The sequence below is a fragment of the Leucopleurus acutus genome (assembly GCF_964270905.1).
Source record: "Leucopleurus acutus genome assembly, chromosome: 14".
NCBI lineage: Eukaryota > Metazoa > Chordata > Mammalia > Artiodactyla > Delphinidae > Leucopleurus > Leucopleurus acutus.
This window is the reverse complement of record NC_139156.1, coordinates 295,301-433,931: the sequence shown is the minus strand read 5'-3', so window position 1 is coordinate 433,931 and position 138,631 is coordinate 295,301. Positions and strand designations below refer to the sequence as shown.

General features: G+C 54.3%; 8 protein-coding genes and 1 pseudogene across 10 annotated transcripts; 3 read left to right on the top strand and 6 right to left on the bottom strand.

The window, feature by feature from the left end:
• Positions 1–13,631: 13,631 nt before the first annotated feature.
• On the bottom strand, positions 13,632–16,870 carry CALY (calcyon neuron specific vesicular protein; the record flags this gene model as incomplete). Its single annotated transcript, XM_082854855.1, has 4 exons — positions 13,632–13,964; positions 14,961–15,074; positions 15,707–15,823; positions 16,748–16,870. The coding sequence occupies 4 exons, from the start codon at positions 16,868–16,870 to the stop codon at positions 13,632–13,634; spliced, it is 687 nt and encodes a 228-aa protein (XP_082710981.1).
• A 17,893-nt stretch (positions 16,871–34,763) lies between these two features.
• On the top strand, positions 34,764–39,005 carry PRAP1 (proline rich acidic protein 1). The gene is made up of 5 exons (XM_082854857.1): positions 34,764–34,909; positions 37,191–37,257; positions 37,908–37,957; positions 38,488–38,591; positions 38,721–39,005. Exons 1-5 carry the CDS (start codon positions 34,902–34,904, stop codon positions 38,942–38,944), a joined length of 453 nt encoding a protein of 150 aa, XP_082710983.1. The 5' UTR covers positions 34,764–34,901; the 3' UTR covers positions 38,945–39,005.
• A 4,425-nt stretch (positions 39,006–43,430) lies between these two features.
• FUOM (fucose mutarotase) lies at positions 43,431–51,123 on the bottom strand (the record flags this gene model as incomplete). Its single annotated transcript, XM_082854429.1, is given in 7 exon segments — positions 43,431–43,506; positions 43,781–43,854; positions 44,437–44,504; positions 44,507–44,534; positions 44,732–44,802; positions 46,180–46,339; positions 51,046–51,123. Coding segments are annotated over 7 exon segments (555 nt in total).
• Positions 51,124–52,218: 1,095 nt separating this feature from the next.
• Positions 52,219–60,135, bottom strand: ECHS1 (enoyl-CoA hydratase, short chain 1). The gene is made up of 8 exons (XM_082853893.1): positions 60,026–60,135; positions 58,656–58,853; positions 58,046–58,173; positions 57,115–57,214; positions 55,784–55,888; positions 55,195–55,314; positions 54,017–54,084; positions 52,219–53,044 (listed from the first exon to the last, which is right to left on the bottom strand). Exons 1-8 carry the CDS (start codon positions 60,111–60,113, stop codon positions 52,979–52,981), a joined length of 873 nt encoding a protein of 290 aa, XP_082710019.1. The 5' UTR covers positions 60,114–60,135; the 3' UTR covers positions 52,219–52,978.
• A 7,807-nt stretch (positions 60,136–67,942) lies between these two features.
• On the top strand, positions 67,943–76,272 carry PAOX (polyamine oxidase). 2 transcript variants are annotated; one of them, XM_082854085.1, is made up of 7 exons: positions 67,943–68,213; positions 68,723–69,209; positions 70,102–70,301; positions 71,862–72,114; positions 72,837–72,949; positions 73,742–73,899; positions 75,911–76,272. In XM_082854085.1, exons 1-7 carry the CDS (start codon positions 68,030–68,032, stop codon positions 76,112–76,114), a joined length of 1,599 nt encoding a protein of 532 aa, XP_082710211.1. In that variant the 5' UTR covers positions 67,943–68,029; the 3' UTR covers positions 76,115–76,272. The 2 variants fall into 2 exon arrangements, with proteins under 2 accessions (XP_082710211.1, XP_082710210.1); XM_082854084.1 differs by having other exon boundaries at positions 72,834–72,949.
• A 2,519-nt stretch (positions 76,273–78,791) lies between these two features.
• Positions 78,792–92,504, top strand: MTG1 (mitochondrial ribosome associated GTPase 1). The gene is made up of 11 exons (XM_082853913.1): positions 78,792–78,985; positions 80,026–80,106; positions 82,536–82,627; positions 84,562–84,642; positions 85,175–85,231; positions 85,450–85,540; positions 87,024–87,085; positions 87,480–87,576; positions 87,879–87,960; positions 91,701–91,813; positions 92,052–92,504. Exons 1-11 carry the CDS (start codon positions 78,874–78,876, stop codon positions 92,183–92,185), a joined length of 1,002 nt encoding a protein of 333 aa, XP_082710039.1. The 5' UTR covers positions 78,792–78,873; the 3' UTR covers positions 92,186–92,504.
• A 2,645-nt stretch (positions 92,505–95,149) lies between these two features.
• Positions 95,150–95,596, bottom strand: SPRN (shadow of prion protein; the record flags this gene model as incomplete). Its single annotated transcript, XM_082854981.1, has 1 exon — positions 95,150–95,596. The coding sequence occupies one exon, from the start codon at positions 95,594–95,596 to the stop codon at positions 95,150–95,152; it is 447 nt and encodes a 148-aa protein (XP_082711107.1).
• Positions 95,597–100,651: 5,055 nt separating this feature from the next.
• LOC309971443 (ganglioside GM2 activator-like) lies at positions 100,652–101,342 on the bottom strand (annotated as a pseudogene). Its single transcript has one exon. The product of its transcript is annotated as a ganglioside GM2 activator-like (transcript).
• Positions 101,343–101,853: 511 nt separating this feature from the next.
• Positions 101,854–116,453, bottom strand: LOC309971442 (olfactory receptor 6B9-like; the record flags this gene model as incomplete). The annotated part of the gene is given in 5 exon segments (XM_082854428.1): positions 101,854–102,494; positions 102,497–102,521; positions 102,525–102,622; positions 102,625–102,960; positions 116,390–116,453. Coding segments are annotated over 5 exon segments (1,164 nt in total).
• Positions 116,454–138,631: the final 22,178 nt, after the last annotated feature.

Below are 138,631 nucleotides of genomic sequence, written 5' to 3'. Positions count from 1 at the left end.
CTCCCCCCAGGCAGCACCCGTGGCTGTCCAGACACTGTTCAGAGGCTCAGACAGCAGCGGGCCGAGGTCATCCAGTCCAGCCTTGATGCGAGGGAAGAGGCGGGCAGCCCTCCCGCGTCCCAGGAGAGCAAAGACCAGCCTCAGGGGGTGTGGTCAAGCAGGGCACGAGGACAGGATAGAGCAGGAGTGGGGATGGGGGTGTCAGCTCACTCCCTGTTTTTCCACATCAAGGGCTTGGGGTAACAGCAGAAAACGAACCCAGCCCAGTAGAGGCGGGAGCCCTCTGGGCTCTGCTCTAAGGAAACACGCCAAGCCCCACAGGCACCAGCGCACTGGGCTCCGGCAGGAAGCAGTTCCTCCCTGCATGGTCAGCATCTTTTTGTCACAGCCGTGGTCACGTGGAACTGCCGCTGGGGCCGTCCAAGGGAGTCCAGAGCTTGCAGGCCCCGTTCCTGTGTTCTGAGTGCTCTGGTTACCAGTGAGCTTCCTTTAACTCTATCTTGCCCATATGCCATCTTGGTTTTTTAAATGGAGATATAATACACATACCACGAAGTCTTCCATTTTAAAGTATACACTTTAGTGGTTTTCATTGTATTCACAAAGTTATGCAGCCATTACAATGATCTAATTCTGGAACAATGGTTAAGAATCTGCCTGCCGGGGCTTCCCTGGTGGCGCAGTGGTTAAGAATCCGCCTGCCAATGCAGGGGACACAGGTTTGAGCCCTGGTCTGGGAAAATCCCACATGCCGCAGAGCAACTAAGCCCGTGCACCACAACTACTGAGCCTGCGTTCTACAGCCCGTGAGCCACAACTACTGAGCCCGTGTGCCACAACTACTGAAGCCCACACACCCAGAGCCCGTGCTCTGCGACAAGAGAAGCCACAGCAATGAGAAGCCCACGCACCGCAACGAAAAGTAACCCCCGCTCGCCACAACTAGAGAAAGCCTGCCGTCCCACCTCGAGGACTTTGAAGCCCAGAACCCCTTCTGGGGTCGTGGGGCAGGCCCTGGCCGGGGGCGATCCCTGAGCCTGGAGCTGGACCTGGGGGTGGCGTGGTCCAGGTGTGGACACAGCTGACCCATGGCAGAGGGGCCCGTCATGTGTGGAGTGACATGGGTGGAGCTCGGTTCTCCCTCCCTCCCTCCCTCTCTTCCCAAATACGTCTGCTGCCTGGCAGCCTAGACACAGAGATGCCTGCCGTGTCCACGAAGACTCAATGCACCCAAAAACAAATAAATAAAATAAATCAATTAAAAGAAATAGAAATAATTAAAAAAAAAAAAGAAATTCAGGCAAGGCTGTATTGGGGCCCCTGCTGCAGCAGGGGGCAGTGAGAACTAACAACAGGTTCCCTTGCGTGCTGGCTCCCTGGCGGGGGCGGGGAAGAGAGGGGGCTAGTTGGCTCCTCATATGGGGTGAGGGTAGGGGCGTGTCCAGGGGTGGGGCCGGAGGTGTGGCTTAGGTGGTTTGCCCACCCCTAGGTGGTGGTGTGTGCAGGCGGCATGTGCAGTGCTCAGCTTTTGCTCCAGGCTCTTCAAAAGTGGCAGTTGGGTTTTTTGGTTTCTCTGTATCTTTTGTCCAGAATTTGTCCCAACTGCCATGCACGCAGTTCTTTTTAGTCCCACACAGTTTTTTTGTATTTTCTTGCTCCAGGAGGTGTGTGTCCAGGTGCAAGCACTGCTGCAGCACTGCTGCAAACGGTCCCAGGTCCCAGCTTGTCTCACCTGCAGCCCTGGGCCTTGCTGAGAAGCAGTCCACAGCTGGGCACTGGGCCTGACTACCTGCCCGGCTGGGAGAGGCGGTGGCCCCAAAGGGATGGCACAGGGGTCAGGGCACACAAAGCTGGTGGCCCTGGGAGTCCTCTTGGGAGGCCCAGAGCCAGGCCTGGCTGGGAGGGCAAGAGGTCCTGAACGGCCTGCCCCTGTGCCGCCTGGAAGGAGGCCTTCCAGCCAGCAGAGCAGTGCTTGCTAATGCCCTGCAGCAAGAAAGCGCCAGAGGCGGGGCCCCAGAGGCGGGGAGGGGCAGAGAGTGGGGTGCCCTCCCTCTGGGTGAGAGCGGGCCGGCAGGCAGGTGCAGCTGTCGGGGGAGGGGGTGGTGGGGGGGGTGGGGGTGGGGGCGGTGGTGCTGACTTGGACAGGGCGGGCGCATGTCCCCCCCCACCCGCCGTGTCCCACCAGCCCCCACCCAGCCCTGGACCCTCGCCTTCATTCAGAGCAGATGGGCCCCCTGGGCCACTTCCTTTCTCTTCCTCTGAAGCGCCTTCTGCTCTTCTCAGGGAAGAAGAGCCCGAGGCGGCCGCCCAGGATTAAGTCCAGCCAGCCAGTAAGCCCAGCGGGCAGCTCTGGGTCCTGGAGGCCTTTTCTCCTGTGACCGAGCCTGGTGCCAGTTTCGGCCATGAGTACACGATGAATTTTGCCTTACTTCCACCCAGGCACCTCCCAGGCCTGTGGGTTTCCTCCCTCCCTGGAACCTTCCGCTGCACTGTTGGGGAGGGGGTCTTCTCTCCAAGGCCATTAGCAGTTGGACGTGTCTCCAGTGGGACATGGACCCTGAGACCCACATGCAGCTGTTTTTTTAAAAGAAAACAAAATTTGTATTCGTGGCACTGAAGCTATTGAGAGGCAGGTTTTCAACGAACACAGTTAAAAATGAGCCACGGAGGTGGGGGCACCTGAGCTGGGGAGAGCCTGGGGACCCTGGGAGCTCCAGCCCCACCCCCTGCATCATGGGGCCCAGAGGTGTTGCCCCTCCTGGGCCCCTGAGGGAACCCACCAAAGGCCGGAGGCAAAGCGGGCGCTGAGGGAGCACAGAGTCCCACCAGGAAGCTCCTGAGGACCACCGGACACTTCCTGGGTGGCCGCGGGGGGCCTGTCGGGCTGGGGGCGCTGTGAGTGGGCTGAGGGCACTGGGCTTAGGACGCTGCTGTGAGCTCCAGGCGAGCCCCCCGGATTCCAGAGCCAGTCCCAGGTGGACGAGGGCGCCAGGGACAAGCGGCCTGGCTCCCAAGCTCCCAAACCCTGAGGCCGCCACAGGGCGACCTCGCTGTTACAGGCCTTAACTGTTGCGTGGATGTTTCTTTTCAGGTTACACCGTACTCTGACCATGCTCCCCACCCAGCCCCAAACTGGAAGTCGGAGGTCAGTGACCTGCCAAGCAGAGTTAAGATAAGGGGGGGGCGGCGGTCAGCTTCCGGCCCCGCTCTGCTCACTCCGTCCCCACTCCCCAACCCTCACTCTATCCTTCACCCCTACCCCCACCCCCGTGGACCTGGTGAGTGTGAAAGCCAGACAGAGATGTGGGAGGTTTGGGGAGGTGGGGAGGTATACGGGGGTGGGGGGCTGGAGGAAGCTGGGGTTCCCTCGTGCTTCAACCCAGAGCCTGGTGGGGCTGTGCAGCCAGGAGGGCTCTGGTTGGCGGATTGACCCACGCAGACCCCGGGGCTTGGGTGCCCCCAAAGCTGTGGGTGTTGGGGCGTCAGGGGGCTCCCACACAACCTTTCCTGGAGGACTGCCCCGGCCAATGACACTGCCCCCGCCCCGGGCGCCTGGGAGTTCTGCCCCGGGGACCCCACCCTCTGCACAGGTAACGGAGCGGCTGAGTCCCTGCCCCTGCCCTCTCCTTCTGGCCTGCTAGCCAGCTGATGAGGAAACTGACCCCTCCCCGCCTTGGGTGCAGGTGCCTCAGGTGGCCTGTCCCCCTTGCTCTGGAAGAGTCCACCTGAGTCGGCGGACGGAGCAGGACCCCCAGGAAGGGACGAGTAGTGAAAGTCGTTTTCATCCTTCGAAAGGTGGCGACGCTGGAAACGTAGGTCCCTTGAGATCCCATAGTCCAGGCACAGAGTCGAGTCAGCCGCAGTTACAGCACCTGCGGGATTTGGCCCTCAAAGGGCAGAGCCCTCTTTCCAGGCCTCCGGGATCACAGTACCGGTTCTGTTCCAAACCAGAGGGGACAAGTCTGGCCACCGCAGCTGACCGGCACTGGGCTACGTCATCAGTTCTGGGTTTGGCGGTTTTATGGGAATAAAAGAGTGAGTACCACACTGATTTAACGTGTTTCTTCGTCCGGTATGAGGTTGAATAGCTATTTTTTAAGTGATCACATGGGCCTGATGGGAGCCTTTGAGGGCCACCTTCCCCAGGTGGGAGAGAATCATCAAGGGGCAGGGCCCCAAGTGACAGCAATGGCCACTCCCCGGGTTACTTAGCAGAACTGCTAAGGGGCCAGGTGGGCTTCCGGAAGCCGCAGGAAGGTGCGGCTGCCCCCTCCCCTGGGCCCCAGGGGCCGGGGAAGTTACTGGAGGAGAGTGTGGTTGTTTGTGGGGGGTCACCCAGCAGCTGGGATCTTCCCTTGGAGGAGCAGTCAGCCCCAGGGCACCGAGGGTGCACTCCCAGCCCTGAACCCCTCCAGGCCTGTCCCCCTGAAACCGGTCACTCCAGCCCTTCATGTCTCTGCTTCCAGCCGGAGGGGCTGACCCAGCCCCGGGAAAGCACGGGGCTCCGCCAGGGCGCCCTGGTCACCTGGCACCACCATCAGACGGATTTCGAGAGCACCCTGGCCATCCTGCCTCCCCGCCGTCCGGGGTCCAGCCCGTGCCTTTTCCCAGCGCCTCAACCCCTCCTTCCTCAACCTGCTTCCTTCTTTCATTTTCTCGCTGTTTGTTAGTTTTAGCAGAGATGCCTTCAGAAAGTGTTGGCTGAAGACTTCCTTCTGTCTGGGGGAGCATCCCCGACTGCCCCCAGGCCTCCTCGGAGGACTGGGGTGAGGAAGTGGGCAGCGTGAGTGCAATATTCAGACCGCTGGTGCCCAGGACAGCACAGCGGTGGCCTCCGCCTCCTGGACGCCTGGACGCTATGGAAGGAGCGCCCTTCCCCGCTTGGAAGTGCAGGTGAGAGGATCCGGGGGGCGGGCGGGGGACACGACCCTGAGCGCCAGGCTCTCCCACCGTGTCCCTCAGAGCCTCCTGCCCTGACGCTCAGCTGCCACCTCCAGGAGGGGACGGCTGCGGCACAAGGGCTTGCTAGCCAGGAAGGTGTGGTGTCTTCCTGCCGCAGGGCAGGCGGTGTCAGGGGTCCCTGTGGAAGGGGAGAGTGGGGAGACAGTTTCCCGGAGCTGCTGGCTAGACCGCACAGGCCTTGCAGGGCTGGCCTAGCCCTCGTGACCCCACCCTGCCCACGCAAGTGGGGAGGGGTCTCAGCTGGGGGCCCCCGGCTGCAGGGAGGTCACAGCCCACCTCGCGCCTGCGGGTTTGCAGGGCTCCAGCGGGAGGGCCGCTTGCTGGGGTCACCATGGCTGGCGTGGGCACGTGCGAAAGCTCCCACGATTGAGCCTTGGGGAGGTGGCGCTCTTAGAGACAAGCAGACAGACCCAAGTAAAGGCAGTTCAAGCTCAGCCCTCCGCTCACTGAATTGGAGCAGCGGCCTCTCGATGCGAGGGTGTGTGCAGAGCAGAGGAGGTCTAGTGCCCTGGACAGCGTGGCTGCCCTTCCTGGGCATGCTGTGGGGTGGGACCAGGCCCGGTCCACTCAGCTGCACCGCACCACACCGCAGGAGGTGCTTACACAACACACGGTCACGTCCCACCGCTCCAGAGGCTGGAGGCCCCGCAGACCAGGGGCTACGTGGTGTGGTTCCCTGAGGCCCGCTTGCTGGCTCCTGGACACTGGGTCCTCACGTGGGCTGGGGGAGCTCTCTGGGGTCTTTTTTATAAGGACACTGACCCCATCATGGGGGTTCCACCTGGTGACCTCGTCACTTCCCAAAGGCCCCGCCTCCTTAGACCATCACCTTGGGGGTTAGGATCTCAACACAAGAAGTCTGGGGGGGACACAGACATTCAACCTCCCATGACCACTGACACATGAGCCACAGGTGACTAGAAGGTGTGGCCACTGTAAGCCCCAACCCTTTTGGAGCTAGATGTCCTGTGGACATCGCCGGAGACCCCCGGGTGGGCACAGCAGAGGCTGGTTGCCCAGGGCGCGCTGGAGTGGGGTCCAGGTCACTGGGGTTTGGCAGGCCGGGCAGTAGGAGGCTTCCTAGTGGGAAGGGGGCTCAGGCTGCCCCCCGGGAGGCTGGGTCCTGGAGGTTAGTTAGGGGAGCGTTGTGACTCTCTCTGGTGGGTCCCGAGTTGGAAGGGGAAGAGTGACAGTCGTTGGCCGCGTCCTGGTGGGTTTGGGTGGTTTGCGGCTTCCGGGGCTGGTAGCAGCTGGTCGTGACTGCGGCTCCACCTCTATAGATGGTTGGCCGTAGTCCATCTACACAGTCAGCCTGTCTGTCTTCGTCTCTTTCAGCCTAAGGGCAGTTTTCTCCACAGGGACCAGAGGCAGATTCAGGGCAGCGCCTGTGGGTTCCAGTCCCAGGGAGGAAGGCGTGGCCCTGGCCATACCCCCACTGAGGCCAAGCGAGAAGTCCCACCTGTTTGTGAGTTACAGCGGCGTGGACGCCACGTGGACCCACGGGCTCTTCAGTCCCTTGGAGGCGGACCACGCGGGGCTGAGGGTCTGCCTGCACGAGCGGGACTTCACACCGGGCAGGAACGCGCTGGAGAACGTGGCAGACTGCATCCAGCAGAGCCGGGGCTTCGTGCAAAGCCGGCAGTGGCTGCTGGAGGCCGACTGTCCCTCTTGGGCTCCTGCCTGGAGGGGAAGCCGGTCATCCCGGTCCTACTGAGGGCCTGCCGGGTCCCGCTGCACCTCGGCCTGACCTACCTGGAGGCTGCAGACAGCCGCTTCTACCCGAAGCTGGGGCAGCTCCAGTGCCTCCCCAGCCACTGTGTGGCGCGCCCCGGCCCTGCGCTCGGCCCCCACCCTCTACAGCGGGGAGACCCTGGACTGCGTCAACAGGGGCAACCTGCCCTCGTGGAAGGTGGGCACCTTCAGCACCCTGGGTGCTGGAGGACCCCGAGGTGTACAAGCGTGCCGTGGGCATCGTGAACGGTGCTCCGTCGCCCAGGTCCTGCCTGCGGTACTGGGGCTGCAGGATCACACTTGGCATCGTCCTGACTCTTCTCTCCTTGGCATCACTGTTCCTCCCCTTGCTTTTAGGGCTCAGGGAACACCACCCAGCTCAGCGGTTCCTCCTGATCACCGCCAATGCATTTTCCGGCCCCTTCCTCATGGTCTTAAGTGCTAACACCCTGTGCTGGTTCCGAAAGTTTTCTAAGAGGAAGATGCGGGAGCTGGTCCTCAGAGCTGGGGAGGCCAGCCTGCTGCTGGCGCCGCATTCGGCACTGATGGGCTAGGAGACCAGAAACAGACTCTGCTTTGTGTATGCGCTGCTGGGGGACTGCAGGCGGGCCCTCCTGGGCGCCCCCGAGGGCGAGGCCCTGTTGCAGGAGGCCCCACTGCAGTTCTCGTCCGGCTACACCTGCTGCCTGGCCCACGCATGCCGCCCCCACCGCGAGGATGCCGCGGGGGCCCCGGGCCACGTGGAGCTGGGCCTGTGCTTCTGCCAGTACATCTCTCTGTAGCTGAAGAGACTCGGGGGGCTCGGGGTTAAACCCGTGTGACGGCTGGAGGGCAGGGGCCGGGCCTCTTGCTGCATGTCTGGTCACCCCTGGGCGGGCCCTGCGGACGGGGCTGCGCTGAGCCCTGGCTGGTGTGCACAGGCCTCTCCCCTTGGTTCCCTGTGCTGAGCGTGGTGGCCTCAGGCCCCTGCGTCCTGCCAGGCCAGAGCAGGACTGACTGCAGACCAGGTGCCCTTTCTGCTCGTGGCCTCCCCTCCGGCTCCGCCCCAGCTCCTGAACTGCAGACCTGGTGGCTTCTCCTTCCCCTTCGGGCGGAGGGCGTGCCTGGGGCTGCAGCGACGCCCCCTGGAGCAGGTGGGGTCCATCCACCAGCGCTGCCCCTGAAAGCTGGCTCCGCTTCTGCTGACACTGTTCATCCCCAAGAGAGCAGCCTTGGAGCGCGAACTGGTTCTGGGTGCGGGGATAGCCGGGCCACCTGAGAGTCCTGGCTGAGCGGTGTGGCTCCCATCGCTCTGTGCCCCCAGGGGAGCAGGACTCTGGCTGGTGTCCCCAGAGGTCCCTACGCACCAGGGCAGGACGTCGGAGGTGCACAGTGGCCCTGGGGCTCTGTCCTGGGCCTCAGTTTACTGATCTGTAGATGAGCAGCTGGCAGAAGTTCCTGGCCCTCCTCGGGGAGCCCCCGGCCCGCGGCCAGGTGCTGTGCTGGCGAGAGCTTAGCTAAGCCCCTGCGTGGTATAGTGGCCCCGCAGACACTTCATTTGGCTGGCAGCCTTGCAGTCAGCAAGTGCAGGCCGCGGACAGCAGCCCCAGAGTCACAGGCCGGTGCAGCCTCCTGAGGGGCCTTCCCAGCAGCCCGGTGAGCCACAGCGCCCTCCCTCCCTGGCCTGCCTTCCCCAGGCGCCCCTGAGATGAGACCCCCAGGGTGGACCGAAACCCCACTCTTGTGGTTTGAATTGACCAATCCGGCCCAGCGCAGGGACCCCAAAGCACTGCCCCGTGGACCCTGATGCAAGCTCACGCTGCCTGCCTGCCTGACCTCCCCTGCGAGTAATAAACTCGCCTGTTTCATTGGCTCTTGTGGTCTGTTGTTGAACCCGGCTCACCATCCAGCACCCTGTGCTCCGCTTAACAAGGGTTAATTGAACGAAATCATAACACGAGTGTCTTGCTGGAGGCTGGCACAGAGGCTGTACTGGTCGCCTCCGCCCTGGGGCCAGGATCGCACAGAGAGGCTCCCCCTCCAGAGGAGACTGACCTGCAGAGTGAGAGACAGAGAAGAGGAGGCTCTGGGTAGGGGGCAGCGTGAGCAAAGGCGCCAGGCAGGCCCCGGACCTCGGGGGCCCCAGAGACGGGCCCTGACACAGCCTCTCCATGCCCGTGGGGCCGGGCCCCCCTGCAAATTTAAGGGTTGGGGGCTGATGGGGAAGCAGCATGGCCAGGACGTGGTGACGGGCACAGCCAAAGGGGGAAGTGTCCTGTGAGCCCCAAAGCCTGCTGGGTGGCTTGGGCGCCGGAACGTTTTAGGGCACAGTGCTTAGCAGCAAGAGCCACCCGAGGGTCCCAGCACCTGGCCTCTGAGATGCCCAAGGAAGGGCACCATCTGGGTCTTACATGGAGAAGGAGCCTCGGAACAGTGGAGGCTCCTGCTGCCTTCCAGCAGCCCCCCTCCCAGACCCCACTGGGTCCTCCATCCCCAGCAGAGTCTCAGCATGGGTCCACCCACCCCTGCTCCAGGCCAAAACTGCCTCTCGGACTGCACAGGTGGTACCACAGTTACAGAGAGGCCGACCCCAGGCCACACTGGCCACGCCTGTCCAGGCCGAGGGTCCACTCAGTGCCCAGAATGCATCTGTGCCAGAGAGCACAGGAGCCCTGGGCACAGAGCTGGGCACTGGTCAGCCTTTAGGGATCAGACTCCTGGGGGCAGCACAGGGAGCCCTGGGAGGCAGTGCCTGGGTCCGGGGGCAGAGGCCTACCTGTGTGCACGCACCCACATGTATCCGCACATGCCCACACGTATGCACACGTCCCCACATGTAACCTGCACACGCCCACATGTAGGCCCACACACACTCACATGTATGCGCATACGCCCACATGTATTCCCACACACCCACCCACATGTATGCACACGCACACACACATCCGCACACATGCACACACACGGCCCCTTGGCTCCTCGGGCACACCGCTGATGACGTTGGCATTCCTGCCCAGTAGCACCGAGCCGTGCAGCCGGGAGATGGGGAGAGGGACAAAAAGAAGGGCCGTCTGTCACTTCAAAAGGCTGGACTTTTTGTCATGAAGTAGCACATTTGTGCAACAAGAAAGGGGAGACGTTTAAACGAGCCTTTCTATGGGACCGTTATCGTAACGTAGGCTGTGGGAAATCCAAGGCTCTTTTGCACTGTGCCCGCAGCAGGCAGGCCCTGCCTCAGACAGCCCTGCTCCAGTTCTCGGGGCCTGGCCACCCCCAGTACGGCACAGATCCCCCCACTGGGGCCGGGCAGCTCCAGGCAGTGGCGGCGCTAGACCTGGAGAAGTGGTCCCCCCAGAGTGCCCGCCGGGGACCAGGGTCTGGGGCGCCCCAGGCTGGCCAGCCCCCAGCACCCACTCCAGGGCCGTGGGACCCAGGCCTGCCACTCCAGAAGGCCAGGACGCCTGCCTACCTCCCCGCAGCCTGGACTCAGGGCTGCCCAGGGTCACACTGCTTGCTCTGACCCCTCGGCCTTGCCACCCGCTCCAGTGGTCGGTGGTTGGGGGGCACCCAGGGCTTTCACGGTGGGGGCAGGAGGAGAGGCCCCTGAGTGCGCAACCTCCGCTGTCTGCCCCAGGACAGAACCCCAACTCACCACCCCGGACAGCTGAGGATGCAGGTGCAGGCTCCGTGGACCTGGGAGCTCCACGCCCTGTAGACGCCCCAGGAAGCTCCTCTGCTGGGTCCTGGACTGGTTCTCAGTGGGGTGGCCTCAGGCAGGCTGGGGCCTGTGAACCCCAGGGAGGGGCTGAGGCTCTAACCAGTGCTGGGAGCCCCCTCACAAGGCTGCTGGTCACCAGGTGCTCCGGCAGCTGTCCGAGGCCAGCCCTGCATCCTGGCGCGCCACCCGCTGGTAGCCACCTCACGGGGCCTCTGCAGCAGCCCCCATTTCAGCCCCGCAGTTTCCCATAAGACAGGAGAGGAAGGCCTCCAGGATGAGGCTGCCACACCCTGGTGACCCCCGTCCCAGCTCAGGCCTGGATTCAGCAGGGGTGACCTGAAGCTCTGAATGGACTGTCCCCAGGGCCCCATACGACCCTCCAGGGCCTTTTAGGACCCCTGACATCCCCAAGACTTCCTAGGCCCCTCCACTGACCTCCACCTGGCTGGGCTCTGCCCTGCGGGTCAGGTGAGCCTCACCATGGACGGTGGGGCTGGGCCAGAGCTGCCCTCTCCAGGATCCTCCCCCAAGGGGACAGGGTGGGGGTGCAGCGCCCAGGTCAGCAGAGGGCTGTCCTGTACCTGCGCTGGGCGTCCTGAGCACTGGGTCGAGGCCATGAGCCAGGCGCTCTCCCCAGAGGTCCTCCCTAGAGGGGAGACGTGGGCGGAGCCGGGGGGCACCAGGCCCAGCTGGGACGGAGTGTGAGGGCAGGTCCCAACCGCCTTGCTGAGAAGCGTCTCCAGAGGTCTTGGGGTCCAGTGTAGTTGAGAGTCTCTTTGGCCAAGGAGACGGAGGAGCTGCATGTTGCTGTAAGGGGCCCACGCAGGTGACGGGGTTGCCATGAAGGTGGCAGCAGTGGGGTGAGGGGTCCCTCAGCAGGATGCCCTTGGTGGGGCGGGTTGCAGAAGGCACCCTGGGAGCGGGTTGATGTTGGCGCTGCCCAGCGGAGCCTGGGTGACCCCAGGGGCACAGAGAGCCTTGTTCCGGAGCGAGGGAACCCACATTCGTGAGAGCGGCCCTATCCCAGCAACCCCACAGGCGCCAGCTTGCCTGGGTCCCCATTTTACAGACGAGGAAACTGAGTTTTCAGGGGTCTGGTCCCAAGAGACTGCGCAGCCCCCCGTGGCAGGACCGCGGCTGACTCTCTTCTCTGGCCTAGGTCCCCCGCCCTCCGATTCCCAGCTGCTAGGTGAATGGCAGGAACCCTGAGGCAGGGCGTCCCATCTGGGGACACAGCCACAGCCAGGTGGGTGGAGGCCGCTTCTGAGGGGAGTCCACTCAAAACACAAGCCAGGAGCCCCCATCCCAGTCCAACACCCCAGGACAGCCGCTACCTCTGCGGGCCTCCGCCCACCGCCCCAGCTGGGGAAGGGTCTTCACCCCAGAAGAACATGTGTGTGCACGCGTGTGTGGGGAGGGGGCTGCATCACCGGACACCTGGGAGGGGGGTGGTGGGAGTATGTGTGCACGCGTGTGTCGGCATGTGTGCATGTGCCTGTGTACCCTCAGGCTCCGCATACGAGGATTCAACCAATTGCCAATCAGAAATATTAAAAAAAAAAAATTCCAGAACTTTCCAAGGAGCAAAAGTGGAATTTGCCAAGCCAGGAACTTTTTACACAGCATTTACATGGTATTAGGTATTATAAGTAATCTAGGGATGATTTATAGTACACGGGAGGATGTACGTAGGTTATGTGCAAATATTACACCATTTTATATAAGGGACTCGAGCACCCCTGGATTTTGGTATCCACAGACTTGGATATCTGTGGGGCGTCCTGGAACCAATCCCCGTGGTACCGAGGCACGACCATATGTGTGCACGTGAGTGTGTGCATCTGTGTGCAGAGGGAACCCTGGAAGGGTCACAACATCGCAGGCCGCAGGGCGGGGGAAAGAGTCTTTGCTCGCCTGTTCTACTGCAGGGTCTGCACTGTGGGTCACGCTGCGGGGCCGGGGCTACCGCAGGGGGCCGGGCAGGCCACCCAGAGCCAAGCCCCAGCCCACACCCTGACACTGGCCAGAAGCCACGGCCCTCTTGGCCTGGGTCCGTCCCAGGAGCCTGTCCTGGTGCGGCGAGGTGGTCCGCGGGACCCCGCACACGGCGCGGGGAGGGTGGAGCCCTGCTCCTGTTGCCCGTCTAGGCTTAGGTTCGCCCAGAAGTGGTACCAGCAGCATCAGTTCCTGCTGTTCGCTACTGAAAACCAGGGGAAGTCTTAAGAGGATGCAGCACAGGCAGCTCGTTTTAATTTGAAATGGCTTAAATTTCATCTCAGCAATCCTGGGTTTTAGTTCCAGGAGGTGAGAGAATTTCATTTTAAGATCTGACTCCGACCTCGCGGTGTCAGGCGGGTGGGGTCCGCGCTGTTCGATGCTCAGAGGGCTCCTGGGGTATGAGAGCCATAGGGAATCTAATTAATGAAGTTGTCACTTCTGGGAAATGTCTTTAACAGTTTAGAGAGATTAAATGTATAAATTAATGGCGTATTAATTAAAGAATAAGTGAAGACATATACAAAGGTTACTAGGTTAATAAATGCTTTTAAATTGAGCTTTAAAGCTTGAGAAAAGCTGGGCAACGGGGGACAGAATTCGGGCCCTCGCCCGAACGGGGTTGGGGGGGTCAGGAAAAAGGCCGGAGAGCCGAGGATGCTCAGGAGAAGCGCGAGATCCAGGTGGAGGTGAATCTTTACTCAGAGAAAAGCGACAGAGCTAGAGGCTCACGGGGCGGGGGGCGTCAGCGAGGGGGCCTGGGAGCAGGGGCACGACCACGGCGACCACAGCGACCACAGAGCGGCGAGCGTCGGGCGAGGGCGGTCACAGGCGCCGGCGTGGGACGCTGCGAAGACAGAGGGGAGGAGGGGTGAGGCCGGGCAAGTTGGGGCGGGCGCACGACCACACCGCCCACCTGCGTGCGAAGAAATGAGGCTGAACTCCGCCCTCCCGCCTCCAGTTCGCCTGATCCCGCCCCCCCACTGACACCGCCCCCCCCCACTCCGGTCCCCGACCCCCGCGCCTTGCCCACGCCCCCATCCCCCATCCTGCCCTGCCCACGCCCTCGTGCCTGCTCCCTGCCCGAGACCCTCACGCGGTCACAGGGGTCGCCAGGGCGGACAGCACCCCTGAATGAGCCTCCGGCCGACCGGGCCGGCGCCCTGCCCCTCCCGGGGGTGGTGGGGCGGATAGGGAGGAGGGTCCCACCTACCCGGACGGGCTGCGACCCGGAGGCCAGAGGCCATCACTGGGGGGCTGGGGGCGGCGCGCTCCCCTCCACCTTCTGCGCCGCCTCCTTCTCTCCTGGCGCCGAGGCCTCCCCCGAGGGCTTCCCCGAGGGCTTCCCCGAGGGTTTCCTCGAGGGCTCGGTGACCGCCGCCATGGCCGCGCGGGCGGGCGCCTTGTGCGCCTTGGGCGCCTCCTTGAAGGCGTGGTAGCTCGCGGACAACCACGGGGTCTCCGTGCCGTGCTTGCGGCCCACTGGGTAGGCCCCGATGGCCGCCAGGAGGCTGCGGTGGTGCTCAGGGTCCAGCTCGGTGTAGTACATCTCCAGGGTCAGCGGGGTGCAGATCTTGTGCTGCGGAAGGGGGCCGGTCAGGGGCGGGGGTGGGGGGAGGTGTGGCGGCCGCGCCCCTGGGCTCGGGTGTGCAAAACGGGGTGCATTTTTTCTCAGTGGCATCAGCCGCGATGCGGGAGCCACGTCCGTGGGCCACCCGCGGGCGGGCGGTCACCTCTGCTTTTGAGCAGTTCGATCATACTGTAGACAGTGCCCCTAAATACACTGATTTCTGCCGTAATTTCAAGCCATCAGGGGTAGGCCTGCAATTCAGACCTGGAGGCTCCGCAGAGAGCCAGCCCTTCTCCGAACGCACCGGTGGCCGGTGGCCATGGCCTCCTCCTGAGTGAAGGGGAGGGGGCTCGGCGAGTGCCCCGCGGCCCGCCCCCACCCCGCGGGCCCCCGAGGGAATCCCAGTGAGTGAGGGCCGTTAGCAGCCCGGTGCACCCCTGGAAGTACAGTGGGGGCTCGTGGCCTCTGTGGGGGGAGCGCTCCCCTCTCGGAAATCACGGGGAAAGGGGGACGATTTATCTACTGAAAACTTAGAGTCTTGAAAAAATACACTGAAAATGGTAAAAGTCACCATAAGCAAAGCTGAGAGAAAAGAAACAAGGATGGGGGAACACTTTCCAAGCATACAGAAAACGTCAACATCCTGTGACAGAAACACACCACATACAAGTGAGGGAGGCTTCCCTCCACCTGGACCTCCTTCCTTATGCTTTACTTTTTAAATTACAAGAAGAGAAAACCTCTCGCTAAAACACCTTTTCTTTTAATTTTTCTAAAGATAGGACTTGAATATACCTGGAAGGTGACGGGGCTTGAGGGCCTTTGCAGGTCACGTTCCCATAGAGCTGGGAACACCCCAGACCAACCCTCCTGGGGGTAGCTTGGGGGAGAGGAGGGGAGGCACCCCGTCCTTCCACAGGACACCCCCCTGGGACCCTCCCTGGCACTCTGCCTGCAGGGCGCGACTGCCCTTCCCAGCCCCGGTGCCCTGTCCACCGGCCTTACCCGAAGCAGGAAGCCGTCGGGGCAGCTGAACTGGTCATACCAGATGGCCTTATACATGATCAGGAGGCAGCCCATGAGCGCCATGGTGAAGGCGATCATCCGCCCTGTGGGCATCTGGGGGGTGGGCAGGTGCGGAGAGGAGAGGTGGGGTGGTGAGGCTGTGCAGGGCCCGGGCCGCAAACCTCAGGGCCGGCGCCCATCGCGCACACAGCCCAGGGCTGACCGGCCTCTCAGGAAGGATGGGGAAAGGGGAAAGGGGCAGAGTTACTACTGAGAAATGAAAGGCTTTAGAAATGGTGCCCTAAAAGTTATAAAAAAGCCACCATTAGTAAGCTGAAGAGCTAGAAAAGGAAAGGAAAACACATTTGCCAGAGACACAGCAGGAAAAGTGAGTCTCCATCGTCTACGGGAAATCCGCGAGTCACCGAGGAGGAGACAAACGACCCCCTTGGGAAAGGGTGCAGGGCGCAAGCAGGCACTGCGTCTCCTGCCAGGGGCTCCTCCGAGGGCGGCGGCTGCCCGCACCCCATGTTACAGCAGCAGGGAGGCCAGCAGAGCCTGCTGCTGCCCAGGCCCGACCCCTACCTCTGATGGGGTGATTCCCTGTCCAGCTCTACTGAGAGCAGGGCCCCGACCAAGGGCCCCCAGCCCACCCAGTCCAGAGCCTGGGTTCCCACTCCTTGCAGCTGCCTCTCCACCTCCCCTGCCCTGACTCCCCATGGAATTGGCGGGGAGGGTTGGGTTACCCTGCTACGTGCATCCTCTGGGTGGCCGCCGCCCAGCTTCTGGGCCTCTAGGTCGGAGAACTTTGTCGGCTGGTCCCCAGAGGACAGCTGGTATTCTGTCTGTGTCTTAATGACAACCTGTGGGAAGAAATGATGCAGGAGGACCCTGAACTAGGGGGGCTGGGAGGGAAAGGGGGCAGGGGGCAGCTGCCCGCAGTGGTGTGGGTGCTAGTGGCAGGGCTCTAGTGGCTACCAGCTGACACCAAGGGAGGGGGACACTGGAAGTCGGCCAGGGCCGTGGCAGCCCAGGGCCTGGCCAGATGATGGAAAGAGCCCTTACGTCTGCTGGCTGCCTTCGGCTCTGAGGACGCTAGCTGTCCCTGCCAGAAGCTTCCTCTTCCAGGGTACCACAGCTTGGTCCCCTCCTCCAGGAAGCCCACCACTGAGGCTTCCCTTTGGGAACCAGGTCCAGAACGGTAGCAGGCATGGTCGAAGCCCACACAGATCGCTGGAGAAATGCCCTCGGCTCATGGGAGCAATGCTGGGACGTGCCCCCTGCCCTCGCCAATGGCTGACGGGGGCCTCAGGCTGGGACAACTCTGCGTGCCATTCACTCTCCAGAGCTCCGGTGGGGTCAGGGAGAGCTGTGCCTGAGCTGAGCTCTGCTTCTTACAGGTTCCTTCTGAGCGCTCCCCCTCCACCCATCCCTTGCCCAAGGACCTCATCTCAGGCTGCAATCCAAGAAAGAGCACGCCCAGCAGAGGAAGGGGGTAGTTTTTGCTGCTGAGCCCCTGCTGGACCGCAGGCAAGCTGGGCACTGTCTGTGAGAGCATGTGAATCCTCACCACCACCTGTGGCTAGTTTACCCTGGTTTGCAGATGAGGAAAGGGCAGTTCTGGGTGGCGGGGGGAGCCGATCGGGGCACACAGCGGGCTCAGCCTGGCCCTTCCTCCACTTGCCAGCTGCCCCTTAGAGGAGGCCACACCTAAAGCCACCTTGCTAACGCCCGTGTGTTTCCAGGGCAGGATGACACAGGCCTCCACGCTGGCCCAGGCCCCTCACCTGGTCGGAGAACGCAGGCTGTAGCTGGCTGACATCCAGGGGACTGATCAGAGGGACGCTGTCCATGGTAGCCCCGTCCCCGGAGCCTGTCTTCCCCGAGAAGCTGCAGTTCAGCTTCACCATGGTGGATGGCAGTCCTCGTCCTGTCCAGAGGCAGACACAGGGTCACTGGCCACATAACAGATGTCCACACCAGCTGGCTCTGGAGTGAGAGGGCCCCAGGCTGGCCCTTATGCTCCTCACGCCAGAGGTGGGTTGGGCCGTGGGTGGCCAGGCCAACCTCCCCAGGACAAACCGGGTGAGTCCAGCCGCAGGATTCTAGTCCCTTCCTGCCCCCTGGACTCCCTTTGGCCCCCACAGCCGTGCAGGCGAGAGTGCCTCTGACTGGTGACTGCCTGGCGGAGTCTTCCACTGGCCCACCTGCTCCAGGAGATATTCTAAGGGCAGCAACCAACAGAAAACAATCCCAGATAGAAGCCTGGAGAGTAGGGTGGCCAGTACGGTACGCCAGGTTAAATCTGAATTTCAGATAAGCAACGGATGCTTTTGCTTTTTATGATATATCCATGTAATATGCAATACAGGAACATATTTATACTAAAAAGTATTGTCTATCTGAAATTCAAATTTAACTGGGTGTCCTATGTTTTATCTGGCAACCCTACTGGAGATGCAGGAAGTAACAAAGAGCTACAGGAAGAGGATGCTGGTGAATGAATCCAAGAGCTAACTGCACAGAGCGTGGCAGTAATGGTGTACATGGACTGGACCATCTGGGGAGCTGGAACGCCCTGACAAGAACAGGAGTGGGGGGCAGGCAGGAGGTGGGAGGGACCTGCATGGCTTGGAGGAGCACAAAGCTTCCTGGGGGAGGCCAAGATGGTTTCACTTCTAGGCTGACTGATAAGAGAAAAGGAACACAGCAAATGACTTGAAACTGAAAAAACAGAAACACAAAATATACTCAGTCAATCAAAAGGAGAAAGAAATGGTCCCATGTCCACTAAGAAATTAAATCTCTTGTTAAAATCTTCCAACAAAGAACTCCAGGCCCAGGCAGCATCACCCCTGGATTCTACCAATCATTTAAGGAGGAAACCATGCAAATTTCATACAAAACTCATCCAGAGGAAAGAACACGGGAGCACACCCCAGCTTGTGAAGCCAGCACGACCTCTATCTCAGACCTCGGCAAGGACAACGAGACAGAAGACCTCGCAGGCCATGCTACCCACCAACACCAGTGCCAAGGCCCCAGATAAAATGCAAGCATGTGGAATCCAGCAAGATATTAAAAGGCTGGGTGTATTCTGGAAATTTCACATCTGAAAGCAATCATTATTTTCACCATATGAACAGAATAAAGAAGAAAAATGATCTCATCAATTTCAATAGTAGCTGAAAAAGTATCTGGTAAGGTTCAACATTTGTTTACTATTTTAAAAAATCTATTGGAATTCCCTGGTGGTCCAGTGGTTAGGACTTCATGCTTTCACTGTCGAGGGCCCAGTTCAGTCCCTGGTCTGGGAACTAAGATCCCACAAGCTGCGCGGCACAGCCAAAAAAAAAAAAAAAAGAAAGGGAGATACAAGGTCCTTTATTATCAGTTCTATAAATGATGGTGATTTATAGAGGTCCTAGCCAAGCCATATGGCAGGAAAAAGAAATAAGAGGTACAAAGCCTGGATGAGATTAGGTAAGACTCTCATTATTCACAGAGAAAGCATCTTCTGTGTGTAGAAAATCTAAAAGAATCTGCGTATAAATTATACGGGTTGGAAAGTGAGTTCAGCAGAGTTGATGGGCTTAAGGTATTCAGAAATCAGTTCTGTTTCTGTGTATCAGTGACAAAAAATTAAAACATAATTTGTTGAAAGATTCCACTTAAACAGTATCAGAGATATCGAATGCTCAGGAGCAGGTCTAACAAGAGATTAGAAGGACCTCCCTGTGGAAAACCAGAAGAAACCTCTGTCAAGACACTATTGACTGGGACTTCCCAGGTGGTCCCGTGGGTAAGATTCCACGCTCCCAATGCAGGGGGCCCAGGTTCGATCCCTGGTTAGGGAACTAGATCCTGCATGCCTGCCACAACTAAGAAGCCTGCATGTCACAACTAAGACCCTGTGCAGCCTAAATAAATTTTTTTTTAAAAAAGACATTATTATTATTAATTTATTTTTTGCGGTACGCGGGCCTCTCACTGTTGTGGCCTCTCCCGTTGCGGAGCACAGGCTCTGGATGCGCAGGCTCAGCGGCCATGGCTCACGGGCTCAGCCGCTCCACGGCATGTGGGATCTACCCAGACCGGGGCACAAACCCGTGTCCCCTATATTGGCAGGTGGACTCTCAACCACTGCGCCACCAGGGAAGCCCCTAAAAAAGACATTATTGACTGAGACCAAATAACTCCTAAATTCCTTAAATAAATGGGGAAATATATGGTCATGGATTTTGGAAGTTTCCATGTTTAAAAACATCATTTCCCCTCAAAGTGTAGCTATAGAATCAATAAATCCCAATCAAAATTCCAAGGTGAAATTTTTAAAAAATATATCAATAGTTATGTATTTTTAAAATAAATTTATTTAATTTATTTTTGGCTGTGTTGGGTCTTCGTTGCTCTGCGTGGGCTTTCTCTAGTTGCAGCGAGCGGGGGCTACTCTCATTGCAGTGCATGGGCTTCCCGTTGCGGTGGCTTCTCTTGTTGTGGAGTACAGGCTCTAGGCACGCGGGCTTCAGTAGTTGTGGCGCATGGACTCAGTAGTTGTGGCACATGGGCTTAGTTGCTCCGTGGCATGTGTGATCTTCCCAGACCAGGGCTCGAGCCCGTGTCCCCTGAATTGGCAGGCGGATTCCCAACCACTGCGCTACCAGGGAAGTCCTTTTTGTGTGAATTTGATAAGCTTTGTAATTTTATATGGAAGGCAGAGGGACAAGGATACTCATAACATCTTGGAAAAGACCGAGGGGGGCACTTGTCTGCCAGGCGTCTAGCTTGTCACATAGCCGTGTAGTATCACTGCGTGATGTACAAAGACCCATGTGACACACCCTATACACACGGACCACGGAGATGTCACTGCAAAGCTTGGGGATTGCCACCCAACGTCCACATGGCAAACAGTGGACCCAATCCCCACCTCACACCCCACACAAAAATCTACTCCCGGTGGATAAGCCAAGATGGAAAAGCGTCGTGGAGATAATACAGGAGAATATTTTCCTGGTCTCAGGGAGGGGAAGAGTTTTTCAGTATCACAAATAAGCGCTACCACAAAAAATATTGATAAAAGAACTACATTAAAATTAACAGCTTCTTATAACAAACGTATGGTTACCAAAGGGGATAGCAGGGGTAGGGGGAGATAAATTAGGAGTTTGGGATTAACATATACACACTACTATATATAAAATAGGTAAACAACAAGAGCCTACTGTGTACCACAGGGAACTATAATCAGTATCTTGTACTATAATGGAAAAGAACTATAATCAGTATCTTGTACTATAATGGAAAAGAACTATAATCAGTACTTGTACTATAATGGAAAAGAATCCAAAAAGGAATAGCTATATATGTATAACTGAATCACTTTGCTGTACACCTGAAACTAACACAACACTGTAAATTAACTACAGTTCAATTAAAAAAATTAAGAGCTTCTGCCCATCAAAACATAGCCTTCAAAGAATGGAAACAGAAACCAAGACTGGGAGAAAATATTTGCAACCTGCAAATGAGAAAGGACTTGTGGGTTCAACAACAAGACGAGCCCAAGCCCTAACCTGGGCACCTGTGAACGTGATCTTATTTGGAAATAGGGTCTCTGCAGATCTAATCAAGTTAAGATGAGCTCATACTGGATTAGGGTGGACCCTGATTCAATGACTGGTGTCCTTATAAGAAGGGAGAAATTTGGACACAGACACACACAGGAAGGAAGCCATGTTGAAGATGGAGGTGGATACTAGAGGGAGGTGGCCACAAGCCAAGGGACTCCTGGGGCCACCAAAGCTGGAAGAGGAAGGAAGGAGCCTCCCCTGGAGCCTCAGAGGGAGCTCGGCCCTTGCAACATCTTGATGTCCCACCTCTTGCCTCCAGAGCTGTGCAAGAACGAACGTCTGTTGTCTGGAGCCACCCAGTTATGGTGAAAGCCAAGATGGGTCAGGCATCTACCGTATAAACAGAGCGTCTCAAGCTGGTCAAGAAAGACAGGCAGATCACCCAAGAGAAAAATGGACAGAAGAGGATTTCCAATGGCCATGAATACTGAAATGGTGCTCACTCCATTATCCTTGAAGAGACAAATTGCGGGGGTGGTGGTGGGGGAGCGGGGCGGGAGGAAGCCGAACACCAGGACAGGGAGAGCAGGAACACAGGCCGCCACAGGGTGGGGTGGGGCCGCTTTATCTAGGGTGTTGAACCTGTGACGGCCTCACTCACTCCTGGGCAGACACCCCGCAGGAAGGCAGGTGTGCACCCACGTGCACAGCAGCACTGCCCACAGACGCGCGCACCACGGGGCATCTCCACAGTGGAACAAGCACATGAATAGAGGCGTTTCTGCGAGGTCGTCAGAGCAGGGAAGGGAAGGGACCACGCTACCTGCAAGAACAGCCCTGAATCACAAAGCCAGCGTCGGCCAGAAGAAGCCAGGCACACATGAAGGGTCGAGAATAAAGAAACACAACAGCCTTGTTTAGGACCCCATCCCGCGCTCAGGAGCTCGGAGGTGCGGCCAATGCTCCTGCGTCTGCAGAGTCCCGGGTGGTGCCCTTGGGGGAGGGGAGCGGCTTCGGGGCGGGGCGGGCGTTTCCGGTCTTCTCTTGGATGCTGGACGCCTGGGGTTCACTTATGACGAATCATTAGGCTGCACGTTTGCTTCGTGTCCTCTTCTGAGTTCGTTATATTTCACAACAAAAAAGGTTAAAAACAAACAAAACCAAACGACCGCGGGCAGGTAGCAGAGGCACAGCCAGGCCACGCCCTCTCCCAGGACTGAACAGCCTTTTGACAACTGTGCCCTGGCTGTCCACTTCCTAACGAGGACCTCGGGCTGAGCTTTCCGCCCTGGCCTCCGAATGTGGCCCCTCCCTCGCCACTGCCTGCATCCACCCTGCAACCCCCAAACTAATGTCCTGAGCGACCCTCCTGGGCATCAGCTCCACCACCGCAGGTGCCTGCCAGGCCCTCACTCAAACCCCAGCAGCCAGGCCCTGCTGTGGGTGCCGGTGCGGGCAGGCCAGGTGGGAACGCAGAGGGGGAGCCCCTGCCAGCGGCAGAGTCAGACAGACCTGCAGGACGTGTGGGAGGCACTGGGCAGGGAGGCTCGGGGCGGTCACTGTGGGGAGGGGAGGAAGCCCCCGGCCCAGGCTGGGAGAGGGGCCGCCGCATCGTGGACTCACTCCCCAGGCGCCCGCGGAGGAGGCTTCTCTTAGGGTCTTGAGCCGGCGCCCTTCCCCGGATGTGCGCGCCTTGCCCGGGCCGTACAGACCGGCAAAGCGTCCCCACTCCCCACCCACCCCAGGCTGAGGCGGTGTGCTCTTCCTGAGGTGGGTCGAGGCCTGGCCGGGCCTCGGCCTGTGGATGACGTCCGGGCACCTGGGCACCTGCCCCAGGCGGGCGGGACATCTGTCCTTCTTCGCTCGTACCGCGCGTATATGACGTCCACGCTCCACGAGGCAGAGACGGACAAGGAGCCATCAACAGATAAATAAAAGAAGGTCGGGCGATCCGTGCGAAGAAGGAAATAGAGATGAAAACCGCCGAAAGGGGGCCGCGGAGGAGGGCGGGGGGTGGGGGGAACGACGGGGCACTGCAGGGGAGGGCTGTGCGAGGTGGGGACAGCAAGCGCCCCGGCCTTTAGGGGAGCTTGGCGAGGGGCTGGGGAGGGTGCCCTCTAGGGGGAGGGGGCTGGGGGCCTTCACGCAGCAGACGCCCCGCGACTCTCAAACCCAACCTGCGGTTTACAGACAGGAGCCGGGAGGGGCAGAGGGGGCACAGCCCCCACCCCCGCAAACCTGTCAATCTCAGCTTGGTGGCCACGCCCCCTGGATGGCGGAAGGCCGAGGTCTCCCCCTCCTCTCCCTCAGGAGGCCCCTATCCATACGAGCTCCGCCTCTGGGTTCCCTTTAAGCCAAACGTAAGCTCCAACTCCTCTGCCTCTGCATGACGTCCACGTTACATCATCTTGGGTTTCCATGGCAACAGAGACAGGCAGGCAATGACACGTCTTCTTGAAGAAAAGACTTGGGGGCGCCTTGTTCCAGGCAGAATGCTGGGGTAGGGGCTGGGCTGCATCTGGGAAGCACCCCCCCCCCCCCCCCCGCAAAATTCCTTTCCCTGCCTGAGTCATGCAGACCCTCTGGGCAGGCTGGCTGGGCTCATTCACACGACAGACACTTAGCTCCGTGGAATGGGAGGGGTCTTCCCTACTCCTCCCACCGGCCCCCTCCCTCCACGCTGCGCTGTAATTGTGCCTTCGACAGCGGATCAGCTGCTCCCCGCTCGCCGTAGGCTGCTGGGCTGGGATGTGGGGCGGTGTACGTCTCCTCTACGAGGCTTGGGGAGGGGGCACAGGTTGAGCAGTGAGGTTGTGCTGAGGCTGCGATGGGTGGCTGGACGGGAGGGCACGGACCCTCAGCCGAAAGCCCTCAGGAAGCTTGGCTGCAGGTCACGTCACAGACTCGCTTTCACACATACGCCACCCTGGGATGCTGCGTCACTCGGAGGTATGCACCGGCGCCTGCACGTGCGGGCGGGCACGAGCGTCCTGTGTGCATTGGGCGTGCGTGTGACAACGGAGCGCGGGGGGCCTGCGCGCTTTGCCGAACCCGCAAGGCCCCCGCCCCCGCGCCGCCCCTTCCAGGCCCAGCCACAACGCCCACCCAGGTGCGCTCCCACCCGTTGCCCTGCAGGCCGATGGTGGGTTTGACTGCCGGTTCAAGGGCAGGTGGACTGCAGGCGCCAGCCCAGCCCTGAGAGGCCCAGGCGAGCGGGGCAGGTGGGGGGAGGTGCAGGTCTGCCCCCGGCTTCAGCGTCCCAACTACCAGACACCTGTGGCTCCGCACCGAGAGCCCGCGGCAGGCGGTTCTGGACAAATGCCCTCTCTCCGCTTCTTGGCCACGTCCCGCCTGCCACGCAGCCTCCCTCACCTCCGCCACCACCGTGCCGTTGCCGGCAGCGCTTCGTGATCTGGTCCGTCGGAAGCCCCGTCTGCCTCCCCCACCCCCTCAGGTAGAGCTGAACCTCAGGTAGAGCTGGAACTGGCACCCCTTCTCCACCTCGGGACGCCCATCTCCCACTGGCTCTCTCAGACCTGCAGAGGTGGAGCTGGCTCGCGGGGAGGGGGCTGCAGTCTCCATGGGACAGGGGGAGCTGATGTCCAGCAGTCCTACCCCCACCCGAGCTGCCCCGCTCTACCGCGGACGGGAATCTGGGAGGCACGTCGGGTCTGCGCAAGGCTGGACACCCACGGCCCTTCTGGAACATCCAGGCAGGGACTCTTCCCGCGGAGGCCCCGGATCCTCGGGGGGGCCTGAGGACAACCTCCTGCGCTTGGGCCGACCCCTGCCCGGCCGGCTGCCAACGGGTCAGCCGCAGTTCCCCCCGCCCCCCGCCACTCTCTCACCCCTGCACACGCCCCTCGCACATCCGTGCACACACACCAGTATACCTGCGACCCCCGCACACCCAACACTCGTGCGCACACTCGGCCCCCCACCCGCCCCCCAGCTCCGCCCCACAAGGACAAATGTGCAAATGGCTCACAGGCGGCTCCAACGGGCAGCTGCAGCAGGATGCAGTCGCAGGACAAGGATGCGGAGGAAGGATGCGGTTCCAGACGCTTCTCAGCTGGGGCGCGGCGGGGGAGGGGCCGAGCCCCAGACCGAGGCTGCCGTTGTTGCCAGGGAGATGCAGGCTGGAGGAGGCGAGCACTGCGTCTGCCGCCGCCGCCCCGCCTCCCACGCGTGCCCGTAGGAGGTGTGCCGCCCCCCCCAACCTGTCACTGGCTTAGACACGCACACCGCATCCACCCACAGCACACATCTCACACACACACCATTCACACGCTGCACACACATATACATACACCTCACACACTCACACCACCGCACTGCAGGCGGGGCGGGGAGGGGACAGACACCCTGGCCAGCATCCTACCCTGGGGATGTCCAGGCTCCCAGGCACCACCTTGTCGAGCGCACAGTCTTGCCCGCTTTGGTCCGCTTGGTTCAGGCACAGCTGGGTTGGGCCCCCACCCGCCCAGAGGGCCTCCTCCTCACGGCTCGGCGTCCAAAGCCCCGACTGTCCGCTTTCGGAGGGCAAGCCTGTGGCTCATGGTAGCCGCTGTGGCCCAGAGCCTGCACAGCGCCAGGCATACAGCAGCCGCCGCGCAGGCGCGTTGTCCGAGTGAGCAGGTGAGCGGGGCCCGTGGTCTCAGGACCCCGGGGCTCAGCCCAGCAGGGTCGGGGCTCCACACCTGGGCTCACAGCTGGCCGAGGAGCGATGGCGCGGCTGTGTCATGCCTTTTTGCTGTTGACTAGTGCCCCGTGTTGCGGATGTGTCCCGTCTTATCTATTCAGTCGCCAGGCTCTGGACTGTTCGTCTCGGGTGTGTCTACTGTTGACAGCGTTGCTGCCAGCGTTCTTGGACTAGTGTTTGTGTGGACACAGGGCTTTCATTTCTCTTGGGCAGGTACTTAGGAGTGGAATTGCTGGGTCGTATGGTAGTTTACATGTAGTTTTTAAAGAAAATGTTTTAACTTTTTTCCAAAGTGGCTGCAGCATTTCATATTCCCATCAGCGGTGCAGAAGGGCTTGGCTTCACCCCCGCCCCGGACGCGTGTTACCATCTCTCCTTTTTGCTGCAGCCGTCTGTATTCGCTCGCGAGGGCTGCCATAACTAAGTACCACAGACCGAGTGGCTTAAACAACAGGAATTATTTCCTTATGATTCTGGAGGTTGGAAGTCAGACATCAAGGTGTCGTCAGGGTTGGTTTCCTCTGGGCCTCTCTCCTTGCCTTATAGAGGCCCGCTTCTCCCTGTGTCTTCAGATGGCCTTTCCTCTGCGTGTATCTGTGTCGTAATCTCCTTTTCCTTTTTTTTTAAGCCTTTAAAAAATAAATAAATAATTAATTATTGGCTGCATTGGGTCTTTGTTGCTGCGCGCGGGCTTTCTCTAGTTGCAGCGAGCGGGGGCTACTCTTCGCTGCGGAGCATGGGCTCTAGGCACGTGTGGCTCGCGGGCTCTAGAGCGCAGGCTCAGTAGTTGTGGAGCACAGGGTTAGCTGCTCCGCGGCATGTGGGATCTTCCCGGACCAGGGCTCGAAGCCATGTCCCCTGCATTGGCAGGCGGATTCTTAACCACTGCGCCACCAGGGAAGTCCCTAACCTCCTTTTCTTATAAGGACACTAGTCAGAATGGATTAAGGCCACCCATATGACTTCATTTTAACTTAATTATCTCTTTAAAGACCATATTTCCACATACTGTCACAGGCTGAGGTCCTGAGGGTTAGGGCTTGTACGTATGAATTTTGGGAGGAAACAATTCTGCTCATAACGCTGACCTCATACCCACTAGTAGGATGAGTGATATCTCACCGTGGTTTGAATCTGCATCCCTAATAACTAGTGATGCTAATGTCAACAAAAATTAATCAGTAGTCCATCTAAGGAAGAAATAGAGAATTTTATTCAAGGCAACCTGAGGATTATAACTCAGAAAACTCTGAGGACTGTTCAGCTTGCTAGAAGTTGAAGGCACAGCTCTATACATTTTCAAGACAAAGGGTTGTTCATCGAAATGACCCTGACATTTTATGTAAAGTTCACCGAAAATACACACTCCAGCTCTACACGTATGAATCGAGTGCAGGTCACCATGACCGTAACAGAACTAGGAAAAGAAGGAAGGAGGGAAAAAAAAAAGATCTTTTTGGTGAGGCAGAGATTCTTGCTCTTGAGGAGGGCCCAGGGCGGGGAGTATGGTCTGCTGAAATTTTCTTGTCTTGTCTTAAAAACATACATTTTATTCCATCATTAACTATACATCTCTTCGTGGGTTTCTTAGCCACCTGTATATCTTTGGTGAAATGTTTGTTTAAATGTTCTGAACATTTTTCAATTGGGTTGTTTGTCTTGTTGTTACTGAGTTTTTAAAACTCTTCATATATTCTGGATACAAGTCCTTCAGCAGGTAGAAGATTTGCAGTCTCCCCCAGTCTGTGACTTGTCTTTTCACTTTCTTGATAGTCTCCTTTGAAGTGCAAAAGCTTGTAGTTTTGATAAAGTCCAAGGAATCAATTTTCTCTTTTATGTGTCGTGCTTTTGGTGTTGTGTTAAGAACTGACCCAAGGCCATGAATATTTTCTCATTTTTTCTTCCAGTAGTTTTGTAATTTTAACTTTTACATTTAAGCCTATGATGCATTTTGAGGTAGCTTGTGTGTACGATCAAGTTATAGGTCTAAGTTATTATTATTTTTTGCATGTGGATATCCGGTTGTCTCAGCACCTTTTGTTAAAATCACTAATCTTTTCATGTTAAGTTGTCTTGACATCTTTGTCAACAACCAGCTGTCCATACATATGTGGGTTCATTTCTGGACGCTTAATTCTGTTTCACTGATGTGTGTCTCAATCCTTATGCCTACAGTATGTCTTTTGCCACTGGGGCTTTGTAGCGTTTTGAAGTGGCGGAGTGTATCTGTTCTAATTTTGTCCTTTTAGAAATTGTTTTGGCTCTTCTGAGTCCTTCCATTTTCATATAAACTTTAGGATCAACTTGTCTATTTCTACAGAGTTCTGCTAGAAATTTGATAGGAATTGCATCGAATCTATAGATTAATTCTGGGAGAATCACCATCTTGACGAAGACTTGAGTCTTCTAATCCATGAAGAAAGAATATCTCTCCATTTATTTAGATCTGGATTTTCCTCAGCTCAAGTCTTGTGCTTCTTTTGTTAAATTTATTCCCAAGCATTTTATTACTTTCAGTGCTACTATGAATGAAAAATTCTCCCTAATTTCATTTCAAATTGTTCATTTCTAGTATATAAAAACCATTGATTTTTGTATATTGATCTTATATCCTGAGATCTTACTAAACTATTTCTAAGTATGGGATCATATCATCTGTAAATAAAGACAGCTATTTTTCCATTCCAATTCAAGCATGATCTTTTCTTTGTCCTGCCTTGTTGTGCAGGCTGGACTCTACAGCACAATGTCGAACAGCAGGGTGAGCGTGGACGGTGACGTCTCCTCCCCATCTGAAGGTGAGAGTTGGTGGTCTTTCACTACTGAATATGATCACCACTGTAAGTTTTTCTGTACATGCCCTTTTACCGGGTTTAGAAAGTTCCCTTCTACTTCTACTTTTTTGAAAGTATTTTTTTTTAAATCATCAATGAGTATTGGCTTCCTGAAAAAGAATTTCAGATTCTTTTTGTGTCTATTAAAATGATCATTTCTTTGTCTTTCATGTTATCTATATAGTATAGTACATTAATTAACTTTTTGAATATTAAACCAACATTGAATTCCTGGGATAAATTCTTTTTTATGTGTTGCTGGATTTCGCTGGTATTTTTTTAAATCTCACAATAGCTTTTTATTATGATTTTTAAAAATCAATTTATTTATTTTATTTATTTATTTTTGGCCGCGCTGGGTCTTCCTTGCTGCGTGGGTGCTTTCTCTAGTTGCAGCGAGCGGGGGCTACTCTTCGTTGCGGTGCGTGGGCTTCTCATTGCGGTGGCTTCTCTTGTTGTGGAGCACAGGCTCCAGGCACGCGGGCCTCCGTAACTGTGGCCCACGGGCTCCAGAGCGCAGGCTCAGTAGTTGTGGCACACGGGCCCAGCTGCTCCGCGGCATGTGGGATCTTCCCGGACCGGGGCACGAACCTGTGTCCCCTGCATTGGCAGGCAGACTCCCAACCACTGCGCCACCAGGGAAGCCCTCGCTGGTATTTTTTATTAAGGATTTTTGTGTCAATGTCCAGGAGGAATGTTGGTGTGTATATAGCTTTCTTTCCCCTGTAATGTCTTTGTCTACCTTTGGACGCAGGAGATGCTCTCACCTCCTCTACAGGCTGTGAAAGGTTATTTTTGCTGTTATTCCTTCTCAAGCATTGTCTGCAGGCCTCTGGTGTTTCTGACAAGAAGTCAGCTTTAATCGTGTTGCTGGTTCTCTGCACAGAAGGAGTAGTTTTTCTCTTGCTACTTTCAAGATTTCCTCTTTGTCTTTGGGTTTTAAAGTTTAACTGTGGGCTTCCCTGGTGGCACAGTGGTTAAGAATCTGCCTGCCAATGCAGGGGACGTGGTTTCGAGCCCTGGTCTGGAAAGATCCCACATGCCACGGAGCAACTAAACCCATGCGCCACAACTACTGAGCCCGTGCTCTAGAGCCCTCGAGCCACAACTACTGAGCCCACGTGCCACAACTACTGAAGCCCGCGTGCCTAGAGCCTGTGCTCAGCAACAAAGAGAAGCCACCGCAATGAGAAGCTCGCGCACAGCATCGAAGAGTAGCCCCCGCTGGCCGCAACTAGAGAAAGTCGGCACGCAGCAACGAAGACCCAACGCAGCCAAAAATAAATAAATAAATAAAATTAATTTAAAAAAAATTTAGCTGTGATACATCTTTGTTTTTATCCTATTTGGGGCTCATTGAGCTTATTGGGTTCGTAGATAAATGCTTTTCATCAAATTTGGAATGGTTTTTGCCATTAGTTATTGAAATATTTTTTCTGTCCCTCTCTTTCCTCTACTTGTGGGACTCCATGTATGTGTGTGTATGGTGTGTGCCTGTGTGCGTGCATGTGTGTGTTGCTGTCTCACAGGCTCTGGGCCACCAGGGAAGTCCTTGGGATGCTTTTCATTGTTCTTTTTTTTCTCTTCCTTCAGGTTGGATAATTTCTATTTATGTCTTTAAGTGTTGATCTAACTTAAAGGTATATACTTAAATATGTCTTTTATTAAGCCCTCTAGTAAATTTTTTATTTTAGTTATTGTTTTTCAATTCCAGAATTCCCATTTGATTCTTTTTAAAATGTCGTTTATTGAGATTTATTTATTTAAATCACTTTCATCATATTTTCCTTTAACTCTACACATGGCTTCCATTCATTTTTTGCTCTAAGTCCAATGCCTAGGTCCACTAAGAACAGTTTCTATTACCTGCTTTTCTCCTGAATATTGGTCACACTTTTCCTGTTTCTTTGCCTGTCTTGTAATTTTTGGTTGAAAAATACATGTTTTAATTGGCTCATCATTTGTAACAAATATACTAACCAATGTCAGCTACTAGGAGGGGAAATGGGGTTGGGGAGAGGGTATTATGGGAACTCTGATTTTCTGCTTAATTTTTCTCTAACCCTGAAATTTCTTATCAGGGGACTTCCCTGGTGGCCCAGTGGTTAAGAATCTGCCTTCCAAGGCAGGTGACATGGGTTCGATCCCTGATTGGAGAACTAAGATCCCACATGCTGTGGGGCAACTAAGTCCTGGCGCTCTAGAGCCCACGTGCCACAACAGCAGATCCCACGTGCTGCAACAAATATCCCACGTGCCACAACTAAGACCCGACACAGCCAAATAGATAAATAAATATTTTTTAAAAAAGTCTATTAACCAAAACAACTAGATGTCTTAGATTATATTTTGAAACAACTATGGATTATGATATTTTCCCCTGAGGGTAGTGGTTAGCTGTTCAGCAATTTCCTGGACTAAATCTGTAGACTGTTTCCTTGTGGTGTGTGGCATTGATCTCCCTGCCAGAGTAATAGATAAATGACAAAGATCCTTCCTCTTAGGACGTTATTTTCAATGATACTTGTTAGTTGTACAAGGACCAGAATTAGAAAAAAATACAGACTAGATTCTATGTGTCCAGTGACAATAAATGGGTGATCAAAGGGTTGTCCTCTGCTTCATATTAGTGTCAGTAGGTCCCCTACAAGTTCTCAGAATAAACATTGCTTAAGGGGTTAGAATGTTATACATTGTTGTTTTGTTGTATGAAGTATTGGGACAATTGATAAAATTAGGATTGAGAAGATTAAGGACAGTGTGCTCCCTGTTTGTTGTGAATGGATCATACAATTGTGTTTGCAAATAAGAAGTACCATTCTGGCTTGATGTGGGGGGCTGTGTTGAGGAGGTTAGGAGGAGTATAATGGTCTGGGTCCCCTAGAAGTTCGGATGAGACTAGTACCAGTATTAGTGAGATTAGAAATAGGAACAAGGCATACCAGATATCTTTAATTGTGCAGTGTGGATGAAACGGGATTTTGTTCATGTCGGATTAGATCCTTGTTGGACTCTTAGAGCCTGTTTCACGAGGAGTAATGGGTGAAGAACTAAAGCTGCAGCAATCAGTGAATGGGAGGATAAAGTGGAAGGTGAAGAGCAGGGGAAAGGGTGGCTTTATCCACTGAGAATCCTCCTCAGCTGCATTTGACTGGGTTAGTGCCAATGTAAGGAATTGCTGGAAGGAGATTTGTAATGTAATGTAACTCACCACAACTAGAGAAAGCCCGTGACAGCAACGAAGACCCAACACAGCCAAAAATAAATAAATAAATTATTTTAAGGGAAAAAAGCTATTTAGCCTCATGATAAGACGTAACCTGTAAATGCTGTGGCTATTAAACAGCAGGATGATTCCAACGTTTCATGTCTCTCGGAAGCTGTAAGATCCGTAATACAGACCTCTCCCAACATGGGCAAACAAGCAAGCAAAGGATATGAAGACTCCATTTCCATTAAGTATCGGCGAATTCACCCATAGTCTCCATCTTGGGAGATGCGGGTTATGGACAAGAAGGCAGTTATTGATACATGATAAAGTATTGCTAGGAATAACCCTGTTAAGATACGTAAAATTAAACAAATACCAAGCTGAGAACCAAATTTCATCATGATGAGAGATTTAATGAGCTGGTAAATCAATAAATGAATCGTTGACAGTTTTGCTTAATGGGTAGGTTTTTCTAATGTTGGTCATTAGTGGGGTTTTTAAAATAAATTTATTTATTTATTTATTTTTGGCTTCATTGGGTCTTTGTTGCTGTGCGTGGGCTTTAGTTGCGGTAAGCGGGGGCTACTCTTCATTGCGGTGTGCAGGCTTCTCATTGCGGTGGCTTCTCTTGCTGCGGAGCACAGGCTCTAGGCACACGGGCTTCCGTAGTTGTAGCACGCAGGCTCAGTAGTTATGGCTCACTGGCTGTAGAGAGCAGGTTCAGTAGTTGTGGTACACAGGCTTAGTTGCTCTGTGGCATGTGGAATCTTCCTGGAGCAGGGCTTGAACCCATGTCCCCTGCACTGGCAGGCAGATTCTTACCCACTGTGCCACCAGAGAAGCCCTGGTCATTAGTGTTTATATAGTTGAAAGACGATGATTTTCATGGCATTGGCCATGGTTACACTCCACATAAGAATAATCATGACATACGCTGGATTTATTTTAAGTACATTTTGGTAGTTAGTTTTGAAGGTTTTCCTTCAAAAACTTCCTTACTTATGGTGGGCTTGGGTTGATTGTGAGTGGTCGAATTGGTTCTGGCATTGTAATAAGTTTTGGTGGGTCGTCTTTGAGCTTAATGGTTTCTAAGTTTCTTTAGTGGGACTGTTGTTAGTTTGTGGTTATACAACAGCTGTGCCTACGGAGCAGTAGCCTGAGCCTTGTGTTTCTAACAAAACTGTCTTAGGGCTGTTTCTTTTGGGGTTGATAATGGGGCGTGCAGTGATCCTTTTGCTGAAAAAGTTGAGGAGCAGGGATTGTGTTTAAGTTTAAGGGGATGGGAACTGAATAATTTATGCTACAGGAGATTCCGACTTTTTCTGAGGAAGCTGCAGGAACGCTGTGTGGTGTAGGTACGGTACGTGACTGGTGACTGTTACGGGTTGGTCCCTGCTTATTGGTGCTCTGGTTATGATGGAGATCACCCGTGGACATTAAATAGGGTTGTACTTAAGTGTGACGAGGAAGGAGAGCAAACGTAATTTAACTGGGCCTATATGTGTCTGCCGTAGGCTGTGAATAATAGCTTTGGAGCATATACAGAGCGTGGCTTTGAAGAACGCACGTGTGAAGCTGTGGAGCCATGCTAGGCAGGGTTTTCGCTGTCAGTAGTTAGTACAATGAGGCCTAGTTGACTTGAGAGGAGTAGGTATGCTGAGGCAGTGATGAATGTATCGACCCCTATTAGGATGATGGGGATGTTGGATCCTGAGATCACGTTGCTGCACCCGAGCAAGGGCGCTTGTCCCCTCGGAGCAGAAAGCAACTCCTGACAGCAGGTGTCTGCAGCAAAGAAAGGGTTTATTTGCAGGCTTTAAACAAGGGCATGAGAGACAAGCCTCAGATCCACTCAGACCAGCTCAGATAAGCCTCTGACCAACCTGATCTTTGAGGGGATTTTTTAAAAAGGGGAACAAAGAAAGAGGCTGGGATTCATCATCGTTTTGTGACATTTCTGTGACATTTGTGAATCTAGTTTCAGGAGTCAGGCTGTCTCTGGTTTACATTCTCAGGCCAGGCGGTCCATGGCTGGGGGGTCTGTGAGCTCATCTTGCCCTGGAGAAACAACCTGAGTGTGTATTAACGACGGTGTCTACAAGGGCAATTTCAGTACCTTAGCGATGTTATCAACAGCAGCCATCTTAGTCACCTGACTCTGGTTGATTAGTGCTCAGTTAGCACAGGATTGAGGTCAGAGGGAACAAGAAAGGGAATAAAGTTTTGGGTGGAGAGACGAATCATGAACTCAGTAAGGGAACTCGGCTTTAGGGGGACTTGGTGTCACTACTACAAATAACTCTCTAATTAAACTGATTGCTGGCGGCAGGGCTGCATTGGTAAGCCTTGGTAATAGTCGTCATCGCCATTAGTGGAAGAAAGGTTTAGGCCACGGGCTAAAATTATGGTACGGCTGTGAATACGTGCGTGATTTGAATGTGCCAAGGAAAATAGTATAGATGATGTGAGGCCATGAGCAGTTCTAAGCCCCTGCAACAGCAAGGTGTCGGGTAAGAACACGCACTGCCAGTGTGGCCCGCGGAGAAGCAGCGGTGAGTGGGTTGCGCTGTTATAATTATTCCTCATTAGGATGATGTAAGGATTGGATCTGCTCTGTGGCTTTAAGGGGTTTGGGAGTTTGGGTGCTGCAGCTGCAGGAACCATAGATCCCACCGTCGGGGCTTCTGCACCCGCCGTGCAGTCAGAGGTGTAACGCGTAGAGGGGTGTTTTTACTGTAAAAGCTATTGTGTATGTTAATCGTATGAAAATATTGAATCGAGAGTCAGATGTTGCTTGGGTTCGGTACTGGATCATTAAAAAGTTTGGGGAGGGCTTCCCTGGTGGCGCAGCGGTTAAGAATCCACCTGCCAATGCAAGGGACACGGGTTCGAGCCCTGGCCCGGGAAGATCCCACATGACGCGGAGCAACTAAGCCCGTGCGCCACAGCTACTAAGCCTGAGTTCTAGAGCCCACGAGCCACAACTACTGACCCCGCGTGTCACGACTACTGAAGCCTGCGTGCCTAGAGCCCATGCTCTGCAACAAGAGAAGCCACGACAATGAGAAGCCCACGCACCGCAACGAAGAGTAGCCCCCGCTCGCCGCAACTAGAGAAAGCCCGCGCGCAGCAACGAAGACCCAGTGCAGCCAAAAAAAAAAAAAAAAAGTTTGGGGAACCAGTGATATATCCGAGGGGTCCAGCAACTGCAGCTGAGGGCCCAGAGGGCAGGGTGGGCTGGGACGCCCTCCGGCTTCGGGTCCCATGCCCCTGGGTGACAGAGCCCAGGGCCAGGGTGGGGCGGAGGCTGTGCGAGTTCCCGCGTGTGGAGAGGTGGGGGGAGGTAGGGCTGCGTCAGGTGGCTGTAGCGGGCAGAAGTCGGGTGCTGGGGAGGGTCATGCGTGTGACATACAGGTGGACTCAGTCACCTCGTCAGCCCAGTCAGGATCCCGGCCCCGACCTCTGTCCAGACACACCCACACAGGGGCCATAAAGCCTCGAGAGAGAGGAGAGGGCAGGGAGAACGAGGACCGGACGTCTGGATCCCTGGGCCGCTGGCTAGCTGGGTCTGCAGCTGCAGGTCCCCCAGAGCGCTGTCTACACTGAGGAGGGGACCCCAGCATGAGGAGGTAACGCCCAGCGCCTGCAAACCCGGGTCCCCACCCAAACACCCCACCCACAGCTTTGCTGTGTGGTCACTTGGGTCCAGGAGCCCTGGACTCAGGGAACAGCCCCTGGGGCACCTGGGTCCCCAGCGCAGGCCGGTTTCAGAAGGGGGTCGGGGCTCTGTCTGCAAACCAGTGTCTGGCTGGTTCCCAGGAGCGCCGGCTCCTCCCGGGTGTTAAGGGCTTGGGGACAGAACTCTTCCTCCCGAGTCCTCCAGAATGATTGTAGCCCCTGGGCTCCAGCTCCAAAGGCCACCCCTGTGGCTCCTGAGAGAGACCACTGTCCCTTGGGGTCCCTTGACCCTGTGGAGAGTCACCCGGGAGCCCCTGGAAGTGGGTGGGAGGCACCAGGACCAAAGAAGGCAGGTCTGTGACTGACGAAATGAAAGTGGGGGTCAAGACGCTGAGCCGGGGCTGGAGGCTGGGGGGCGATGCGGGCAGGGCAGCTGAAGCCCAAGGGGTCGTCACCCCGGGAGCTGGGGTGTGAGCCCCGGGGAAGCACTGGGGCTCCTCCAGGACCCTGAGGTCAGAGGCCATTTCTCCTGAGGGGGGTCTCCCTCCGCCCCCTCCACCTGTGGCAGGGGTGGGGGGCCCCTCCCCCTCTAAGCCAGCGCTCTCCCCGGCCCTCCTGTCCTGGGGGTTTCTCCTAGGGACCCCAGCGTGGGCCAGGGGCGGGCTGATCAGTGACATGGGGACCTCTTGGTGTCCAGAGCCTCTGTCTAGGGAGAGGCAGGGTAGCTGACCAGACTGGGCCAGTGCCCTGCAGTCCAGGGCAGGCCCCTGCCCTTTGCCCCCTGGGAGTGCAAGGGAACCTCCACCCCAAAGTGCTGAGTCACCGGGAGGAGCGAAGGTCTTTGTGGGGCTGGAATCGGGGCATCAGGCAGGAAGCCTTGATGGGCCGCCCCTGGCCCCTCCCCCCAGCCACGTGCTCCCAGCCCGGCCCAGCTGCCGAGCAGAAACCTTCCTGCCCACGGACTGACACTGCCGAGAGATAGATGCACTGAGGCGTGTCAAACATTCTGAGTTTATTTAAGCAAAACTCGATTGACATCGGGGCGGCATCCAACCTAGCAGACAGAAAGGAGCTCCAAGGAGCTGGACAGAGTGAAAGACTTCTACGGGCCGGGGGTGGGGAGGTGGGGTGAACAAGGAAGTTCCTGTAAGCGAAGGGCGCTGGTTGTGGTCGGGTCACCTTCCTTCAGGGGAAGGCAGGGCCGCGAGTGTCGCCTGGCGGTTCCGGATTGTCTGGCTCAGGATATTCCATCCCGGGGAGGGAGGGGAGGGGAGGGGAGGGAGGGGAGGGGAGGGGAGGGAGGGGAGGGGAGGGGAGGGCAGCGCCCACCCGCTACTGAGGCCTCAGTTTGGTGATGAAGGCTCTCAGCCCAGCAACTCCACTGGGGGCCTTTTGTCTTGTATTTTAATAATGCAAAAGACACGGGGCACATGCACACCACACACGCGCACGCTACGCACACCCACACCACGCACACGGCAATGCACACGCACAGGCACGGGCGGGTACCGTAACCCAACGCCACGCAGCCCCGGCCGTCCTCTGCTCTCCCGACCCGGTCTGTCTTGGGTGAGGCCTCCTCGCTGCTGAGTCCCTTAGTCGCCTTCTGTCCTGTGCGTCCCTCCACACTTCCTGCCTTCGGCCACTGCTCCTCAGAGCCCCTGCTTGGGCTGGGTCCTCGAGCTCCTTGAGGTCAGGCTAGACGTGTCCCGGCGGAGCACCCCATCCTCCCCGCCCCTCCTGGGCTTCCCGCCCAGGTAACGGCCCCGGCGTCCACCCACGGCTCTGGGACAGAGCGAAGTGCTACCTGCCTCTGAGGAGCCACGGGCACAGCCTCAGGGCTGCTGCGGGCTTGAGCGCCTGCCAGCTGAGCCCCAAGCCCGCGCCCCATCAGTACTACAGCCCCACTGCGCCAGGCCCCGACGGTGCGGCCGGCACAGGCCGCGGAGCCAGAGGCAACGCTGGGACCACCAGATCCACGCGGTAACCCGGGCCTGCAGGGTGGGGTCCGAGGGCCCGGGAGCAGGTGTGGGCCTGTGGAGGCCCCATCTCTGTGCCTGCGTGGCCTGCTCTGTGACGTGGGGGACAGTAAACCACCTGTGGACCTGATCAGGACCCGGCCTTTGGCCCCCCTGGCTGGACCATCGCCGGCCCTGCCAGGCGTCATGTCTGGAGGTCGCGGGGCAGAGGCAGAGCCTTGCCTGTCTCTCACTCTCCTCCCTGGTCCCCCAGGCTTCTCCTGATCACCAGCCTGGGGGCTGTGTTTCTGCTACAGGCGAACTCAGCATGGACCCCCCAGGTATGTGCGGGGTCCTCACCCAGCCGCCCCGTGGCTTCCGCCCTCAGCCCCACCAGCAGGGGGTGGAGAAAGGCACCAGCTGGCCTAGGGCAGGGGAGGTGTGGCACCCATGGGATTGCAGGTCCTGTGCACCGGGTGGGCCCGTGGGCACTGGGGGGACCCTCAGGATGAGGGGAGCGGCCCCTCTGCGGGGTCTGATGGACAAGCCACAACCACCCCAGGTGAGCCAGGTGGAGGAGGGGGCCTGATGACGCTCACCTGTGCTGTGAAGCCCAGGGCACTTCCACATGCAGGGCTGCCCAGGGGCCAGGACTGTGCTGGGGCCGTGTTCTTCACCAGCCGTACACCCTGGGAGTGCCAGGCGAAGAGGGAGGCACAGGAGGACCAGCACAGCTGTCCCACAGCTGCCGGGCACCGGTCACTGGGCTGGGTCACCCGTTTCATTTGCTCCCCTGCCCCACTGGCCCCGCAAGGAAGTACGGGCAGAGGAACCGGCCCCCCTTCCTCAGGCCACCAGGGGACAGGTGGTGCAAGTATAGACCCCATGCTGTCCCCAAGTCTCCCCCAAAGTCACACGGCCTCCAGCCAGTCCCCAGAGGAGGACCCTTGGAGGACCACACTGAGCCTCACTTGCGACTTCTCTCTCCCAGGTCCTCGTCCAGACCAAAGGCAAAGCCGGGGCTGAGCAGGGCACAGAGGAGTGAGTGCCCCCGGCAGCCTCTTGCGCCTTTCCCTGTGCCCCCTTCGGGCCTGCCTTGAGCTGGGGGCCTTCATGCATGGAGGGCGGATCCTGTCCAGCAGCTTTGGGGAGGGGAGGCACGGGAGCCCCTGAGATCCGTGAGCAACCGAGCAGAGCGCGGGGCCGGGAGGATCCAGCCCCCCCCTGCCCCGCCCAGCTCCCCTGCTCCCCCGTAGCCTCCAGGGTGGCTCCCGCCCGGGGTGGCCAGGGCAGCAGACTGAGCCAGCCGTGCCCCCTTCCCCTACCCATGTGAGACGGCCGGCCAGGCAGGAGGACACAGCACCACCTGTAGACTGGGCTCCGCTGACCTCTGCACAGGAGGGAGCCCCGGCCAAGCCCATGGAGCCTTCTCAAGGCCTCCCCTTCGGGGACCTTCCCGGGCCCGACGTCGGCATGCCTGGCCCGAGGGTCTGGGTTGGGGGTTGGGCAGGGGTGCCGTCCTGGGGTCTCCCGCTGCACACGGTGACCTGACCCAGACGCTCTTGCTACAGGGCCTGGGGCGCCCGAGCGGTGGAGCCTCCGGAGAAGGACAGCCAGCTCATGTGGTTCCTCATGGCACCAAAGCTCTTGGCCACCACCGGGGAGAAGCGGCAAGGTCAGGGCAGGCGCTGTCCCCTGGGGAGAGGGGCGCAAGTTCATGGCAGGGGGCTCGCAAGGGGCCGACTTGGATGAGTGAAGCCTCGGGAGGGAAACTGAGGCCACACTTCCCTGTGTCTGTCCCTAGGTGCCGAGGCCCTGGCAGAGACCGAGGACACCCTGGGCCGTGTCCCAAGCCCCAGGTGGGGCCCTGAGCCTGACCATGACAGCCTGCACCACAACTGGCCCGAGGAGGCCCAGGGGGAGGCAAGGCCCTGGGCTCAGGTGCTGCCACCTCAGCAGGTGCTTCAAGGGCCAGAGGAGGACCGAGACCACATCTACCACCCCAAGGAGGAGCCCTGGGAGCCTTGACCCCCCCACAGCTGCAAAAATAAACCCTGCAAAGAGGCGGCGGCCACATATGTCTTCAAGAACAGTGATTGTGGGCCCCACCTGCTCTGTCTGGGAGAAGGGGGGCCACAGGCTGGCCCCGGGCAGCCCCAGGCTGACGCTTGGCTCCTTGCACCCAGCGCCCATGCGCTGGGAGCCGTCTGCTTCCCCCAGGCCTCCTCATGTGCTGGGGTGCGGACGGAGCTACTCTGGGCTCCCCGCGGACAGGACCGGAGAATGGAAAGGACTCAGGAGCAGGGAGCCCAGTCGCCGACTGCTCGGGGACGGGGGGGCAAGTGGACAGGTGCTCAGGGGGACGGGGGACAAGTGGACAGGTGCTCAGGGGGACGGGGGACAAGTGGACAGTGCTCAGGGGGACGGGGGACAAGTGGACAGTGCTCAGGGGGACGGGGGACAAGTGGACAGGTGCTCAGGGGGACGGGGGACAAGTGGACAGGTGCTCAGGGGGACGGGGGACAAGTGGACAGTGCTCAGGGGGACGGGGGACAAGTGGACAGGTGCTCAGGGGGACGGGGGACAAGTGGACAGGTGCTCAGGGGGATGGGGGACAAGTGGACAGGTGCTCAGGGGGACGGGGGACAAGTGGACAGTGCTCAGGGGGACGGCAGGCAGGTGCACAGGTGAGTGGGGGTGGACTTGGGCCCAGCCTTTCTGTCCTCATTTTCTGGGCAGTTGCCGGCGCTCTCTGAGGTGACCAGTCCTCTGACACGGCCTGGCTCAGCAGGCCTGATGTTGCAGACGCAGGTATAGGGTCACTGGAATTTTCCACAAGTTGTACATGTGCTGGGGTGTGTGCAAGTGCAGGCGGGGTTTCTGTGTGGCAGTCGCGCTCCGGCATCGGGCGGGAAGCACTTGGTACCTGAAACTTCCCTGCCGCCCAGACTGAGCCTGCTGGGGGCTAAGACAGAACGAGGCTCCCGGCTGCTCCAGAGGCCGTGGGTCTGTCCTGGGGACCTCGCGTGCCCTACAGCTCCTATGTCACCCCACGGGTCCCAAGCTCCTGGAGGCCTCAAATGGCAGCCTCACCCCAAGATGCGCTGCTCAGAGGCGTACATGCCTCCCGGCTTCGAGGCCCCACAGACAGAAGCTCTTTTGCCCCCAGTACCAATGAGGAGACTGAGGCCCTGGCGGTGACCTGCTCAGACCTGAGGTCGATGGTGGCCACGGCCCTGGGCAGCCCAGGGTGGTGTTCGTGGCCAAGTCTCTCTCCAGCCCTGCTGGAGCCAGGTCCCCAGTGGGCACTGCCTGCCCCGAGGGCACAGCCGGAGACCCACAGGAGCAGGGGACTTGGGGGTGAGCAGGAGACACTAGCAGAGGCCACAGGCCAGCTCAGCCCCCTGTGACCCCCGCCCCCCAAACTCCCAGGCGCACTGCCGCTGCTCACCCCTTCTACAGAGGGTGCTGAGCGTGGATCCCCTGCCTCTGCTCCCTGGCGTCACTAGGCAGTACTGCTTCTGCAGAGTGACCGCTGCTGGGTGAGGCATCCAGGCAGGGAATAAGACACCTGAGGTCCTTCCCAGGAGCCGCAGCCCTGGCTTCCCTGATGTAGTGTTCCTGCCGGGGACCCGGGATGCTGCACCTGCGTCTGGGGCACAGGCTCTTGGCCAGGCAGTGCCCAGCGACCCTCATCCCCACACACCCGAGCCACAGGGCAAATGTGACCCACCACACCTGTGGAACGTTCTTCCTCAGTGGACGGCTGGCAAGGGTGGTCTGTGCTCTTCCCTGAGTCTGAGCATTGGGCTGAACCCAAGACCCTTCTGGTGGGCACTGGGGCTCTCCAGCAAGAGCCTGGACTAGTGGAAAGTACTGTCATACTGTGACTTACAATCAGAAATGTGCGCGGTCTTCATCCCTGATGCTGGCGCCGAGCTCCTAAAACCCTTGGAATTTCCTGAGTGATGGGCGTGATAAAGTTGTCCTTTGCTGTGTAACGGAGGTGACTCTGGGAAGGTCCCTAAGGATGGGGTCGGTTGCAGGGAAGTGACCAGGAATAGAGGTTTGGAACCTCCAGCCCCACACCCAGACCTCGGGGAGGGGCGAGGGGCTGGGGGTCAGATCAATCGCCAGTGGCCAGTGACTGAATCCAACAGCCTGCGTAGTGAAGGCTCCACAGAAACCCAGGAGGATGCGTCTGGAGAGCTTCGGGGTGGTGAGCACGTGTAGGTGCGGGGAGAGGGGCGCTGGAGAGGGCATGGAAGCCCCTCCCCGTACCTCGTCCACCTGGCTGGTCCTGAGTCCTATCCTTGTAGGATAAGCAGTGATCTAGGGAGTGAATGTTTCCCTGAGTTCTGTGAGCCGCTCTAGAAAACTAACTGAGACTGAGGAGGGGTCAAGGGAACCCTCTATCTACAGCCAGTCGGTCAGAAGCCTGGGTGCCCCCCTGGACTTGGGACTGGCATCTGGAGTGGGGGCATCGCGGGGGGCAGTCCTGTGGGACTGAGCCCTGAACCTGAGGGATCTGACGCATCCCCGGGCAGGGGATGTCAGAACCAAGCGGACTGCAGGACACCAGCTGGTGCTGAGGGGCTGCCTGGCGGTGGGGGGAGCCCCCTGCCCTTCCCCCCACGACACACAGTGGAATTGGTGACCGGAATCATTAAACACCCTAGTGCCAAAATGGGCAAGAGATTGACCACTCATGTCACCAAAGAAAACAGAAGGCACACACACCCATGAGATGTTCAACGCCATTAACGGTCAGAGAACTCACCGCTACAGTCCCCTTAGAGCGGCTCACGGGAAAGACGGGCAGCCAGGATGAGGGCCAGGGGCTGGAATGCACATTCCCAGGGCTGGGGATGTAAACCAGCTCAGCTGCTTTGGAAATGGTTTGGGAGTTTCTTACAAAGTCACACATACACACGCCCTACGGCCGAGACTTGACCAGAGGTGTTTGCTCCAGAAATGAAGGCTCGTGTCCACGCAGACTTGTGCGGGTACGTTCACAGCAAGCTTATCTGCGAGAGCCAAGAGCTGAAAGCAACCCGGCGCCCCCCAAGAGCTGCCTGGATGGAACACAGCAGCGTGTGCACAGCAGAATCCCGCTCTGCAGCAAAGTGGAATCATCGATGCACACAGCACACGCAAACACACACACCCCACCCCACCGCGAGCACGCAGAGGGCATGCACGGCCTTCCACTTACACGGAGTTCTGCAAAGTGCACATTGACCAGCAGGGAGGGGGGCGGACCAGTGGGGGCAGGGCAGAAGGGGGGGATGGAGGTGCTGGTCCAACACCCAAACGAATTTAACTGAATGCTTTGAACATGAACAGCTTACTGACTGCACGTCAATTCAACCTCAATAAAGCTGCTTCAAGAGGCCCGTGTGTGGCTGGAAGCGGCTGGCCGTGGGCTCAGGGGTCTGAGATCAGCCCCGGCAGTGGCGGGCCCAGAACGTGGTCCCTTCCCCAGGCTGAGCCCCAGACCTCCACCCAGTGGACCTATCTGCCTTCCAGGCCCACCAGCCTCCCCCGAGCCCTGGGGATCCCTGGTCATCCCAGCTCCCACGCCCACGTGCTGTGAGAAGGTCTGGAGGAGCAGGGAGAAGGCCCTCAGGGAGGCCTGTGCAATGGCCAGTGGGAACCCCGCCCACCCCGGGAGACCCAGTTTGAGAACATGCCGGGAAGCCGTCACAACCTCGCAGGCCCCCTTTGCCTGGGTGCCTAGCGTCCTCCTGTCCTCTACCCACCACCCCGGCCATCCCCAGACCCACTCGGGCTCATGCGTATTCAGTAGGCGCTCAGCCACCAGAGCGAGGGAACACAGGCACCGGGCCCAGCGCCCCCCACCCCAGCTGACGGTGTGGTCAGCTCCCGGAGGCTCCAGACCAGCCTCTGGGGCTGAAGGAGCAGCCCTGGCCCCCTCTTCAAGGGCCACCTTAGTGACTGCAGCCCACTCAGGGCTGCCTGGGTAGCTGGTACACCCACCCCCAGGCCCCCTTGCCATGTGCTGCGTCACCCAGGCCCCTGCCCTGGCCCTCTGTGCGATCTCCCCACGCGAGGGTCTCGACCTGTGTGAACTCTCATCCCAAACCCAGGGACTTGCCAAGTCAGGTGACCCAAACCTATCGGGAGGAGGAAGGCCTTACTTCCCACCTGAGGGTTCACCGAGAGTGGGTGGGGTCTGCCCTCCGGGGAGCCCACAGCCGCTGTTGCACTCAGCACAAAACAGGCCTTTGTGAGTGAAGATGGAGCTCCTGTTTAAACCTTTGGACTGTATGTTGGCAAGTCACTGCACTTTTCCATCATTTTCCTGAACTGGGATAATGCCAGCCCTGGTCAGCAGAGGCCCCCCCAGGCCCCGCTGGGCCCCTGGAGCCCCTGGCTGGGTGAGCTTTGAGCGCTGCCGGGCAGGGCCAGGCCAGTTCATCTGCCGCTGGGCATGCCTGCTGGTGGCGGCGTCGGGTTCAGGGTTCCAGATCCCTCCCTGGGCGGGTGGTCTTCAACAGGCCTGGAACAGGGCATCGGGGGCTGGCAACCCCTTCTTGAGGATGAGGTTTCCGTAGAGGGCCGCCTCCCCGCATAAGGAGCAGGCTGAGTGCCGAGCTGGGATGGACAGGACTGGGGTGCCCAGAGCCCTGCTCTGCCACCCACCCTGTGCACTTTCAGCAAATCCCTCGGCTCTGCCATTCCCCGTGGGGCATCTAGTCTCCGACGGGGCAGGGGCTGAGTAGAGGGTGGGGAGGGCTCTGCAGTGGGAAGGGGTAGGGACCCAGGCTCGGCCCAGATGCAGCCGGACCCAGCCAGACCCAGGAGGACCCAGTGGACCCAGCAGGTCCAGCCAGAGCTCACCCAGTTGTCACAACAGCAAAAGCCTTTCTGGTCCACTCATAAAACTCCAATCTCTCTACCGTGGCCAGGGGGCTCTGGAAGGCAAGGGGGGCGGCTGAGGGCCCCAGGCCCAGTGGGGCATCAGCACATTCTCCAGGCTAGGGTCCCCAGGACGCTGGGCTCCTGACCTGCGAGGGCTGGGCGGACAGGTGCACAGGGGGCTGTGGTGGCCGCCTGCCTGGGGCCCTTGAATCGTCTGAGCTGCCCTGGGGGTCGGGGTGGGGCTGCTGTCCAGGACGGGAGCCCTGGGTCCTCTCTTCAGGAAGGTCCTGCCCAAGATCTGCTGGTGGGTGGTGCCGGGAGAACAGGCCCGGCCCCTTGAAGGGTGGGGGGCTGACAGGCAGCATTGGGCCAGGCCTCTGACCACAGACGGGGCTCCCCGCTTTCCCCTGGCTCCGCTCGGACAGGCTGGGGTGGGTGAGGACCCCCGGGCAGAGATAGGTCAGGGTCCTGGAAGGAAGCGGGGAGGCCGGGGCAAGGGGTGGCCATACGCCCGGGTAGAAGCTCGCACAACCATGGTGCAGGGTTCGGGGGGGGCCTGTCTTTCACTTCTCTCGGGACTCCAAGGAGGCACAGAGGATCCCTGACCCCTTTCCTGGTGGGGATCTCAGGCTCACCGCACAGCCGGCCCTGGAGAGGATGGATTGGTAGCTTGTCCACACTGGGGTCTGCAGGCCCCTCTCCCGTCGCTGGGCACCAGCTCCACGACCACAGCCTGGAGACAGAGGGGGGTCAGCTCTGTGGCCCACTGCTCCTGCCCTGGGTGCCTCCAGGACCCTTTGTTGGGTGACAGTTCAGGGCTCCTCTGGTCAGGCTCAGGGGTCTTTGGGGACACGGGTCCTGCCCCTACCCAAGGCAAGTGGCCCCCCTGAGTTCTGGCAAAGGGTAAACTGAGGCCCAGAGCAGCCTTACCGGGCTCTCCACGTAGCAGTCCAGTGGTAGCAGCTGCAGCACAGCCTCCAGGCGCTGAGGGATGCCAAGGCCTGAGGGCAGAGTGCTGACCTCAGACGCCGCCGTCTCCCGCCCGGCCACCTGCTGCCCGTGGGGTGACACTTATTGAGCTCACATTGGTGTCTCCCCACCCTGGCCACGGCACCTGTCACTGTCTTGGCCCTGCCCATCCCCCTTCACTCTACCACACGGGTTGTTGTTGGTGACCCCCAAACACTCGTCCACCAGGAGGGGCACCTGGGCCACCTCCTTGAACCCAGAAGGCCCTGGAGATGACCTCCTTGTGATGAGGACAGTGGGGTCTGGAAGAAGGCCCCTCTGGCCCCAGGCTGCCCCCAGACCTGCCCCACTTGGCTCCAAGGGCCCCTGCTCTCCCGAAAGTTGGTTTCTGATTGTTAAGCTAATGCGCGCTCATTGTACAAAACCAGGAAATACAGGAACCGGCTGTAATCTTACTACGTAAAGGAAACCCTGCTACTGTCGGAGTGCATTTCCTTCTGCCGTTTTCCCTCGTTTCAGCAAGGTTAGACTTTTCTGCACATTGGACGCTGAATGCTAACTGCTCGTTTGCCGGGGTGTGTGTGTCACTTCTGGGGGCTGCACCATGATTCACTTATGCCTTCCTTCTCTTCCACCATTTGGGCCTTTCCGTGGCCCACCCCGCGGAAAGGGAGGAGAGCACCTCGGGTTACCTGGCTCAAGGTGTAAACCGAGGCACAGCGGGCTCAGCTCCCTGAGCAGGGGGGGAAGCTGGGGCCACCAGGTCGGGAGCGCCCTGTCCAGGGGGCTGCGTTTACACCACATTTCACATCTCTGTGCCTTTAGTGGTCTGAACTCTGCAGGGAGAGTCGTGTTCCTGCCTCACAGCATTGCTGGGGGTGGAGGCATCCAGGCACAGCCCAAGCCCAGCCCATGCCCCCCGTTACCCTCAGGACTGCTAACCCCTCTCTTACTGTTACCTCCTGGACCTGGCTCCAGGGCCCTCCCAGCCTCACCTCCCACTGGCCCCTGGGGGGATGAGAGGGTTTTAAGAGACGGAGTGTGCGGACACCTGGAACGTTTGGGGCCCGGTCACGAGTGGTGGGATTCTAGAGCAGAGTAAAGGCTGAACACCTGACCGGGACCAGGAACCGCTGCTCAGCCAGCCAGGACGGTGCCAGGCCTTAGTTTCGCCATTTGTAAGAAGACACCAAGTGGTGTGTGAGATGGGGCAGCAGGCCCAGGCTCACTTCTGGGGGCTGGGGGCTGCAGGGAGAATCCTGAGGGTCCTGGCACTGAGATTTCCTGGGTCACTGGTGGGTTATTGAGGAATTGGTGGGGGTAGGAGCAGAGCTGCAGCACCTGGGCAGCCCAGAGGCCGGATGACAGCCCACACTCCCCACCAGAAGCTCTGCGCTCGCCACGCTCACCGATCTCATCTCCGTGCCCCATCCGCGCCAGGGCGTAGAGCGGCTCGGGGGACGGCAGCGCGGGGACGCCCTTCAGCACCACCCTGCTGGCTGGGCCTGAGAGGGCGGGGCGGCCACGAGGGACGGGGCCGGGGAGGGCGGGCCGCGTGTTGTGTGGATCCTGGAGGGGAGAGGGGCCAGAGGGGGCGGGTGCATTAGGGGCGGGGCCCGGCGGGAGATGGGCGTGGCCTGAAGGGAGGGTCCCCCGGAGTGCGGAGGACTTGGGGTTGCGTGGGCCGCCTCGGGGCGGGGTCGACCCCAGCCCAGCCCCGCAGGCGCCGTCTTTCGAGGTCTCGCTTACCCGGCCAGGTCCAGGGCCCGGGCACCCATGTGTATTTGTGTTGGAGCTCCCCAGCGCCCTCCGTGCGTGAAGGCCTCCTCTCCAGCCCCCGTTCCGCCCCCAGGCCTTGGGGACTCGTCCCCCACCCCCTCTAGCCCGCAGGGTCCGTGGTGCCCTGGGGTGGGGGGGGCTGGGTGGCGGCACAGGGAGGATTTACTTCTTCACCCAACACTGTTCACACTGGAAGGACCCTGAGGACAGGTGGGTGCGACCTCTGGGCCAAGCGGGTGTGCTGAGAGCACCCCTGCGCTGTCTTCCAGGCGTCAGCCTGCTGAGACCCCTCAGGTACCTGGCTAGGGTGCCGCACCCCTGCCCAGGGAAGCAGTGCTCTGACTCCCCGTTGGGGCCCCAGCGACCTGGACTCCACAGGACCCGCCCCACTCCCGCCCCCACGCCCCCCAACACTAGGTGTCTTAATTTTGCGGGGGAGAGGTCACCTTCAGCTGGCCAGCTGAGGTGCATATAAAAGGAATGATTTCAAGGAGCCCATACATCTTGCATCTTCCCATACATAGGAAAGCACTAAATTCATTAACTTGAGATGTCTGGTTTTCTTTAATTAGCAGTAATATTTTGCTGTTCGGACTACCTGGTTTTTTGTTTTGTTTTGTTTGCAAAAACTCCTGTACATACTGGCTCCTCCTGTTACCCGAAAACTGGGTTCACCTCTCGGTGGGTGTCGAGCCGAAAGACAGCCAAGCCAGCAAAGGTGGGGAGAAGGAAGAATTTATCACAGCAAATAAGGAGAGCACGGGGGCCTTCCCAAAGCAGGGTCCCACCCAGCAAAACTGGGGACGTTTTAAGCTAAGGGCACATGCATATTCAGGAAGGGGCTTGAGCAGAGAATTTAGCATAAAGTTGGGGCAAAGGTCAGGTCGACAGAGTCACGTCTTTGTTGATTTAAGTCAGGACGGTCAGCATCATCATTCCACCCTCCACCTGGGTAGGGACCTTAGTTCCTGCACAACTCAAGGTATATTATTATGTTTATCCCTTGAGGAGGACCTAGGACTCTGCTTTATCACTGCCTTTTCTCTGTCCCTGTGTTCCTCTGTTCGTTTAACATCACTGATTACTGAGACCTGTTCAAGGGCAAGCACCAGGGCCAGGCTTAGACCACAAAATGGCACAGGCCAAAACGGGTTCTCATATGTTCAGAAAGCCATTCCTGGTTCTCTTTCTCCGGGGACCCTCTGCCCTATCTGCTTACACTCCCTCACCTCTTCGGAACAGTCCCTGAGAGCTGAGAGGCTGTATCCTGGGCTTAAGTCCTCAGCAAGTCCACCGAATAAAGCATAATTCTCAATTTTTAGGTTGTGCATTTATTTCAGTCGACAGGTATGATTGTGTTTTCCCAAAATGGCAGCACTGCCGCCATGTTGTATCTGACACGCCACAGTGAGTGACGCGCCTCCCCTGAGGCGGGTTTGTCCCCTTCCTTGAACCAGGTGGACCTTTGTGTAACTGCCTCCAATAGAATGCTGCACATGCTGCTGCCTGGCTTCTGGGGGCAGGTCATAAAAGGCAGTATGGTGGGACTTCCCTGGTGGCACAGTGGTTAAGAATCCGCCTGCCAATGCAGGGGACATGGGTTCGAGCCCTGGTCCAGGAAGATCCCACATGCCGTGGAGCAACTAAGCCCGTGCGCCACAACTACTGAAGACCGCACGCCTAGAGCCCGTGCTCCGCAACAAGAGAAACTGCTGCAATGAGAAGCCCAGGCACCGCAATGAAGAATAGCCCCCGCTCACTGCAACTAGAGAAAGCCCACGCACAGCAACGAAGACCCAACACAGCCAAAAAAAAAAAAAAAAAAAAAAATGGCAGTATGGCTTCCTCCTGATTCTCTCTTCAGAACACTTGCCCTGGTGTTATAATCAAATGCATCCGATTTTCTCCCGAGGAGACAAAACCAGTTAGACAAGCACAATTTAATTTAGTTTATTTTGCAGGACAAGAAAGGTCAACTTGACCTGGGACAGTTCTTGTTTATGCTTCTGAAAATCATAAGCAAAACTTAAACAGTTCCCCCAACTGGCATGGGGTAACCACTAGCCAACTCTCTTTCATTTAAGAAAATTCGAATCTTGTAACCAATCACTATAAAGAATCACTGCCCTCACACTACATACGCTGCTTTGTAACAACATCCTCTGAGCCTCATCCCATGTTTTGGTTTGAGTACTCCTGGTTTGCAAACTGTCTTTCTGGTGTGTGCACAATACACTTTTACTAATCTCTACCTAAGTAATTTGTTAGTTTTCCTTCTGTTTTTTGTGAACTTCTGCCACTGGGAATGCAGACACCGTGCTGGCAGGAAGCCGAGGGAATGAACGTGGTGAGCCCTCCTGTGGGCATTCGGCCCACAGCCCCAGCTCAGCCCAGTGATGCTGCATCAACCACCAGGCCAGGGAGCGATTGCTCAGGCGGGGCTCCAGCTGAGGCCCCAGACTTTGTGGAGCAGAGACACGCTGACCCATGGCGGCCTGTCTGGATTCCTGACCCACACAAACTGAGAAAGGAGAACTGATGATTGTCCTGTAAGCCACCGAGTTTAGGGATAATTTATTATGTGGCAGCAGCTGACTAATGCAGGTGGCTCCTGTGCCCTGCCGAGATGTCACCAAAAGCCCTGCTGACGCTGCCCTTGGCCTTCAACCCTGTGTCTGCTCTCTCTCTACCCCGCTCCACACATGCAGGCTTGAGTGCAGACCCCAGTGCAGATGCCCGTGCCTGCACCGGCCGGATCATACCCCCGCTTAAGAACCCCAAACCTAACTTCACTGCCCAGCCTGCAAACGGGCTCTCACTCAGGCTAGCTGGCTCTCAGCCCTCCAGGCTCTGGCCCTCCTTACGGGGCTGCCTGGTTTGCCTGCCGGCCACCTGAGTACTTACTGCTGCCTGTGCCGCAGGAAACAGCCCAACCCAGAGCCGGGACAGGCCAGGCTCTCTCCCCTTGGAGCCCGCCCCCTTCCACCTCATTCCCAAATGGACCCTCAGCCCTGCGGTGACACGGCCGGAGGCCTGGCAGCTCCTGCGGAAGTTCTGTACGTGAAAGATGGCAGAGAACCGGAAGTCAACAGACAACCCATATCCACTGCCCGGCCCTGCGGAGCCTCGCTGGTCAAGGAAGCTGCCCAGGGAGGTGGTCCGCAGGGCCCACACTCAGGCCGCCCACAGTGGCCAATTCCACCCAGTGTGAGCAGTTTCTCCTCCAAAACCTGAGTGGAGAGACTTGAAGTTAACATTCCCTGAAGCTTATCTTTTTAGTAGGAATATAAGAGGGAAAAGCCAATTTTATACGGATAGATGAGAATGCAAGGTCTCAGCTTCAGAAACAAATCAAAACCCCCAAACAATATGGTGCCAGAGGTCAATTAACTCAAGAGGGAGTGGAGGGCTCTCTGGGGCTTGTGGTCCTTGAAGTCCTGCTGGGGTTTGCCTTCAACCCCGCCACCCACAGCAAAGCACGCAGTCACACCACTGGACGGTCCCCAGTCTCCCCAAGCCCGGGGCCACCATGCAGCCTGAAGAGAAGATCCTGTTCCCTGGGCCTGGGGCTGGGGCCCCGTCCCTGCCACGTGCTGGATCCCAAACGACCCTGTGGGTGCAGACCTTTGAGACACACACACTCTCATGTACGGGTTCCACGTCGAGCCCTTTCTCGGCTTCCGGCTGAGCTGCTGAGACAAGGGTACCCGCGAGTCTTGGATGGGCCCCTCACAACTGGCCCCCCAGCACTTGGAGCTCTGCTGTTTGGAATCGGTTATGAAGGTCACCGCCCAACGCGTGTGAAAGATTAAACTAATGCACGGACTTTCTCAACTCTAAGGTTTCCTGCTGCACATACCTCTGCTTGTTCATTCTAGATGGCATGTCACTAGTGCAAACCCCGGTTACACAGCTTTAATAAATGGGGTTCCCACCTCTACTGCCATGAAGACCGCCCGGCTGGGCCCGGCCTTCCTGACCCCAGGGGAGAGCCTGATCTCGTGGTCCCCTTGTACCTACTCCCTTGCCCACCGTTCAAGGGTGACTCCATCAGAACTCTGTCTGCTGTCTGGGGAGGGTCTTGTGCCGTAACAGAACCACTGCGCCCTTCTCAAACTCCCGACCACGGCACACACTGCAGAATGACAGGGCCTGGGCGGAGACTGCAGAGCTAACCTCCCCAGGCAGACGGTCAGCAGAGCAATTCTTTTTGGGCCCCCCAGCTGCGCAAATATGACCAGAGCACAAGGGCGAGTCATCAAAGGTGCTGGGCGGCCAGAGCTCCACTGGCCATCTCAGCTCTTCCTCAGATGCAGGTGGGTCTCTCTTGGGTGTTCAGCATGGGTCCTGGGTAGGGGGAGGGTACACACTCTGGGCCCAGCCCTGCCCAAGGCCATGACTGCAATCCCACATTCAGAAACCTCCGCTGGGCAGGCTGGTCAACAGGCTACCTGCCCATGACTGGCAGCAGGACAAGGTGGAGGAAACGCCTGTACCAGGTGCTCAGGTCTTCGCTGGGTGGCGGCTCCCGGAGGAGGGCTCTGAGGCCCGATTCCCAGGACAGGCAGGCGCATGTCTCACCGTGCAGCACTTGCTTAGGCAGGGCTCTGCCCTGGGTTCTGAGCAGCACCCGTCATGCCGACAGCTGAGGCTCTCTCTGCAGAGCAAGACGGATGGGGTGGGGGTGGGGGCACAACGAAGCCAGCAGAGCCCACCCCTCACCTGGCCGTCTGTTCACCTGCAGCTGCGTTGCAGTGGGCACCGCACCAAGATCCAGGGGGATCCTCACAGTGCCGGCCTTCGCTCCCAGAGGTGCAGCTGTTCTGGCCTCACCTTGGAGGGTCTGAGGACATTCTGAGGTTGGGGGGTCCTGACCCAGGCCAGTGACTGCCGTCTTCACCTGTGCAGCCCTCCCAGGCAGCAGGAGGACAAGGGCCTTCATCCTGTGCTCCAGGACTCATACGACTCTCCCCCTGGACACCTGCTCGAGAATCTGGTGTAAAATGGAGGGTTTAGAGTTCCGAGCTGGGCTGTGAGTTGAGGATTAAACAGCAGACGTCTGGTCGGGGCAGAGGTGGTTCCCGGTACCTCGGTCACTCATTCACCCAGGGTCCTGCAAGGTGCCTGACTGCACGGTGACCCGGGGGACGCAGCTGGCTCTCCCGGGGATAAGGCCACCAGAGGAACCTTGGTGTGTAAACTCTACGTCCTCCCACAGCAAAGGGCACTAATCCTGCGCCAGGTCTGGGAGCACGCATTTTAAACCAACGCCCCAGGGATTCCGACACAAGCAGTCCTCACACCAATCTGGGAGCCTCGGCCCCCAGCAGCCCAGCCCCACAGTGCCGCCCTTCCCTTCCAGACGCACTCTAGCTGAAATGCAAGGATTTGTGCAGGGACTGTTCGCTGCACCGTCGCCACGGCGGCTCTGAAGCAAGAACCTGGACACGGTCTAAACATCCAACACCATGTGAATACGCAGATCACGACATACACACATCATGAAATATTTCAGGGCCACTGAAAGGAATGCTAGTAGGAATAGCATTCAGCCATGAAACGAAATGAAACTGTTAGTGCTACAACCTGACGGACCTTGGAAATATTATATTAAATCCAGTGATAGAAAGAAAGTGGAACAGAGGTCCCCAGGGCTGGGGGCTGGAGTAGGGAGTTAGTGTTGAAGGGGTGAGGTTTCTGTCTGGGGTGATGAAACAGTCTGGAGATGAAGAACACTGTGAATACACTGAATGCTGCGAAAATGTACATTTAAAAATGGGAAAAATGAAAACAAATGCTAGTCAAACAGAAGGATAGGGTGCATTTGTGTACTAGAAGCAGAAGGTGATCAGTGCACCTTGCAGAAACGTGTACGTGGAGAACCATTTCTGTTCAAAGAAAACGGAATTTCACACCGGAGCATGTGTTCACGCATGTGGGCACAGAAAGACACCTGGAAAGGCACGAACGTGTGAACAGTGGTTACCCTCGGAGTGGGACGTGGGTGCCTTACTTTAAGAGCCTTGTTCTGTTTGAATGTTGTTACTGAGAACGACAAGTTTTAAAAAGTGACAGAACATTCAAATCTAGCGATAACTAAAAGAAAGGCATAATGTGACCTGAAGTTTGTCATTTAGTCAAGAGCACGTCTCTTTAAAGGCTCAGCAGCGAGGCCATCCCTCTGAGCGGCCACGTCCACCGGCTGCAAACGACACCGCGACCAAGCTGGGGGTCCTCACGAGAGCCGGGTGAAGGCCCCCTGCTGCTCGGGGGGGCGAGAGCCCACACAGCCCCCCAGGGCCCCTCACAGCTGGAGAGAAGCTGTGTGTCACTGACACTGCGTTTGAAAGAGGATTTATTTGCTTCTGACGCTGACAGGCCGTGTTTTTCCTCTTTAACTTGAGGCGCTGAGGCACAGGCAGCCAGCTCCTACTGGTCCTTGAAGCTGGCCTTTCTCTTCTCCACAAACGCAGACATCCCTTCTTTCCGGTCTTCCTGGTGAGAGAAGGCGAAAGGCAGAGGCGGATGGTCACTCTGCGTGGGGTCCAGGCGCCAGGCTCTGCCTGTGTCAGCCTGCTGCTCCCTGCCCGTGGCCGTCCACTCACCGGGTTCTGCAGCGGGATCACCTCGAAAACTGTGAATGATCCCAGTCCCCAGGGGCGGCTTGGGAATGGGTATTTTTCCATTAAACACCCCCGCCCCGCCTTTGTGATGGTCATTCAGGAACCACTAACCTATGAGTCGAATAAACTTCCATCTACAGAGAACCTCAGATGCATGTACTTGGGTCATTCACCAAATCATGACCTGGATTTAGCCACGCTCTAGGTCAGGTGGTGTCCTGAGGGTCAGGAAGCAGGACACGAGAATCCAAGCTCTACCTCTGCATACCTTCCTCTGTGTGCACATATGCACACACGCATGCAGTCACACACATGTGCACACACGCACCTGCACTTCCTCAAGAGCTAAAGCCATTTTTAATCTTTTATAAAACACCTAGATATGACTTTCTGATAATAAAAGATCAGTTTTAATGACTATTAAGAGAATGATTTCCTTTAAGTTACTGGCAGATATCCTAGAAAATAATGCTCCAAGGCTTCAGATTACGATAGTATAATACACTCGAGCCCCATTCCAGGTAACTGGAACAATCTAGGAAAATTATGAGTAAATGGATTGCATTTTAAATACAGGAGTTGCTGTTTAAGGGTGCAATTTGTAAGATCTTTTGTAATAGGAAATAACCCTGTGTAAGTTTCTGTACTTTTGAACTTCCACACACCGTACTTATTTGAAAAAAAATCAATGCTCAGTGATAGAACACATGTGATCCAGTTACAGGGGAAGCTAAGAGTTCTGACCAAAGAGAAATGGTATCTAGTGATAAAACCTATAAGGAAATGCCAGGAACGTCTATGGCTGGACCGTGTGTGATTCTCCACGTGAATGAGGCTTACTTACGGTAGCAAAAGTTGAATAGAAGAGTTTCTTCTCCAACTTAATGCCCTCTGTTAATGTCATTTCAAATGCTGAAAAAGAAAACCCTGAAGTTAGGAGCTGAGATGCCAGATGTGGGAACGCAGAACATTTTTGTGGAGGCAGGACACACCCTCGGGGACTGATGTGGACTTTGACTTCACCGATGACGTTTAAAGTACAGCCTCGCTGCTCAAATGCACCACCCCAGCCGAGATGCCCAGTGAATACTGCTCCCGGCCTCCCAGTGTCCTGCACGGGGACCTGGATGGAAGGCGGGATGGCAAACTCTGTCCAGTCACGAGAGGGCTGAGGAAGCCCACGACACTGAACTCAAAAACCACGACAAATAATTAAGGACAACACCCAGAAAACAGAACTCTGTGCAGAATAGAGTGAGTCCCGGGCCATCTTTGCAGTGGAGGTGATGCAGGTGCGAGGCTCGCGGAAGCGTTTCCTTGGCGGCACCTGTAGCTGGGTCCCTGCGGCCAGCGCCCAGCCAAGAGGACAGATGCCTTGGGCCTTGCGGCACGTCCCCTCCCCTGCTGCACGCTCCACACTCTAGTGCCTGTGTGAACGCTTTGGCCGAGGCCGGGGGCCTGGGAGGCCGGTGAGCAGAGACGGGGGGCAGAGCGGCTCGCCGCGGGCACACACGGCTGTCCCAGCTCACCGTCCTCTTGAAAGGCGACACGGAGCAAAGGGACAGCCTCACTCCAACGCTGAGAACAAATCGTCATGTTAACACTCTAGCGATTCTGAGGAGGGGCGGTCAGAGCTGCCCCGCCGGCAGAGAGAGGACGCCCAGTCCACAGCGACAGCCGGGAGCATGCTCTCTGCCCCCAGCTCATCCCCGACAGATGGGCGGAGCTGCTGGCCGAGAGGAGCCTCTTCCTCCCAGGTTCCCCAGGTGACCCTTCCCGGGCTTCCCCTGCACGCCAGCCCCCTGCCGCCTGTGCCCCAGGCTGGCCCTGTTCTCAGGTCCTGCTTCCAAGGGGAGCTCAGGCCATTTCAACAGAATTTGTGAGCGAGCAACTAGAAACCAGAACTCTACGAAGAACCAAAATCGAAATACCAAGAATCCTAACAGTTTTTGTTGAGACCGGTTAAGATGCATAATTCTGACCCCGCGCTGTCAAGCCTCGCAGCTCCGCTCTCCTCCCTACCTGCGTTCACTGACTCTTTGGCCATTGCTGCTACAATTTTAGAGTTGCTGGCAATCTTTTCTGCACACTTTATGGCTTCTTCCACCAGTGTCTCAACAGGAAAAATTTTGCTTACAAGACCTAAAACACAAAAAGGTAAACAACACGTGGCAGCAGCTGGTTCTCGTTCTCTAAGCCACAGCACAGGCCTCTGGGTGCCGACAAGGCAGTGGGGACACAGGAAAGGGTCCACGGTGTCCCCTGGTAGGGCCGCCACCCTTGGCTGCTGCGTTCACTGGGCTCTTACAGTCACAGGTCACTGAGGGTCCAGGAGAGGGCATGCCTGCGGAGGGTCTCGGAGACCCTGTTGCTGACCTTGGCTCTGGGAAGCGGGGCGGTTTCACTATTGCTCTTTAACCTGCATGCATGTCTCAGTCACTCCTTTGAGCATGTGGTATTTCAAATAAAAAAACAAAGGCAGTGAGTCTCCTGGGCTCCCAGGACACGGGAAAGCTCTGTGCTCATCACCGGTGGGAGGCCCTGGACGCAGCCCTCCCCCCTCCACTCAGCTTCCTGAGGGGGCAGCTCCACGGGAGGCTGTGGCCCATACCTGCTTGCTTGGCATCCTGGGCTGAGATCCGGTCACCAGTGAGGACCATCTCCATGGCCAGTGACTTTCCGACGGCACGGGTCAGTCTCTGGGTGCCCCCTGCACCTGCAGGGCAGAGGGCTGCTGGGCACGGATGGCTCTGCAGCCAGGATGCACAGACGTGCTGTCCCCAAGTGCCCCAGGGCTGAAGATGGGCCCCTTGGGTGGGGTGGGTGGGCAGAACCCAGGCGTCCAGCAGGTGGGGAAGCTGGGGGAGGCTCCTTTCCACACTCAGGACCCCCTGCCTGGTGCCCTGGGTCCCCTGCACCAGTACCTCTCATGCAGAAGTCAGACTACGGACAGACACAAGGAGCTCGCGGCCTAGGGCCCCAGACCCTGACTCAACCCAACCCAGGGGGCAGCTGGGGGGCAGCCTTCGAGCACGGCTTGCTCTGCTCCAGGTGTGGGACGACGCTCCTCTCTTCCGGGTTCCCGCCTCCCTGGCCCCGCTCCCCACCCCCTCCTGCTCACTCCACGGCCTCTAGCTGGAAAGAGAGTGGTCTGCCCGGTCATCCGCCCGTGGTGAACCCCAGGGCTGCCAGACCGAGCCAAGGAGCCACGTGAGGGGGGCACCCACAGTCCAGCAGACTCGGACACTGCCTCAATGCAGTGGAGACCTCAGGCACTGGGATGGGAAGACCCTGGTGGTCACCCTCAGCTGATCTCAGACACGCTCTCCTGACCCCACGGCTGCTCCCTGCCCAGCCCAGCTGGCTCGGGAGAGGCTCTGGGCTCCAGGCTCTACACCCAAGGCAGAGACCCCGTGGGGACACAGCCCGAAGTCCTCGTCAGGTGGACCAAGGGGCAGAGGTGTCACTGTTGGCCCACTGTTCCTGTCGCCCTGCCCACGGGGGATCTGATTCCCTGCTCTGAACCTGGGTGAGGCTATGGGACTCGCTCTGGCCACTGAAACGTGAGCTCTCAGTGTTGCCCCGTGGTCAGCGTGTTCTCTTCTCTGAGCTGCTGACCAATAAAGATCCAGCGCAGATGTGGCTCATAAGCAAGACTCTCTGCGGTTAGAATCCACCATGTGGCCAGCCTTTCCTATTCGTGTCGGACAAGGGACCCAACCACTCCAGAGGAGCCGGCACAGCTCCGAGGCCCCCAAGCCACTCTCAGCGCTGCTGTGCCCACGTGACCTTAGTGTGCAGACAGGCAGCCACCGTCCAGGCTCACATGACAGCCCCACGTGCTTTTGTCTGACACTGGAACAGCCCAAATGCCCCCAAGACGCGGGCAGATTGTGGACGATGACTTGAAGAACCGATACCAAAGCTACCATCAGTCTTTACCTGGGATGGTTCCTATTAGGATCTCTGGCTGCCCAAACTGGGCTTTCTCTCCAGCATAAATGATGTCACACATCATAGCAAGTTCACAGCCACCACCAAGCTGCAAAACAGCACGAGGTTCCACAGAGGAACCCGGTCAAAAATCACTGCTTATTTGAATTTTCTATTAAAGTGAAACACAGTCTAGGGTACAGCAAAGATTAACACAGAGATGCAAAGTTAGTTAACTGTTCCCACAAATTACCTATACAGTGGATGCCAGCAAACTTTCTGTAAAGGGCCAGACAGCAAATGCTTGCGGCTTTGCAGGTCCTACAGTGTCTCTCGTGGCCACTCCACTCTCTGCCGGGGGCGCTCGAAGGCAGCCAGGAGGGGGAGAACCGATGGCTATAACATCTGCCCGCTGACCCGTTGACCCCAAGGGAGCTTTACTAAGGAATTGTGAGTTCAAACGCCCTCCTGGCTTCTCTACAGGCCACAACCAGTCCCAGAGCCTCTGAGCTGTCCAGGCGCCTATAGGAGACCCCGATGGACCAAACAGGGGAGGCAGAGCTTTCAACAGTGGTGAAAGAGGTTAGTTTACAGGGCAGTGCAGGTTGGGAAGCCATCAAAACTGCACAGAGAGCCAACACGTGTGCCCTTAACCTTGCCGTGGGGGAAAAGCACTCCCGGGGAGCCTCAGGACTGGGGGGACTTTACTAACAAAGGAATCTGAAGCCCAACAGCTGAATCCCCACTAACACAGCAGATGCTGAAACACCTCCTCCGTTTACAGCTCTTGGCTCTTAAGCATCACTAGTCAGAAAAGGCCTGCGAGCCTAGGAACGAGACTCAGGTCTCCCCCAAATAAAAATCAGTTCTACTGCACACACACAAGTACAATTCCTTCAGGTGTTCTGAGTGCAAGGAGGTGGCATGGGCGGGCACTCACGGCGTAGCCATTGACAGCAGCTATGACCGGCTTCTTGACCCGAGAGAGTCGGTCCCAGTGGCTCAAGAACTTGCTGGAGTAGCAGTCCTGGAACGTTAGATTCTGCATTTCCTTGATGTCGGCTCCAGCTGTGGTGGAAATGAGGTCCCAGTTACCAGAGCAGAGACCCCACAGCAACAGGTAGCTACTGAGTGTGCCCCGCCCGCAGGCACCAAGGGTTGCAGGGGATGGCCACGTGGACACACAGCTGGGCCGGGGGTACAGTGCAATACGCTGTGATACGAGCTGATGGAGGTGATGCAGACGGATGTGGACAGGAAACAGAGCGGAGGGGGACTCAGAAGAGGCAGGGCTCACTCACTATTCACCCGCACCCGAGACGTGACTGCCCCTGAACAGACTGGTTTTGCTGGCGGAGCACATTCAACGTTAAACGTCAGATGGGCCCCTCCAAGCAGCCTGGGGTTTGGTCCGCTTTACGTAAGTAAACCCCCGAGTCGCGGAACCTTCCTGATGCATTCACGGAGGTGTAAGGCTGCCTGCCTCACGCCATGGGTGCGACCACACGACCACACACCTGGGCAGCCTGCCACCACACTGCCCGCCTCACCTGCAAACGCCTTCTCCCCGCCCGTGAGGACGATGGCCCCCACAGCCGGGTCCTCCTCGAAGGCCTGCAGCGCCTGGTTGAGCTCCATGATCAGGCCATCGCAGAGCGCATTGAGTGCCTTGGGGCGGTTCAGCTGGACCAACCCCACGTTGCTGTTCTTCCCCTTCTTGGCTGTGATGATGTATTCAGAGGCTGCGCCTGGGGGGAGAGGGGAAAAGGGGATGTCCACTCACGGAGGCACCAAACTGGGGGGATGCACCCGTCAGTGGACAGAGTGACCCTGACAGGACCCCTGAGGGCCCCTGCTCAGTCCCTGGTGGCTGCATCATGCAGCTTGTAGCTGCATGGGTGGCTTTTACAGTGCTCTCTGCTTTCACAGATATTGGAACACTTCCTTAAGTTAAAAAAAAACCCAGCAATGAAGAGCAGCATTCCTTCTCCTGAATGCCTTGGTCAGCGCTTCCCAGGATGCGCACTAGAGACAGCCTGGGATCCTGTAGAAACAAGGAATGAGGAAACGCCTTCTTTAAACAAATGCCAACTAGGTGAGGGCAGTTAAGCTGCAAACAGAACAGAGTTCCAGCCCTGCTGGGTGGACAGCCTGGTGGGAGGTACTCAGGCAAAGGGCAACTGCCAGGGTCTGGGCGGCGGCGGCCCGCTCAGAGCTGGGGCCAGCAATGACCTGGAGAAGAAGGTTAACCAACGTGGTGGCTTCCTTGAATGGGGAATCAGGGATCGCGGTACCTATCCCATGCGCTTGTGGGGACGTGACTGAAATCACACGTGTAAAGGCAGCATGCCTGTCACATACAAGACCAGGAATGATGGCTGGGTACAGGCCAGGATGTAGAAGCGGGTGGTCAAAGAGAACTCAGGTAAAACCCACACGACCTGGTAGCTAGGTCAAGTGGACACACAGGTGAAGGCAGAGGCCGCAGAGATTCTTTCCCAGCGACATCGACATGGCCAAGAGTTCCTGCTAAATGAGGGGTGGGGGGGTGGCGAGTGCGCTCAGGAGAGAGGAGGAGGGCCGCCCGGCTGGCTGGGGTGGGGCAGAACCGGAAAGACACACCCGGGGAGAAGTCGTGGACATGGGGAGGCCTGGGCAGGAGGCACTGCAGGACAGCACGTGCGACCCTTTCCAATTGCAGACGCGCTAACCGCACGTTCTCTTAAAGTCTGAGGACTTTCACACCGAACGCTGAAATGGCCAGAGGTCTTGGCACTCCGTCCCGAGTCCTCGGAGTTGAGACGCTAGTGACCCCAGGGCTCCGCGAGCTCAGGCAGCAGGTGCTGGGAGGGGTCCGGCCCTGGGATGAGGGCCCGGAGGACCCCCACCGCGGGCCCGCCCCCCTCGGCCCCGCACTCACTGGAGGCGAAGAAGCGCGGCGCGGGGCAGCCGGGCCAAGTGCACAGCACGACGCGGACGCTAGGCTGCAGGGCGCGCAGGGCGGCCATGGCTCTTGCGTGACGATAGGTCGCTACGGCCGCCCGCCCCGCGGAGCCACCGCCCCCCGGAGCCGCCCCCCGGCCGCGCCAGTCAGGGCCCGCCCCGCCCACGGGCCAGCATCGCGAGATCTCGCAGGTCTCGCGAGATAAGCCGGGCGGCGGAAGTGGCCGGGGCGACGGGCGTGAGGTTTAGGAGTGAAGGTCAGTGTTCGGGGACAGGGGTCAGGGGGCGGGGGGAGGGGCACCGGTGTCCAGGAGGAGGGGCCGGGGCGGGGACGAGGGCTGGAGGTTCAGGTTCAGGTGGGTACCCTGATCCGCGCCGCCTTTGGCGGACCCCAAGCCGTAGGAAGTAGCCCTGAAGACCTGAGAGCAAACCCTCCGGGCTGGCCGAGCCGTGGGGGTGGAAAGACGCGTGGACCGCGCGCCGCAGCCCGAGCTCGGGGTGTGACCGCTCGGGGCCGGCCGGGACGCCCTCGTGGTCGAGAGGGACCGCCGGGAGGCCTCTCGAGTGCGCAGGCCCGCGGTGCTGGCCCGCCGGGCTCCTGGCGGAACCGTCCGCCGGCCTGCGCCGCCTCTGTTCTTCAGGCCCCGGCAGTGCCCTTAGCCTTTGGCCCTTCCCGCCGTTTCCGGGAAACGGCGTGTGTCTGGGTGCGGGGCAAGCGTGTCGTCCCCACACCCGGGTGACTGCGCCTCGAGCCACAGCTGGGTCCCGGATTCGCAGCTGGAGGCAGTGGCGTGGGGCATGGAAAGCCAAACTTGCTGAGGACGGGTAGACTGGAGCTCGCTAGAGCTGGGCGGATACACTTGTGACCTGAAGTCAGCCCTCAGGGCAACGTGCAGTTGTAACCAGCGCAGAAAGCCAGACTCTGACAGCGGGCGTTTATAGGACACCAAGCAAAGGAGTGGGAGACAAGCCTCAGATCCACTCAGACCAGCTCAGATAAGCCTCCGACCAACCTGATCTTTGAGGGGATTTTTTAAAAAGGGGAACAAAGAAAGAGGCTGGGATTCATCATCGTTTTGTGACATTTCTGTGACATTTGTGAATCTAGTTTCAGGAATCAGGCTGTCTCTGGTTTACATTCTCAGGCCAGGCGGTCCATGGCTGGGGGGTCTGTGAGCTCATCTTGCCCTGGAGAAACAACCTGAGTGTGTATTAACGATGGTGTCTACAAGGGCAATTTCAGTACCTTAGCGATGTTATCAACAGCAGCCATCTTAGTCACCTGACTCTGGTTGATTAGTGCTCAGTTAGCACAGGATTGAGGTCAGAGGGAACAAGAAAGGGAATAAAGTTTTGGGTGGAGAGACGAATCATGAACTCAGTAAGGGAACTCGGTTTTAGGGGGACTTGGTTTCAATAGCACGGAGAAATCAGAGATAATACTGCTAAGCAGTGTGGGAAGGAGTTGAGAGGCAGAAGTAAGTGCTTAGACAAGGAAAAGATAAATTATTAACAAAATGCTTCCTTTTAGAGGCATCATGTAACTGAGTTTTTCATTGCCAAGCACTGTGGCAAACATCCACCTTCCTATTTCTCTTCCTGTCCCATTTCGTGGTCCAGGTGCTCATGAAGTGTGTGCAGTATTATTCATAGCAGCTGCACGAGGTGGCTGAGGAACATTTTGCAACATTAAACAATTCATATCACTCTAAAATGTATGTATTTATAGGTCTAGATATAACAGGAGTGCAGCATAACACTCTTTACATTGGTAACTTGGTATCTATTGAACACTAGATTGTGAATAGTTTTATTTGTATAAAATAAGATGTAATTAAACTTTAACAATGAAATCATTAAATTACTTTGATTTATAAATTTCAAATGTTTAGACACATATTATTGGCCTCCGTTTGTATTCGTGCCCAAGTTCTGCAAATTCAAGGGTGGAGATAAAAAGATCAAGTACGTGGGAATCCCCTGGCGGTCCAGTGGTTAGGATGCTTTCACTGCTGGGGCCCGGGTTCCATCCTTGATCAGGGAACTAAGATCCCACAAGCTGCGTGGGGAGGCCAAAAAAAAAAAAAAAAAGAAAGAAAGAAAGAAAGAAAAAGGTCATCTACAAATGAAGAGCAAAACGGATATTTTCAGGTAAATAATAAAATCCAAATCAGAATTGAATACTCAGCAAAACTTTATTTCAGGGCTGAGGATAGACTAAAGACATTTTCATGCAAAGAGAAACATTACCAAAACTCTTTACCAAAGGAGCCTCTGTCTTAGTATGGGCTGCAGTACTGTGACAGGTACCCAAAGGGAAATGGCTCGAAAGTAAAGGAAGTTTTTTCCTAACCCCCCCAGGGCTGGTGTTGAGGTCAGGTGGCTGCTATCCTTCATGAAGTAATTTAGGGACAAAAGCACAAGTGACAAAAGAAAAAAATATATAAATTGGACTTCACTCAAATGAAAAACTTTTGTGTTTCAGAGGATACAATGAAGAAAGTGAAAAGCCACCCCACAGAATGAGAGAAAAAATCTTGCAAGTCATAGATCTGATAAGGGTCTTGTGTCTCGAATATATAAAGAATACTTTCAACTTGCTAACCTAAAAAATAAAACAGCCAGTTATTTTACCAGTTTTCTCTATTTTATAGAGAAAAAGGAGGAAGTTGGGAGGGGTTGTTTTGAAGAAAAGTCAGTTGGAGGAAAAGGAGAGCTCAGGGTGCTGACAGCTTCTCGTTGGCCTGGCAGCTGCGCCATCACTTTCCTGTGAGATGCAGTGAATCTCCTGTTGGTGATCCTTCTCCTTAGGTCTGTAACTGACAGTCAGGAGGTACCTGCCTGGGCTTCCCTGGTGGCGTGGTGGTTAAGAATCCGCCTGCCGATGCAGGGGACACGGGTTCGAGCCCTAGTCTGGGAAGTTGTGCCACAACTACTGAAGCCCACGCGCCTAGGGCCGGTGCTCCTCAACGAGATAAGCCACCGCAATAAGAAACCTGCACACCGCAACGAAGGGTAGCCCCTGTTCGCCCTTGACTAGGGCCTTGACTAGGGCCCTTGCTGCATGGCCAGTGGCAACTGTGAAGGGATGGGAAAGCCAAACACAGGACACAGGGTAGTTTCAAAGGTGACAGAGTCAGCTGATGGGACGAGGACAGTGGGGCTGCAACCTGAGAATGTGGCGGCAGCCATTGGACCCCGCTGGCAGCCCAGAGAGAGGCCCCAGTGTGCCCGGAGTGGCCCAGGCCCAGCAAGGAGGCCTCCTGCACTGCAGGATGAGCACACAGACATGCTTCTCACAGCCCCACGAGGCTGCACCAGTAGCTTGATTTCAGGGGTTACACCAGGGACCTCACTGTGGGCATACCTGTGAGGGACCCAGAGACCAGTGGTGTATTTGTCTGTGGAGCTGGGACCCAAGGTCTGCAGGCTGAAGCGTCCCCAGGGTAGACCAGACCACTGGGACGTTGGCAGCAGCCCAGTGACCCCGCTGGGCTTCAGCTTAGCTGACCCTTGGGGGAACCTCACAGGAGGGAGCTACACTGAGCTGGGGACTTTGCTTCAGGTGGCAGAATGGGGGGTAAAATTTCCCCCTGCAAACAGGGACACCAGGGTCAGGGTGGCTGCACGCAGATGGGCTGTTTCATTAGAGTAGCCAGGTCGCCTGGCGTTTCCTCATTAGTTGCGGGATGTCAGGCTGAGTGACAAGGCCAGTGTCTGGCTCAGCGTTATGGCTGGTCCCAGGCCCAGCGCTTTAGCTAGGAGTTGGCGCTGCTGACCCCGCGCCGCCTCTGGGTCCAGTGGTCACTGCCATCGCCGAAGGCGCGACTTGGGCTCCCTGCCGGGCTTCGTGCCTCCCCGCCCGGGACGGGCACGCATGGCGTCCTCTTCCGCTGCGAGCGGGGCGCTTCATCCTGGCTCTTTCCCTGTGGGGGGTGGGGGGACCGCGACCAGCGTGAAGCGCGCGGGGCGGGGTGGGGGGGGTCACCAGCCATCTCTCGCGGGCCGCGGTGGGGTAGGAGCTTGGGGAGGCAGGACTCAGAGACGGGGGAAGGGCAGGGGGTGCTCCGCGGGTTGGGGGGTGCAGGGGTGGGGAGTGGAGAGTGAAGAGCCCAGGGCCACGGGCCCAGCAAGCAGCACGCAAGCCACCCTCCGCTGCTGCCGGCCCCCGGGTAGCGGGCCATTGCTAGCAGTCATGCCGCGGGCACCTTGACCTGCTTGGCGGCCTGTAAGACCAGCCACCGAAACTGCTCAGGATCAGCAGTCGGTCAGCCTGCAGTCTGGGCACAAAATGGGAGAGTTTTCAGGGACTGCTTCGGGTCCACGGCAACAGCTCTCCCCAAGCCTTTCTTTGAAAGGGCAGGCATCCCTTGCATGCACATTTCATTGGAGAAACGACCACATATTTATGCGACTATTTTCTGTCTCCACTCACTGAGCTCCATGAGGGCTGGGATTCTGTCCGTTACTCAGGGGTGAGTCTTCACAGCTTGATTATTTGCATAGGTACTGTCTTATTGCTTAAGAAGCAGTTAGATTCCTAAATCCCTTTTCACATTCCAGGAAGTGGCACTGGGTGACTGGCAGCATCCTGGGAGGCTATTCTCTGCAAACAGGGATTCCAGGAAGGGGACAGCAGGCACAGTTGGAGGTGGGTCTACTGCATCCAGTAAGCTGACCCTCCCCACTCCTGTCCACTCTTTGGCTCCCAAAGTATTGGCAGCCAGGTCTATATGCTCCATGCAGGAGACTGGAAGACTCTTCCCAGGGAGCATGACCAACCCAAGAGGAAAGACCTAGGGATATGGATGGAGGTTCCCCAAAGAACAGCCTACCCAGAATCAAGCTCAAATTTGATGAGCCCCACTCACAAACAGCCATCTGGTCTACCATTCCTCATCACCAGCAGACAGACAAACATAACCTGACATCTCAGAGAGCTTCTTCCTGGAAGACAGAGCCAAAAGAAACAGGAAGAAGAACGCAGAGCACAGCAACAGAGCAGAAGCATAGCACTTCACGCCTCCAGACCAGCGAGGACAATCTCCCTGGAAGATGAAGCAAGAAGACACCCTCCCCTTTCTAAAAAGAAGCATTTGTACAAGAAGAAAGGGCTCCTGGAAATGAACACTATGACAGCAGAAACGAAAGCCTCAATGGAAGAAATCACACAGAAAGTGTCACCGGGTTGACGTGCGTTATAACAAAATAGCTCTAACCAAGGAGGTCAACGGAAGACCCGGACCAGCAATCTTGGTTCCGCGATAGTAAGCAAAGAATAGCAAACTACCGCTTTAAGCTTAAGCATAAAGCTAAGTCTATTTAAGCATAGGTACACTCCCAGAGAGGGGGAGAGAGAGAGGGAGAGAGAAAGCGGGCTGTTTCAGCGAAGTGAAGCAAGACCAAAGCAAAGTTTATCAAAGCAAAGGTACACTCTGAGAGAGAGAGAGAGAGTGGGCTGTTTCTGTGAATTGAAAGCAGCATTCCCGTACAGGCTTAAGGGTGATATTTATTTATTTATTATTTATTTATTTATGCTGTAGCAGGCCTCTCACTGTCGCAGCATCTCCCGTTGCAGAGCACAGACTCCAGACGCGCAGGCTCAGCGGCCATGGCTCAAGGGCCCAGCCACTCAGCGACATGTGGAATCTTCCCGGACCGGGGCACGAACCCACGAACCCGTGTCCCCAGCATCGGCAGGCGGACTCTCAACCACTGCGCCACCAGGGAAGCCCCCAGGCTTAAGGGTGCTTTTAAGGAGCATTTTGCAGGGAGGCGGGGGCGAGTGACAGGGGATCATTATTTGATCGACAGTCCCAAGCTATGTAACAAGTTTACTGCTGCGCATTCTCTCATCCTTCAATCGCTAAGAAACGCCCACGGGGGCGGGGGGCAAAACCATACATGGATTTTATTATAATGATGGTATAATGAGTTTGGGTTTACTATAGGTTATACACCTGTCTGGTCTGGGCATGCGCAGCCCAGGGAAGTTCCCTTGTGTTACTGTGCCCCTCTTTAACAGGATAAGCTGCCCACAATATGACCACAGTTTCAACTGTTCTGGGTGGGGTCAGGGGAGAGTCCCCAGATGGTTGGGTGTGACTCGATTGCTTCTTCTCGTCTTTCTCGCCACTGTCACCTCCTTGCTGCTAATGTCTGACTAACTACCTAACAAAAGGAGAGCAGAAATGTAAAGGTGGGAAGCAGGAGAGAACATACGTGAGCATTCAAGGGCCAGGCTCAAAGTCTGACAGCCTGAACTACGGACTTCAGGCAGAGGTAAGAGTAAACCCTCCAGGGTTGCTTAGGGATGAGTCATCAGTAGAAACAACTGATTAGTGAGACAATCAATGGCGTCATTTGCCAGGATTGAAGGACAGGAGTTTCCAGACTGAGGGCCCTTTGAGTGCCCAACACAGTAAGTAACAACCGAGGGACAGGGAAGCACCACGTTGTGAAACTTCAGGAGAAGATCTTAAAAACTTCCAGGGAGGATAATGTCCCCACTGCTTGTAAAGGATTAGAAATTAGAATAGCTGTGGATTTCTTCACAACACTCCTAGGAGGGAAGAGAAAGGGAGCAATGCCTTCAGAGTTTGAAGGAAGGGGATTCTGACCTAGAATTCTATGTCCAGGCAAACTACAAATCAAGTATGAGGGCAAAATGAAGACATTTTCAGCTTTGCAATATCTTTAAAAAAATGATCTCCCAGACACCTCTTTTCAGCTTCACCAAAACAGGAAAGTGAATCCAAGAACAAGAATATATGGCTGAGGAGGGCAACACAGGGAGCGAGAAGGGCTCCTCCTGGAGAAGGAGGAACACCCCAAACAGAAAGACTACCTACCCAGCCTGGGAGCTAGCTCCCCTCCCTGACTACCCTCACCCCACAGGGAACAGGTGGCCACGGAAAGTCCACGGAGGCACGGGTGTGCCGTGGTTTGGAGCAGCGGTACCCAAGTGTGGCTGAGAAGGAATGATGTGCCCTAACTGGGTTTACGGGGAAGCCTGAGGACCCTTTTAGCAGAAGGCAGGAGCTTTCTAATCCCTGCAAGGCAGTAGGGGAGACCTGCGGGAACTAGAGGAATTCTCCAGAAATGCCGCAGGCTTGAATATGTCTTCCTCTCCTGGGGCCGGAGGGGGAGGGGGGACGTAAGACTTGTTTCTCCATTTACCGTTTATCTTGAACTTTGTACTTTATGTGTGCTGCATCCTGTGTTTGTAGACTTGTGACTGTGTATATACACACACACAACACACAAAAGTGCGTCGCCTGGAGGCTTTCTCCCCGTCCCGCCCTGACATCTCAGCACCCACCGTCCACGCGCTCCACCGGGTCGGGAGGTGACGGCGCTCGCCTCCGCGTCTGAAGCTAGGAGGCTCCTCCTCCGCCTTCTGGTCGCCGTCCCCACGTCTTCTTAGGAAGGGGACACACCCCGACTGGCCAGCCGGCCGCCCCGATTCTCCCTCGGTGGGGACGCTTGCCCACACCGGCCGGTACCGGGGAATACTCACGGACCCTTCTGCACTCGCCCTCGCCCTCCCCGGCGGCCTTCCGCTACCATCCTAGGGCGTGGGCCAGACCCATAGGGGCTGCCCCAGGCCCAATCCAGAGGGGCGCGCGGAGCCAAGGGGGGCCGACGCGGGGGGACAGCCTTGCCCCACGCCCCTTGCTCCACCTCCAGTCCCGCCTTCCGCCCCGCCCCGGGCCCCCTTCCTCTTCTGGCCCCACCCCGCGCCCCCATCCACTTCCGGCCCCGCCCCAAGTGCCCGGCCCCGCCCCGTGTCCCCGCCCCGCGCCCTGAGCCCCTGTCCACCTCTGGCCCCGCCTTCGGCCCCGCCTTCTGCCCCGCCCCGCGCCCCGAGCCCCCTTCAAACTCCGGCCCCACCCCGCGTCCCGGGCCAACTTCGCGTCTCTTCCCGGCTCTCCGAGCCTCCGAGCGGCGGGGACGCGCGGGAACTGCCCGGGACGGCGCGATGCAGTCGAGTGGCCGTCAGGCGGAGGCCCCTGGCCGCGGCCCGCGGGTGCTGGTGGTGGGCGGTGGCATCGCGGGGCTGGGCGCGGCGCAGAGGCTCTGCTGCCACCCGGCCTTCCCGCACCTGCGGGTTCTGGAGGCCACGGCCCGCGCCGGTGGCCGCATCCGCTCGGAGCGCAGCTTCGGTAACAGCCCTCCCGGAACTCCTTCCCGGAACTCCTTCCCGGAACTCCTTCCCGGACCCCCTTCCCAGAGCCCAATCCGTGCCGCCAGAGCTCTGCCGACTCCTGGCTCGGCCTCCGTCCGGGGTTAAGCGACCCGGAACCCTTATCTGGCCCCTTGAGTGAATCCTCGCACTGCTTCAGTTAATAAACCGAAGTTCACTGGTCCCCGAAACTCAGCTACCCGCATGAGCAGGGCCGGCCCCTGCCGTGCATGGGGAACCCGTGGCAATGCACAGTTGCCCCCGGTTCTGGCCCCGCAGGTAGCTCCCCCTCCAGCCTCCAGGTCGCCGCTCCCGGGTGTTCCTCTTAAACTAGGTCTGATGGGCCCTGCCGGGAGAGTCTGTGGTCCTCAGGGACCGTGCGGGCCTCCGGCTGGTTTTCAGAGCATATTTGGGAAGGGCAGGGCTCCGTGTACAGAAGAAGGGCTCAGGTGAGGGAGCCTCACAGTGGCCTCTCCTGCTCCCTCCCAGGTGGTGTGGTGGAGGTGGGCGCTCACTGGATCCATGGGCCCTCGCAGGGCAACCCCGTCTTCCAGCTGGCTGCCAAGTACGGGCTTCTGGGGGAGAAGGCATTGTCGGAGGAGAACCAGCTGATCGAGACCGGGGGTCACGTGGGCCTGCCCTCTGTGTCCTATGTCAGCTCCGGGGGAAGTGTGAGCCCTGAGCTGGTGGCGGAGATGGCCAGACTGTTCTACAGTCTCATAGACCAGACCAGGGAGTTCCTGCATGCGGCTCAGACCCCCGCCCCCAGTGTCGGGGAGTACCTCAAGAAGGAGATCCGCCAGCACATGGCCGGCTGGACAGAGGAGGAGGAGACCAAGAGGCTCAAGCTGGCCATCCTGAACAACTTGTTCAACGTGGAGTGCTGTGTGAGCGGTACCCACAGCATGGACCTGGTGGCCCTCGCACCTTTCGGGGAGTACACTGTGCTGCCAGGGTTGGACTGCACCTTTCCTGGGTATGTGCGTGCCCCACCCACCCAGACATTCCTCCGTGTACCCAGACCCCTCCGTGCCTCCCAGGGGTCCCCCCATGCACCCCAAGTACCCCCCATGCACCCCAGGGGTCCCTACCCGTACCTCAGGCCAAGCTTTGGCAGGCAGGGGATGGGTGGGAGAGACATGGGGCTGTTTGTCTTCCCTGTTTTAGGGAGATTGGTCATTTACTTCCCTAGTTTTGCTCACTTATGAAAAAGAAAAGAATTGTTCTCAAAAACAAGTGATTAAGGGCTTCCCTGGTGGCACAGTGGTTGAGAGTCCACCTGCCGATGCAGGGGACACGGGTTCGTGCCCCGGTCCGGGAAGATCCCACATGCCGCGGAGCGGCTGGGCCCGTGAGCCATGGCCGCTGGGCCTGCGCGTCCGGAGCCTGTGCTCCGCAGCGGGAGAGGCCGCGACAGTGAGAGGCCCGCGTACCGCAAAAACTCCTCCCACATTTAGGAGGCCACCTGCTTGTAAACACTGTGCGGGGGCTTCGACCTCAGAGATGGGCAGACAGGCCCTCCTCTGTGTCGATGTGGCTGTTCCCCCATGGGACACTCACAAGACCCTCCAGGACTGCCCTGCACAGGGAGGGCACTGTGACCAGGCAGATGCCCAGAACAAGAGCCCTGGGCTTGGTGAGGAGGGACCTGCTCTCCACAGGTTACCTAGGCAGCTTCGCATCCCTTTGCTCATTTAACCCTCCCATGAGACCCCCTCCCTCCCTGCTCTCCTCCCTGGCTGAGCCAGGCCCCCAGCCAAGACCACAGCCCCTTGCAGCTCCTTGATCTGGTGTGAGCTTGGAGGGCTTGTTTCAGAGACTCACCTCCAGGGCCTGGTCGAACCACGGGACACCTCTGTCTCTCCCAGAGGCTACCAAGGACTCACAGACCGCATCATGGCCTCCCTGCCCAAGGACGTGATGGTTTTTAACAAGCCAGTGAAGACCATTCACTGGGATGGGTCCTTCGAGGAAGCTTCTGCTCCTGGGGAGACGTTTCCGGTGCTGGTGGAATGTGAGGATGGAGGCTGCTTCCCAGCGCATCACGTGGTCGTCACCGTGCCATTAGGTAAAGGCTCTCGAGTTCCCACCCCAGGGGCCCCTGGCCTCTGGCTTTCTTCAGCCTCATTGGCTCTGGGGCGTTTGTTGGCTGCTAAGCCTGCGTTTTCTTTCTGAGTTTAGGACAGAGTTACTTGGTTGTGCTTTGTAGCAGTCGAGTGCTTTGGAATAAAGTTTCACAGGAAGAGAAAATGCAGGGCAGCAAGTGTCTTACTCCTTTTGGAGGTAATTTATGGAAAGGTTGGGAGGTTCACCAAACTGCTTCCTTAGCGGTGGAGAGGGCGTGAAAGCCAGGTCTCGAGTTTAGGTCCCGGTGGTAATCGAGGAAGGAGTCGTGTGTATAATCCTATTTGCTTCCAGATCTGATGCTTCACACGCAAGTCTTGGAGTAGGAGCGGGCAGTTGGGTAAAAGGTGGAGATGGCTGAAAGCAAGTCTGTGCCTGCTCATCTCATTTACTCCTGAGGCAGCCGGGGACACATCTGCCCCATCCCCATTTGACAAATGCGAACAGAGATACTGTCACTTAATTGCCCAAGTTCACAAAGCTAGCAGGTGCCAGAGTGGATGGAAGATGAAGGGCAAGAGTCTCTGCCCACCTCCCACAGGTCCCGCCTGTCCCCTCGCAGAGAGTTGGGTGTGGATAAGCCTGCTCAGTGCCCAGCTCCTTTTTCCCACGGTGGAATCACACCACGCGTGTCAGCACAGTGTTCTGCTGCTCCTTCGTTTCCGAATCAGCACAGACAGGTCTATCGTGGTGTGTTTTCTCTTACGTGGACGGCCTTGTTCATGCACAATTGTGGTGCGTGGTCACTGAAGCTGCTGCAGTCAGTAGGTGCATCGCTACGGCTGTGTGGTCACTGTTCACAGGGGGCCAGGCACCTGTCCCGTTTGTTCTTTACAGCCACACTGTGTTTTCTTGTATGTAGGTGTCGTTACTTGATACCGATGCAAATTTAGATGGTTTTCACTTGTTCTTTGCACACAGTGTTGTACACGTGTGTGTTTAAAAACACTTGTGGGCGCATATGTGTAGGATCAATTCCAGTAGCAGGAACTACTGAGTTGAAGCTCTGCACTGAGAGGGCGGCCGTGGAGGGACGGTCCCCTCTGTGCATGCTCACGGCTGGTGCCTTGTTTCCTGTGGGGTTGTTCGTCCTTTTCTTGCAGACCTGCGAGGTTGGCTTGTGCTGCGAATGTTTCATCTCCTCGCGGTTTGACTTTGGGCTGAACCTGCTTAATTTTCAGGTGGCTTCTGGGTAAAGCTGGTATGTCTCGCTGCCCCTCCAAGCTAACCCTGGGCAGACTGAGAGGCAGAAGGCTCGGGGGAGAACTGTCCCCACAGAGGAGTCCAGGGGCCATGCGACCTGTTCCTGCCTGGCCAGGTGTTCAGGGGGCCTGTTGTGTCCCTCCGCTGAGGTGCTGGCCAGGATTCCCGATGGCCAGCCTGCGTGGGTCCCAGACACCTCTTTCTCTGACTCCTGTGACGGGGTCAGGGTGCCTTCCTGTGGCTGTCAGTTCTGGTTTAAGCGATTGACATGGTGTAAACCGAGTCTACTTATGAATTCCAGGTTTTCTTAAAGAACGTCTGGACACCTTCTTTGAGCCACCGCTGCCCACCGAGAAGGCGGAAGCGATCAGGAAGATAGGCTTTGGGACCAACAATAAAATCTTCCTGGAGTTTGAGGAGCCTTTCTGGCAGCCAGACTGCCAGCACATCCAGGTGGTGTGGAGGGACACGTCGCCCCTGGAGGACACCGCCCCCAAGTTGCAGGATGCCTGGTTCAAGAAGCTTGTTGGCTTTTGGGTCCTGCCTTCCTTCGGGTACGTGCTCTTCCCAGGTTTCTCCAAGGAAACCTGGTGTGAGCTCTGCGTGGGGTCCAGCGCTATGTCGATTCTCTGTGAGGTGTTTCTGGAGAGTTGGAATGGGTAGGGATCCCAAGGGCACCTTGAGTGGTGAGACAGACACCCTGGGCCCACCCCGTGCAGGGACAGATGGAGACCCACTGTGTGCAGCTCGTCAGCATCTCTTGGGACCTGGAACGTGTAATAAACACTTGCAGTTGTTTTCCTTGTAAGAGACACACTTTGCTCATTTACAAGAAAGTGGCTGCCAGATACCCAGGCCCGAATGCCCCTGGCAGCCGAGCCAGGGTCCGCATGGTGTGCCCCGTCCCCTCCGGCCCGTCACGCGGGGTATTAGGAAGACACGCACCCGAGGGTCAGGACTTGATACAGTTAGTGACTCGCTGCCTCACGGGACACTGCAGTGGTGGGGCGTTTCCCAGTGCATGTGGGTGGCAGGGAAGCCACCGGCTCTGTTCATAGGTTCTGTTGAGTCCCCGAAGGTGCTGGGGGTGGCCGTCCCCACCGGCGCTCAGTTGTGGAGACAGAAGGAATCGTCTTAGTGCCCCGAGAGTTCTGACCTTGCAGACCCCATGTCGAGGGGCCCTGGGAGTTCACGGCCACACTGGCGGAGCCACTGGCCCTGGTGGAGGCCGTCTGGGTGTTGCGGGCCTGGTCCCAGCGCTGCTTCTCTCCAGCAGGGCCAGCCAGGTGCTCTGCGGCTTCATCGCAGGGCTCGAGTCTGAGTTCATGGAGACGCTATCGGACGAGGACGTGCTCCTGTCTCTGACACAGGTGCTCCGCAGGGTGACAGGTACCGACTGCAGGGGCCATGCCGCCGCCTGCCCTGGTGGCTGGTCTCTGACAGGAACCAGACCTCTCACCAGACAGGAACTGGGTTCAGCCCTGAGTGTCCGGGGACTGTCCTTCCCATTAGTGCATCACTAAGAGTTCTTGTCTCTGAGGGACACTTCCCACTTCTCTTTTCTAAAATTTGCCACCAAGATGAACACAGTTGTCCCTAATCAGAGCTTCACAGACAAGACGCTGAGGCTTGGGAAAGGCGGCGGTGCCTGTCGGGGGCTCTGCTTCTAGGTCCTCATGCGGGGAGCCCCTTACTAACACCCTCTGGGCCTTGGTTTTCTCCCGGGCAGTATCTCTCGCTTTTAGCTGCTAAGAGTCCTTAAGGTGAGAGGCTCCTTGGTGTTGCTGTTGTTGTTGTTTTTTTAATTAATTGATTAATTTACTTTCGGCTGCGTTGGGTCTTCGATGCTGCGTGGGCTTTCTCTAGTTGCGGCGAGCGGGGGCCACTCTTCATTGCGGTGCGTGGGCTTCTCATTGCGGTGGCTTCTCTTGATGAGGAGCACGGGCTCTAGGCGCACAGGCTTCAGTAGTTGTGGCACACGGGCTCAGTAGTGTGGCTCACGGGCTCTAGAGCGCAGGCTCAGTAGTTGTGGCGCACGGGCTTAGTTGCTCGCGGCATGTGGGATCTTCCCGGACCAGGGCTCAAACCCATGTCCCCTGCATTGGCAGGCGGATTCTTAACCACTGCGCCACCAGGGAAGTCCCAGAGGCTCCTTGTTAATGCGAGTGTCTCTTGGTCTAGGGAATCCCCGGCTCCCCGCGCCCAGGAGTGTGCTGAGGTCCCGCTGGCACAGTGCCCCATACACCCGGGGCTCCTACAGCTATGTGGCCGTGGGCAGCTCCGGGGACGACCTGGACCTGCTAGCCCAGCCTCTCCCTGCGGACGGCAGGGGTGCCCAGGTAGGACGCAGCTGCCTGGCGAGGGCACTGGGGTCCCGCTGAAGGCCCAGGGCCCGGGATAGGTCCCACGAAGGCCAGGGATGCTGGGTGCGATCAAGTGGGGGGCTGGGGCCCCGAGACTCAGAGTCCATTTTCTTTTTGAAACTAACAGTAATTTTACAATGTGTTATTTTTATCAGAATTATACATACATGTGGCTTAAAGCGTCAGAGGATTCTATGGTGCTGGCTAACAAAATGAAATAAACAAAATACAGCACTCTGCTGGGGGGCATGCCGTTGCCCCTTCCCAGACTGTTCTTCAGGCTGATTCTGCTCTAAGTAACAGGCTTGTGCTACCACTGTTTTAAAGCCATTTTATAAAATCGAAGTATAGTTGATTTACATTGTTGTGTTAGTTTCAGGTGTACAGCAGAGTGAGTCAGATACACACACACACACACACGTATTTTTTCTCAGGTTCTTTTCCATTATAGTGCTACCACTTTTTACAAAACATCTGACTGTGTAAAACTTTAAATGTTACAAAGGTTGGCAGAACCTTTGGGTTCCTGTCTCCAGCTTCACAGCTGTCTGTTCCTGGTGTCTCACTGCCCTGGCCTCCCCCATACCTTTACTAGGCATGTCCCACAGGTGATGTCATTTTATTTGCAGATATTTCAGTGTGCGTCTCTAAAAGATCAAGGACACAGCACTGTTATCACACTTAAAAATTCACAATAGTTGCTCCACATCATCCAACATTCTGTGTTCAGTTTTCTAAGCCTTTTTCTTTTTTGGCCGCGCCTGGAGGCACGTGGGATCCTAGTCCCCCGACCAGGGATCGAACCCGCGCCCTCTGCACTGGAAGCGCGGAGTCTTAACCGCTGGACCGCCAGGGAAGTCCCTCTAAGTGCTCTTTGATTTTTCAGTTTTAAGAATTACTGATCGAATTCTCACCACGGCACATAAAGTTTTAGCTTTCTTGCACTCATCTGCCCACCCAGCCCTCAGACCTCTCCCCACCCTCCAAGGTGTGTCGCAGTAATTTTGCTAAGACTGCTACTCACTGTTGACACATCCTGTTTGCCGTGGGCACTCTCCACACCTGAGCTGGCAAGGGTGCCTTTGTTTCTTTTCCAGCAGTGGAAACAACCACTTCTCTGGGCCAATGGATTCTGTAGGTGGGCACCGTGGGACGGTTGTTTCTGCCCCACGACATCTGGGGTCTCAGCTGGGAAGATGACGGGCTTGGGGTGACTCAGGGCTGGGGCTGGGGTCATCTGAGGCTGCCTCTCTCATGTCTGTCCTGAGCATGGCTGGGACGCTGGCTGGAGCACCTGCCCCAGGCCTCTCCATGTGGCTTCCTCACAGAGTGGTGGCCGTCACGCTGCCCTGTGGCCGCCTGGGGCTCCAGCGCAGGCCTTCTGGGGAGGGGCAGCTGCATCGCTTCAGTGACGGAGCTGGGAAGTCAGGAAGCACCACTCCTGCCACACCTGCTGGACAGAGTGGTCAGGAACCCGCCCAGATTCAAGGGGCCGGACACAGACCGCACTTTCTGTGGGAGGAATGTCCGAGGATTCACAGCCGTGTAAAGCCCCACGTTGGGTGTAAATGCTGCTTGGAGAGCCATGTCCCTTAGGGTTTTGAAGACGTTCTGCAGCGTTGCTGCTGGAAGCCTGAGGCCGTTCCGATGCCTTTCTTCCCTGCGTCACCTGGTTTTCAAATCTCTGAGGAAGCTTGAATGAGCAGGAAGCCCCACACTCACGCTCACTCCGAGCCCAGCGGCGCTGCCTTCACATATTCACTCGTCTGGGATGCTCTTGAGTTACCTCACCGTGGTTTTTTTTTTTTTCCTTTTTCTTTTTCTGGATTTCTGGTTGGATGGTGGGCTTCTGAGTTGGCCCTTGAATTTTCTTATCTTTTTCCTGCTGATTTCTGTCTTTTTGGTTTTTCGCTCTGTGTTTGGGGAGGAGCATGTGAGGCTTGTGGCCGACCCCTGGCACCCACCCTAAGCCCACCCTTCTTTGCAGCTCCAGGTCCTGTTTGCAGGGGAAGCCACACACCGGACGTTTTACTCCACCACGCACGGAGCTCTGCTGTCCGGCTGGAGGGAGGCTGACCGGCTCATCGCTCTGTGGGACTCACAGGCACAGCGGCCTGAGCCCGGCTCTGAGCTCGGCTCTGCTCCCTCAGTTCCCGGGTCCCGGGGAGGCTGGCCCCACCCTTTCCTTTGATGGACAAGGTTCAGTCGGGCTTGGGATTTGGGATGTTAATGTCACTGGGGTCAGCTCCCTCCTTTCCCAAGTCGCTGGAGTCAGGCCAGGGCTGAACTTGAGCTGAGCGCGAAGTCTTCCTGGAGAAGGGAGGGGTGGGATGCTGCTGCTGATGCGGTTGGAAGAACATAAACTGTGTAAGTGTCCTTTGTCCAGAGTCGTCCTTATGCCTCGGAGCTGCAGCATGGGTTGCTCTGTCCTCATCATGCCCCGGGCTCCGGTCACTGCAGGGCCCTGTGCCCCCAGCACGTGGCCCGCCTACCCCGGCCACCCTGGACCCTGGGTGTGTTCACGGGTGTCTGAATTCTCGTTGCTGGTGGCAGCAGAGCCAGTGGACCTCCCCGTTGTTCAGGCACTGGCTGCCCTACAGTCTGGGCGAGGGCCAGTGAGTGAGACAGGAGTGTGTGGGGGAGGGGGCACCCTTTTCTGACCCGAGGGCCCAGGGCTTTCTGGAGGAGGTGAACAGTGAGGCCTGAAGGGTGCAGAGGAGTGGGTGCCCTGGGCGGCATTGCTGTGAGCATGTGAGGGTGCGCTGGGCGGCGCTGGGGTGAGCGTGTGAGGGTGCCCTGGGCGGCGCTGGGGTGAGCGTGTCAGGGTCTCCTGGGCAGTGATTGGGTAGATGGTGGGGAGTGTATTGGGGGCCTGGGTGCTGTGCTCAGCTTCTCTCATCTTCCCTCGCTGCATCCTCAGAGCCCCAGGGAATGGGCTGCACGGCCCCCATCTCACAGCTGAGGAAAGGACAGAAGCCTCAGGTGAGGGTGGCAATGGCCAGTCTCATGGCTGCCACGGCAGAGCTTGGGCATCTTTCCAGGACCATCCCGGGGAGGCGGTGCAGCTGGAAGCTAGCCTGTGCAGGGAGGTGCAGGAGCTGCAGAGGCTGGGACTCCATGTGGCAGGCACGGGGCCCACCGGCCTGGCGCCCACCGACCTGGCGCCCACCGGCCTGGCACCTACCTCGAGGCCAGTGGCTCCTGACCCTCCTCAGACCTTGGGCTGCAGGGTGTGTCCTGCTTTGGGTTGGGGCCCTGGCTCCCTGGAGGAGTATATGCATGCCTGGAGAACTGCCTCTGGGCTTCTCTTCAGCCCCAAGTGGCCAGGCTCTGGGCCGTGGTGCCAGACACGCCCTCCATCCTCCATCCTGGCACCTTCTTATCGACTTCTCATCTTGGGTCAAATCGCCCTCCCAGGGACCTTCCCTCTGCCCCCAGAGGTCTGTCTGTGTGTCCACTGCTTTGTGTCCCTGGAGTTGTCTCACTTGGGGCACCTGCCTGTCAGACAGCTGAGAGAAATCTGGGCTTCAGGAGGGTTTTTATTTTCGTTCTTTGGTCCTAGGGCCATGGAAGAACACAGCGTGCATCAGGCACAGAGTTCTGTGTTGTTGACGTCTCAGGTTTCATGAGTCTGGGTGCAGGACTCAGGCTGTCTGGGCTGGCTCAGGAGGGGTGCTGGGAGGCCTGGCAGGAGGCCCAGATGGTCTCAGTCAGGCACCTGGAGGGCTTGTCTCAGCCCCAGGAACCATTAGCTCTGAGTATTAGGAGGTTTAAGGCCATCAAGATGACAGTAGTGATATCTTTGTGCTGAGAATCTGAGCATCTTTGGAGTTTTAGGAGCTTGTTTAAAAAATTCCATTAGGGCTTCCCTGGTGGCGCAGTGATTAAGAATCCGCCTGCCAATGCTGGGGACACGGGTTCGAGCCCTGGTCCGGGAAGATCCCACATGCCACAGAGCAACTAAGTCTGTGTGCCACAACTATTGAGCCTGCGCTCTAGAGCCCGTGGGCCACAACTACTGAGCCCATTTGCCACAACTAGTGAAGCCCACATGCCTAGAGCCCGTGCTCCACAACAAGAGAAGCCACTGCAGTGAGAGGCCCGTGCACCGCAATGAAGCGTAGCCCCCGCTCGCCGCAACTAGAGAAAGCCCACGTGAAGCAACGAAGACCCCACGCAGACAAAATAAAATAAAATAAAAAATTACATTATTGTCATACTCTTGTAACTCGAAGTGCAGTCAGTAGTTACTCAGACTTGAGGTATAAAGTTAAAATCTGGTGGCCTAGTGGTTAGGACTCTGGGCTCCCACTGCCATGACCCAGGTTCAACCCCTGGTTGCACAACTCAGATCCTGCAAGCCATGCTGCGCGGCCAAAAAAAAAAAAAAAAGTTAGAATCTGACTACATTTATACAGAGTGTTGGGACAGTGAAGGGAATTTTGAGGCTGTTTGTACTAATAGGTTTAATTTAGCAGAACTGCAGTCAGTTTTTGCAAAGGGTTTGTTTGTTACATTAAAATCCAGAGTACTTAGAAAAGGATGTTACACTTGTAAGTTAAATGTTAAATATCTGAAAAATTTTGACCAAGTTTGTAAAAAGGGACCAAACTGACAGCGGACTGCTAAATTTTGTTACTTATGCTCAGGATACGCTTAGGAAGAACCAGGATTTTTTAATTTAATGAATTACTGAACCCTGGACCCCGATAACCCCCGGGACTGCGTGGGTCCGCCCCTGGCTCGGAGCCACGCCCCTGGCTCATAGCCCCGCCCACGGGCCCCCGCCCCCTCTCGGGGTCCGCCGCTAGAGGCAGAGTCGTTCGCGCACGCGCGAGCCGCGCTGCGGAAGCTTGGAGCGTCGGAACCCTTGTGTGGGTCGCGGGCCCGGCGGAGAAGTCCGTTGATGGAGCGGTCCGCGGCGCTGCGCGCAGCTCGGGACGCGGCGCCATGAGGCTCACCACGCGCGCGCTGTGCGGCGCCGCCCGGGCCGCCTGGCGGGAGAGCTTCCCCCTAGACGGTCGCGACGTGGCGCGCTGGTTCCCGGGCCACATGGCCAAGGGTGAGGTGCGGCGAGACGCGGCGGGGCCCACGCTGTTTACCCGGCTCTTCGCGGGTCGCCCGCGAGCGGGGAGGGCGGGGGTCGCAAGGCCCTTCTGCCACTCGGCTCCTGAAGCCTCAGTTTGCACATCTGCTTTGGAAAAGATAAATTCCTGACGTTACTTTGGAGACTAGATGAAGTAGGGGTAGGAAAGCACTTTACAAGTTGTATTCAGTTATTCAGTCACCTCAAAACCTTTGAGACGTAGATCGAGTTTGTTGTCTTCTGCCCAAACCTCTCTGGGAGTTTCTTACCGTTTATTTGTCAAAGTTTGGCCCCAAGAAGACATGTAGGACGGGTCCAGCCCTTCCCCGTGTGACGGATTGCCACGCTCCCCCTGCTCCCGCCCCCTTTGGCGCCTGCTCTGCCAGGCTCGGTGACGGGTGCTCCGCGCGTCGGTGCTCGGGAGGGACGGGCGCCCGCGGGGGGCGGCATGTGGGGTGAGGTGAGATGTCTGAGGATGTGCATAAATGACAGGGCTTGGCTGTGGGAGGGGAGGCTGAGGGGCGGTGTCACTGCTGACCGCAGAAGAGGAGCATTGTTGTGTTCCTAGTGCGGGGTGAGTTCAGTGCCTTGTGTGTGCGTCGTCCAGGGTGAGTGGCTGAGGTTGGTACCTACACCATCGTCATCTCCACACAGTATTGAGGGCCCCATGAGTCAATTAGTCAGTGTTTCTCTGCTTTATAGATAAAGACCCATAGAGGTTAAATATTCCACCTAGAGTCGCCCACTTGTGGAAGTGGTGTAGACGGATGGGCTCTGACCTCACCCTGTGATGTGCAGGTGTCCCTCAGGCAGGGACCTGAACTTTCTCTCCTCAGCCACCAGGGTTGAATTTGAAGGAGACACAGTTATTGTTTAAAAGAGCACTGCACTCATGTATTCATTTTAGGTTGTTTATGATGGTGTGTCATTCTTGACAGTTCAACTTAAATCTTCTACCTCTCTTAAAAGGCCATGGACCCCTTTCTTCCCTTAAGCGTCCTTCTTCTGTTTTCCAGGGCTGAAGAAGATGCAGAGCAGCCTAAAGCTGGTGGACTGTATCATCGAGGTCCATGATGCCCGGATATCCTTTGGTGCTTGTGACATTGTGACTTATAATAAGCAACACATATTTGGTCTGTGTCCTGGTTCTGGCACAGAGCTCCTGAAAGTCTTGGAATTTCCTAAGTGAGGAGCTCGTTAAGGTGTCTTTTGTTATGTTAATGAGGTGATTTTGGAAAAGACCCTAAGTCACCTAAGGTGGGGAGCTGGTTGCTGGGGGAACCAACCTTGATACGGGAGCCTTAGAACTTTCAGTCCTACCCTCTGACCTTACGGAAAGGAGAGGGGCTGGAGATTGAGTTCAGTCACCCAAGGCCAGTGATTCATTCTGTCCTGCCTGTGTAATGAAGCCGCTGTAAAAACCCAAAAGGTTGGGGGGTGGGCTGGGGACAGCTTCTGGGTTGGTGAGGTGTCGAGATGCAGGCATAGTGGCATATAGAGGGAATGGAAGCTCCGGGTCCCTTCCCCGTCCCTCGCCCTATACATGTTTTCCATCTGGCTATTCCAGAGTTAGGTCTTCTTATACTAAGCCTGATCTAGTAAGTAAAATGTTTCTCTTAATTCCTTGAGCCAGTCTGGCAGACTGATATTGCTAGGGCCCAAGGAGGGGGTCGTGGGAACCCTCCTTCCATAGCCCGTTGGTCAGACAGCATGTTGGTTGTCACCAGGTGACAACCTCGACTTGCAGTTGGTGTCTGAAGTGGGGGGTGGTAGCAGTCTTGAGCCCTCAACCTGTGGGGTCTGATGTCATCTCCAGGTAGATAGATAGTGGCAGAACTGAGTTGAATACTAGGACACCCAGCTGGTGGTGGAGGAGGATTGCTTGGTGGTGAGGGACGTCCCCCAACCCCATTGGCATCGGGTGCAGAACTGTAGTGCAGGGGAGACCCTCCTGAGTCAAGCAGGAGGCATTCCTGGCTTGTTACCTTGTTTCTGTCTACCTCCTCTGGTCCCTGCTCTGGTCCAGTCAGCACCACAGTGGTCAGCGGCGTCACCTGTCATAATTATTGGCATTTGAAGCAGTGGTTCTCAGTCCTCGTTACGCACGAGAATTCCCCCAGGAGGCTTTTGAAAATACCGATATCTGGGCCCCTTTACAGGCCAGTGAACCAGAATCTCTGTGGGGCCCAGAAAGCTCCCCTTTGATACGCAGGTGGCATCGTTTCTCTCAGACCTCTGCCTGGCACGCCCAGGCCTTCCAACCCAGTCCAGGTGGGATATGAAACCTCCATTAAAACGTTCCTGCCAACCCGACTTTTCCCGCTGTACTTGAGGCGTGGATTGGCAAGATGTAACCATCTCGCTCAGCATACTTTTCAGAGCCTGCTTTTGTTGTACTTACCTGAGCTGTGTTTAGATTTTCCTTGTACAGCGAAGGTGTTGGCTTGAGAGTCATTGCCATCTCTAGGGTGGAGGGCGAGGGACTGTTTTCTCTGTTTCAAAGGCCTGTGGGAATTTCTCTACTGTAGGCTAAATGTATCAGTTCGTACAATACCTCATGCCAGTCCGAAGGGCTTACTGGCAGTTATATGTCTGATTATTGAAAAACAATGAAACCTGCCCTTACTGCTCCGTGTGCTGTGATGAGAGGCCGCCTCTGCTCCTTTAGTCTCTAGACGTTCTGATTTCTCCTCCAGGTCGGCGCCGTGAGGGAGTCTGGAGGCTTTCAGCGTTACGAATTAGCACAGGCTTGGTTAACCTCTGAGGGAAGAGGACTGTTTACGGAAAGTCCCTTTGCTGTGTGGGTGAGGACACAGCACTTGACTGGGTGCCTAGGCCCAGGGCACGTTGAGGCCTTGGCCTCGTAGTAGACAAGCACCAGGTAGGGGCCGAGTGCTCACGAGATGAAGACACAGACAGACCTCCCTCCTGCCTGGGTCCGTGTCACGGGAGGTGGCACTTGGCAGTGAGCGCCAAGGGCCCCTGGCTGAGGGAAAAAGGGCCTGCCCATGGCAGTAAGGAGGCAGGTTCACTGGAGGTCTTCGTGGGAACTCCAGAGGGTGGTGGCGGTGGGTGGCGGCGGTGGTCTGACATATACTAGTTAGGACTCTGTGGGAGGGACTTGTTTTGAGCCATCAGATCATTTTGGCAACTGAACAATGGTCTAGTCGTAAAACCTTCCAGTGAGCTTTGTTTTTTGTTTTTGCCACCGTCGTTCCTGTTTGAGAAGCCACTTGAGAGCCACCGCCCTGTCTGAGCTCTGCCTCTTGTCCACAGGAAGTGGCGAGGGGCCTGCAGTGGCTCCGTGGCACTGGCGGGGCAGGCGCGCTGGGGGGTTGGTCTTGGTGGGAGGCTGGGCTGGCCCGAGCTCGCCTGCTCCCAGACTGGGCTTCCTCTGCCCTGTCCCTTCTGAAGGTTTCCTTTCGAAGGTGGTCCAGTCTGCGTAACAAGACAAGGCAAAGTACATTAATTGGCTGGTAAAGCGTTGAAGGAGTTTTGCCTTAATTTGGCCACATCCCACTTTCAGGCCGAAACCCTCTGTTTCAGGAGACCCTTGGGCTTAAGCCTCACTTGCTCGTCCTCAACAAGATGGACCTGGCGGATCTGAAGGAGCAGCAGGTAATGCCCCGCAGGGCCTTCAGCGTGAGCGCCCCTGAGTCGGACCGGATCACTGAGCGGACGTGGTGTCAGGCCGCCCGGGCCCGCCGGCTTTAGCAAACTACCCTTTGTTTAAATCATGATCCAAGTGATCGAAGCGTGCGCCTCCTGTAGCAGGTGGCCGGGAGGTGCGGCCGGAGCCGAGCGCCCCACGTGGCGGCCACTGGACCCACGAGGCTGTGAGCACGTGGGTCGTAGTTGCTGCTGTGAGGCCGACGTCCACGTCTTATTTCACTTTCATTCGCCAACGTTTCCGTTGCCTCATGAGGTGAGTGGTCGTCCCCCGGACAGCACTGGCCTGGAGGCCTCCTGGTGGCTGCATTTGCCCCTGGTGTCCTCGCTGGCCAGCCCCACGGCTTCCCAGACCCCTGGCTGACCTGTGGGCTACCTGCTGCCCACCGAGTGATCTGGAAGCTGGAAGGCGGGTGGCCCAAAGCAGCTAGGGGATTTCCCTGAGCCCTGCGGGACGGGGATACAGTGACCAGGCCGGAGGTATGTTTCGCCTTGTCCCTGAGTAAGAGAAACGTGAAGATTCAGGAAATGTTACTTGTGAAGTGTTCTTCTCTGCTTTTCTTGCTGTTATCAAATCCTTTGTAAAGAGTAGGTGTCAGAATCTTGAAATCAAGCCAGTTTTTTTCTTTTGTGGAGCTTTTCCTTTCACAGCAGCAAGAACACGTTCCTGGTTTCTTAGTTGGCTGTGGTACATTGAGTTATTTAAACCCCTGCCACAGGCCTGTAGCACCCGGTTTCCAGGGAGATGCAAGTGCTGAAGCCACAGGGTGCTTCGTTCATTGAAAACCCAAGCGGAAGACGTCGCCCATCAGGACCCTGCCCCTGCCGTGCAGGCAGCGCGTCTGCTCACTGAAATCCCTCCTGCCGAGCGCGCTCCGCTCTGAGAACAGAACCCCACGGGTTTCACTGCAGGGGCAGTTGTAGTTACTGGTGATCACAAGTTTTCAGCTGCTTTGCTTTGCTGAGACTTGGGTCGTATCACCCATCAGTTGTTCCTGCTCCAAAATGCTGATTTTTGTGGAGTGACGGGCACACTAGGTGGCCTGACAAGGGGACACGGGGGTGGGGGGGTCTCACCTGTGGGAGGCGGCTGGGGTGTTTGCCCCTCCTCTCAGGTGCTGCGGCCAAGGGCTTGGGGAGGAGAGGAGAGGAGAAGCCCCCAGGGTGGCCCTCCGTGTCTGCCTCTGTGGAGTGGGTGGCAGCGTCCCGTGCAAATTTGTACACTTGAAGTGCAGCTTCACATGTGTCTGTGATGCCTGACCTTAATCTGCGTTCTCATAACAAATAACATAAATGAGTAAAACTAAATGAATTAATGAACGATTTCTTTGTTCCTTTAAGTAACTCAGTAGCTGATCAAACAGTGCAATACTGGTTGTAAAAATATCAGTCATGCGCTGATTTTACTTCACGTTACGGCCAGTAAGTTCATATTAACCTTAGTTTACCTTGGGGCTTTTAAAGTATTCCTTGTACTTTGTAATCGGATGGGTTCAAAGCTTAGTTTCAGTGGAGCTCGTTGTGTGGAAGCTCGTCAGGAGGAGTGGGAGGGATGGTGCGACCAGACAGAGACCAGCGCTGAGCAGTTCCAGTGCTGGGAGTGACTTGGAATGACCTGGTGTGGCCTCCTCTCCCTGCGTCCTCACATGGAGCCAGCCGCCCAGGGCCACCCCGGGGCCAGGCTGCCCTCCTTGGACGTCTCCTCAGGCAGCCTGTCCCTGGTGCTGCGTTGCCCCTTGCGCTGCCCGGTGGGCCCAGCCTCCTCCCTGAGTCCCTGGCCGCTACGGCTCTGGGCTGGCGAGCAGATCTTGGGCTTCAGCATATGACACTGCCCATGTCTTCATTTAGTGTTTAAAATGGAAATTTCGTCTTGTCTCTTTCAGAAAATTATACAACACTTAGAAGGAGAAGGCCTAAAAAATGTCATTTTTACCAACTGTGTGAAGGATGAAAATATCAAGCAGGTGGGTTTTTTTCTGTTTTGTGCTCTAATGCTTCTGCTTAAATATGTTAAAGAAATGCCACGAATTAGGTTGTGCTTCTGTAAGAAGCACAGTGTCGGAGACGACCCGTAATTGCTTGGGTTCTGGGCACGCTCATCTCCCGGTGCCAAGGGCAGCACGGGCCTGACGGCTGATGGTGGGAAGGGAGCAGAGTCAGCCTGCGAGACACGTTCCGGGGTCATAAGGGGGAAGGGCCTGTGGAGGGTCTAGTGCCTGTTTTCCCAGTTGTATTTGAGAATTTCACCGGCTGACGTGCATCTTGTTAGCAGGTGCTGGCAGTCACAGCCGTCGCCCCATGGGGTCTGTCCTGCTGGTTCCTGGTGGAGGGACGAGGTGGGGCACAGGCGACCCCCACCCCCGCCTGCCGTAGCGCAGCCTGAACCTTGACGTGTTTGGACCTGAGCTGTCTGGTGCTGGGTGCTGGAGTGTCCACCTCCAGAAGCTAAGAGTGGCCAGTTCCCCCAGGAAAGTGCCTGTGGTCTGTTTCTTGCAGATAATCCCGAAGGTCACGGAGTTGGTTGGGAGCAGCTACCGCTATCACCGAGGAGAGGTTGGTGGTGGGCCAGTGCCAGCTGTGGGACGTCCCTCCCGCTGGGGAGCCCCAGACCCAGCTGCTGAGCACAGCCTGGGGAGCCCCCTGTCCTCCGGGTCTCAGTAGGTGGGTGAGCAGGGCCGGTGCAGCGACTGTCCTTCCTGTTAAGCTGGCCTGGGCGTGTGTGGGTCTGGGGGGTCTGGCTGGGCCGCTGATCCCTGCTCTCGCGCCTGCAGAACCTGGAGTACTGCATCATGGTGATTGGGGTCCCCAACGTGGGCAAGTCATCGCTCATCAACTCCCTGCGGAGGCAGCACCTCAGGAAAGGTAGTTCCCCGGGGCAGGCTCTGGTTCTTGTGCTGGGACGAACTGCAGAGCCCGAGACCCCAGCTCGTCAGGGGGTCTTTTCCCACCAGGAGGAGGTGACAGCCTGGCATGCAGTCAGCTGGTGAGACACAGTCATTCCCTTATACATTTTATACTTTATTCGCATTCTCTCTTCAAAACTAAATGCTTGGGCTTCCCTGGTGGCGCAGTGGTTGAGAGTCCACCTGCTGATGCAGGGGACATGGGTTCGTGCCCCGGTCCGGGAAGATCCCACATGCGGCGGAGCGGCTGGGCCTGTGAGCCATGGCCGCTGGGCCTGCGCGTCCGGAGCCTGTGCTCCGCAACTGGAGAGGCCACAGCGGTGAGAGGCCCGCGTACCGCAAAAAAAAAAAAAAAAAAACTAAATGCTTAATTATAGCGTTTAGTATATGCGATGACTTTTCTAAACGTTGGTAATCTCGTCCTTTCATTTATCTATCTCTGACCCGCTGTGCTCAAGGTGTGTAGGAAACGTGGGGTGCGACGTCAGGCCGGGACCTGGGGAGGGGGAGCCCCAGGCCTGTGTCCTCGTCCCACGCCTCTCAACTTTTGAGACCAAGTCTGCACGAGTGTGTCCTTCGGGCGCCACCCCAAAGCCCGAACAGTGCCAGACCGTCATCTCGGGCTGTTTCGCTGCCAGCTGGAGAGCTGTTACAGTCAGCTGTTGTTTTGTTTATTTTTCTTCAGTTGTGGCTTTAAAAAACATCATTGGCATTAAGTACGTTAAGTGCTGTGCAACTATCACACCACCTATTTCCAGATTTTTCCATCATCTCAAGCGGAAATTCTAGACATAAATGGTAGCTGTCCTCCTGAACTCCTGGGAGCCTCTGGTCTACTTTCTGTCGTGTGGACTTGACAGCTCCGGTGTCACATAACTGGAATCACAGGATTTGACCTGTGTCAGGCTTATTTCACGGAGCCTAACTCTACAGGGTCCATCCGTGTTGTAGCGTGATTCATAATTCATAATTTCCTTCCTTTTTCGGGCTGAATAATACTCTGTGGTGTGGACGGACCACATTTCGTTTATCCATCTGTGTGCCGACGGATGCATGTGTCCCTTTGTTCTTGTGTTGATTCAGCAGAGGGTGCAGAGTCTGCTTGGGACACACCCTGAGCTGGGCCCCAGGGCAGCCAGTGTTCAGAGCACAGGCGGCCTCTTGGTCAGGAGTGGCCCCACCGACAGGCTCTTCTGGGTGGTGTGGGGGCAGATGCTTGGGACCCAGTCTTGCAGGGAGGAAGGTGATGGCGGCGGGCAGCTCCGGTCCAGACGTCACGGCCGTTGCTTAGCAGGTGCTGGGCCACTCTCAGGGCCGGGAGGCAGTTCTCTCCTGGTGTTAGGGGCCCTCCAGGTCTCCACGTGTGTCGTTGCTCATTCTGTAGCTTACCTGCCTGTGTGTTTAACAGACACTGACACCCTCTTTTATCTTTTATCCTGCAGGAAAAGCCACCAGGGTGGGCGGCGAGCCTGGGATCACCAGAGCTGTGATGTCCAGGATTCAGGTAGGGGCCCTCGGTTGCCGGGCCTCCACCGCCCCTTCCCTCTGCTCTGTCCGCCAAGCGCTGCCCCAGTCCTCACAGCAAGCCTGGGGGAGGGCACAGGTGCCACTGCGCCTCACAGGTGAGGGAAGCTGCCCGAGGGCACACAGGGTCAGGGCAGAGCCCGTCCTCCTGGGAGGAGGGCAGCTGCTGGGTTCCTGCTCTTATTCGTTCTCCACGTCACGCGGGAGTGGCATCCTGTGGGGTAGCTGAGAGCTGGTGGCAGTGACGACACTGGCGGGCAGGCTCTGGGGCCTCCTCAAGCCTGTGGGGCCCAGCAGAGGGCCTGGCGGGAGGGGCTGCTTGGGGCTGCTTGAGGCTGCTCGAGCGGCTGGCCGACTGCCCTCTGTGCCCACAGGTGTGTGAGCGGCCGCTGATGTTCCTGCTGGACACCCCTGGGGTGCTGGCTCCCCGGATCCAAAGCGTGGAGACAGGCCTGAAGCTGGCCTTGTGTGGTGAGCCGGCCCCCCACAATAGGCCCCCAGGCCCCCAGGCTGGGCGCCTCGTGCCAGCCTTGGCCTGGCTGCCATAGAGATGTCCAGAGCTGTGGTGCAGGACGTCTCGGGCAGCGTGTGTGGTCCTGGCTCACAGGTGACACACTCTGCACCCTCTGACCCCACCAGTCCTCCTGGCCTGCCCTGGAGGGGCGCCCTCCTCCCATTTAACAGGTGGGGCGGGGCTGGTGGGGGCAGGTCAGGCCATGGCTTGGCCTCCTCAGCGGCACGTGTGTGTGCTCACCCTTGCTGCCTGTTCCCAGGAACCGTGCTGGACCATCTGGTGGGCGAGGAGACCCTGGCTGACTACCTTCTCTACACCCTCAACAGGCGCCAGCTCTTGGGGTGAGTGTGGGAAGGCGGGCCCTTCCTCTCCCATCCCAGACAAACGTGACTGAAAAAACAGAACCGTTAAAGTACTGTAGACAGACAGTGTGCAGTCCTTTGAAGTGTACAGTTTAATAGACGTGTGAAAGCGTTCCACAGTCCAGAAAACCCCCCCAGTTCTTATGCTGCTTTGTAGCCCCTCCTTCCCGCCCCTTCCTGCCCCATCTGCTTCCCATCACCTAGAATCTCACGAGTGGAGCCACATGGTGTGGACTCCCTGCTCAGCCCCGTCTCTCGGGATTCATCCATGTTCTAACACTGGTCACCACTGGGAGGTTTCATTGTGCAGACATCTGGTCGGTTCGTTCTCGCTGCTGAGGACAGTGTGAGTGCCGGTGTCCCGTGGGGCCCCAGAGCTGTCCTTTATCACAGGGGTCCCCAACCCCCAGGGGACCCGGTACCGGTCTGTGGCCTGTTAGGAACCGGGCCGCACAGCGGGCGATGAGCGGCGCGTGAGCGAGTGAAGCTTCCTCTGCCGCTCCCCGTCGCTCCCTGTCGCTCGCGTTACCGCCTGAGCCACCCCATCTCCCCCCAACCCAGTCCGTGGAAAAACTGTCTTCCACGAAACCAGTCCCTGGTGCCAAAAAGGTTGGGGACCGCTGCTTTATCACCTTGAGGACATCAGGCACAGGTTATTGACTGTCCCCAGAGAACCAGCTTTTGGTTTCATTGACTTTCTGTGTTCTCTTTCTTCCTGGTTGCTGTTGGTTGATTGCTGTTCGGTCCCTGTTCCTTCCTTGTTTCCGTGTTCCTGACTCTCTTGCTGTTTGTGCTGCCCGTGGGGAGACGGGCTCTCCCACCACCGCCTGGGCTGCTCTCTTCCCCGCTGTCCTGGCAGCAGCTGCTTCATGAGTTTCCAGGCTCCGTTGTCGGGGGTGGAAAGCGTCAGGAGGTCATTGGGTTCTTCTGGTGGTTTGAGGACGTGACCCCCTTTATCCTTCAGGAGAGTCTCTGTGTGCTCATCTTTCCTGTCGCTTTGCTTTGAGCTTGTGCGTCTTTACTTTTAAAACGTGTTTATCGGCTGCTTGTAGTTGGGCCTTGCTTTGTACGCAGTCTGACCGTTTCTGCTTTTATTTTGGGTAGCCCATTTACATCTGATGTGATCACTGGTGTTAGGTTTCCATCTGTCGTCTTGCCATCTGTCCCAGCTATTCTTTGTTCTTTTTTCCTCTCTCTCTCTGGCCTGTTTTATGATTCCCCTTTGTCAGCTTGTTACCTGTAACTTTGGAGGAGGTAGCTTTAGGGTTTGTAGAACACTTTTCGGGGGTGTTAATGCCGAGTGTGGTGTGAGGGCCTTTCCGCTCTCCTCACCCTCACCTCTGGGCCGGTCTCGTCACACCTTTTGCTTTTATGTAGCAGACGTGCTGCCGAGCTTTGTTTACGCACAGATGTAAGTGGAGGCTCGATCCCGGCAGTTTCCTCTGAGCCTCGCCAGTCACGGCTCCTTGTCTGTGTGGACCCGCCCTCCCTCTGGGGCCATCTTCCTGCCCGAGGGTTTCCTGTGCCGCTCACGGTGACGCAGGTTGCTGTTTGTCCGAAGATGTGCTCATTTCACCTTAGTTTTTGAAGGGCGTTTGCCCTGCGTGTAGATTCTAGATGGACGGATTTCCTCAGTCCCGCAGAGCGGCTGTTGTTTCTGATGAGAAGTCTGTCTGTCTGTCTTTGTTCTCTGTATTCATGGCCCTCTGGCTGCTGTTAAGATTTCTCTTTATCTAGTTTTTGAGCAATTTACGGCGCTGGGCCTTCGTGTGATTTTCTGCCTGTTTCTTGCGCTTTTAGTTCCTCGAGCTCTCGCATCTGTGGTTGTGTAGTTTGTATCACATTCGGATGATCTCTGGCCATTCTTCCTCTCTCCCAGGACTCCGCTACCCAGGCACTGGCCGCGGGTGCCGCCGGCTCAGCAGTGCTGGCTCTGCAGTCCCCTCGCCCCCTCTCCTGCAGATCTGACCTGCTTTAATCCCGAGTATGTGTTTTCATAGTGCTCTCCTCTAGATACTGGGTTTGGATCATTTTTTTTTTACTATCTTCTGTGTGTTTTCTTAACTTCGTAACCACGGGAACGCAGTTCTAATAACTGATTCAACGTCTGGGAATTCTGACATCTGGGGCAGTTTCAGGTAATTGGTTTTCTCCTTGTAATGGCTCTGTTTTCCTGCTGTGTGTGCCTGACAGCTTTTGACGGGGGGCAGGCACGTGAATCGGACCTTTCTGGTGACAGGTGTCTTTATATTCCTGTTCTGGGACCGTTATTTGGAAACACTTTGGTCCTTTTGGGCCTTCCTTTTACGGTTTGTCAGGTGGGCCTGGAACAGTTCCCAGGGCGCCCCGGCCCCTCCCCAGCCTGTGGATCTTGGGTTCTGTCTGTCCCGGCTGCTCCCCTCCTGCTTCTTGGGTGGCTCTTCCTGGCCTCTGGCCTTGGGAAACTTGCTCTGCTGACCATCTGAGGGTGGCTGTCTGCCAGTTTCCCGAGCCCTCTCCCTGGGCAGCTCTGCCCTGTCTGACTCGCCTGCAGCCGGCAGCTGCCCTGGTCCCCAGCGCCGTCTCTCCGCTCTGGGCTCCCCGGGGCCCCTCCCTGCACTCCTCCTTCCCATGGCTACACTCTTTGTGGCCTGATGTCTGGGCCTTGAAAACCATTGTTGTGTGAAGTTTTGGTTGTTTCTTCCTTTTTTGTTATTCCAGGTGGCGAGTAGACCCAGTCCCTGTTAGCCCATTTGCATGGAAGTGGGATTTGACATATGTGGGTTTTTTTGGGTTTTGGTTTTTTTTGGCTGCATGTGGCTAAGCGTGTGGGATCTTGGTTCCCCAGTCAGGGATTGAACCCGTGCCCCCTGCACTGGAAGCACGGAGTCTTAACCACTGGACCGCCAGGGAAGTCCTGGAAGTAGAATTTGAAATGTCATGTTTTGCTTGATGTTCGAGGCATTCAGTTTGGACCTCCGCTGTCCTCAGTGTTTCTGGGAAGCGTGACAGCCGACTCCCTGCGGGTGGCAGGTCTTGGGCGTGTGTGGGTGGGAGTCTTCCTTGCCTTCGATCTCTTGGGGACAGAGGGGCCTGTGCAGCTGCTGCTCTGGGAAGTTTGATTTTGGACGCACATTCCTCGGGGTTGTCGTTCCGAGACTGGCTCCGATGCTCACGTGGGGTCCAGGCGCGAGGCCTGAGGCCCGTCCGGCCTCCCCCACTCTGCAGCTGCAGTTCACATCGCAGCCCTGCCTGCCCCCCGGGCGGTGAGGGGGAGGGGCCAGCGCAGGTGCTGGTCCAGGGGTCCTGGCCCCGGGGCTCAGGGAGGCACGTGTCCGTGGAAGACGCTGGTCTCCTTTGGCCTCTCAGCCTCTGATGTGCCGCACCCGTCCCGTGCTGGCTCTTTCCCCAGGCCCAGAGCACGAGTCAGTGGGGAATACCACCGTCCATCTCCGGCCAGCCGCCTAGAGGCACCAATGCAGCCTCGGCAGCAAACTGAGTGTGTGCCAGTGGCCGGGCTGCCATCGTGGGAGGCCAGCTCAGGGCCAGGGGATGACACCACTGGGAGCAGCAGCCTTTCTGGCCGCCGCCCCCAGGACCCCGGTGGGGGAGGGGGTCTTGGGCAGCTGGTCGTGGCCACGCGGAAGGCAGGTGTCGGTGAGGCCCCCAGGTCCACGTGGCGGTCACCCGCACCCACGAGGGGTCATTGGTGGAGCTGCTGACCATCGCCCTGTGTGCAGGTACGTGCAGCACTATGGCCTGGGTGAGGCCTGCGACGACATCGCCAGTGTGCTAAAGCGTGTGGCCGTGAAGCTGAGGAAGACCCAGAAGGTGAAGGTGCTGACGGGCACTGGTGAGACCTGGTGGCCCCAGGCTGGGCTCGGGGGGCGGAGCTTCTGGGGGAGGGGCTCTCGGTCTGGGCTGGGGCTGGGGCAGGGTGTGTGGGGCGGCCCCACCCTCTTCCTGTGGCTTCTGGAGGCTCCAGCTTCCCAAATGTGCAGCACAGGCGCCCACCTGAACGGGCCTGAGGTGGGTGGGCTAGAGCTCCCGAGTGGGGCTCCATCCTTACTGGGCCCTCCTGCTTTCCCCAGGTGACGTCAACGTTGTCCAGCCCAACTACCCTGCGGCCGCCCGAGACTTCCTGCGGGCCTTCCGCAGCGGGGTGCTGGGCCCCGTGATGCTGGACCGGGACCTCCTGCAGGGCCCCCCTGTGGCGGAGCCCTGACTAGTCCAGCAGGAGGGCCTCGCGGCTCCAAGGCCAGGGGTGGGCACCCGGGAGTCCCCTGTCCACAGGCTCCTTGCTGGTCACTGTATACTCCCCGGTCTCTGCTCTAGGAAGGAGGCCATGCCCTCCTGCTGCACAGCCCAGCCCCTGGTTACAGGGGACTGAGCCTGGGTGTGGACATCAGGGCAGTGGACGTCCCTGGGTTCCTGGCGGGGGGAGGAAACTCACTCATGTTCAGTATCTCCTAAATATTCTCTTGAGGAGAAGCTGGTGTTTTCTCAGAAGGAGTTGAAAGTGCAATCCGTAATTTTAAAATTAAAAGGCCTGTCTCTGTGGTTGGCCCTTTCGTTGTGCACCTGTGCAGCCCCTTGGGCCCCTCACCAAGGAAAAACGGAACGTGAACCACTTAGTACCCAAGGCTCTTGTGTAAGAATCCCGACACGGAGTCCTGGGTCCTGCAATAAGAAACAGTCTCATTGGCAACAGAGTGTTTATTTCACTACTAAAACGTGCACACACACACGGACAAGAGGTCCCAAGTAGCCGTGGCAGAACCCAAGGACCACCTGTCCCCTCGGTGGCCGGGGCTGCTCTGCTCACAGCCCAGCTGCACACAGGCCGGTGTGGTCAGCGGAGACCCCAGGCCTCCCCACCGCCTCCCAGCACCTTCCAGCTAATGAGACAGCAGGACTTTTTCCCGGAGGCGGTGCCCAGCATTGCTGTGGTTGCACCTGAAGGGGTGCAGGAACATGACCACCAGCTTGCATTCTGGAGAGGCCGGAGGGGGGAAGGGGTGGGGATTGGGTAGGCTGCACCTGGTCAGCAGCCCCGGCCCTTCCTGTAGGCGCCCCTCTAGGTCCTGCCGCCCCGTGTGGCTGCCCCACACCCAGCGCACCTGCCAAGTCTCCTGAGACACCCACCGGCCTCCTGCCGGAACCCTGACCCATAGGGGTGGGAAGCATTCAGAGACTCGCAGCTGTGCCAGACGCCAGATGCCGCTGGAGTCGGGCTGGTGTGTGGAAAAGCTTGACGAGTGTGCTGGCGGCTCACGCTGCAGAGGCACGTGAAGGTCTGGGCCAGCCACAGTCCAGGTCCGGGTGGGTCTCTGAGGCTGAGCACAGCCTGGCCAGGCCCATCAGGGAGAACTGAGTCAACCGAGGGGCCGCCCTGAAGGGTCCCCCTGTTCAAGATTTTAAAACGGTCACGCTGCCTCTGAGGCCCCAGCCAGGGCTTGGCCACGACCTGTTGGTCTTTGGGAGCGTCGAGCTTGGTTTGGGAGGACAGAGCGCATCTGGGCGCCGCACCCAAGAATGCTGGCAGTGTGGACACAGGAGGCTGCAGGGAGCTGCGTCCTGCAGCGGAGCGCCTGGGTCTTCGGAGGAAAGTGCTTGGTCCAGGTCCCGCGGATAATCTGGAGACCTTCACTGTAACCAGAGCCGAGTGCCAGCTGTGGGAGAGCAGAGGTGGCACGGCTCCTGGGAGATGCTGGTCTTGGCACTGGCGTCCATCAGCTGAGTCCAAAGGCCCTGCAGCCCAGGGGCAGGCGAGGGCAGATTCTGGAGGCAGCCCTGCCGGGGAGGCTCCTGCTGAGCACAGGAGAGCCTGAGCCGGAAGCCAGACCCCGGAGCCGTCCTTCTGAGGGACAAGAGGCTATTCAAGCCACAGGACATGTGAAAGAGCTGGGGCCCCAGGCTGAGCTCACGGCCAGTGGACCAGGCTGGCGGCTTGAGGGAAAGGCACCTGAGAGGTGAAGGGCTGGCCTTCCGCGCGGGTGTTGAGTGCCAGCCGCAAACCCTTGTCAGGACGCGCCCTGTGGTTTCTTCAGAGGCCGCTCTGGCCTCGCTCTGACAGCCCTCGGGGTGTGGAGGAAGCTCAGCTCTGGGATTTCTTCTGCTGGACAGGTGCCCTCACATCTGGTGGCACTTGCTGGGCACTGGGCCCTGCCTTGTGGCCATGCCGACCATGGGTCTGACTGGAGCCTCGGCCCCTCTGGTCCACCTCGCCCTCAGCTTCCGAGGGGCTGCCTGCCACAGCTGCCGTCCCTGAGTACAGGCGGGGCTCTTATCCTGGAACGTGGACCTGGAGCTCAGAGCAAATGGAAAACTCTTGAAATTTAAACAGATTTTCTTTTTCTTCCAAAATAGGTCCAAGAAGAGCTGTTTCAAGTCAGAGCAAAGTGGCTTTAAGGGAGCCCCTGGCGACGGGTCTCGCAAAGCGTCTGCCCGTGGGGGGACACGGGCACGGGCCCTGGGCCCAAGGGCAGGGGCAAGGCGTGGGCAGTTCCTGTGGGTGAGGGTATCCTGGGAGCCATCTGGAGAACCACGGGGCCACGTCTGGGCTCACTAATCCACAGATGTGGCCCCCTTCCTTTCTGGAAGGCAGCACACTACAGCCTGCGAGGGAAACCTCTCCTCTCCCCCAAATCCTCAAGTCCTTTGGCCCACTGGGGCTGTTTCTGGGGGGGATGCCACCACGTCCTCAGGGGTGTGGCCGAACCAGCCCAGCCTGAGGGCCCACCTCTCTGCCTGGTGGTCAGCACCGTCCACACCTCTCAAGTGTCCAGGTGGGGTCAGGGGAGCTGGAGTGGCCTGAACAGCTTGTAGAGTGGTGGGCAGCTGGCCAGGATGGTGCAGGAACCTCAGGACACCTGCCTTTCTGGCTGGGGGGGTACCCTAACCTCCAAGTGGCAGGCAGGGCATCCTGGAGCTGAGGGGCCACTGGTCCCCTGGTAGGGTGGGAGGTGCGGAGGCTGGGGAGGGGATCGGGCAGGAGGAGGAACAGGAGGTGCCTCTGGGTCATAGGAGGAGAGGCTGCTGGACTGTCGGGAGTTGGCCACGCAGCTCCTCTGGGCTCAGAGGCCTTGGGCAGTGGAGGCAAGGGGCGCTCAGTGCTGGGCAGCCTCTGTGGTGGCTCGCGGGGCAGGCGCGGGCTGGGGGCAGATCTGGCCCCCGAGCCCAGCCCGGCCTAGGTCCGCAGCAGCCCCAGGGCGCCCAGGGCACCGCCCAGCAGCAGGCAGAGGTGAGGGTCGCCCGTGGGCCCCGCGCCCGAAGTCCACGCCCGGTAGCTGTAGACGCTTCGGTTCGTTCCGTTGCCGCCGGGTGCGCCGTCCTCCTCGTCGTCTGGGCCATGCTCCCCGGGCCCCGCGGCCCTCCTCCAGCTCGAGCCCGCCGCCAGGCCCGCGGCTGCCCCCGCCGCTGCCCCCGCCGCCGCTCCCGCGGCCACGCGCAGCGAGGAGCCGGCGTAGCGGGGCGCAGGCCTCACGCGCACCCTCGAGGCCCCGCGCGCGCCCCCGCGCAGCCCGCCCCGGGCGCTGCCGCGAGCCCCGCCACGGCCGCCCTTGGCCGCGCCGCTGTCGCAGAGGAAGGTGGCCGCTAGCAGCAGAGCCCAGCACGCGGCGGCAGTCCAGTTCATCTTCGTGGAGCAAAACCTGCGGGAGGATGGAGGAAGGGACCTCAGCTTCTGCGAGGCCCAGGGCGCCCGGGGCCTGGGGACAGGGGCTCAGCATTTGGTGGTACATGGGGCGCCAGCACCTTGGAGCACTACCGGCCCAGGCTGGCGTGGGCTAAGAGGAGGTTGTAATGCCTGAGGATTAGGGACTCAGGCTTGGGGAGGGCGTGGGCTCTTGTTCAGTAACTGGGAAGGGGCGGCAGGGGGTGAGAGGGTTCAGCACCTGCGGGTTATTCTGTGCTTGGGGGGGGGGGTGGTGGTGGAGTAGGGGCAAAGAATGGGCGGTGGTGAGCACCCTCCGGTGGGCGGGGGGCGCTCAGGCCTGGGGAGGGGGCCCCGTATTCTGGGCTGCTCTGGAAGGACCGACTCCGGTCTCCAGGGCTCGGCAGGACCAGAGGCCACCCTGGGGTCTCAGGGACCGAGGGTCCCCAAGGAACCAGATCGGGGTCTGGAGAAGGGACCAACGGTGAGACTCGGCCCGGCCCTCCCACCCCTTCCGGGGCTGCGCGGGGCCAGAGCCGGTTCGGGCCTCGGGGGCTCGTCACGCTGTGCGGACCCCGCCCCGCCGCCGCAGGCCCGGGCCCAGCTTAGGGTCGCCTCCCGCCCGCTTCTGCCTCGCCCTCCCCCCCTGCCCCCACCGCCTGGCTCAGCTGCTGGGCCGGGGGACCGGGATGCGACCACCTGCCGGAGGCCCCACCCTCCGCCCGGGCCCTGTCGGCCCCTCGCTGCGTCTTCATTTCTAGCCCGGCGGGCGCCAGCCCCAGCCTCCCGGTGCGCGCCCACATTCCGCCGCCCGGCCTTACCAGCCACGGGCCTCGCTCGGAACCGCGGCGGCCGCTCCAGGGACCGCTGCCGAGCGGGAAGGACGGAGCTGCGGCGGAGACTGCACGGAGCGCCGAGCGCCGACCGCCAAAGCGCCGACCGCGGAGCCTGGCTTTTGCGTGAGGCCTCCGCCCTAGGCTTGGGGGTGGGCAGACGCGGAGGCGCGTCCCCCGGGAGACGGAAGGGAGGAGATAAAGGCAGGCGCTCCGAGGCGCAGCCCCTCTCGCTGCCCAGCACCCCGTCCTAGCGGCCCCCCCACGCCCCCCCCCCCTCCCGGGTCCTGTCTCTCGACAGGACCCTCTGCCCCGCTGTCTTCAGCACCCGGTGCGCACACCGCCACCTTCCCACAGTCCATCCCACTCCACCCGCCCCAAACCCTAACCTCTCCCACCCCACCCTCTCCCGTTCCTCATTTCCATCCTTCCCGGGGTGGGTGTGTCCCAGACACAGGGACCACAGAATGCGACGTCGGACCCTGAGCTCCTGACCGCGGTGCACAGAGAGGGGAGGACGGCTCTCCAGGGCCCCATGGTGTCCGAGTCCCAGAGCAGCACCCCCTCGTGGGCCCCCCTCCTCCCGCCCTTTAGTGCCCACTGTTCAGGCTCCTCCAGGGGGTCCTCAGGTAGCCCCGCCACCGGTAACACGACTGCTCAAGCCAGCGGGCCTCCCCGGTCCCGGCCGGATTGGACTCTGGGGCCACGTCTGAAATGGTGCTGTCTTGCTTCCCAAGGTTGGTTTGTCCTCTGGAATCTCTTCCCCTCCACCCACTGACTCTAGGCCTTCACCCCAGCCACTCCACCTGGGGACACCAGGCCCTCTTGATGGTGTCGGAGGTGGGCACAGGGACCTCCTGAACTTCAGAGGGTTGTTATGTGATTCGATCTCTCAGCTTCCGTCAGACCCTCGTGGTCCCTGGAGGCTCAGCACCGCTGCTCCACACGTTCTCCTGGGCAATCTCAGGGCCTGTGGGTTTCAAATGCCACCTGGGCCAGAGGGGCAGCGGCCAAGTAGAGCGCCTCCCGCCCAGCCTCAGGGACTGGGCTGCTGTGGTGATGGATGGCAGGAGGGGTGGGGACAGAAATGGGGGTTCGTCCGAGGTTTGCATTCTCTGGTTGAGCCCTCCCCACCCCCGGTCCCACGCACAGAACGGCCCCCAGCGTGTTGCTCACCCCAAGGAAACAAGGGCGTTTCTCTGACGGTATCAGGAAGCACCTGGAAGCCCCGGCGCGGTGTGGGGCCTGCTGGGGACAGCTGCCGCTTTGGCCTCTCAGCGTCCTTTCCCTGTTCCGGTCAAAGCATCCTTGTGTGTGCCCTGGGGAGCCAGCCCTCTCTTATGTTCGGCCCATGGGGGTCTGACTGTGACTGCCCCCTCCCCTGGTCTTGTGAGGGGATGTGGCATGCCCTGTGGCTCTTCCTGGCCACGTGGACCTGCTTCCCAGTGTAAGGCCCCTGGCCGTGGTCTGAGCTGCTGAGAGAGGCCGCTCTCCTTCCGCGGGAGGCTGTGCCTGGAGCCGTTGCATGCGAGGACCCGTCACCCTCGTGGAGCCTTCACATGGAGCCCGAGGGCAAGTGAGTCGGGCCCTGTGCCCCCTCGACCTCCCGGGTCAGGCAGCGCCACAGCTGACGCCGTGGACCTTCTCTGGATGAGTGCTTTCCGTCACCTGCACTTAGAGGGTCCCCAGCCCGATGGCCCGTCCCTGCCCCCTCATTCTCAAGGGTCCTGCCGAGCACAGGGAGCTTCCAGGTAGCCTTCCCACTGCTTTGCTTTAAAGTGTGAACAGCAAACAGCGTTTATCAGGCATCCAAAGACAGAAAGTCTGCAACACAACAGAGAAAGACCAAGGTAAAGAAATGGGGTGAAAAAAAAGGCTCAAGAAGTTTGAGGAATTAGAAGAAAACCTAAGAAACAAACAAAAAATATTCCAACTCATAGGCTCAGAAAAGCTGGGGGGATACTATTTATATAAGAACAGGGTGCTGTGACAAAGGTCGCGGTTAAGAAAGAACCTCTGAGAAACAACCAGGAGAATTGAATTATAAAGGTAAGGAAATCTCTCTGCATGAGCAGCAAACATAGCAAATATGAGAGAAAGGCACAGCTTTGGGCTCTGAGTCTGACAGATGGTTGTTCGGAGGGGAGAGAAGAGCCAAGGGCGCCACGTAGGAGGAGCCACGGGCTGAGGCTTAACTGACCCTTTTCGAGACCCTAGACCTTTTCTCTTAAAATATGTAAGGGAAGCACAGAAAAAAATTGAGACTATTTTATGTTTAAATATCAACATGAAAAATCTAAATAGAATGTTAGCCACTGAGCCCAAGAGTACATCGGAAGCAGGTCGCACCACTCAGGTCCAGGTGCTTTCCACATCGTCAAGTATGCGGACGTGCTTTACTCACTGCTGCACCAAGGGAGAAGAACGCTCATGATTTGCTCAGAAGGAGAATACAAAGCATTTCATTTCTTAATTTTTTTTGTTTGTTTTTTGGGGCGTTTTTTGCATGTGAAAATGTATTACTATCGTGCCGTCACCATCAAAACTTACGATATTGGTCCTTTCTTCTAACCTTTGCGTTAAGGCCAAAAGAGAGACATTGGCTACTTTGACAACCTACAAGACGACTCCAGGAATGTCACCAACAGCATGACCTTTGCGACCAAATCCAGCAACCAGAACTTCATCATTTTCCTCCGTAAAGTTCAAACAACATCACTGGGTGCAAAGGCTGGGACTTGGGGGCCATCCTTCATTAACTGAAGCCTGACACACTTCCCTGCGGCAGAATTTGGCTGTTTGGCTCCAACCCCTACTGTTCTGAGCGCAGCTCCCTTTGCGTGAGAAGCGCCTCTGTAAGGGCTGGCCCTCTGGGCTCTGCTTTCTTGTACCGTTTATTAGGCCACTTCTGGTCTTGTCAGTGGCTACGGAGCTTCCTGGCAGGATGAAGACATGCCATGGGCCTGAGCAGAAGAGAGCCATTTCTTAGTTTTTAAATGTTATTTTTTAAATTGAAATACACATGACATGTAACATGTTGTAAATGTAAGGTGTCCAACATGTTGATTTGGTGCATTTGCATATTGTTATACAATCGCCATTGTCAAGCGTTTGATTTCCATCAACACTCATTGGTGGGGAAAAATGCCAAGAAAACTAGTCGTTGAAATGAATTTTTTAACCCGATTAAGGCTGTATTTCAAAAAAACCCTCAGCAGACATCATACTTAGTGGAGAGCCTTTAAATGTGTTCCCTTGAAAAATATGAACAAGAAAAGCTTCCTACTCTCACCACTTCTGTCGATCAGAGTAAAGTCCGGCCTGAGACCAGGAGATAGCCATGCACTGGAGAAGCCACAGGCTCTGCAGTTCGACTGCTTACCACCTCCCGCAGCTGGGGAGCCAACGACCAGGCAGAGCTGACGAAGCCTGCATTCTCCTGTGGTGCTTACTGGCTAGAGCTAGACAGCAGCTGTCCCTACGGACCGGATGTGCCCTTTCCAACTCACCCCAGTCCCCTCATCCCTGATTATACCCCCAGCTCGAGACTGGGCAGCAGCTGCCTCGGATCGGTTATGTTATACGAAGGAAAGGATGGAAGATGTGCCTGGAAACAATGTGATGTTCTGCGTGGTCTGCTGATGTCTTGCGCTTTGCTCTGCAGGCACCTGAGTTCGCAGACGTCTTAAACACATAGAGCATTCTCAAATATCTCTCCCATCACATGCCATGCCTCTCCAGGATACACTGTGCCCCACTGTTAGCTGGGCAAGTCTAGAAAAGAACTTCTGAATCATAGAAGTTAATGGAGGAACAGACTGAGATCGACTCCTTCAGACCCTTCATTGTAAGAGGGGCTGGGAGTAAAATGCAAACTGTTAGCACTCTCACTCTGCTTTTAGGTCGGTGACACACACACAGAATCAATGAGAGAAGCCATAAAGGCACTTCAGGAGACCAAGACTGGGTCAGTCTGAACAGGGGGTCACAAAACACGTTGGCCCCCTTCCTTGACTGTTTAGAAAATGAGTTGAGTTCTTAGAGAGAAAGCCATGGGGGTGAGGAGGAAAATGCAGTGGCCAGCCCAGTAGACGTCCTGGGCTGTCAAAAACCATCAGGCTCATCCTCGCTTCGGTTAGGGCTGCTGGCCCACGCCTAAAGATCTTGTAGGTGGCATAAAATGACTTTCAGCGGGGGAGTGTCATCATTGTAGAAAGGACAGAGAGTAGAATCTGGCCTTGGCCAACGTAAGACAGAGGAAGAGGATGCCTTCCTCACACCCCTTCATTCTGCTGTGACAAGTGCCACCTAATTTGCCCTTTAGGGAGGCAGAGACTCTGACACAGACCAGACGCTTCCCGTTGCTTAGGATGATCTCCGACGGGTAGTTCCCGCTGCTGAGCCAGCTGGGCAACTGCAGGGCAGGCAGGAAGAAGTTAGACTTGGGCAGTGAGTAGGTGCCTTCTTTGAAGGGACAGTGACAGGGAAGCCCACAGGTGTGCAGGGGTTCTGGACAGGGATTCTCAAGGGGAGTTAACACTTCAAGCACGTTATGGAAGTTCTCGTAGGCGCAGCTACCAAGTTGCTCCACACCTGGGACTTTGACCCAAAAGCCAGCCACTTCGTTCTCCAGAGCTAATACCACTTTCAGAGGATCTTTGAGGCCCACAGTGGTCCTGACCGCAGCATTGATGGTCACGTTCCTGGGAATGACAATGGGGTCAGGTTCCACAGTCAGGCTGTTGACCACCGCAGGGTGCTTCCCCTCATCGCAGTTACCCCAGGAAACACCACCGAGCCTGGAGAGCCTTCGAGAGGATGCGTGCAGGAGCTGCTGGGCCGGCGAGAAGCAAGCCCAGGGAGATGAGGAATGGGGCCTGCGTCAGGGCGTTCATCACAGAGGGTGGGTCCTCACCAGGTTAACTACAAGTTTTGTGGAGGTGACGACGCCTTTAAATGCCTGCCCGTATTGGTTATGCAAAGCTGTGCGTTCCAACATACACGCACTTTTGGAACCAAAAGGAGAGGAAGGAAGAATGAGGCAGATGCAGTGTTTAAGGAGGTAATGGCTGATAACTTTCCAAGGCTGATGAGAGAAAGCAAGTCTCGAATTCTAGAAGCGTGACAAACTCCAAGCATGATAACTACACACGCACATACACACACAAGCATACCCTGGACACCAAACACAACAAGAAGATCTTGAAAGCTTCCAGGCGTGGGGGAAAGCCAGAGATTGACCAGGTCACAGGTGGTCGGGGGAGTGACAGTGGAGGGGGACCTTCCCGGGAGCTCGGAGTGAGCTCGTCCTGGGCTGAGGAGCTGTCCCCTGATCGGGTGCTGAAGCTCCCTGTGAGAGGCAGCTGGAGCCTTCGGAGTTTTGGCAGTTCCCACTGTGCTCCCATCTCAGGGTGAGGGGGGAAGAGAGGAGCTTGCTGGCTGCACTGGGAGAGAGCCATGGCCTGCCTGGTGTGGACTGGTGGCTGTGAGCAGATGACGGGGGACGGATTTGAAGTTCCTCCCCCTGCAGCTGGTGCTAGGAGGGGCCAGGGCCTGGTGGAGTTTGGTCAGGGCCTCGCTGATGTCGTGGTTCGACAGGCAGTAGATGTTGGGGTTGAGCCGTGGGGTCACAACCAAGTAGACCCTGAACACCAGCTTGTTGAAGTCGAAGGAGCTGGCAGCGTGAGGCCAGGTGTGCATGAAGATGGTGGTGGTGTAGAAGATGGCCACCAGCGCCAGGTGGGAAGCGCAGGTGGAGAAGGCCTTGTGGTGGCCGGACCCTCCTGGAATGCTCAGCACCGTGGCCACGATGTGGGCATAGGAGACCACGGTCACTGGCAGGAAGGTCGCGAGCACAGCCAGGGCTGCCACGAAGTCCAGCACTTCGATGGTGATGGTGCTGGAGCAGCAGAGCCGCAGCAGGGGTGAGATGTCACAGAAGAAGCGGTTGAGGACGTTGGGGCCACAGAGCCTGAGGCAGGAGGTGAGAGCCATGGACACAAAGGAGACCAGGAAGCCACCCAGCCAGGCGCTGAGGGCTAGGCTCAGCAGAGCCTCGAGTCCGTGATGGCCGGCTAGCGCAGCAGGCGACAGATGGCCAGGAACCGGTCACAGGCCATGGTGGCCAGGAGGAAGCACTCAGGGGAGCCCAGGCAGAGGAAGAGGAGCAGCTGGTGAGGCAGCCTGAGAAGGAGACGGTCCTCGCCGAGGCCAGGAGGCCAGACGGCAGCTTGGGGACAGTGACCGAGGTGTAGAGGGTCTCCAGCACCGACAGGTTGGCCCAGAAGTAGGACACGGGTGTGTGCAGTGGCTGGCTGGCTCTGACGGTCACCACGATGGCCAGGTTCTCCAGGACAGTCACCATGTAGATCGTGAAGAATGACCCGAGCAGTGGCCCCTGAAGGTGGTACAGCCCAGGGAAGCCCAGCAGGATGACATCTGTCACCAAGGTCTCAGTGGAGTTGGTGGAGTTTCTCATAGCCCTCCCTGGCAGGGGGGTCACTTCTGAGTACCCTGGATAGCGGAGAGATGCAGGTGTGATGTGTGCTGGGCAGGGGGCCGGGCCGTGAGAGCTGCATGGGGCACTGCCCTGGACAGCGGGGAGATGCAGGTGTGATGTGTGCTGGGCAGGGGGCCGGGCCGTGAGAGCTGCATGGGGCACTGTAACCCTTCTCAAAGCCGCTGCAGCACTGACCCCCTCTCAGCCCAGCACCTCGCCCTGAGCTAACACCTGGCAAGGGGGCCTCGGTGCCTGCACACCGCTGCGCGCAGATACACCTCTTACCTCCACACTCATGTGGGTGCTCTCAGGTGCGTGCTGTTCCCTGTCCCAGCACCAGGTACACGGACAGGCGTGGGAGTGCGTGTGCCCGTGCACACACACACACACACACAGGTGCACTCCTGCACACACCCCCAGGTACATGCACACACACTCACACACAGGTGTATGTGTGCACATAGCAGGAGAGAAGACGCATTCTGCCTGCCTGGTGTGCCGTCTTAGGCTGTGTGTCTGGGCACTTCCCTGGCCTCCTCCACGTGGGCCCTCAGGGACTGCTGCTCTGTGCTGCTCTCTGGCCAGGGCCCCTCAGGCCTCAGGAAGGACACCACTTCCATCAGATGGCCAGCCGGCTCTCCAGGGGTGAGCAAACCCTGGGCCAGGGGTTTGCAGGGCTGGGGGTGTGGGGGGAGGGGTGTGGGGGAGGGGGTTTGGGGGGAGGGGGTGGGAGGGTTGATCCCCACTTTTGGTGTCCCCACATGACTCTCCGTGAACCGACCTGAGGTCTTTATCCTGTGTTTTCTGAGCATCAAAGTGGCCTTTGGGGGATGGTGGAATCGGTCCACTCAGAGCCTTTCAAGGGCCTCGCAGTTTGGGACTTTCGTGCCAGGACGCCCAGGAGTTGGGTGTCTGACGGATGGGCGAGTGGCAGGGAGGTGGGCGGGCTTGGGCGGAGCCGGGCAGTGCTCCCCGCTGGTGGGTGAGGGGCTCCTGGGGCCTCAGCTCCTCTTCAACCCCTCCCCGGCTCTGCGAGGTTGGGGTCTGTCCAGCAGGACCGGGGGCGCGCTGGAGGGGGAGGGTGATTCCCGCCGGCAAGTGTACTTCTTGGGCGACCCTCAGCCGGTTCCTTCTACATTGACCTTCCCTGGGCTGGGGCTGAGCTGGTGGCTGCTCCTGGCTCACCTCGAAGGGGCTTGGAGACCCCCACTGATGGCGCCCGGTGCCCAGCCCCCTGGGGAGGGGCTGCAGGAGGGCTCAGAGCTGGTGGGGGGTGCAGAGGGGACTGAGAACTGTGTCCCAGTCCCTGGCGATGTGAGACCCGTTGGCGATGCGGCAGAAGAGGCTGGGCCTGAGAAGGGGCTGCAGAACCGGGGTTGGTGGGCCAGCTTGGACACGGGACATCAGGGCTGGGGGCTCCAGGAGCCCGTGCCCTGCTGTCTATGCCGTGCAACTTGGTGTCAGGTGTTGGGGGCACCCGGAAGGTGCTGCCCTCGTAGCACCCCCAGACCCTTTGCCTCAAGACCAAGGTCACTGCCAACCTACCCCACCCCTCCCCTCGCAGAAGGTCTCCAGGGAGGGTCTAGGGGAAGTGGCGCATCTCATTGGGTCCTGCTGCCTCAGGGCCCAGGTGGCTTTTATGGGGTTCATTAGAGGCTATGCCCCCCCAGCCCTGTCTTCTGGAGGACGCTAATTGGCATTCTCACCAGCGGGACTCAGAGCAATTTGCAGGGTCCATGGAGGGACTGTGAGGGGGGAATATGATGTAACGGGTGGGACAAATAGAGCCTGGCCTGTCACCTGCCCTCCAGGTGTCCTGGCCCTGGTGACGCCTGAGACTGGCTCCCAGTCTCAAGGCCCTTCCCTGAGGTCCAAACGGGAGGGGCTGCTACCCGATAGCAATCGTTTTATTTCCTCTCCATGCAGAGCATTTATTCATTCGTTGGTATAAAATAAGGTAAGGGACTCTTGTAAACCTGCTCTCCACTCAAGACCTACACAGTGGCTAATAAGTGACCTTAGTTCCTCCCCTCTGCCACCCCTCCTTCCCTCTCAGAGGGACCACTCACGGGGGTTCCCCTGCTGCCTAAAGCATTTTAATTATAGATAACACATTGCTTAGTTTTGCTCGTATTCAAACGTCATAACAAAGGGTATCATGCTACATGCTGTCTTCTGGGTCTTGCTTTTTTTGTTGCGAAGATTCTTACTCTTTGTGGCAGCTGTACTGCACTCATTCTGACACCTGCGCAGTAACATTCTATCGTGTCTGCCTCACGATCTGTGCATTTGTTCTTTGTGCGCAGCTCCTGAGTGCGGGGCGCCAGGGTTTCTCTTGCAGCCACCCCTATGAATGGGAGTGCTGGGGCTGAACTTCACATGCAACTGCAAGAAAATGCCAAGTTCTTTCCTCAAAGTGGCTGTAGGGATTACACTCCTACCACAACATCCTCTACAACAGATGGTGTTGGTGGATTTCCTAATATTTGCCAATTTGGAGGCTAAAAATAGCATCTCACTGTGAATCGTCTTTCGCTGCTTCTCTTGCTATGGTTAGTGTCAGTGAGTGTTTCTGCTTCTGTGAGATGCCCGTGTGTGTGAGTGTGTGTGTGTGTGTGTGTGTCTTTTGCCCATTTCTCTCCATGGTGCCACCTTTTACTTATTGATTTGCAGGAGTTCTCTTTATATCCTTTTCTAAATTTCTTTACTGAGGTGTAATTTACACAGTGAAGTGCACAGACCTTAAGTGTTAAGCTTGATGAGTTTTGATGAATGCACACATGCATGGACCCGCACCTCATCAAGATACAAACTTCCTTCACCCCAGAAGCATGCTCCTTCCCAGTCAACCCTTAATCCCCCACTTCGAGGCAGCCACTGTTCTGATTCTTTTCTTCATAGATTAATTCTGTTTCTTTCTAGAATGTAAGAGAAACGGACCCACCCAATATCCCCTCTTTTGTCTCTGGCTTCTGTCAGCATGTTTTTGAGGCATGTCCAGGGTATCTGTGCCCGTTCCATTATATAGATAGACCACGGTTGTCTGGAAGAGTGTTATTTAATTTCCAAATATTTGGAAGTTTTCTGGAGATATTTCTCCAGATATTTTAATTTCATTGTAATCAGAGCACATCCTTTGCATAATTTTGCATCTTTTAGAGTTTGAGATTTATTTAATGCTCTAGAATATGGGCCTGTATTGGGAAGTGATCTGTGTTCATGGGTCTATTTCTGGATCCTGTTCTGTTCCATTTGTCCCTAAGCTCGTCCTCTCTGACGCCGCACTGCCTCGATTACGGCAGCCTTATAGGCTTGAAGCAGCTGGTGCGAGCGCTCTGACTGTTCTCGTTCTTCAAAGTAGCTTTGGCTCTTTTAGTTACTTAGCTTTTCCATAAATTTTAGATTCAGCTACTTGATTTCTATGAAAAAAATTCTGTTGTAATTTTTATTGGAATTGCATTGAATCTAGATCAGTTTGGGGAGAATTAACATGTTTACAATATTGAATCTTCCAATACATGAACATGGTCTATCTCTTCATTTTTTGGTTCATCTTTGATTCACATCATTAGTGTTTTTTAATTTTTACCATGTTTTGCAAATATCTTTCCCCAGGTTATAGCTTTTCTCAGTTCCTTTAAGATGTCTTTTGATGAACAGAGTTCTTAATTTTTCAGTTATTTTAGAACAGTTTTAGATTTGCAGAAAAGTTGCAAATTTAGTACAGACAGTTCCCGTACACCCCATACCCAATTTCCCCTAATGCTAATATCTTACATTAGTGTGGGGTATGTTTGTTACAATTCATGAACCAATATTGATACATGATTATCAACTAAAGTCCATACTTTAGTTGGATTTCCTTAGTTTTTACCCAATGTTCTTTTCCTGTCCCCGGATCCCATCCAGAACACAACTTTACATTTAGTTGTCATGCTTCCTTAGGTTCCTCTTGGCTGTGAGTTTCTCATACTTTTCTTTTTTTTTGACAGTTTTGAGGAGTTTGGGTTATCTCTTTTATAGGATGTCCCCAAATTAGGGTTTGTCTCATGTTTTTCTCAAGATTAGACTGGGGTTAAGGATCTTTGGGGGGAAGACTACAGAGATAAAGTGTCCTTCTCATCATGTCGTATCAGAGGTCCATACTGTCAACAAGGATCATCAGTGCTGGTGCTGACCTTGATCACCTGGCTGAGGCCGTGTGTCATCTCTCCTGTCAGGTTACCCACCAGCCTTCCACACTGTCCTCTCTGGAAGGAGATGATTACATCAGCCCATACTTAAGGAGTGGGTGGGGGGGGCGGCGGTCATGCTCTCCCTCCTTGAGAAAGGAATATAGACCTAAATCACTTGCAGTTCTTTTGCATGGAAGATTGTCTTTTCTCCTCATTTCTTTATTTATCCAATCAGTCCTTTATATCAGTACAGACGCATGGATTTTATTTCATACTTTGGGTTATAACCTGATGCTATGCTAATTATTTTGTTGCTCGAACCATCCCAGCTTTTGTCACTGGGAGCTCTCAGATGATTCCTGGGCCCCTTGGACACGCCCCATCATTTTGGCTTTTCTTTTGAATACTTACTTTCTGGTGCTGAGATGCCCCAGGCTCATCCTGCACATTTCCTGCTATACCTGGAATCAGCCATTTTCCCAAGGAGCCCTGGTACCTTTTATTATACGATGATATTAGAAACCAACCTCTGGGGACTTCCCTGGTGGTCCAGTGGTTAGCACTCCGAGCTTCCACTGCAGGGGGCACAGGTTCGATCCCTGGTCAGGGAATTAAGATCTCTTGTGCCACGAGGCATGGCCAAAAAAAAAAAAAAAAAAAAAGAAAGCAACCTCTGGGTGCCAGCAGTGCCTGTCGCTACTAGGATACTGTTATCTCTAGGCCCCCTTGCCTGACAGAGCAAGGAGACCTGTGTGTACAGTAACCTGTGTGCACACACTTCCACACGTATTTCTGTATGTAACACCTGTATCTGTGCTAAGCCAAACAGGAGACCTTACTGATGTCTCCAGCTCTGATCCGTCACCACATGGACCATTCCATCCTCCTTGCCGTGCTTATCTGTAAGTGTCCACCCCGACAGTGAAACCCCGGGCTCCCACTGCCCATCATCCATTAACTTAATTGTCCAATTCCAGTGTACATGCAAAGTGGTGGTAGAATTGTTAACCTGTACTCTGTTAGGAAAAATCTTTGTCAACTAGAGCACAGTGCTGTGTAGTTTCTCCTGCCATTGGTCTTACAGACTCCACTCATTTCCAAGGTTACTTAGACTAGCACCTTTACACCCCACGTCCTGCAGTGAGGTTTTTCTTGCATTCCTTCTACAGTTCAATTGTTTGCCGCCTTCTGCATTCCATCTAGAGTCCCTGAGCCTCCTAAATGATTTTTTTTTAAAGTTTATATACATTGAAGTTCACGTTTTGTACAGTAGAGTTCTGTGGGTTTTAACAAGTATCAATATCATGTATCCACCATTACACTATCACAGAAGAGTTTCGCTGCCTTAAAATCCTCTGAACTTCACCTGTTAAACCCTCTCTCCTCCCCCTGGCCCTTTGGCACTTACTGACCTTTACTGTCTCCACAGCTTTGCCTTTTCCAGAATGTTATAAAATTGGACTCACACGGTGTGTAGCCTCTTCAGACTGGTGTCGTTCAGTTCGCAATGTACCTTTAAGATTCAGCCATGTCTCTTCGTGGCTCGACCGCTCACTCCTTTTTAGTGCTAAATGACATTCCACTGGATGGAATTAGCACTAAGTGGGCCACAGTTGATTATTTGCTCACCTATTGAAGGGCATCTTGGTTGCTCCCAGTTTTGGGTGGTTATGGGTAAAGCTGCTGTAAACACTGGCATGCGGGTTTCTTCGTGGGCATAAATTTTCAGATCAGTTGGGCAAATACCTAGGAGTGTGGCTGCTAGATCACATGGCAAGACTACATTTAGCTGTTAGGAAGCTGCCTAACTATCTTCCACAGTGGCTTTTTCATTTGCTTTCCCGCCAGCAATGAAACAGAGTCCTTTTGCTCCACATCCTTGCCAGCATTGTGCATTGTCAGGCTTTTGGATTCTAGCTGTTCTTATAGGTGAGTAGTCGTATCTCCTTTTTAAAAACTTTATTTATTTATTTATTTGGCTGTGCTGTGGGGCATGTGGGATCTTAGTTTCCTGACCAGGGATCGAACCCGTGTCCCCTGCAGTGGAAGCGCGGAGTCTTAACCACTGGACCGCCAGGGAAATCCCTGCTTTTTTTTTTTTTTTTTTTTTTTTTGCGATACGCGGGCCCCTCACTGCTGTGGCCTCTCCCGTTGCGGAGCACAGGCTCCGGACGCGCAGGCTCAGCGGCCATGGCTCACGGGCCCAGCTGCTCCGTGGCACGTGGGATCTTCCCGGACTGGGGCACGAACCCGTGTCCCCTGCATCGGCAGGCGGACTCTCAACCACTGCGCCACCAGGGAAGCCCATCCCTGCTTATTTTGATGTGCAATTTTCTAGTAAATTTTGTTGGCCATCTTATCATAGGCTTCTTTTTCATCTGTATATCTTCTCTGGTGAGGTGTTAAAGGTCATAATTTTAACACAGTCAAAATTTTCAATATTTATTTTTTTACACTTCACATTCTTTTTTTTTAATAAATTTATTTTATTTTTTTAAATTTAGTTCTGGCTGTGTTGGGTCTTCGTTGCATTGTGAGGGCTTCTCATTGTGGTGGCTTCTCTTGTTTTGGAGCATATGGGCTCTAGGCTCATGGGCTTCAGTAGTTGTGGCTTGTGGGCTGTAGAGCGCAGGCTCAGTAGTTGTGGCGCATGGGCGGAGTTGCTCTGCAGCATGTGGGATCTTCCCGGATCAGGGATCGAACCTGTGTCCCCTGCACTGGCAGGCGGATTCTTAACCACTGCACCATCAGGGAAGTCCCTGATTCACATGCTTTTAAAGGACATTCTTGGCTACTCTGAGGTTAGAATAATGTTCATCTACATATTCATGGAAATATTTTAAGTATTTCCTTCTTTTTTGACATTCTTTTCTTTTTCCTATTTAAAAATTGAAGTGAAATTCCCATAACATAAAATGAACCAGTCAGCTCCCAATTTGCTTTCTGTCTGTGGATTTACCTATCCTAGATATTTCATATAAATGACATCAATATGATATGTAACATTTTGTGTCTGGCTTCTTTCATTTAGCTTAATGTTTTCAAGGTTCATCCATGTTGCAGCCTGAATCAATACTTCATTCCTTTTTATGACTGGATAATATTCCATTGTAAGTATATACCAACTTTTCTTTCTTTATCCATCTCTTAGGGTTGTTTCTACCTTTTGGCAATATGTGAATAGTGCTGCTACGGACCTTCGTGTACAAGTATTTGCTTGAGTACCAGTTTTCAATTCTCTTGCACCAGAAAGTGATTCAGTTATACATACATATACATACATACATATATATATTCCTTTTCAGATTCTTTCCCATTATAGGTTATTACAATATATTGAATATAGTTCCCTGTGCTATACAGTAGGTCCTTGTTATTTATGTATTTTATATATACTAGTGTGTAGCTGTTAATCCCAAACTCTTTGGTAACTATAAGTTTATTCTCTATGTCTGTGAGTCTATTTCTGTTTTGTAAATAAGTTTGTTTGTATCATTTTTTTTAGATTCCACATATAATTGATAACATATGATATTTGTCTTTCTCTTTCTGACTTACTTCACTTAGAATGATCATCTCTAGGTCCATCCATGTTGCTGCAAATGGCATTATTTCATTCTTTTTTATGGTTGAGTAATATTCCATTGTATATATATACCACATTTTCTTTATCCATTCATCTGTCGATGGATATTTAGGTTGCTTCCGTGTCTAGGCTATTGTAAATAATGCTGCTATGAACATTGGTGTGTGTGTATTTTTTAGAATTGGTGTTTTCACTTTCTTTGGCTATGTACTTAGGAGTGGAATTTCTGAATCATATGGTAGTTCTAATTTTAATTTTTTTGAGGAAACTCCATACTGTTTTCCAAAGTGGTTAATATCATTTGCAAATATTTTTCTCCCATTCACTAGGTTGTCTTTTCATTTAGTTGATGGTTTTCTTTGCTGTGCATACACTGGAATATTATTCAGCCTTAAAAAAGAAGGAAATCCTGCTATATGTGACAATATGGATGAACCTGGAAGACATCATGCTCGGTGAAATAAGCCAGGCACAGAAGGACGAATGCTGCGTGACTCCACATATACGAGGCATCAACAGAGTCAAACTCATAGAAACAGAGGAGGATGGAGGCTGCCAGGAGCTGCGGGAGGGGAAAGGGGAGCTGTGTTTCAATGGGTATAAAGTTTCTGTCATGCAAGGTACGTTCCGGAGCTCTGCTGAACACATGGTGCTTATAGTTAACAATAGTGTGTTTGCACCTTAATTTTGAAGAATGGGACAGTGGTGTGGTGATGGGGCCTGGGGTAGCCTTGTGTTCCCGTGCTGCACAATCCCGAGAGTGGATGGGAACCTTCCCCTCCCCCCAGAGCATGGTCTTTATTGTCCAGCTCGTTGCCAAGTGTTTAACGAGGCCCGGCTCTTGTCCTAGGTACACCATACTAGGTGTAAATACAGCAGTAGGAGACACAGTCCCTGTCCATTTGAGGCATATAATCCAAGTATTTCTCAGGAATTACTCCATGGTCAGAAATAAAATCTGGACTTAGCTGCCTGTATTGCAAGGAACATTCTTTAAAGTCAACATTTTAAGGAAAAACATTACACCCTGCACTTACATAGTAGGAAATTTCTTCCTGGTAACATCAGCTTCATCATTATCAATAAACAAGGTTTACTTTTGTTAAAATTCACCTTACATTCCCCTCCTCTGTAATTTGAATAAAGATTTTTAAAAAATTAATTAATTAATTTTTGGCTGCATTGGGTCTTCATTGCTGCATGTGGGCTTTCTCTAGTTGCAATGAGCGGGGGCTACTCTTCGTTGCAGTGCACAGGCTTCTCACTGCACTGGCTTCTCTTGTTGTAGAGCATGGGCTCTAGGTGCATGGGCTCAGTAGTTGTGGTGCACGGGCTTTGTTGCTTCATGGCATGTGGGATCTTCCTGGACCAGGGCTCGAACCCGTGTCCTCTGCATTGGCAGGTGGATTCTTAACCACTGTGCCACCAGGGAAGTCCCATAAAGATTTTTTGAAAAGGGAATTTTATGAGGTTAAGCAGTGGAAGGAAGGGCTTAGGTATAAATTTGGCCAACAGTTGTCTGGGCAAAGGAGCTCTAGGGTGTTGAGTGAACCCAGCTCATCTCCAGGCCATTTTTACTAATATTTTGAGGACAACAGAAAGCCCCTGAGGGTGGATGGGAACCAGTAAACATGCAAAGGTGGGGGGCTGTCCCTCCTGTAACCACGGTACGTCCTGTAAGATGCAGTCTGAGCTTGGCCCTGCTGGTCCTGAAGAAGCAAGCCACCATCATGAGAAGGCCTGTGGGAAGGCCCCAGGGCAGGGCACGGCGGTGGCCTCTCGGGCCGAGAGCAGCCAGAAAGAAAATGGGACCTCAGTCCCACAGCTGCAGGGAGACAAATTCTGCCTGAGGGTCCGGCCCTGGTCAAGCCTCAGATGAGAACTCAGCCCACCTGACTGCAGCCTGGGGCCCTGAGCAGGACCCAGCTCAGCTGTGCTTAGGCCAGCGTCCCACAGAGACCATGAGATAACAAATGTGTGTTGTTTTGAGCCACTAAGTTTGTGGTGATTCGTCGCTCAGCGCAGAAGAACATAGGTGGTGAAGGAAAGGGTGGTGGGCTGTAAGGTTGAAAATATTTTTAGAATCAGCAGTTACCTGAAAGGCGTTCCTGTGTCTGCTCTAGCAGGTCTTCACTGAGAGTAACCTGAGACCTACAGCACCTCTCCAGGTCCACGCAGGTGCTGTTGATCAGGACCAGGGGAGGAGCACAGCAGCCAGAGCTGGCGGGGCAGAAGAGAGCCCCCTCAGGAGTCTCCTTTGAGGTCTGTGCCAGTCGGTCCTGAATGTCTGTACAAGTGGCAAATCCCCGTATCATCAATTTTACTGATGCTCTCAAAGAACCAGCATTTGTTTTCATTGATTTTCTCTCTTTTTTTTCTGTGCTCCATTTCACTGATTTCTGCTCTGATCTTTATTATTTCCTTTATTCTGCTTATTTTTGTGCTTAGTTTATTATTATATTTCTAGTTTCTTAATCTGGAAGCTGATATCATTGATTTAAGGTCTTTCTTCTTTTCTAACATAGGTGTTTGATGCTATGAATTTCCCTGAGTACTGCTCTAGGAGAATCCCACAATTTTTGATATGTTGTGTTTTTATATTCATTAAAAAGTTTCTTATTTCTCTTGATTTCTCATTTAACTAACAAGTTACTTAGAAGTGTACTGTTTCCAAATATTTGGAGATTTCCCAGATATCTTATTCTTTTATTGGTTTCTATTTTAATTCTATTATGATCAGAAACATACACTGCATCACTTGCAATTCTTTTAAATTTGAGGCTTGTTCTACAGCCTAGAATAAGGGTCTATCTTGGAAAGTGTTCCATGTGCACTTGAAAAGCATGTATTCTTCTGTGTCTCGTGGCGTGTCCTCTAAGTGTCAAGTAGGTCAAGTTGACGGCTGTTCAGTCTACCGTGTCCTCCCGCCTCTGCTTGTTCTGCCCCCTTGGGTTTCGTAAATACAGCTGTTCGTCGAGTTTCTCCTGAGTCCTATGCTGGCAGCTGCTCGACATCTTTCACTTCTTCACGCGCCTTCTCACCTTTGATTTTGTGCCGAAGATGATATTTGAAGCAATACTTGAAGGAATGACTGGCATTACTCTGATGTAATCCCTCCCTCCAGGAGGGATTTTTGTTGGTTTTTACTTCTTCCAGACACATGGTGGTGCTGGTTGTTTAGAATCCTGTGACTCCAAGTTCAAAGTCTGCACTTTCATGCTCTGAGGATTCTCGACTTGTGGTTGTCCTGGGCCCCGGGGAGCTGGATCTTGCCTGAATCACCCTCGTTCCCAGGGTGCAGCCCCTCCCTAGGCAGGCTGTGGGTTTGCAGGGTCACCGTGTTTGTGGGGTCTGTAGGGACTCAGCTGGCCTGAGGGCCGAGTCTGGGCTCCCCGCACTAGACACCGGTGGTCTTTATTCCTCAGCCTGGCAATTTCTCACTGACTCTTGTCCCTTTGCTGCTTTTAGGATTAAAACGTGGTTCACTCCCCTTATCTGGTTGTCCTCCAGGAAAAGGTTAATCTGAAGTGCTCAGTTCTCCAGCCTGGGTCTGGAGCTCCCCATGGTTTCCTCTGCGTCTCTGGTACTCTTGCTTAGATATCAGATCTCCGGGCCAATTCCCTGATTTTGAAACGTGTTTGGTATCCATTTTGCATGTCAATTCTTGCCTTGATTTTCTGAACGATTTCTTCAATTCACTTCCAATCCTTACTGAAATTTTATTTCTGCCATCATATTTCCAGTTTGCAAGTTTCTCCCTCTCTCTCTCTCTCTCTCTCTCTCTTTTTAAAAAGTTTTTATTGTTTCAACAACGCAATCCATGTTTTCTCATGTCCGAGGATATTCACAAAATTCTCTCCCTTTGAGCTCTGCTTCCTCTGACTTCCAGTCCTTCCTTAGTTTCGCTCCATCTTGCCTGCTAGAGGCTCTCATCAGATGTCTGGTGACCCTCAGCTCTCAGCCTGCACTGGAGAGGCCCAAAATGCTAACTATACCCAGGAAGGGTCACTGGGCTGGGGCACCCCACTGTCAGTGTCCTTGGTTCTGGGCAAGTTTCGTGGGACGTTTTCTCAGAGAAGTTCCATCCAAGCTCCCATCTGGAGGGACCAGGGTGCAGGACTGGGGTCTCGCCATCAGATATCTGGGTGTGTCCTCCCTGGGCCTCTATCTCTGGAGTTCTGGGCACGTGTCACCACCAGAGCAGCTGCTCTGCTCCCTCCTGTTGGGTCCCTACCCCCTGCCCCACGTCAGCCTGTCGCTCCGTCCCAAGAACGGGCCCTCCAGACATCCTAGTGAGCTTCCAGGTCTCCAAAGCCCATTTAAAAGTCAGTCCAGGGACTTCCCTGGTGGTCCAGTCGTTAGGACTCCACACTTCTGCTGCAGGGGTCGCGGCTTCGATCCCTGGTTGGGGAACTAAGATCCCACATGCCACATGGCGCGGGCAAAATAAAAGTCAGTCCACTCATTTGTAGTGTGGCTGGGGTTTTAGCTTTTTGTCTGCACTGTGCGGGACTCAGAACGGGGCCCTGTGTGGGTCCACACACTTGACGTTGAAGTAACACCCAGTCGAGAGCCGGCTGCCCAGCGAGGGCGGGAGGGGAGCCGACTTCTGTCTTTAGGACCTGGTCCTTTCAAGCCTGTGAAGACAATTCCTTGTAACAGGGGAGAAGCTGCCGCCAGCCCTGGCCCCTGCTGGAACAGGCTGCATCACGTGTGCAGGATGTATCTGGAGAACAGAAACCTCAGCCTCGTATCTCTGCCCTTGTTTCGTGTCTGCTCCAGGTGGCAGGAACCCCCCGTTTTCATCCTGCAAAGACTTTAGGAGGTAGCAGGGCCCCGAGCTCCAGGGTGTGGGCTCTGGGATGGGCAGCTCGGGTTCAAACCCTGCCCTCCCCCGGCCACCTGAGCCTTGGACAGGACAGCTGCCCTCCCCGCGCCTCTGCTCTCTCAGCTGTCCCGCGGGGTCATGGCGGGACCGTGGCTGAGCTCACCTGCTACAGACCCTGGGGTGCCTGGTGGCTACAGGGGCGGCGGTGACTCCAGGCAGAAGAGGGAGTCTGGTCAGACCTTGGTGGTGTGGTGTCAGCTGCCGGTGTGGCCAGGGCCTGGGTACCACTACCCCGGGCCCCCGTCTCCACTCTCCCACTATGGCTCCTGACAGCCATGTCTGCTCTGAGCTGCCGCTGACTGGCTGTGGGACTTGGAACAGAGATCTGTACTCACCCAGCTCCTGTTTCTCAGTCTGAAAGATGGAGCAGAAGGGCCACTTCTTTGATGGGGTGGGAGGTGGGCCTGAGTTCTCATCACACAGATGCACGGGGACAAACCACAAGGTCCCCGTCTTGCACCACCATGTACCAGTCAACACACGTGCTCCCCAAACCCAACACGAGCGCAAGAGCCACACACCGTCCCCCAGACTTAGATTCACTCACAGGTGCCTGCACCCTCCGCGCCCAGCCCACAGGCCCCCGAGCAGAGCAGGCATTCACGTGGACACCACACCCCCAGGCAGCTGAAGACACAGAGACGGCAGTGCCCGTGCCCCAGAGAGACATTCAGACGTCCCTGTACACACGCCACCTGCACAGAAACACATGGACAAACACGGCTCTGACACAAGGGTAAACCCCCTACCACAGACACGCTGCCCTGCACACGGGGGCCAGTCAAGACACGTACCTGGCTGCCAACAGCCCTGGCTGGCTCGCTGCCCATTGTTGCGGGAATGGGCACACACAGGCATGCGCTCAGACACGGGAACACAGGCACACACACCCTCAGCTCCACCTGTGCTAAGACTGATGCAGTCTCAGGCGGTGGGGCTGGGTTCAAGCCCCAGCCCTGCCCACGCTCTGCTCACCTGTCATGGGGCGCCCGACAGTTCTCTGGGGCAGGGGCCTGGCAGACGCGGCTCCTTACCTGGTCCCGAGCGCTCAGAGGGACTCAGGTTCTGCACGGGTGTTCGGTTGGGTCAGGGCAGGCAGAGGCTGACCAGGGGCTCCTGCAGCGTGTGTCCTGCTGACAGCTGAACCCAGCTCTGGACGCCGGGCCTGCGGATCTCCCCATCCCAGGACTGTTGTGTTCCCTGCGACCATCCAGGTGCATCCCTCCCAGGATAGAGCTCTGAGGATACAAAAGGGATGAGCCTGGCTGCAGAGATTCCCTCCACAGTAAAGAGGCCGTCTCGGGGGAGACAGCAGCCGATGCCTGAGATGGAAGCAGGCGCCTCCTCTGAGGTCCCTGTTTCACAGCAACGGGAGTCTGGTCTTCTGGGAAAGCACAGCGGACCACAGCCTCCTCTGCGCGGGGAGAGCGGCTGGGGGCTGGGCAGCCTGGGAGCCCACACCACCCGCCTCCCAGCCCACGAGTGTGTTTCCAAAGGATAACCGAGTCTTAAATGGGAGGCTGACGTCGGTCCTCAGTCACTTTCTTCTCACATGAAAAGAGCCCACAGAAGGGAGAGGCAGGCGGGGGAGGACAGGGCCAGGCTCCTCCCCCCCCAGCCCCCGCCCGTCCCAGGGGCCGGTGCACAAGACACCCACACGGCCCCGCAGCTCCTCCTGGGAGGCCAGGCCTCTGCCCGGGGCCCTCCTGTCCTGTGATTAGCTCTGTCAGCCAGAGTGGCGGGAATCAGAGCCCAGAAGGAAACCTGCCCTCCCCCGCTGTCCTTGTGGGACCACAGCTGGTGTGACAGAGGTAGGATGTGGGTGCAGGTGGACACCCTGCCATCCAGCGGCCGCTCAATGCAGCAGAGGGGGCTCGGGTAGAAACCACTGCCCACCCCTGGCCAGAGCTGGGGGCACAGGAGCGGCCTGGGCCATGCCCCAGACCCTGCTGTCCTGGGTGGGCTCCACGCTGCCTGCTCCGAGTGGCTGGGGCTCCCGGCCGGCCGCATGGTCACCTACCTCCCTGCTCTCCGGTGGTCCACTGTGAGGGTCACATGAGGTGGATGGAGAAACCCTTTAGTGAGGCACGAAGGGGTGTCGGCCCTAGGACCCTCTGCCCAGGAACCCGCAAGGGGCCTCGGCCGCTTCCTGGCACGTGGGGCGCAGACCTCGCCATCAGTCTCTGTGCTGAATCAGAGAAGGGGTCCCACAGGCTGCAGGGGACAGCTTACCGGCCCCTTAAAGGTGGGAGAGGGCCCTGCTGCCACTCCAGCTGCCCCGCTGGTCCCGGGTGGGGGTAGCTTGGCTGTGTGTCCCTCTGCCCCGAAGTCATTTTACAGAAGTCCTTTACTCCTTCATCGTTCAGAGGCGTTTGCTGGGTCCTCACTGGTCTCCGCCTGGGCTCTCAACTTCAGATGCAGCAGTGAACAGACAAGTTCCTGCCACGTGGAGCTGGGGTGCTGGAGGAGGTGGATGGCAGGCTGGTGAGCAGGCCCTCCTGGGGCCCACGGGTGGTGACGCGTGCCGGGTGCAGGGCAGGGCTGTGGCTCGTGCCGACTCCTGAGGGCCCAGGGGCACTGGAGATAGCAGGGGAAGGAGGGCCAGGCAGAGCCAATGGTGACTGCAAAGGCCTCAGGGTGCTGCGGCGTGGGCTACGTGCTGGGGAGGGGCCTGGGGCAGAACCACGGCCGAGCTCAGAGGTGGGCGCCCCTCAGTGGTCAGTGCACATAGCCTGCTGGTGTCCTCGGCGCTTGGCTTTCTCAGGGAGAGGTGCAGGGCTCTGACCAGAGCGGGGCCAGATGCATCTTCGCTTTAAAGGAACGAAGCGCCAGGGTCTGGTCTGGGGCTGTGGTTGCAGGTGGTAGAGTGCGCTCTAGTGTGACTGTGGTGGGTCAGTCACATCCGCCACAGGATGGATTCTGGGGCAGAGCCCGTGGGCTTGGCTGATGGATTGGACGTAGGTGTGGGAGAGCCAGGAGTCCCAGGCTCTGGGAGCCGTGGGATTGAGGGCTTCGGTGGAAGTCAGAAGTAAGTTTTCTGTGTGCTTATTTGGAGATGAAAGGACAGTCAGGTGGAGACGTGGACGTGTGAGACTGGAGTCCAGAGCTGGGCTGGGGGTGGAGGTGAGCCTTCGGGGGTCCGTCTGGGCACGATGGCATTTCCTCACGAGGCTGAGAAGAGGCCCAAGGCCTGGGGCCTCCCACGGCCGAGGGTGTGGGATGGGAAAGGAGCCTGGAGCGGGCAGGTTGTGGGGGAGGAGTGAGCCCCGGCGAGGCTGGTGAGGTTGGTCTTCTTTAGCTGTTGATGATGTCCTTAACCTCGCCTGGTCCACCATGTTCTCAGGATGCCAGAGCTAATGTATTCAGGATGTAATTTTAAGTGATTGAGAACGTGGCCAGCCCTGATGACCACGGGAGGACGCTGAGACGTGGTGGTGGTGTGGGCGGTGTGTCCACTCTCACTCTCTTCCTGCTGGGCCTGGGCGCAGCGGCGCAGCTGTGGGCTCCGGTGCAGGGCCGCCCACCCTGTGGACCTCTGTCTGCAGCACCGTGGCCTCAGCCTCCCCCGGCTCTGCCTGCGGCAGAGAGGCCGCTAGAACCTTCCAGGGGATGTGGCTCCGGCCCCACGTGAGCCTCCCTGGCCGCCCGCCAGCGCCACCAGTCCGCTCGGGGCCTGCTCTCCTAGGGCAGGTCTCCCCACCGCTGCGCCTTCCTACCTTCCTGGGACCTGGCACCGCCGCGCACCCACAGAGACTCACGGGTCGGATGTCTCTCCCGGAGGCCTGTTCGGCACGGGCTGCCTCAGGCTGCAGAACTGCTGGGACTTCTCGCTTGTTTGTTGACGATTTTGGCTCACGGTTGGAGATTTTCTTCTCGGGAGCCCAGGCGTCCGTGGACAGCCCTCTCGGCTCACGGCCGCTGGTTCAACCTCCACTTCCCAGGGCCCTGGACCCCACGCCTCGTCAGCCCCTCCGCACTGACACCCCGGCTTCCCATGGCCCACAGCTTCTGCTCTTGGCCTGCCTGTTTCTTGGGTCACTCCCACAGCACCCCTGGTCCCACCGCAGTGAGCGCCGCCCCCCTCTCCAGGGTTGGCACTCACTCACCCCCTGCAGAGCCCCCATCTCTGGCTCTGCAGCATGAGCTGCCTTCCCGGAAGGCTTCCTAAACTCTACCCCCCACCCCTTCTCGGAAAACAAGCCACAGGCTGGCCAGACTTCCTGCCTCCCCCAGAGACCTTATCTTTACCCAGTAGTTCCTGCGCCAGGGCACGCTGAGCTCTCCACCCCAGCCCCACACCTCAAGGGCCCTCGTCCGTCTCGGCTCCTGGGTCTTCACCTCCTTTCCTTCCAGCATCAGCATGGAAATTCCCACCTCTGCCTCTTGGTAACCGGCACCCTCACTTCCTCACCCCACGGAGGCCTGCCTGGCCCCTGGAGGTGCCTGGTGGTGTCTGCGGGGAGGAGGGAATGTACTCCTAGACGCTGCTCTCTGCTTCCACCCCACGCTGCCCAGCTGGCCCTTGTAGGAGACCCCCGACCACCACGGACCGCGTCCAAAAGGGGCTGCTGAGGGCTGCTTCTAGTTGACTTGGATGATATTCCCACTCATTGGATTCCGTGTAAATTTTAGAATCGTTCTGTCGTCTAGTCCCCCTCCTTCAATAGTTTAATTCAGGAAAATTTTATGTCTTTGCAAGACTGAGTCTTCTGTGAACTTGGTGCCTTTCCTTCCTTCCTTAAACTTTCCTTCAGTGTCACTCAGTTTTCTCATAAAGCCTCCACCTCTTTCATTAGAGTAATTCCTAGATATTTAATATTTTTGTTGCTTTTATAAAGTGTATCTAGTTAAAAGAATTCATTTTCTGTTTATTCTCACATATAGAAAAACGAGTGACTTGTTTATTGACAAGTTATCCAGTTATCTCGATAAACTTTCTTCTGAGTTCTGCTAACCTATCTGTAGATTCTTCTGGATTTTCACATTCCCAGTGGCCTTGTCTGTGAGAATGACAGTTTCCAACACTTATGATTTTCTTCTTAACTTACTGCGCTGGCTAAGACCTCCAGGGCAAAGTCAGATAGAAATGGTGAGAGTAGCCTGTTTTTGATCTCAGAAAGTAGGACGTTGGCTGTGAGCTGTGTTCTGGTGACACTTCTTATCAGATTAAGGAAATTCCCTCCCACTTCTAGTTTACAAAGTCTTACTTTATTTATTTATTATCAAATGTATATTGAATGTTATATACTTTTTTTGCATCTCTGAAGATGACTGTGATTTTTCTCTCGTAGTATTTCAATGTGGGAGTTTACAGTGATTTTCTAACGTTAAACCGACATTGCGCTCCTGGAGAAAAGCCAGCTTGGACGTAATTAGTATGTTTTGCACACACTGCTGATTCTGTTGCTTCTGGGCCTGGGGTTTTCTCTGTGGGAGGCTTTTCCTTCTTTAAACACAGCATTCTTGAGGTGTAATTGACACACTAAATAGCACACATAAAAAGCATACAGTTTGGTCAGTTTTGACGTATGTGCACACCCAGGAAACCCTCACCACGACCAAGAGAACGTGCATTTCCACCAGCCCAGAGCTTCCTCCTCTCCGCCCCCGGCCCCTCCTCTCCAGGCAATACTGACCTGTTTTCTGCCCCTGTCAGTCAGTTTTATGTAAATGGGATCATGTCCCTGTGGCCGTGTAGTTCACCCTTTTTATTCTGTTTTTATTCTGTTGTATGGATTTGCCACATTTGCCTGTTGACAGCCATTTTTGTTGCTTGAGTTTTCGGCTGTTGTGAATAATGCAGCTATGAACATTCCTGTACAAGACCTTTCATACGCACAGGCTTTAATTCCTCCTGGGTAACTACCTAGGAGTGAGATTGCGGGATCGCGTGGTGGGGTGTGTGTAACTCGCTGTGAAATGCCACACCCTCCCCGGGCGGCTGCAGACCGTGAGCGTGGCTGCCCCACGTCTTCACAGACGACACTCGGCAGGTCTTTGAATTCCAGTCCTTCTGACAGGCCTGTAGGGGCTGCATTGTTGTTTTAATTTGAAATTCCCCAGGGGGTTATTTGCCATCCATGTTTCTTCTTTGGTGAAGTTCAAATAATTTGCCTGTTAGATCATTGGGTGCTTTTCTTATCCTTGAGTATGAGGGCACATTATGTCTCCTGAATATAAGTCCTTTATTAGACGTATACTTTTCAAATATTTTCTCTTGGTCTGTAGTTTGTCTTTTTGGGCTCTCTATTTCAAAGAAAAGTTTTAAATTTTGATGTAGTCCATTTATCTATTGGTTCTTTTATATTTTGTATTTTGGGGTCATATCTAAGAAATACTTGCATAATCCCAGGTCACAAAGGTTTTCTCCTATGTTTTCTTCTAGAAGTTTTATAATTTTAGATTTTACATTTAGGTCTATAATGCATTTTGAGTTAATTTTTGCATATGGTATGAGGTATGGATCAAAGTTCACTGTTTTCTACTGAGTTGCTTTGATAAAAATCCATTGTCCATATATTTGTGGATCTATTTCTGGTCTCCCTATTCAGTTCCATTCGTCTGTTTGTCTGTCTTAACACCAATGCATTTTCTTGATTCCTGTAGCTTTATAATAAATCTGAAATCAGGTGGTGTCAGTCCTCCAAATTTGTTCCCCTTTTTCAAAGTTGTCTTGGCTCTTCTAGGTCCTTTGAATTTCCACATGAGTCTTAGGATAAACTTGTCGATTTCTACAGACAAGTTTTCGGGAGGCTTTGGATGAGATTACATTGAATCTAGAGATCAGTTTGGTGAGAAGCGATGTATTAATGATGCTGAGGCTTCTGGTCCAGGGACACAGAGCATCTCTTGATTTATTTAGGCCTTTAATTTGCCCCAGTGGTCATCTGTAGTTCTCAGTGTGTAGATCTTTCATGTCTTTTGTTGGGTATATTCCTAAGTAGTTCATATTCTTGGTGATATTGTAATTGGTATTTTCAAGTTTTAATTTGCAATTGTTTGTTGCTAGTATATAGAAGTACAGTTGATTTTTTGTACATTGATCTCATGTCATGCAACTCACTTAGTAGTCCAAAAAGCGAAGCAGAGGCATGGAAGATACATAAAAGATCCACACCAAACTTCTAGAGATGAAAACCAAATGTATGAGATGAAAGTTACACTGGATGGGACAATATATATATATGTTAAATAAATTATAAGAAAAGATGAATATAATGGGTAAGGAGAGGAGAGTTTCAGTAAGATATGGATAAACAAGAAGAAAAACAAATGAAAATCTTCCAACTGAAAAATACAGTATTTGCTATTAAAATCATTAACAGAATTAGTATCAGATAGGATGTGAAATAAAAGGATCATGTGAAATACTACAATATTAATTCAAGACACGCTGTCGTGGGTTTGGGATGCTTATTGTATAAGAAATATAGCTAAAAAGTCAATAGAAATAAAATGGAATACTAAAAAAGCAACCCAAAAGAAGTTAGGGGAAGAGGAACAAAGAGTAGCTGGACAAATAGAAAACAACGGTATGGCAGACTTACACTCTACCATGTCAATAATTGCATTTAATGTAAATGGACCAAACAATCTAATTAAATGGTGGAATGGCTAAAAAAACAAGGCCACGTTTCATGCTATTTACAAGAGATGTACTTTAAACAGAATGACACAAATAGGATAAAAATTAAAAGATGAAAAATGTATACCATGCAAACAGTAAGTATATGAAAGCTGGTGTGGCCACACGAATGGCAGATAAAATAAACTTCAAGATGAGGTGTATTACTGAGATTGAGGAGCGTCTTGTAATGACAACAGGGCCACCTCTCCAGAACGACAAGGTAATCTTACAGGTGAATGCAGCTATTAACAGTTTCAAGATATGTGAAATGAAAATGGACATAACTAAGAGCAGAAATAGACAAGACCACATCATAGTTGGAGGACTTACTGTTCCATGCTCAACCATTGCTAGAAAATGAGGACAAAAGTTTCAGTTATTCATAGGAAAAGTAAACAACACTACCAACCAAAATGACCTAATAAAAATTCATAAACCTTACACTGAACCCCTGCACAGTACATATTCTTTTCAAGAGCACATGGTATAGTCACCAATGTAGACTGTATGAGGCAATACAGTAACTGTCAATAAATTAGAAAGGATTGAAATCAGAAGAGTATATTCCCAGACCACACAGAATTAAACTAGAAATAAATAACAGAAATATATTTAGAAACTCCCCCAAATACTTGGAAATTAAGCAACACTTCTCAGAAACCACGGGTCAAAGAAGAAATCACAAAAGAAATTAGAAAATATTTCAAATTGAGTGATGAGGAATACAAAACAAGCCTTTTGACAAAGATGACCTCACTGGTGAATTCTGTCAAACACTTAAGGAAAAATATTGCCAGTCACCCACAAATTGGAGACAAGGAATAGAGGAAAAGAAAATACTTCCCAAATCTTTCCATTAGGCCAGCATAGCCCTCAAAATCGACCAGGAAATACAGAGCAATATACTTCGTGAACATAATGTTTGCAATTAGACTTTAGCAACATATAAAACAGATAATATAACATATAAAACAGATAATATAGCACAACCAGTTTCAGTTTGGCCCAGGAATGGAAGATCAGTTTAACATGCAAAAGTCACCACAGTAATCTTTGAAAAAACTGAACGTCGTTTTGAGCGCCAGAGTTGGAGGAGAGAAGACGGATTGCCAGCAAGTTGGGTCACTCCTCTGGATGAGGGACAGCACGGCCCTGACAAGTTCATTACCCCATGTTTCCTTGGGTGGTAGCTAAGGTCCCCCCAGTCAGTGGAGGGGTTTGAAATTTAAAGAAGATTTTGTATTGTTAGACTGGGCCAGAGTCTCTCGTGAGACATGTAAGTCTCGTTCCCAAGTCCCCCATCCCTGAGATAGGCTTTGGGTATATGTAAGCCAATAGCAGCCCCACCAGTGACCCTTTGGTCTCACAAGTTACCCTTTGGTCTCTGCCAGTTGGCCTTTAATACATTATACAGGAAACCAGGGTAGCGACATCAATGTCCAACACAACAGACTATGAGGCAGAAGGTGTTTTCAGGCATACTAACGTCAACGTACCTGATAAAACAGTCGCCAAGTCTCTAAAAGGAAAACTGATCGGCCTACTGGGAGAGATCTGAAGCTACTAATAGTGCTCTGTCCATCACGAAGTCAAGCCAACAAGCAAGTATTTTTAATAGCAAGAAAGACACTTGAATAACCTCCCCATCACAGCACATGCAGCTGTCCAAGCGTTACCTGAACGTTTACATAAATGGGACTCATCTGGGCCAGTGCCTCTCTGACTATCTGCAGTAAAGAGTTGGTGTATTGCATGGTTTTTGCTATTTTGCAACCTGTTATGAGCCAATATTTTTTCAAAACATAATAGAAGTGACTTACTGGAAAAAAAAACATGTGCTTGGTAAGCACAGCAATGTCGAAGTTTCTATGTCACTGCCTCCTCTCAGTTTCTGTCCTGGTCTCAGCACAGACAGAGCAGACCATTCAACGTGCCAAGGATGATATGAAAGATAATAAAGGACAAGTTTGCTTTAGGCTTTTTCCTTTTGCCTCTCCTCTGGGCCCTCTGGTAGGTCCTGCAGTGGCTGGTCCTCTCTCTGGGTCCATCCAGCTTCCACAGGCATCACTGCCCTTTGGGGGACCCTTCTGTTGCCAAGCCCCACCACCGCTCTGTGCTGGCATCTCCTTTGGAGTCTCAGTAAGCAGCAGCCACACCCCTGGAATTCAGGAGAGCCCCTTCGCCCGCCACGCGGGGCTAACTCTTCTGCACGTAGGGAAACTGTGTTTCTTGCTCCCGGAATTTTAAACAGCAGCTCTGAGATGAATGCAGAGCCAGGGGGCAGATGAGAGAACGCACACTTATAATCCCCAGTCCCTTTGACGTGAAAATTCTGCTCCTGGGCCAAGCCAGCTCACCCTTTGGACCCTGGGAGGTTGTGTGTTCTCTGCTTTTGTTTTACTTGGAAGAGCTTTTGGCTTTGTCAAGGTCATTCTTTTTAGCCCAGAGTGCATTAAATGTCACATACTTACCTGCCCATATTTCTATGTGGCTCTTCGCAAACCTTTTACCTACAAAGGAAGAGGGAATTTCCAGGAGAGCATCCTATTTTCAGCTCCAACTCTACTCCACTCCTTCTTGCTTATCCACAGCCTTTTGGGTGCCCAGAGAAGTAATACTTTTTACGTCTGCGGTCTAAGGATTCATGGCTACTGGGTTGCCTCTTAAGGAACTTCTGGGATAGTTGTGTGTCTTCTTGTGAGTAAGAAGGAAGGGGAAGTCAGTGCACAAAATCAACCTGGTAGAAAATACTGTTACCACAGAATCTACCGCTAAGGAGAGCTTGGCCCATGGAGGGAGGTCAAGGAGCCTGTGGGGGTTACAGCCCAGGAGCAATCTTGAGGGGAAAAGGCTCACTGGATATTGCAAGCACGTAGTCCATCCTGTCCCCGTAAGACCTGTTTGAGTGCAGATTTTACACTTCTAGGAGCCTGAATCCAAGAAAAAGATACAATGTAAAATTAACAGGCAAAGAGACCAGCAAAGTGTATATTTAAAGGAAAATAATGACTTGATAAGATGGCTATAAATATTCATGCAATTGCCAAAGTTGACTTTCAAAAATAGAAGAAAATAGGAATTTCCCTGGTGGTCCAGTGGTTAAGACTCCACGCTCCCAATGCAGGGGGCCCAGGTTCAATCCCTCGTCAGGGAACTAGATCCCACGTGCTGCAACAAAGACACGGTGCAGCCAAATAAATAAATGTTAAAAAAGAAAAAACAGAAGAAAATACATTTAAACATACTTAAAACTAATATTATGAAACTAAAATTCCTGAGTTGGGGCAGAGTGGTATACTGCATGGAAAGTGGAGAGGAAAAGTATGCTAAAGGTCTCCTTTTGCTCAGATCAAAAGAACTCTTCAGGTTAATAAGTCTCTGTGTACTTTCAAACTTAAGGGTAATCATTAGTAGAATGACAACAGAACATAAAGACACCAAAGCATCACAGAAGAAAAGGAACAAACAGAATATGACAAATTCAGCAACTAATAGGGAAAGGATATATGTCATAAAGCCATATTTGCCAGCAGTCACAATAAATGTGACATAGTTCTCCTGTTAAAAAGGAAGAATTTTTAATTATGTCAAAGCTATAGGATGTTACCAGGCATTTCTCAAGGACAAAATGGCATAGACATACTTAAAATGCTGGGATGAACAAAAGAAAATACGTGTCAACAATTATCAAAGGGGACAAAAATATGTTTCTGCTGCTAAAAGGTATAGTTCATTCAGAGTTAAATCACCAGTCTTATTGTGCATTTAATATATCAAAGTAACTTTTCAAATAAAGCAGATTTAATAAAACATGATTACAAATAAAGATGTTAAAAAATAAAATAAAATATATTTACAAATAATTAGGATGCAAATCAGAAATACATGAGTAAAAACAATAGATACAGAACATAAAGGGTATTAAAAAGTAGGAAAAAGACAGTGTTATTAAAGCTAAAACAATAGTAAATTCTCACTTGTAGCACGGTGCATGGCAGTAATAGATATCAGTATTTCTCAAACTTTTCAAGACAATCTATGCATATATGTTTATGTGTTCACATCTGTGAGCATGTATGTATATGTATACACATATATGTGTTAACATTACTCATGATGATAACTGACGAAAGTAATTGTACTTTCTATACAGAGACTCATTACAGCATCCATACATCCAATATCCCTTCTTTGAGTAAACGCATATGCATATGTGGATTCAAGCACCTCTTGCAGTATTCCTAAATTCCCCCAAAGGCTTGATAAACACTTTGAAATAAATAATACACACACACCAAAAAACATGATTATAATGTGAGAAATCAGCACATCTTACTTAGAAATGACAAGATCACATAGATTTTTTTAAAGACAAGTTTTATTTTATTTATTTTTAATTTATTTAATTTAAGTTATTTTTGGCTGTGTTGGCTCTTTGCTGCTGTGCCCAGGCTTTCTCTAGTTGCGGTGAGTGGGGTCTACTCCTTGTTGCAGTGCACAGGCTTCTCATTGCGGTGGCTTCTCTTGTTGCAGAGCACAGGCTCTAGGCACACGGGCTTCAGTAGTTGTGGCACACAGGCTCAGTAGTTGTGGCTCATGGGCTCTAGAGCACAGGCTCAGTAGTTGTGGTGCACGGGCTTAATTGCTCCGCGGCATGTGGGATCTTCCCAGACCAGGGTTTGAACCCGTGTCCCCTGCATTGGTAGGCCTGGGCCACCAGGGAAGCCCCTAAAGACAAGTTTCAAATTAGACGATTAAAAGGTAGTTAACACAGACAAAAATACAACATAAATGTTTTCTAATCTCAACATGGAGAAGGTCTTTTTAAGCATGATCTAAATTCTGAAAGCCTTAAAGCAGAAGTTTTGAAATGTTTAACTACATTAAAAACCTAAATTTCTATATGGCAAATCAAACAAGAGACTGGGAGAAATTATTTTCAGCGCATAAAATAGGAAATTATACATAAGGAAGAGTTCTAGGACAACTGGCATTCGAGTGAGTGGGGTGCATTGACTTGATAAGATGGCTATAAATATTCATGCAGTTGCAAAAGCTGACTTACAAAAATAGAAGAAAATAGGGATTTCCCTGGTGGTCCAGTGGTAAAGAATCTGCCTTACAATGCAGGGGACCCAGGCTTGATCCCTGGTCAGAGAACTAAGATCCCACATGCCATGGGGCAACTAAGGCTGTGTGCCACAACTATTGAGCTTGCGTGCCTCAACTAGAGCCTGCGTGCCACAAGCTACAGAGCTCAGGTGCCCTGGAGCCTGTGCACCACAACTAGAGAAGAGAAAACCCTCACGCCACAACTAGAGAGAAGCCCATGCACCACAACAAAGATCCCATGTGCCACAACTAAGACCCGATGCAGCCAAAAACAAATTAAATAAATAAATAATAAATAAATCTTAAAAATAAAAGGAAATACATTGGAACAAATGTAAAACTAATATTATGAATCTAAAATCCCTGAGATTTGGGGCAGAGTGATATACTGCATGGAAAGTGGAGAAGAAAAGTATCCTAAAGGTCTCTTTTTGCTCAGATCAAAAGATATTGATTAAACTCTTCAGGTTAATAAGTCTAAGTGTCCTTAGAGACTTAAGGGTAATCATTAGTAGAATAACAACAGAACATAAAGACACCAAAGCATCACAGAAGAAAAGGAACAAACAGAATATGACAAATCCAGCAAATAATAAGGAAAGGATATATGTCATAAAGCCATATTTGCCAGCAGTCACAATAAATGTGACATAGCTCTCCTGTTAAAAAGGAAGAATTTTTAATTATGTCAAAGCTATAGGATGTTACCAGGCATTTCTCAAGGACAAAATGGCATAGAGATCTTAAAATGCTGGGATGAACAAAAGAAAATACGTGTCAACAATTATCAAAGGGGACAAAAATATGTTTCTGCTGCTAAAAGGTACAATTTGTTAAAAGATAAATCACCAGTCTTAATGTGCATTGAATATATCAAAGTAACTTTTAAAATAAAGCAGCATTTAACAAAACATGATTATAATGTGAGAAATCAGCACATCTTACTTAGAAATGACAAGATCACATTGATTTAAGACAAGTGTTAAATTACACGATTAAAAAGTAATTAACAGAGACAAAAATATAACAGAAGTGTTTTGTAATCTCAAGATAGAGGTCTTTTTTTTTTTTAAATATTTATTGAGGCTGCACTGTGTCTTAGTTGCAGCATGCATGCAGGATCTAGTTCCCTGACCAGGGATGGAAACTGGGCCCCCTGCATTGGGAGCGCGGGGTCTTAACCACTGGACCTCCAGGAAAGTCCGAGAAAGTCTTTTTAAGCATGATCTAAATTTTGAAAGCCATAAAGGAAAAGTTCTGAAATTTTTAACTACATAAAAATCTAAATGTCTATATGACAAATCAAACAAGAGACTGGGAGAAATTATTTTCAACGCATAAACAGGAAAATAACAAATATTTATTTGATATGGATATATAAAGAGTTCTAGGACAACCGGCAGTCCAGGGAGCGGGACCCATCGGAACCGCTGGGCAGCTGGGACTCGTCGCCGGAGCCCCTGGCGCAGGGCCTGGTCTGGATCCTCTTGGCGCGCATTTCTTCACTGGGGGCCTCCGACTGGGGACCAGGGACCAGGCAACATTTTTTCCGAACGTTCCTGGGCGCGGTACGACTGCCAGGGAAGGGATGGAATTCTCTTCCAAGTTTCACCGCAGGCCGCCCTCAGCCCGGGAGAGCAAACTGAGCAATTTTTGCCCTGTCCTCTTGGGTCGATATCACACCCTTTGCGCAGGAAGAAAGTTTCCTTTTTTCCTCCCTCCCTGACGCCACAATGTTTTCATAAATGAAACAAGTAAAAGTATGATAATATTTAAAATAAACCTATACCTATTTTTTAAAAGTTCTAAAAACCTCATAAGAAATATATTAAACACGATGAGGATATGGGGAGAGGGAGGGGTGAGCTGTGACAGGGCGAGAGAGAGTCATGGACATATACACACTAACAAACGTAAGGTAGACAGCTAGTGGGAAGCAGCCGCATGGCACAGGGATATTGGCTCGGTGCTTTGTGACAGCCTGGAGGGGTGGGATAGGGAGGGTGGGAGGGAGGGAGACGCAAGAGGGAAGAGATATGGGAACATATGTATATGTATAACTGATTGACTTTGTTATAAAGCAGAAACTAACACACCATTGTAAAGCAATTATACCCCAATAAAGATGTTAAAAAAAAAGAAATATATTAAACACGAATATAAAAAGGGAAAAATATATAGATATTTTATTAAATTAAAAATTAAAATAGCTAATAAATGAGTGAAAAGCTGATGAACTTTATTGATCAGAGAAATGCAAAATAGAGTAATGAGATAGCATTTTCTCAGTTGTCAGTAACTGACAGCATCCAGTGTCAGAAAAAATGTGTAGAAATTAGCATGCCTATACTACTGTGGAAGGATTCTGAAGTACTTCAACCTTTCTGAGGAGCAATTTTATGTATCTATTCACATCTTAAGTCTGCATGCCTAATGATCTAACAACCTCACTCTCACAGAACTGTCTTATGGAAATATATGCACTTCTGAACAAAAATACATGTGCAAGGATATCATTGCAGCACTGTTTGTAATGGCAAAAGGTAGGGGGAAAACTAACTGTTCATCAACTCAAAATCGACAAATTATGAAATATTCACAAAATGAAATATTCTCCAGTCATTAAGATGAATGATGAAGAGCTGTATGTTCCAGGTCTTAAAATACATACCTGTGGTATAATTATTGCTAATAAGATAATTTTGTGATTACTGTGATACAATTCTCTGGGAGGGAAATGTGTGTGTGTGTGTATTTATATAAGTTTTTAAAAATCAGAAGAATACACAGAAGACTGCTAACCATAACGGGCACACGCTATTAACTGATAATCTAACATCCATTTCCAATCACTTTCTTCTTTGAATACATCCACTTTTTAAAGTCTGGAAAAGCTAAATGCTCACATTCCAACCTCTTTTGCACATAGGAGTGGCTACGTTCTAACCAATAATAAAAGCAATTTCAGGTTTCCTGGACGTTTTTTGGAAAGCTCTTGAATAAGCGCTGACAACGGGATAAAGGGAGAGGCAAGAGAAGCACTTCCAGAACGGTGGATTAAGAACTCTGAAAATCTGCTCCTTCATAACTGTGATGAAAACACTACCAAAATGTCAAAATAAAGAAAGATGAACACTGCCTCGGAGAACTGCAGGACATCATCAAGAATACCCACGTATGCATAATGGAAGCCTCTGGAGGAGAGAAAAGAAGAAGGGGAGAGAAAGACTATTGGAACAAATAACTGCTAGAAACTTCCATAGTTGATGACAAACATTCATCTGCATATGCAAGAAACTTAACAAACTCCAAGGAAAATAAACTGGAGTGCCACACCTACACACCTCATGGTCACACTGTCAGAGACAAAGACAAAGAGGGAACCGTGGAAGCAGCAGGAGAAAGTGAACCCCATGTGTAAGCAATCCTCCATAAAATAACGGTTGACTTCTCACCAGAAACTGTGGAGGCCAGAGGCAGTGAAATGACATAATCCAAGTGCAGAAAGAAGACAGTTGACCCTTGAACAACGCTGGGGTTAGGGGTTCCCACTCTCCACACAGTCAAAAATTCGCATATAACTTATAGATGCTCCTCTGTACACTCGATTCCTCCATATCCATGGTTCCAAATCTGAGAACTCAACCAACTGCAGATCGTGTAGCACGGTAGTATTTACTATTTTTTATTGAGGTATATTTGCTGTACAGTAGTATATAAGTTACAGGTGTGCAATATAATGATTCACATTTTTAAAGGTTACACTCCATTTATAGTTATTATAAAATATTGGCTATATTCCCTGTAGCTTATTTTATACCTAATAATCTGTACCTTTTACTCCCCTCCCCCTTTATTGCTCCTTCCCCCTTCCCTCTCCCCGCTGGAAACCACTAGTTTGAGTATTTACTATTTTTAAAAATTCACAAAGGGCTTCCCTGGTGGTCCAGTGGCTAAGACTCTGCGCTCCCAATGCAGGGGGCCTGGGTTCGATCCCTGATCAGGGAACTAGATCCCACATGCCACAACTAAGATTTCACATGCTGCAGCTAAAAATCCCACATGCTGCAACAAAAACAGAAGATCCCGCCAGCCACAATTAAGACCCAGCACAGCCAAATAAATAAATAAATATTTTTTAAAAACCATAAAACAAAACAAAAAAAATCCACACATAAGCAAGTGGACCCACACGTGTTGCTCACCCATGTTGTTCATGCGTCAACTGTACTCAGTCAAGAATTCTATATCCAGAAGTACAATCCTTCAAAAAAGAAGGAGAGGGGGCTTCCCTGGTGGCGCAGTGGTTGAGAGTCCGCCTGCCGATGCAGGGGACACGGGTTCGTGCCCCAGTCCGGGAAGATCCCACATGCCATGGAGCGGCTGGGCCCGTGAGCCATGGCCACTGAGCCTGCGCGTCCGGAGCCTGTGCTCCGCAACGGGAGAGGCCACAACAGTGAGAGGCCCGCGTACCGCAAAAAAAAAAAAAAGAAGGAGAGATTCAAACATTCTCAGATAAACCCAAATTGAGAGAATTCACCACTAGCAGGCCTGCCTTACAAGAAATCTTAAAGGGAGTACTTCAGGCTAAAATGAAAAGATACTAGACAGTAATTTAAATCCACATGAAAAATGGAAATTGACAGTAAAAGTAACTACATATGGCATAAATGAATTTTCATTTGTAACTCTTTTCTTCTATCTAATTTAAAACACATAACTCAATAATTATAAAAGTGTCAATAGACTTACTATGTATAAAGATGTCATTTGTATGACAAAAATTACACAAAAGCGGGAGAGAGAACAAGGTCAAATTGGGGCAAATTTTGAATAATATTGAAATTAAGTTGGTATTAATAAAACTAGATCATTTTAAGTTAAGATGGTCATTGTAGTCTCCAGGGCAACCAATAAGAAAATAACTCATAATTATAATATAATAATATATAATTTATAGTCTCTATTATAATACATTAATTATACTATAAAGTAATGTAATGTATATGAATATATAGCTTAAACAAAGAATGGAATTAAAATAGCATACTTGAAAATATCAATTTCATACACACACACACACACACATGAATAGAGGTTAGAGGACCAAAGAAGACATCAGACACACATAAAATGAATAGAAAAATGGTAGATGTAAATCTTACCTTATCAGTAACTTTATTAAATGTAAACAGACTATACACTCAAATCAAAGGCAGAGATTGGCAGAATGGATGTTTTTTAATGATTTTTTTCACACGATCTACAAGACATACATTTTAGATTCAAAGACAGCAAAAGGTTGAAAGTAAAGGATAGAAAAAGGTGTTATGCAAACAGTAACCAAAACGAGCTGAAGTTCTATAGTAATATCCGACAAAATAGATTCTATGACGAAAATTATTGCTGGAGACAACAAGGATATTTTGTTATGATAAAAGAATCAATCCATCAGGAAGATACAGCAATTATGAATATACAGGTACCTAACAACAGAGCCCCAAAATTTAGATTAATCAAAAACTCAGATAATTGAAAGGAGAAATAGACAACCCATCGATACTAGCTAGAGACACCAACCTTCCCTTTCACTAATGTATACAGAGAACAACTAGGCAAAATGTCAGCAAGGAGATAAACGACTTGACCCACAATAAAGCCCAACTCGATTTAATAGTCATCTAGAGCAAGGGCTCCCAACCTCCGGGCCATGGACCGCTACTGTCCATGGCCTGTTAGGAACGGGGCTGCACAGCAGGAGGTGAGTGGCGGGCAAGTGGCTGTATTTATAGCTGCTCCCCATCGCTCCCATTACCGCCCGGGCTCCACCTCCTGTCAGATCAGTGGTGGCATTAGAATCTTGTAGGAGCGCAAACCCTGCTGTGAACTGCACATGCAAGGGATCTAGGTTGCGCGCTCCTTATGAGAACCTAATGCCTGATGATCTGAGTTGGAGCTGAGGCGATGAGGCTAGCGCTGGGGAGTGGCTGCAAATACAGATTATCATTAGCGGAGAGCTTTGACTGCACAGAGACCATAACAAATCAACTGCTTGCAGACCCATATCAAAACCCTATCAGTGAGTGGCAAGTGAAAACAAGCTCAGGGCTCCCACTGATTCCGCATTACTGTGAGTTGTATAATTGTTTCATTATATATTACAATGGAATAATCATAGAAATAAAGTGCACAATAAATGTAATGCGCTTGAGCCATCCCGAAACCATCCCCCCTCCCCGGTCTGTGGAAAAATTGTCTTCCACAAAACTGTTCCCTTGTGCCGAAAAGGTTGGGGACCGCTGATCTATAACACACTTCACCCATCAGCAGTGACATATACATTCTTCTCGAGGACACATGGAACATTCTCCAGGACAGCCTGTGGATTAGGCTGTAACTTAGGATCTCAATAAATGTAAAGACATTGAGTTCATACAAGGTATATTCACTGACCACAAGAGAATAAAATGAAATATCAATAACAAGGAAATTTTGAAAAGTAAAAAATATGTGAGAAGTAGACAATACACTTCTAAATAACAAGTGGGTGAAAGAAGAAATCACTAAGCAAGTTAGAAAATATTTTTTGGTGAATGAGACTGAAAACACAACATATGAAAACATAGGAGATGCAGCTAAAGCACCGCTTAGAGGAAAACTTATACCTGTAATGCATATACCATTTATACCTGTAAACACCTACATTAAATAAGAAGAAAGATCTCAAATCAATAACTTAACTTTCCATCTTAATTAAGTAGAAGCAGAAGAGCAAGTTAAACCCAAAGCAAGCAGAAGGGAAGATGTACTAAATTCTAGAGTAGAAATCAATTGAATAGGAATACAAAAACAATAGAGAAAAAATTTAAATCAAAATTGATGATTTGAAAATATTATTTTAACATATATGGCTAGAATGATCATGAAAAAAAGAGGGATGATTCAAATCCTTGAAATCAGGAATGAGAGTGAGAGCATCACAAGTGACCTTACAGAAATAAAAACATGATTCTACGGGATACTATACGGGACGCTACAAGCACCTGTGTGCCAGCAAAATAGATAACCTAGAAGAAATGGACCAATTCCTAGAAAACCAGCACATTTCTAGACCAACTGCCAAAACAGACTTAAGAAGAAAGAGAAAATCTGAATGTACCTATAATGTTAAGAGATTGAATAAGTAATCAAAAAGCTTCCAGCAAGGAAGATTCCAGGCTCACATGACTTCATGGTGAATTCCACTAAATGTTTAAAGGAAAATTAATACCAATTGTTCACACACACTTCCCAGCTCATTTTAAGAGAGTTGTATTACCCAGTTACCAGAACCAGACACAGATATCATAAGAAAAAAATACAATGTCTCTTATGACTACACACTCAAAAGTTCTCAGCAAAATACTAGCTAACCAAATCCAGCAACACATAGAACAAATTACATGGCACGACCAAGTAGGATTTATCTCAGCAATGCTAGGTTGATTTAACATATAAAAATCAATGTAATGCACAATACTCACACAGCGAAAGACAAAAGCTGCATGATCATCTCAATGGATGCAGAAATACTTTTGACAAAATTCAACACCTTTTCATCACAAAAACACTACACAAGCTAAGAATATGTGGGAACTTCCTCAAGCAGATAAAAGGCATCTACTAAAAACTCACAGGTAACATTATACTCAATGGTGAAAGATTGCTTTCTCCCTAAGACCAGGAACAGACAAGAATGCCCGCTCTCACCACTTCTACTCAACAGAGCCCTGGAGGTGCCCGAGCAATCACGCAAGAGAAAGAAATGAAAGATGTTCAAACTGGAAACAAAAAAGTAAAACTGTGTCTGTTCGTAGATAATGTGATCCTGTATATAGGAAGTCCTAAGGAATGTATAAAAACGATTAGAACTGTATGAGTTCAGCAAGGTTGCAGAATGCAAGGTCAGTATACAAAATTCAGCTGTATTTCTAGACACTACCAATGAACTATGCATAAGTGAAGTTAAGAAAAAGCTCCATTTACAATAGCATCAAAAAACAAAATAGGAAGAAATTACCAAAAGAAGTATAAAACTTGAACACTGAAAACTATAAAACCTCACTGAAGTAAATTAAATCTAAATACATGGAAAGACTTTCCCCCTCTGTGGATCAGAAGACTTAATATTGTACCATTGTTAAGGTGGTGCTATGGGCTGAATTGTGTGTCCCTCCCCTCCGCCAAATCCATATGTTGGACTGCTAACCCCCAGCACCTCAGAACGTGACTGTATTTGGAGACAGGGCTTTTAAAGGGGTGAGTAAGTTGAAATTAGGCATTAGGGTGGGTCCTAATGCAATCTGGTCTGTGTCCTTATAAGAAGAGGAGATTAGGATCCACAGAGACGGGGGGACCTGCGCACAGAGGAGAGGCCATGTGAAGAGGTAGCAAGAGGGGTGCTGCCTGCATGCCAAGGAGAGAGCCCTCAGAAGAAAGCAAACCTGCCAACACCTGATCTTGGACGTATCTTCCAGAACCGTGAGAAGAAATTTCTATTGCTTATGCCACCCAGTCTACGGTACTTTGTTATGGCAGCCCCAGCAAACTAATACAGACAGCTCTTCTCTCAAAGTGATGTACAGATTTATTTCAATCCCTTTCAAAATCCCACTTATCTGTTTTGTAGAAATTGACAAACTAATCCTAAAATTCATATGGAAATGCAAGAAGTTCAGAATACCTTCTTTAAAAATCTTTAAAAAGAAGAACTAACTTAAAGAACTCACTTCCTAACTTAAAAGCTTAACACAAAGCTACAGTTATCAAGACACTGTGGAACTGGCATAAGGATAGACATACAGAATAACGGAATAGAATTGAGAGTCTGGAAGTAAACCCTCATATCTGTGGTCAACTGACTTTTGACAAAAGTACCAAGACAGTTGGCACTCTTGGGGATTTCCCCATTCCTGAAGTTTGCTCTTTTCAACAAATGGTGTTGGGACAAAGGCTGCCCATATGCAAAGGACTAAGTTGGACCCTATCTCATACCATATACAAAACAGCTCAAAATGGATGGTACACGTAGAAGAAAACCTCAGAATAAATCTTCATGAACTTAGATTAGGCAATGATTTCTTAGATACGAACCAAAGCACAAGTGACAAAAGAAAAAATAGATCAACTTGACTTCATCAAGATGTAAACCTTTTGTGCTACCGAGGACATCAGCAAGGAAGTAAAAAGACAACCCACAGGACGGGAGAAAATACTTGCAAATTCTATACCCAACGGGGACTTGTACCCAGAATAAACCATTTGGATGCAACTTCTCTGAAACATGTTTCCTCTGAGTTGTCAAAGTCCATGGTTTCCCTACACAATATTCCTTCTATGCCATTCAAAGTATTGCAGGGTAGCTTTTTAAAAGATATCTGCTATTCTTCCAGGACTTTATTTCAAGTTGCTGCCACTGATTCTGCCAGTGTTGAAGGTGTGGCTCCCCCCAGGCCATGCCAGGGCACAGGAAGTTATTTTAAGTACACTTTAACCAAGATACGTGTTTACATGTGCCTTTTAAATGTAGGCACAGGTCTGATACACAGAATCAAAGTAAGTGCAAAAGAAATCTTTTAGTAGGCATAAAAGAAAGATGAGAAATAATACAAAAGTCGGCAGCAGTTTTTCTTTCTTAATGGGACTGAGAATAGGAGAACTACCGCGGTAGGGAGAGTCTGTACGCTCACGTCTTGCTTTATCCAGTTCTGCATTGTTTGATTTGTTACAAGGAGCATGTCTTAATTTCCTAATTGAGATGATATTTGTAATCTTTATAAACAATTGTTTAACTTCAATAAGGCCTTTCCATATTGTTTTACTAGTAAATTCTATCAAAATTTCAAAGTCCAGATAATTCCCTAACAATTTAAAGTATCCCAGACAATAGAAAAAGATGGAGAGAATTGTAATTGTTTCTAGAGTTAGCACAATTCTTACAGCAGATATAATAAAACATAAGAAACTGAAGCCCAATTTTGTCTATGGCTATAGATGCACAACTACTAAAAACACTATAAACAAGTTAAACCCGCGAGCATGTAAAGAGTATCGTTCCATGAAAATCTTGGCTGTGAAGCGGAACTATAAGACTGCTTTTATACGAAACAATGTTTTCATCCAGCATCATACCAGCAGGTTTAAGGAGAAAAGTCCTAGGATTGTCTCAATTAAAAAGATATTTCATTACCTCAGCACTCATCCCTGCTAAACACTCCTTGCTAACTAGAGAAAGAAGAAAATCATCCCAATGTGATTG

Coding starts and splice junctions, on each gene's coding strand:
- PRAP1 (XM_082854857.1), top strand. Junction 37,958..38,487: donor GCTGAGCAGGGCACAGAGGA/GTGAGTGCCCCC, acceptor CTCTTGCTACAG/GGCCTGGGGCGCCCGAGCGG. Junction 38,592..38,720: donor CACCGGGGAGAAGCGGCAAG/GTCAGGGCAGGC, acceptor GTCTGTCCCTAG/GTGCCGAGGCCCTGGCAGAG.
- ECHS1 (XM_082853893.1), bottom strand. CDS start 60,113: ATGGCCGCCCTGCGCGCCCTGCAGCCTAGCGTCCGCGTCGTGCTGTGC. Junction 58,174..58,655: donor CGGGGAGAAGGCGTTTGCAG/GTGAGGCGGGCA, acceptor TTTCCACCACAG/CTGGAGCCGACATCAAGGAA. Junction 55,315..55,783: donor CCAGGATGCCAAGCAAGCAG/GTATGGGCCACA, acceptor TTTGTGTTTTAG/GTCTTGTAAGCAAAATTTTT.
- PAOX (XM_082854084.1), top strand. CDS start 68,030: ATGCAGTCGAGTGGCCGTCAGGCGGAGGCCCCTGGCCGCGGCCCGCGG. Junction 70,302..71,861: donor GGTCGTCACCGTGCCATTAG/GTAAAGGCTCTC, acceptor TATGAATTCCAG/GTTTTCTTAAAGAACGTCTG. Junction 72,950..73,741: donor GGTGCTCCGCAGGGTGACAG/GTACCGACTGCA, acceptor CTCTTGGTCTAG/GGAATCCCCGGCTCCCCGCG.
- MTG1 (XM_082853913.1), top strand. CDS start 78,874: ATGAGGCTCACCACGCGCGCGCTGTGCGGCGCCGCCCGGGCCGCCTGG. Junction 80,107..82,535: donor CCGGATATCCTTTGGTGCTT/GTGACATTGTGA, acceptor TCCCACTTTCAG/GCCGAAACCCTCTGTTTCAG. Junction 87,961..91,700: donor AACAGGCGCCAGCTCTTGGG/GTGAGTGTGGGA, acceptor CCCTGTGTGCAG/GTACGTGCAGCACTATGGCC.